The sequence below is a fragment of the Misgurnus anguillicaudatus genome, chromosome 19, assembly GCF_027580225.2.
Source record: "Misgurnus anguillicaudatus chromosome 19, ASM2758022v2, whole genome shotgun sequence".
NCBI classification, from domain to species: Eukaryota; Metazoa; Chordata; class Actinopteri; order Cypriniformes; family Cobitidae; genus Misgurnus; species Misgurnus anguillicaudatus.
This window is the reverse complement of record NC_073355.2, coordinates 5,913,405-6,028,522: the sequence shown is the minus strand read 5'-3', so window position 1 is coordinate 6,028,522 and position 115,118 is coordinate 5,913,405. Positions and strand designations below refer to the sequence as shown.

The following is a 115,118-nucleotide window of genomic DNA, read 5'->3' as shown; positions in this document are numbered from 1 at the left end:
TTTTTGCCGTATGGGGTTGCCCACTTCATTATGTAAAAGTTTCATTCACAAACAAATATAAAATTTGACATTCTTCTGCTATCCGTGTTCCCAAAATCTTTGCATTTTTGTAGGTAAACAAACACTGTTTTTCCAAAATACTCGTCTCATGAATGGGGACTAATTTTCTTTTAATAATATTTCTGAACAATAAAGTTAATTTTGGACTCCTTCCCCACGTGATTATTAGTGCTCGTGTCCACCAGAGAGCAGTATGATACTATTTATAATACTAAAGGGTCAAGTTCAGGTCAGTATGGCATTAGCTGATGGATTTTAAATGTATATTATTTATTCTTATTATTTATTAGAATCTAAATATACATAAAACGTATTATATTTTTTTATACTAGAAAATTTTACTATTTTATTACCATTTACTATTTAAGAAATAGATAAAAATAAAATAGGCAAAAATATATATTTTTTATATACCGGTAATTCAAAATATAGAAAAATGGCTGAAATATAATTTGGAATATGTTTACATTTTAATTTTTTTTGTATATTTTGAAATATAATAAAAAATATACATTTTAAAGCATTTATTTAGCACTACATATTTTTTAATGCAAGGAAATAAATTCACCTAGCATTGGAAGAAAAAACTTTGTTTACGTTATGCTCCTGTAAACATAAGAGTTTATGAAATTCAAAAATATGCTTTATAAACTAATAATAATAATATATAATAATAATACATTTTTGCCATATGGGATGTAAAATTAGAAATGTATTGGCTTGCACTTGATATACATTTGAAATATATGAAGGTTAAAACTAAATATATTTCCAAATTAAAAAATATATTCAATTGAGCATTACTTTCTACAAAATGTATTTAACATATATTTAAAATATATTTTTGCCCAGAGATTTTTTTTTGGCACATGGGTATAGCCTTCTGTTTTGATTTGTTATTATTTTGTTTTCTTTGAACCAGATTAATTATCACAAGCTTTTTATAACATCATCTACTTTAAGATCAATAAGTACATAGATTTGCTTGGGTGTGTCTGTTATTTGTTCATTCATGTAAATGACTGTGTCGTGCAACTTAGTGTGCACGTTTGTGTGTGTGTGTAGTTTCATCATTGATCAGCTCAGGGACAGTGACTGTGTTCTGTCAGCACACCTGTGATCTATTTTGCTATCCAAAGCCTTTCGTTTGCTCATTTACTGCTGAGCTCACTGATCTGCCTCACTGTGTGTGCGTGTGATGTGAGGCAGTGTTTATGTGTTGTTAAGTTGCTGAGGTTAACCTCAAAGAGGTCACAACATGGTAAACTTACAGGTCAACGTTTAAACAGATTTCAATTCAGTCCAACTTTAAACTAGATACGAATAAAGCCAGCTTTCAAATTAATGCTAACATGTTGTGCTTGGTTTTCAGGACATGTGTGCATGTCAGTGGATTATTATGCTAGTAGAATGTTGTTAGGGTGGTTACCATTTGTTGTCATAAGGAGTTGTTAGCTCTTGGGCTTAAACATGCTAAGGGGTTTTTATGATTAGAAAGAGCCCAGCCTCAAGCCTATGTGATATTTTGGTCTCTTGACATTGGCTCAGATCTATTCTTCGATCATAAGCTTAAAGGATTTTTCCTGTTTTATCATCAAAGGAAAATCACAAGTCTGATTGCTTATAAGAGAGCAATAGCACACATCTATATAACGAGCCATTTATTTGTATTATTCAAATAGCTCTCATAGGGTTAGTTTTAAAAATTAAATATTAGCAACATTATTATCAATGTTTACCTGAGCAAACACCACCACTACACAAATAATTACATAGGCAAATCACAAAACCGTTGTTAAAGCTACAAGATGTTTATGTGAGCAGATTAAATAAGCCCATGTACTGTACTTCATCTGTTTACAAACAGCACAGTCTCATTGTCAGCAGAGAGAGAGAGAGAGAGACATTTAATTACAACACACAATTGAGTTTGGTGTCCCGACAGCTTGTTACGCTTTAATAATTCACTGTTTGCTGAAGATGTGATGAGGGTGTTGTGGAGAAGATCTGCTCAGAGAGCCGGTTGTGAAACTGAGCCACGCTGAAACCCAACAGCAACTCTACTAATAATGCCGAAACACGAGCGCAGATGGGAAATGAAGCTCGGCAAGGATGCGAGAAGCGCAAGGTTTCATGTCTGTTTCGTGTGAGGCTTTCACACGGCCTGAGCTCCGATCAGTATTCAGCACCTTGGCTACACAGTGGCTACTGATCAGATGTATCAGGTTAACGCAGTGTCCAGAAGTTCAGGATATACTGTTTAATATTGACCAGTACTGAACGGACACTTTAGTCCTGATTGCTTGGTTAGAACATTCAGGGTTGTCAAAACCTGAAAGAAGTCATCAACGGCGATGCGTGAGTTCAGATGAACAGACTGGAGTCACAAGGCATGGTCTTGCATTTTCAAATGAAGCCTTGCCAAACATTTGAATGATGTTTTATTGTCAAATGAAGCATTCCTCAACATTTGAATGCCTTAAGAACATGAATGAGTGTACAGGAACTGCAAAACCAAACAAGGGACAAGAGAATTTCAATGTGCTCACAAGACCAAACATAGAATATATATATATATGTATGTTACAAATGTTAACAAATACAAGCTTCTGTACTGTTTAAATGCACATGGCCTACACACACACACACACACACACACACACACACACACACACACACACACACACACACACACACACACACACACACATGTATGTGTACATACATACATACATACATACATACATACATTCATACGTGTGTGTGTGTGTGTGTGTGTGTGTGTGTGTGTGTGTGTGTGTGTGTGTGTGTGTGTGTGTGTGTGTGTGTGCGCGCGCGTGTGTGTGTTTGTGTGTGTAGGCTATGTGTATTTAAACAGTACAGAAGCATGTATTTGTTAACATTTGTAAATGCATTAGCTAACATAAAAAATGTGCAAAATAGTTTTTTACATTTATTAATCTTTGTTAATGTTACTTAATGCCAATACATTTGTTCATGTGCATTAGATAATGTTTCAAGGAATACTCCACTTTAATACAAAAATTCTGATCATTTACCCACCCCCATTTCTTTCTTTGTTCAGTCGAGAAGAAATTATAATTTTTTTTTTGAGGAAAACTTTCCAGGATTTTTCTTGATATAGTGGACTTTAGTGGACCTCAACAGTTACCAGTTTCAAAGACCTTTAAGCAATCCTAAACGAGGGATATGGCTCTTATCTATCAAACAACAATCATTTTCACAAATAAAGTACTTTTTAACCACAACTTCTCATCTGGAATGATGCTAATTAATGTTTTTGTGTCAGTTCACATAAGTAAATCATGACCTTTCACATGATTACGCAATACGCAAGGTTGGGCTGGCGCATCACACGGTTAGTGTTAAGCCCGGAATACACTGCACGATTTTTGTCCTCTTATAAGATCATTACCTTATCACACTGTGCGACATGTATCGTTTAAACTCGGGTACGAGAGGCATGTAGACTGTACGATGATGACACGGAAGCTTCGGCGGCTGCGTCACACGTTGCGCAACGTCACCAGCATGCACTCGTGGTAAACAAATACCGGCACGCAGGTCGTAGCAGCAAACACACTGTGCGGTGATCATGCCGAATTTCTGACACTGCCAGAAAACTATCGTAGGCTATCTTTGGACGCAAGACCGGCAAAACGGCCATCTTTGAACCTCTCTCACTGTACGACATAGGACCACCGATGGAGAGCCACGATCACAGAAATCGCGACGATAGTTTCACGATGGCAATCTTTCGTCTGGGACAGCCGATTATCGTGCAGTGTATCCCGGGCTTAAGACGAGAAGTTGTGGTTTAAAAGTTTTTGTACTATCATGTGGATAGATAAGACCCTTATGCCTTGGTTGGGACCCTCCTTTTTTTGAAAATATGCTCATTTTCCAGCTCCCCTAGAGTTAAATATTTGATTTTTACCGTTTTGGAATCCATTCAGCTGATCTCCGCGTCGGGCACTACCACTTCTAGCTTAGCTTAGCATAATCCATTAAATCTGATTAGACCATTAGCATCACGCTAAAAAATAACCAAAGACTTTCAATATTTTTCCTATTTAAAATGTATGCAATGATATTCACAGTGCCCGAAAATAGTATTGCAAGTTACCAAGAGGACTATTTTTGGGCACTGCGTAATATCACTACGCCTCCTGCAGCCATGTTACGGCAGCAAAGTCCTTGATTATAACACCAGAATGATAGTATAGTTCCTAGCCATATCTGCCTATAAAATAGCAACTTTTAATTTTCTGTCGGTCTTAGTACACAATGTAACTACAGAAGAGTCAAGCTTCAAATAGGAAAAATATCCAAACTCTCCGGCTACTTTTGAACACGATGCCAATGGTCCAATCAGATTCAATGGATTATGCTAAGCTATGCTAAAAGTGCTAGCGCCAGAGATCAGCTGAATGGATACCAAAACGGTAAGAATCAAATGTTTAACTCTAGGGGAGTTAGTTTATGTTATCTAATGGATTAACTAATGTTCACAAAACTAAAGTAAATATAAGACTTTAAAACAGAATGCAAACAGCACAAAGACAAAATATACATTTTCAGGATCTATGCAAGGAATTTAAGTACATATTCATATTTTAAACACACTTAAATGGCCCCTTAGAAAAAACAGGTATGTAAGTAACACTTTGGACATTTGAAAAAAATATTAAACCAATCGGCATCTGCAATCAAATGAGGCTTAAACTTCTTCATTTGCCTTTTATGAATTTTAACTAGTGAGTCATTTGGTAAATATCGGTAGATTTTTATTGGATATAGCCTACAACATAAAGTCGTTTCTCTCAACTTCATACTGGTTTTCTCTCTGATTTCAGTGAGCTCCTCACTCTGGTATGTGTTAGTTATCCATCTGTAATCTTCTTTAGTATCCATGAAAACACTGTACAATGCAATGAATTGATGTCTGTTCTGGACTGCTTTGGTTTAACTCAGCATGTATACTTTGCTACTCACTTCAGGGGTCATATACTTGATCTAATATGTACATCTGGCTTGTATAACATTCATGTTACCGGATCTGATTTTGCTTTATCAGATCGCAAGCTGTTATCTTTGAGTTTTGGGTTTCCAATGCCTAACCACATGAGAAGAAAAATGCTCACGTATGATAAAATCTGCACTGTTGACATATCTGCCCTTTCTGAGGCAATAACGGATTCGGCATTGACTGATTGCTTATTACCACTACTTATAATAATACCATCGCCTATATACTTGATACACTGGCTCCTGTTAAAACTAGACGTGCCATCTACTCATATGTCACCTTGGTTTACTCCAGAACTTTGAGCAATGAAGGCTATTGGTCGCAGATTAGAAAGACAATATAGGAAACTGGACTCAGTGTGCACTCTTTGGCCCCGAAAGAACAATTGTTGAGTTACCGTAATGCTCTTAATGTGGCTCTTAATTACCTTACCACCATTATTAAGAATGCTACATGCAGGCCGGAATCTCTGTTTACCATGATCAACAAACTCTAATCCATCACAGCTTGTTATATCGGGCTCTGAGCTGTTGGTGAAAAAAAATCTTGTACAAACTTATTTCAATCATTGAATCATTCTCCATAGATACTGCAAACATGGTTGATTCTAATGTCATCCTGAAGTCAGTAGTCCATCCTCTCTCTGCTTTTAATCTCACTATGTCTGCTGCTATTTCTGATTGAAGTCTAACTCCACTTCCTGCCAGATTGATCCTATACCTACTGTTTTGTTTAAGTTGTATCCATGGGAGGTGGTATCGGTCATAACACACATGATTAATACTAGTTTGGTATCTGCCATCATTCCAGTAGACCTAAAAAACGGCTGCTGTGACCCCCGTACTTTAAAAAACAGTCATTGAACAACCTGGACATGAACAACTACAGGCCAATCTCAAACTTACCATTTTTTAATAAAATCCTTGAAAAGGTTGTCGCTGCACAACTAAGATCTTAAGAAATGCGGTCCTTGAACCCTTCCAGTCAGGATTTTGTCGACTACATAGCACTGAAATGGCACTTCTTTGTGTAGTCAATGACATCCTGCTATCTCTGGCTCAGCACTGTCCTGGTTTATCTACTAGAAAGTATGACCATACAGGAGTATAAATCTGACATAACTCCAGTTTCACATGGTGTTCCTCAAGGTTCGGTCCTTGGACCACTACTGTTTATTTGTTAAATCAGTAAATAGGATGGATTTGAGCACATACCACATAACTCCTGTACTGCATGATCTTCATTGGTTACCGGTGGCTTCACATATACAGTTTAAGATCTTACTACTTACATTTAAGGCATTAAATGATCTCGCACCTTATCTTTCTGAATTACTTCACATCTACTCTTCTGCCAGATCCCTCAGATTGGATGAACGGGGTTTTTGGTTTGAGGTGGTTTACACTGGTCCTCCCAGCCTGACAAAGCTGGTCATGCTGGTGGGCCATCTGGATTTCCAGTCTGACCAGCTAAGTCCAGCTAGACCAGCTTAAAAAGTGACCAAAACACAGCTAGACCAGCTTGCTACACCAGCAAAACCAGCTTTCTACACCAGCAAAACCAGCTAAAACCAAGCTGGAGACCAGCTAAAAACAGCTCAACTTCTTCAACTATACAGGTGTCAAACCACTTTATGTTAAATGTTTTGCATAAAAGCATATTTATGCCATATTGCTCTAAAAATGTATGATATTTGGTTGTAATGCAGTGACGTTCATACATTTTTAAATGCACAGTAGCTTAAGTGTCCAAATGCTTTCTGGAGCCAATGTATTTGTTTACTAGCCGTGCAGCATGGAGACGATTCAATGATGTCTGCTCTCCTTTGACTTGAGGATCACGGTGTATGGTACAACAAAAACCTTGAACTATATCAGGGTTGGTGTCATTCTCAACCTTGGCTGAGATTTCTCATGGCGTGTAAGTGCCAGTACGAAACCCTATGCAGAGATTAAACAATAGCAGCTGACTAGCTGGACGCAGGCCCAACCTGCATTATACATGAACCACGGCCGTGCACAATTCACCCAACCTTAATCTTCAATGCAGAACGGTAAAAACTTCAATGATCTTTTCGAAAACCCATGTAACCCTGAAATAAATAATAACACCCAGCGGGTAATCCCCTTTTTCCAAAACTGTAATTATTGCCTTTATACTTGGACGAAACAAACAATCAGTCTGTAACGGTGTGTTATCATAGAGGATGAGGTGCCCATTAAAGATTCAGAGACCTTTAATAAGTAAGACGACCCTGACACTTCTTCCTTTTGATGAGTTTTTGGTGACAATGGTGCGAGATGCATGAATTATTGACCAGAAGACGGCACAAGACATGTATCCACGACCTAAAGTATCACCCCCACCAGACCGGTTAATCGCCCGCGAGAGGACAAAAGAAATTGGCCGACATTATTTATTTAGTTAATTCTTCGCTGCCTTGATCAGAGATGCTCATCGAATCATGCTTGGAAGTCCTGGTAGGGTTACAGGGTGATAATCCCGACCATGGTACGTCGTCTCAAATCGAAGGAATCTGATCTCACTTCTTTCTCAAGGCTTCTTCATGTGTCCATGCACATCTATTGATAAAATCTATCAGACACTGTTTACAGTAAGTCAATTACATGGGATTATCGTCTATTGTGTATAGTTTCAGTGAGCTGAGGTGACATAAGGTGCAGTTGGTAAATATTTATTACGTTGTGGTGAACAGCTGCACGAGCTTTATGCTTAACTACTGTAAATAAAGCATTATTTCAATAAATAACAACTCCTTCTTTCAAAACTATTACAGACACCTGTCTATCATTCATTTATTTATATCATTTTTTGTGCATGAGTTGAAAAGATCACTTTGTTCTTGCAGTCCTATACAGTGTATATTTTCAGTACAGTATATGTTTATGTCTACAGGTGCATCATTCTGTGCTGTGTAATTCAGACTGTCTTCATATTTAATAATAATGCAGTCTCCTGCTTACCTGCCCTTGTCACATGATCCCACTGGACAGTCAGCTTAGATCTGACATCTCAGATTTCTTTCCTGTTTACAAGTCACTGTTTCTGACCCCTGAATGGTCATTGATCTATTGAGTCCCTGAACAGTTATGTCAGTGGCTTTTCCAACGCTACATATCTCTAGGTTTTTTTTTACACATATTTTGAGTATTATCCCCTTCTGACATTACAAAGGGAGCCAAATTTCAATTACCTATTTTTTCACATGCTTACAGAGAGTGGTTTACCAAAACTAAGTTACTGGGTTGATCTTTTTCACATGTTCTAGGTTGATAAAAGCACTGGGGACCCAATTATAGCACTAGAACATGGAAAAAGTCACCTTTAGTGTTATAGTTTCATGAAAACATTTCCCATCTTTTCAACAACAAACACAATGAAGATATAAAGACAATTAAATTATTTACCTTTATTATATAAATTCAAATGGTTTAGTTAATCATTATATCCATAGGATAGTTAATCCATTGATATGCAAGATGATTAACTGAATAGTCCTACAATAGTATGCAATGATTAAATCATGAGAAAATAATTTATTTATTTAATTCAATGTTTTTTATAGTTTTTATGTATATATAGTTTATGGGCGCTTCCTGCGCTTTTTGTTACAGCGCCGCCACCAGCCGTGGAAAAAATGCAATGTTCAAATGGTTATAACTGGTGATTCTTTTGATCTATGAAAATTCTACTTAGTACACGTGATTTCTCTCGTCACACATGTTGCATTTAATACCTTACAGTAAGACTCCACCCATTACAGTAGCGGCCATTTTGAAACGTACAGTATTTAGTTTTTTCACTACTCCTCTTTCAAATTTGATTCAATTGTTATGAAATTGGGCACATATGTTTGTCTCTGGAGTGAGCTGCACAGAAATGACCGAACAGAATTTTTTGCTCTGAGGAAGTTTTAAAAGTTATAATGTGGCAAACTTAACACGGTTGGTGCAAAAATGGTTCTAAAGCTGTATCTCTGTCACTCTTTGATCAATTGAACTGAAATTTGGTACACTTCACATGGACCATGAAATGGGGGTCCATGCAAAATTTAATGACAGCGCCACCTATGGGTCATGAGATATGGAAAATTGCTATTTTTGCCCATAACTACCGAAATCGTCTGTCCGCTATTCTGAAATTTGTCATTGAACTATTGGACACATCCGCCAAAAAAATGGGTAGGGAGCTTCGACATGATGTCCTGAAGGTACCTGAGAAGTCTGAGTACAGTGCCACCTATAGGTTATAAACTATAACAGTTATTATAAAACTGCTCATAACTTCTGAATACTTAGTCTGATATTCATTATCTTTCTGAAATTGTATTCACAGGTTTATGCCGATTGCAACAATATCGCATTTGTCATTTTCCAACATTCTGTTCATGTGTTATTGTAAAGCATATGGTATTTGGTTAATACATTTTTTTTTGCTACTTCTTTTACAAATTTTGTTTATTTTATGCCAGGTTCTGCTGGTATAATTTTTTGGAGCACTCTGCACAGAAATGACTCAACAGATTTTTGATATTCTGTTTTCTTCCTGAGAAATACCTGTTCAAAGTTGACCAAAGTTGTGATGTTGTCTTTTTGAATGTATATAACATTGCATAGCATTACTATACAAAGTTTCTCTTCTTTTCAATCTGACTTGACCTATTTGATTATCATATAAATTGTATTTCTGTTATCTCTACTCTGCTGTGTCATTTCTGCACCTTCGGTGATAGGCATATTTAAATGCTTGCAGCTTTGAAAGCTCTTTTCTAGCAGAACCATGTCAGCTAAGTGGCGCATCCAATAAATGACCTGCATCGAGATTCTGAGTTTTTGGGTTCAAATCCCCTCTGGTCCTTTCATCTATTGAAATTTTGTTTTGTGTTCATCCTGACCTATTCTTCTCAACCTGTCTGTGTTTCACATATCGTCATTGTCCGATGAAAACCACGTATGTCCATTTTGCCAATTTTGAGATTTTTTGATGAATTGAATGTCCAGGTTCATTTCCGTATACAGTATGCTTCACATACCTAAATGGCCAATGAAAGTTGTGAAATCATGTCATCTGATTTTCACGTATATCCATTTGGTGTCAAAACTCTCAATCACGCCACGTATCTCCCACCCTCTGGAAGCATCTCGCCAGTCTCGTAAAGTTTCACTGGATATAGCCGAATAAACATAGCCTGGTGAGACAATGACTTTCCTTCATCGAAGTAAACGTTTCCCCCTGACGCCAGACCTACATCTAGGAGTGACAAAATTACGGTAGGACTGTGCAAACAAAGTATCTGTCTAGCATAGGTGTTATTTACACTGGGGACGCTGGGGTCATCCCACCACTTTTTGAAAGCATTTGGTTAAAAAGTTTTTAAAAATCAAGCAATGCTTAAGACTGGTTTTGTGGTCCAGGGTCACATATGTTGTGTTGTATGCTTATGGTGTGTTTTCTTTTACAGATGTAATGAAATTCATTGCAATCATTGACTAAATGCGCTGCTGTTTTCTACGTTATGGTGCTTTTGCACTGTTCGGTTGAGCTGGTGTTGCAGGGACTGTTACATGTGTGCAGTCGACATTGTTGAGGGTTTTATGCAGAGTATTTTCTTGTTGTTGACTGGCATACGCTATGCCCATTTTTGATGCGCCGTTATTCAATATTTTTTCCCGTCCTGCTGTAATGTTTTTTATCTGATCTTTTTCCCCACCACTTTTCAACACAAACTGTTAAGCATTACCATGTCAGTGTATTGATTCATTGTCCCTTCATAGTTTGCAAGAGACATTTAATAAATGTATAATTAATATTAAATAAAGTAAGCGTGTTTAACTAAGACGTAGGCTATTTAATAAACTGAGCGTATTTATCTGTCAATATGGAACGCGACTTGGCCATTCTAATTAATGATCGGAAGAACGCGTATCGATCAAAGTTACTGTAAAATATGCACGTATGTCCATTTAAACTCAATTTTGGTCAAATGTGGATTATATCATTACACTGGCAAGAATATGGTTACATGTAAAGATGTTGTACCAAGTATGACAACGCTACATTCAACTGCTTTTGTTATACAGTGTTTTTTTTATTTCCTGAAAAGTAACCGTTTTGGACATACGTGAGTTTCATCGGGCAGCGACGATATTTTCTATTTTTGCCATCTTTGCTGTTGGTCTGCACTGCCGTGGTTCTGCCTCTGTGCTTTGGGTGCTTGCTGCACCTTTTATGCTTGCTGCGCTGTGGGTGCTTTCTGTGCATTGGGTGCGCTGAAGGTGCTGGTCCTAAATTGCTGCTTGCAGCTATATTTAATAATATGATTGTTATAATTAGCATTTCTTAAAGTCAGAATTAAAAATGGTTCAAAGCATTGAAAGTATTTGTCAGAGCCTGTGTCTTAATTTTGACATTAATTTTCGTTTTTACACCAGACATATCGGTTAAAAATACCAGTTATAGGTCTACTCAATCTTTAATAAACAGTATCGAGCCCTGAAAAACACATATCGGTCAATCTCTTTACAACCCAGTAACTTAGTTTTGGTAAACCATTCTCTGCAAGCATGTGAAAAAATAGGTAATTGAAATTTGGCTCCTCTTGTGATGTCATAAGGGGATCTTACCACCCCTTAATCTGCACTATCCAACCACCGCACACCTAACTTGTCAAATGTCTTAAAAACAAGCACCAGAGCAATGTTTGTGTTAACCGTGGTATAAGAGGATTAATTGACTCCTTAAAAGTATTGGAAAATAACTCTGCTTTGCGTTCTGTCGCATTACTACATTGGGTTTGCATTATTTTCGAATACGGCACGTTGTCAATTATTCCTTACTTAACAATTTTACAAAAAATCCAACACAATCTCAATAGTACAATTTGTACGTATTTTACGAGGTGGCTAATTTGTATAATTTTGTAAACGACCACATTCATAAGTTTTTGTAAGATTAGTTTTTTTCCCCTGTGACGTTAGGGTTATGATTCACTCAAATTCATATGAATCAGCCAACTTGTAAAATATGTACGAATTTCTGTATGATCAGTCTGAAAAAAATACAATAAACTTCTTTTATATACAACAAGTATTTTGTAATTTTGTGTAAAACACTTTAAAGTACAAAAAAAATGACACTGCAAATATAAATATATACTCTCTCTATATAAAATATACACATGAGAGGGTCTGCACTTATTTACCCGGTACTTTTATTTATATTAAGCAACACATGAGGAAAACAATAACCTTACTATTAACCGTAATTTTCTCTTAACATACCGTATTCTGACGCTTGAGATATTATCCTGAAATAAATTAAACCTTATTGTGCCATTTCTGATTTTAAAACCTTTTTCATATGTTATTATTTTCAGTACAGTAATCATAGACCACATTCCAGTCATTAAATATCTCTTTTCCATATTTTCCCCAAGACTTTTGAAATATAGTCCTCATCCAGATATCTTAAACAGCAGATTGCTCACACATGTAATAATGTCAGGGTGGGGTGTCTAACTTGCTCTGTCTAATTCTAGGTCCTGTTATGTAATTCTCGGGTATAAGGCCGACAATGAGGAGGTTGTTGGAAAACATGCATCTGTGTAGAAAATGCATTTATAAAATGGGTGGATGTACCGTATGTGGTGCCACAACTGTCCATCGAAGTCATGGCTATAAAGTTTTGATAGCAACAAAAAGGACATTCATAAAACAAACTAAACACAGGTTAGAAGATGACTTTATCTAAGGAAACTGAAGAAAGGGTGATGATGGTTAACAGCACACCAATCAAGTTCAAGTCTTGAACCAGAAACCTGTCTGACTACAAACATACAGTGCATACAGTGCAAACCAAATAGCATGCAATTCAACTACAGTATAGCCTATAAGGGGGACACCGCATTTAATGCCTATCTTAATATTTGTTTAAGTAACAAACCGGTTTAAAGGCGGATATTCACATGGTAGCTGACAGACAGTGATCAGATTTCTAATAATACTATTTACTCACTTTTTGCATTGTGTACCCATACTACATGGCCTCAGAGTATTTTACATTCAGCTAAGGTAAAGTCCTCGATTAATAGACCTGAAATATTTTGCATATTTTTTAATCTATTGCATTATATAAAATGATGCGATATACAGTATAAACATTTGAGACTTGCAGTCAGAGATGTCAATGATTTTGTAGTGTTTTAAAAAGAGTGATCTTTGTTTTTATGTCAATATTTATTTATAGTTGATCAGTATTTATTAGCAGGTGATTTGACTATTAGTAAACTTCATCAGGTGTATTTGAACACCTTTTTATGTCTTATGTATTTAATGAATAATTGTTTGCACACATTAAATTCTATTTACCTTTTTATTAACTGTAATTTTCTCTTAACATAGTGTATTCTGATGCTTAAAATATTTTCCCATTTCAAATTTTAAGTACAGTGATCATACCACAGACAACATTTTGAATCTTTTTAGCCATTTATTTATTAATTCATTTCAATAAATATATGTTGTACATACAGTCAGTCTCATTGTGCGCCCCTCTATACACATATTCAAAAATCAAGTAAAACTTTGGGGTGTATTGTTATGAGTGTTGATTCCAGTGGCCAGGAGATCTGAGAAAGGAAATAAACCTGTGTATTAAAAGACAGGTCAGCTGAACTGATATCTGTCTACGAGAGAGGGGGGAAACGTCAATGCCCTGAGCGTTCAAGACAGAACCAAAGCCTGGAATTCTGTAAGAGATCAGAGAAAAAATTCATGTATGAGAGACTGCACTTTATTTACAAACCTGCAAAAGGACACATTCAAATCAAATTCACTGTAAAAATGTGCTGTAACATAATGCTAAACTACTAAGTTGCCAGCAATCTACTGTTAATTCACAGTACTACCGTTAATGAACAGCTCTCCTATATTAAATGGTATGTTATGTTACCGTATTAATATTTGGGAAACCACTTGCCTTAAACCATTTAAGTTGCAAGGATGTACATTTCTACAGTATTTTACTGTTTGGTTGAAAACAGCATTTCCCTGTATAGATTCTTGCCATTTTTCAACAGCAGTTTATTACATTTGATTATTAAAAATATATGGGGAGAGTAATCCTACCACAAAAGCTTTCACTGTGACAGTACCCATTAGGTACAGATGTGAGGTATAATTATATACGTCTGAGGTACCAATATGCACTTTTTAGGTACAAAAGTGTACTTTTTAAAAGGATACCACCCAGTGACAGCATCTATACCTTTATTTCAGCATGTAGAGTGACATCACTACTACCAACGTTTGGACACAATTACTTAGTTTTTGTTATTACTATAATTAAAACCATTAAAACTATTCATCAAAACTATTCATGCAATAATTCACTGTAAAAATGTATGTAGAAATTACAGTATTACTGGGTATTACTGGCAACTAGCTGCCAGTTACTTACTGTAGATTTTACATTCATGTTATTTACTGGCAACAGTTTGTTTAATGTTAAATGAACATGAAACATTTTCAGTCTTTATCTTCTACAGTAAGTTACTGGCAACCGGATGCATAATTACAGAATTTTTTTTACAGTGAATGTAAAACATATCTGTAGGAATAACAGTATTGCTGGGAACTAGATGCCAGTAACTTACTGTAGATTTAACATTTATGTTATTTACTGGCAACAGTTTGTTTAAAGTTAAATGAACATGAAACATTTTCAGTCTTTATCTTCTACAGTAAGTTACTTGCAACCAGCTGCATAATTGCAGCATTTTTTTTACAGTGAATGTAAAACATATCTGTAGAAATTACAGTATTGCTGGCAACTAGCTGCCAGTAACTTACTGTAGATTTTACATTTATGTTATTTACTGGCAACAGTTTGTTTAAAGTTAAATGAACTTGAAACATTTTCAGTCTTTATCTTTTACAGTAAGTTACTGTCAATCAACTGCATAATGACAGCAATGTTTTACAGTGAACTTCATCAACTCATTTTTTAATGCAATGACCATATACATTTATATATTTTTAATTTTAGTAACTTGACTGTGACCAGCTTTATGAAGTGCATTCTGCGATACTTTCCAGAACACGTATTGGCTGCTTACAGTCTAATTCATATTTAATTTCAGGTTTGTAAAGGCTGTAAATTATAGGATGTATATTTTTTAAATAATAGGCACAAGCTTGAAAGGTTTGAAGGGACATGACAAGCGATTCAATGAAGTGCGTCCAAACTGAATGGAGTATTTAAATCCAACTCTTATTTTCGAATGAATAGAAATGTAATGGAAACCACAACAGGCTGAACCGGTCTGTGTTAATTATGAATGCTGGAAACACAGTCATAATTACCATCTGCTCCAATCTTGCCGTCGCTGTCATCATCGGCTGCTGCTAGGAAAGCCTTAGTCTCTTTATCAGTCAGTACGCGAGCACCAGCCGAGAACCGCTGCAAGAAAAACTTGAAACAGCACAACAAACAACATTACAGCCGGCTCTAACAACAACTGGTTTTCACAATCACCTCTTCAAGTAGGCTATAGACAAAAGTACAACACGCAGACACAGAATACAGTGTACAGCAACAGGGTATCCCTCTTAATTCCCTTTCAGTCTTTGAAAGCTTAGTTATTCAAGTGCATGTGCTAAACTGATCATGCATTGGCCAAATAAGAAACTGCTTTTTGATGAAAACATTTGGTTATCTCTTTTAAAAGAAATGCACAAGTTCTTACTTGAGTTCCTCCTCCTCAATAAATCCACTGGCATCGTTGTCCAGGATGTTAAAGATGTTCTTCACATCCTGAGGGCTTTTCTTTGTCATTCCACACAGCTGGAAGAACTTTTTGGGATTGAAGGAGTCTGGTGCTGTTATGATGAGAAGACGAAACATTCGATACGTTTTTATAAAACTGCACACATGATCAAAACAAACACCAGCACCCAAACTATGGAGAGACGGTGTCACCTACCTTGACAGTCCTTGAGCGCGTTTTGGATGCCATCAGCACAAAGGATAGATGAGAGAGACATGGTTCTGTGGATGCACGTTTTTTAATAATTAATAATCATTTTTTATGTCAACCGACTAATACCAAATTCATTTGCATATACAAATCAGATTTAGACTAAAATGAGGTCATCAAGAGTTGTCTCTTTTTTTAGATAAAATTGAACCCCTGCTTATCAAAATAATAAATAATTTCCCATCAGAGGATGTTATTAAGCAGTCAAACCCTGACCCACTAGATGACTATTTTTATTTTAAATACTATTAGTATGCCGTTAGCAAAAATTGACATGCATGCATGTATGCAGTTATAAATTAATCTTTAGTTAAAAATACACTCTTCAAATGCAATTTTTGTCCAAAAAAGGCATTTTACTTCGGTAGAAATGTTTCATATGCAAGCTCGCATATGCATTTACCAAACAGGTATGCAGTAATGCGGCATCAAAGAGCAAAGCCATCCGAGTCCGCATCCGATTTGGTCGGAAAGTGCGAGCCCTTACCTCGTTGAAGTTCTCCTGGCAGGTGAATGAAGAGAAGTAAGGCTGAGTGGTGAGTGCGAGTCGGTCCAGGTGCGATTTATATAGATTTGAATGCAGTGACAATGGGCAATTCTTAAGTTACCTGTCCGTGGATCAAATTCTAACTGGCAGGCCCAAGCTCAAATTACTTTGCTAACTAATTAACCTGTACTATTTATATCGGTTTGACTTCTATGTGTGTGTGTGTGTGGGCCAGCCCTCAGACATCTGTGACGCCCTTGTAAAAAGGCAAATTAAGTAATAAATGCTTTGCTGTCTCCTGTGCCACCGCATCACGGCCCTCCCTTCCTATATCATAATACAGACCTCACAAAACAACCCACATTCTCATTCATCTCTTTCATGCACATCCAATCCCTCTTTCAGGATCGCCTGTCTGTCTCTCTCCACTCCCTTTTTCCACATGCTTTACATGAGGTCATCCTAAATGCCTCATTATAATATTACATAAGTACTTAAACGTTTGCATTGGGAGGGGAAGTGGAAAAAACACCTGTCTTTATGTAAACTTTAATACACGGCAGGTTTTTTTATAAATCATCTTGTAATCTGGGTCAACATTTCTATTTTTTAAATTGTTTCTCTTGAATCAAACAGATGGGAACACATAATCCACTGCTCAGCAGATGCAAACTAATTCATAGGTATGGTTATAAACACCCGGCACACACGCACACTATGTCTGTATGCATTGTAGAGAACGTCGGGAAAGTTTATCCGTCTCATTTCATCCAACATAGGCAGGCAAACACCAGGATATCATTTGGGTGCTGATTCAGAGACGCAAGGTCACCTTTTGGGTAGCGCCCAACAGCAGCGGTTTAGCACGCTGTGATCAATGATTAAAATGCGTCTGCTAGATGCATGCATTATGAAAGAGGATGCAAAATGTTAATATTTTATAGATTCAAGTGGAGGAAAAAACATTTAAGCACTTAACTTGTTTTACCAAACTTACAATTAATTCAAAATCTTCTTTCATACTATGGAGTTAAAGGGATAGTTCACCCAAAAATGGAAAATCCTGTCATCATTTACTCACTCTCTTGTTATTTTAAAGTTTAATTCTGTTGAACACAAAAGAAGATATTTTGATAAATGACAGTTGACACTACCCATTGACTACCATAGTATTTGTTTTTCCAACTATGGAAGTCGATGGGTAGTGTCGACTATGTGATTAACATCATTTAACAAAATATCTTCTTTTGTGTTCAACAGAATAAAAACTCATTATGGTTTATAACAATATTAGGGTGAATAAATGATGACAGAATTTTCATTTTTGGGTGAACTATCCCTTTAAATGCAACATCCTTTATATTTGTATTAAAAAAAAAATAAAAGTATGATGTTATATTGATATTTTAAATTTTTTGCTTTTTTCGTTTTATAAATTACACAATATGAAGAAATCTAAATTGGTTTATGCTCAAATGCACATGCACATTTTTTGCAAAACCCTTAAAATATGATTTTAATATGATACTCTGGAATGTACTCTGTATTTATTTTTTTATTGGATTTATCAGCTTTTGATACAGTGGACCACAAAATACTGTTGAACAGATTGAAACAAGAGTTTGGTATTGTTGGGTCTGTTTTAAATTGTTTTTTCTCTTATTTGAGGGACAGAACATTTTCTGTATATGTGAATGCTATACTGTCTGAAGCCACTCCACTTATGTGTGGTGTTCCCCAGGGCTCTGTCTTAGGTCCACTTTTGTTTTTAATGTATATTAGCCCTCTGGGAAAATGAGCCATTTTATGAATGTGTCATATCATTTTAAAGCTGATTACTTACAGTTGTATTGCTTGTTTAATGATTGAGTTCCACAAACTCACAGACTTGTTGCATAGTATTTCTTGTGTAAAATCATTGTGGCTTGCTAGAAACTGTCTACAATTAAATTCTGAAAAGACTGAAGCCCTAATTGTTGCCCCAGATAGCAAAATCCTATTAATCCTCCAACACCTTGGTTCTCTGAGCTCATCTGTCCAGTCGAGCCTCAGAAATGTTGTCGTCTGGTTCGACCAATTAATGTCTTTGGATTACGATTCTAGACTTTTGGTCAGAAATTGTTTTTACCATCTAAGAAATATTGCAAAATTGAGTGCAATTTTATTGGACTCTGATCTTGAGATGCCTATCCACGCTTTTATTTCTTCACGTTTAGATTATTGTAATTGTCTTTTTACTTATTTCAACAAATCTGCTTTAAATCTTTCGAAATGCGGCGGCTAGGCTTTTAACAGGATCTGGCAGAAGGACACACATCACACCCATTTTATCCTCCCTACATTGGCTACCCATCAAATTTTGTATCGATTTTAAAATATTAGTCTTAACTTTTAAAGCTTTAAATGGTCAGTCTCCACAATACATCCCATGCTGATTTATTGCCCCGCTACTTCCTAGGCCGTGTCCTTCGGTCCTCCAGAGTCTTTTATCGATCCCAAAGACTAGTTATAAAACCCAGGGAGATAAAAGCAAGGTCAGCACACCTGCTAGTAAGTGTCACATTTACATGAAGACTGTGCTGGCTTGCATATTGCATTGCATTGCACATGTAGGTCAGCAGCACTTCTGACATGTTTTGGGACACTCCAGGTGTGGGATAACCCTACAAGATGCAGAGAAACTCAAGAGCCCATGGGTTGAGGACACCGGATCCAGAGGTGCTGCTTACCAGGCAGCGCTGATGCAATGGGCTATGATGATACCTCGCGTCCTATACGGTTACTGAGCGATCATTTATTCATTTACATTTGCTTACGTTCTTTGCATGCACACAGTTACACTACACTGAACTCTACAACCTTCAGCTTGGTACCTGTTGTGTATTCATTGCAAAATGATTCAAAATATGTCCTTATGAGAGACAAGTGTACATGGACAAAGGTACAATAATCTACTGCAATATTATTTTGCTGCAGAGAGTTATTTAGAGGTTGCTTTAGTTTCCCTATTTAGTGTTTACAATTATTTTAAAGCCAACCAGCATGTTTAAAAAAATTTGCCATAAGAATGACAATACTGGGAGTGCTAGCATTTCACTCATTGTAAAATAAGGACATCTAGTGGACAAGTGACAGGCTTGAGTCGGAGTCTGTCTGTCTGCCTGTCTATCTATCTATCTATATTTCTATATACACTGTAAAAAAGTTGATACAAGTTACCTGGTTGAGTTAATTTATAAAAAAAAAAACTTTTTTGAGTCAGCTAACATTTGTAAGTTGAATGAATTGTAATTTTAAAGCAACCATGTAACTAACTTTTTTAAGTTGAACCAACAAATCTTTTTTACAGTGCATCTATCTTAAATTTATGAATGACTAAAAAAACCCAAATCATTTAGGTTTTTAAATTGTGTTTATTAAATAATAAACAAACAGACATCTTAAATAATAATTTGCCAACAACTGTCAACAACAATTGGTAATGGTGGTGTATCTGATGATAGTGATGAATTTCCACGATGTGTTTTCTTATTAGTCCATTCTTATTAGAAACCTTTTGTATACAGCAAAATACATCCGATTTTGAACAAGAAAGGAAAATAAGTCGATATTGCAAAAGAATATTTATTCTTTTCCTATCGTCCGTTCCCGTAAAAGTGCATCAGATTTTACAGTAAGCAAAATTCATATTTAAGACAGGAGACACAACTGCTACATTCACAGTCATCATTTTTGACAGTGTGCTGCATGGGAGGAAACTTCTCATAAGCATCATGAGTATAAAAATTATTTATAGTAAGTTGAAAATGGGAGGTCTTGGGCAAAGTTGTTCCTTCAGAGCAAGAGGTGTTGTTGGTCGGAAGCTTTTTATGCCTTAACCAAGACAGCGAACTCTGTCAAAAGGAAAAGAAATAAAGCGTCAGATTTTGAATACGATTGCTGCAAGTTAACTTTACACTGCACTGAACTTAAACTTAAAAATACTTTAATTGGTAACACCTAAAAAAAAAGTTGTTTCAACTTCTATTTTTCCCCTTAAGTGACACTAAAGTTAAATTGGAAAAAATCTTAATTTTTTTAGGTGGTACTAATTGAAGTTGATTTTTTTAAGTTGATCCAACTGCAGTGTAAAAAGTGAAAGCTGTTGTACTTAAATCAATTCAATTAAAATGTTTCAATACAATTTTTTAAATTTAAGTTGAAAAACTTGAAGTAATTTGAGTCATTTTTTAATTTTATCCATATTTTACATTTCACAGTGTATTTTAGACACACTGTAGTAAAAATAACTGACTCATCAACTCCAATCTTGCCATCACCATCGGTATCTCCAGCCTTGAGGAAGGCCTTGGTCTCAGCATCAGTCAGTGCCCTGGCACCAGCCTTGAAGTTCTGCAGGAACAGTCTGTCAAACACAAATATAAAATTTATGAAGCTAGATATAATTATAAGCATCCCATATCATGTAATGCTACACTTATAAGAACAATTTTGCTTGACACTTGCCATAACAAGATTTAATTTAGTTCCTGTGACATCTGAGTACTGGTAGCAAGTGCATTGGGGATTTCAGTACAGTATTTATAGTATTATATAATGTAATATAGAATGCCAATGTATATACCAAATATACCATACAATACACTGCAAAAAAATAAAATAATTTCTTGCTTAGTATTTTTGTCTTGTTTTCAGTTACAAATATCTAAAAAATAAAAATAAATCAAGATGCATTTTCGTGATGAGAAAAATGATCTAAAAAACGTCAAAAAAATATACAATTTAAGTGAACTTGTGCAAAACAAGCAAAAAAATCTGCCAATGGGGTAAGACAATTTTTCTTAGAAAAGAAGTAAACTTATTTGAGGACTTTTTTCTTACCTCATTGGTTTTTCTTACCTCAAATTCACTTAAATTATTTATATTTTGTGTAAAAACCAGATTTATTTTCTTAGGTCACTTTGCTCATCAACTTGATGTAAGAATATTTAGATATTTCTACTGAAAACAAGACAAAAATACTAAGTAAAGAAAGAAAGAAAACAAATTCTTAGTATTTTTGTCTTGTTTTCAGTAAAAGTATCTAAAAATTCTTAAATGAAGATGCTCTTTCTTGATGGGCAAAACAACCCAAGAAATAAGTCTAGTTTTTAGACCAAAAATATCAAATTTAAGTGATTTTGTGCATAAAACATGCAAAAAAATCTGCCAATGGTGTAAGCAAATTTTTCTTGAGTTTAGTGTTTAATAAAAATAAGATTTTTGCTTACCCCATTGGCAGATTTTTATTTTTTTGTGCTTGTTTTATGCACAAAACTAGACTTATTTTCTTGGTTCGTTTTGCTCATCAAGAAAAGGAATTTAATTTAAGAATTTTTAGATATTTTTACTGAAAACAAGACAAAAATACTAAGAATTTTTATTCTTGAAAATCATTTTTTGCTGTATACCCCATTGGCAGATTTAAGTGAATTTGTGGATTAAAATATATTTTTTTATTTTTTGCATGTTTAATCCACAAATTCACTTAAATTAGACTTATTTTCTTAGGTTATTTTGCTCATCAAGAAAATGCATCTTGACTTGAGAATTTTTAGATATTTGTGCTTAAAACAAGACAAAAATACTAACTAAGAAAGTCATTTTTTGCAGTGTGTATATATAAAAAATGACGTTCTTACATTTCCTTGATGAGAAAAATAATCTAAAAAAAGGTCTAGTTTTTAGAAAAAAATATATATATATAAAATTGTAGTGAATTTGTGCAAAACAAGTTTTGAGGACTTTTTTTCTTACCCCTTTGGCAGACTTTTTTGTTTGTTATAAGCATAAATTCACTTAAATTGTATATTTTTTGTCCAAAAACCAGATTTGCTCATCATGAAAATACATCTTGATTTAATAAGTATTTTTAGATATTTGTACTGAAAACAAGACAAAAAATACTAAGCATTATAATTGCAAGTATTGCATTGTATTACAGCAGTTAGTCCTTCATTCATTTATGAACCACTGATTTTTGTATTTTATGAACGAATAGTGTTGAAAAGTATGAATAATGCTCGCTCTTACTTAAGCTCATCCTCCTCAATGAAGCCACTCTTGTCCTGATCAATGATTGCGAAAGCCTTCTTGACGTCATCGGCGGATTTGCCGGCCAGGCCGACCTTGGCAAAAAATGCCTTGTGGTTGAAGGAGTCAGCAGCTGTGTGTGAAATATATAAAACGGGTAAATATACACCCCACTTTAACAGACCCACTGCAGGTGTTAAATGACTTCGGGAATCTCACCCTTGCATGCCTCCAGTGCTGCAGTGATGTCAGCGTCGCTCAGGACTCCGGCGAATGCCATCTTTAGCTGAATGATAAAACAAATCGTATTAAAGTCATTTTATGCATGATTCAATACTGCGTGCATTATTACTAAGTCTGCAAAACTTGAAGTGCAGGCCCAACTGATCTCCTTTCTATCGATGTCTAACATGCAGTACATAAGCATACAATCATAACCTGAGCCCTTTCCTGTCATGCACTTGGTTTAGCCATAAAAGCACCGCAGATAGGGCACAGTGTGGATGTGAATTATGAGGACGTTAAATCCCAAAAGGTCCTCATGAGGTCCACTTTAAAAGAAATCAGCAGGCAAAGACAGTCCAAGGCAGATTTTTAAGATCAGATTCCACTTTCTGCTTGTACTGATCGCTCCACAATGAAATTCAGGATGAAGCTGTCCTTTCTGTCCATATAGACCGACTCAGTGTCCCAGTGTAAACTCACCTCTGTTGTCTTTCGGTGTTGAAGGTAGTGTGAGAAGACTCGAGCTGTGGACTGCAGTGCTCTTCGGGGCCCTGATCTCTTCCTTATATATCGTCGGTGACTCCAAATATGAATCGTAATGTAATAGACACCCCGGCCGGACGAGGGGCCAGATGACATGCGCCCAGTAGACACACTGTACTATATTTATCTTCCAAAATGATGATGCTTAAAAGGTGCGTTTGAGAAAAGTCCATCATATACTTCAATGCTAATAATATCCGCTGCTGATAGTGCATGGATCTGATCTTATGGTCATTCGCTTGGAAGGACTTCACCAAGGAACTTTGGGCACATGGGACTGTAGAATAGTCTCCTGCTTTTTGTACTGGGTATGGATTTTGGTTGCAGTCTGGTTATTGAAATTTATGTATAAAGTCTGGTTAGATATCTGTTGATGTGTAAACATGTATACCAAAACTTTTTGTGTGCTTAGTTGCATGATATTTTGAGCGAATTTGGAGAGCTAGAGTATGTCAATCTTTTAGCCATGTTAGATACTATTATAGTCAGTATATCATCATGTTTTGCTTCAGTTATTTTCTATGAAATGCATTGCAAAAGATTAAAGCAAACCTTTGTAAATAACTTAAGCTATTATTGTAAATGTTCAAATAAGTAATAAGTATAAAGTATAAGATCATATTATTTAGACCTGACACTGTATGCTGATTTTAAACAGCAGGTGGAAGCAGAGGGTTCTGCTCCGGTTCACTTGTGTATAGCCGGCTAACATGAAAATAAATAAAATGTAAAGCTGCTTTTCTTGTATTTTATCTGTGTTTCGTTTTTTAACATGAGAAATGTGGCTAGCTATCACTTTATTGCTTTCTTTCCTGTTGTAAGACGCTTTGGATAAAAGCACCCACTACTCTTGGTGCATTTCAAAACCATTATAGTTAGCAGGAGATTACTGACAGTGCATTGCCAAATGCTTTAATTAAATGACAGGCGGCGTAGGGCGTTTAACAGGTTTCGGAGGTCTAAACTTGGCCTGTGCTTTGTTCCCCTGCTCGATAAGCTATTCTGAGCATTTAGGAAGCTGCCATGGACTCTAATTGGGCATGCGAAAACTATCCCCTGCAAATCCTCTCCTGTGTATCTCAGCAAATCTCCTGGCCTTCCCTCGCCCAGCCACGTGCCAAGAGCGGCCACTTCCTACAGGACATCCCTGATTGTCGGTCCATTATCATGAGCGCATTCCCATCCATAGCGAAAAGAGTTGACTTCAAAGACTTATTACACCAAAACTATATTTATTCCTTGTTTTTCACTCTTCCCCATAAGTGCATTTGAGATTGTACATTTGCACAAGCCAATGGGCTCGAAAATAAAACATCCAACTAACACAAGCAATACCCCTATCCAGACGGCCGACTCACAAATGAGCGAACCGTCTAAATGTCTTTTATAAATAAGATATGCATATAAAAAAAGGTAAGCTGAGAAAGGTGTGAGCTGTCGTGAGTTCTGGTTCCTTGAATACAGAAGGGTCCTGGTCAGATGAAAATTTAAGCCTTTACAAGAGCAGCAAACTCTGTGAGGTGAAAAAAAGATGAGATTACCATTAGTTAAAGTAAACTCCTGCTATACACAATGTATTACCAGATTTTCTCAATGGCATAGAGGGCCAGAAGTTATAGAAGTTATAAAAAATCTAAAAAATAAAATATCAACATCATTTTATATGTTTTTTTTTTGTGCATAATAGTTATTGGGTACACTGTCAGAAAAACTGGTACAAAATGGTCCCTATCTGTCTCCGGGGTGTACACCATTGCAAAAGTATACCTTTTCACCTAAAGAGTGCATTATGTACATTTTACACTGCAAACATTGCAAAAAATTATTTTTAAGAAAAACAAATTCATAGTATTTTTGTCTTGTTTTCAGTAAAAATATCTAAAAAAAATTGTTAAATTAAGATGCTTTTTCTTGATGAGCAAAATGACCCAAGAAAATAACTTTAGTTTTAAGACCAAAAATATTACATTTAAGTGATTTTGTGCATAAAACAAGCAAAAAAATCTGCCAATTGGGTAAGCAAATTTTTCTTGAATTTTTTATTTATTTAGTTTTTAAGAAAACTGTTCACGATTTTTTTTCTTACCCCATTGGCAGATTGCTTGTTTTATCCACCAATTCACTTAAATTTGATACATTTTGTCTAAAAACTAGACTTATTCTTTTACATCTTAATTTAAGAATTTTTTGATATTTTTTTCTAAAAACAAGACAAAAATACTAAGATTTTTTTCTTGAAAATAATTTTTTTGCAGTGAAAAAACGTACTTTCTTACTTAATATTTTTGTCTTGTTTTCAATAGAAACATCTAAAAAATGAATTTTCTTGATGAGCAAAATGATCTACAGTAAGACAATAAATCTAGTATTTAGGAAAAATATAAACTTTTGAGTAAATTTGTGCTTAAAACAAGCAACAAAAAATCTGGAACTTCTTGAAAAATCTTGAAATTCAATAAAAATCTTGATGCAAAATGACATAAGAAAATGTATCTAGTTTTTAGACAAAAAAATATTAAATTTAAGTGAATTTGTGCTTAAAACAGAATAAAATCTGCCAGTGAGGTAAGAATTATTTCAATAATTTGTCAATAAGTTTTCAAAGTTTTTTTTTTATTATTATTATTATTTTGCTTGTTTTAAGCACAAAAAAAACACTTCAATAGTATTTTTTGTCTAAAAACTAAACTTATTTTATCAGGCCATTTTGCTCATCATAAAAAGCATCTTTATTAAATAATTTTTCGATATTTCTACTGAAAGCAAGACAAAAATACTAAAAAAAGAAAGTAATTTTTTGCAGTGCATACACATCTATACCTAAATGGTACATACACTGTATAACATTTTGCAACTGGTTGGCAGTAACTCACTGTAGAAGATAAAGACCGAAAATGTTTCATGTTCATAACCTTGAACGAACTGTTGCCAGTAAATAACATACCGTAAATGTAAAATCTACAGTAAGTTACTGGCAGCTAGTTGCCAGTAATACCCAGTAATACTGTAATTTCTACAGAATTTTTTTACATCCTTATATAAATTTTTTTTCTGACAATGTATAAAAGCAATGAAACAACACTAGCCTTTATACAAGTATGAACCATACAGTATGAAGCTAGATTTACATTTTTTTTAAAGGGCAGGATGCCACATTACTTTTAAATAAGTGTTATTTCTGTAAGCCAAAAAATTTACATTTAACATAGTTACACTGTAAAAAATAGCTGTAATTATGCAGCTGGTTGCCAGTAACTTACTGTAGAAGATTAAGACTGAAAATGTTTTATGTTAAACCTGTTGCCAGTAAATAACATAACTGTAAAATCTACAGTAAGTTACTGGCAGCCAGTTGCCAGTAATATCCAGTAATACTGTAATTTCTACAGAAATTTTTTACAGTGTACTATTTGTTTTCCTATGTTAATATGCTATGTCAAGGTTATTCAAATTTTACCCTGGAGGTGCAGAGCAACGCAGAGTTCAGCTCCAACCCTGATCAAACACACCTGCAAGCTAATCCAGGTCCTCATGATCACTAGACAATCACAGGTGGGTACGTTTGATTAGGGTTGGAGCCTAACTCTGCAGTGCTCCGGCCCTCCAGGGTAAGATTTGAATAACCCCTATGTGACTGTATAATTGCCCATATAGTACATTTTATCAATATGATCATATTATGAATAAACTGTATGATGTTTAAAGCCAAGACATTGGGACATATTTGACTTTCATAAATAAAACTTCACTATGGTAAAAGTGTGACAATGATCTGTGATCATCCTTACTGCAGCACACTACCACTCAATTCTGCAGTATTGTTGACAACAACTTCCAACAGTATTGTTGGCATCACTTCTGGAAATGCATCAAAATGTAATTTCTTATGTACCTTCAGCTCCAATTTTGCCGTCACCATCACTGTCACCAGCGGCGAGGAAGGCCTTGGTCTCTTTGTCGGTCAGAGCCCTGGCACCAGACTTGAAGTTCTGAAGAAACAGTTTAAACAAAGAGTAAAGTCATGTGACTCATGTGACAAGTTTGGGTTTTTGATGCTGAATGTATATGATCGAAAAGGAGTCTCACTTCAGCTCATCCTCCTCAATGAAGCCGCTGTTGTCCTGGTCAATGATGCCAAAAGCCTTCTTGACATCATCGGCGGACTTGGCGGAAAGGCCGACCTTGGCGAAGAAGGCCTTGTAGTCGAAGGAGTCAGCAGCTGTGTGGATGAAGGACATTTACATTTATTTCAATGGTTTTAAAGTCATTATAGTTAGCGAAAGTTTAATTTATATGTCATTAGATCAAAAGATGACACATAAACCACACTGCAAAAAATTATTTTCAATAAAGAGAAGTATTTTTGTCTTGTTTTTAGTAAAAATATCTAAAAAAAAATTAAAATTAAGATGAAAAAATCTGTCAATGGGGTTAGCAAAAAATCTTGAAAATTTTTCTTAAACACTACATTCAAGAAAAATTCAAGAAAAATGTTCTTACCTCATTGGCTGATTTTTTTTTTTTTTTTTTTTTTGCTTGTTTTATGCACAAAATCACTTAAATTTGATATTTTTGGTCTAAAAACTAAACTTTTTTTCTTGGGTCGTTTTGCACATCAAGAAAAAGCATCTTGATTTAAGAGTTTTTAGATATTTGTATTGAAAACAAGACAAAATACTAAGTAACAAAGTCATTTTTGCAGTTTGTGTTAACTGTTTTGTACATTAAATCATCCTACATAATAATATATTACATTGTGTGAAAATATAACTTTAATATCTTTAAGATTCTGTCAAAGATGCTGAATGAATGCAATGATGCTCCTAATCTCAGGTTTACATAATAAGAGTTTAACCTGGTTTGAATAACAGATTGACTTCTGATCTGTGAAGTATAACCATATAATGCATTTGATGGTTAAAATGCTTACAGTAAAAACATAAAATATTACATGGATCTTACCTGAGCAGGCAGCAAGAGCTGCATCCACATCAGCGGCAGCGAGCAAGGAAGCGACGGCCATCTTTACTGGTTCTGATGAAGCTGCAAAATAGTTGAGATCCATCAAATTCAATACACTTAATTTATGCAATGTGACACAAAAAATCTGCATGTCCGCTAAACATCTTAACATGGACTGTGCTGTCAATCAATTTTTTAAGCATTTGATCTTTAAAAATCAGTATCTGAATTTCATCTTCATGAATGAGCGGGTGAAAGATTCCAGCACATGTTGACAGAAGTAAAACCCTAAGTATGTTTCATTCAAACAACTAGTTATCCTCAGTGGTAGGCCATTGACAATTCATCTCCAAAGTTCTTCAGCGGCCCAATGCACCCGAGCATCCCCAGTATATAACATATTCCAAAGTATGATACGACGATGCCTTTTCATAATGTAATAACATGTTGGCGACACTCTGTAGTTGACTTCATCCACATCCACTCACCTTGCGCTTGACTTAGGCGAGTGAAAACCGAAGGAGTTAGTCGAGGTGTGACCGAGGCTTCTGTGTGTCCCTGCTTATATACCCTCAGCCTCACCATTTACAGGAATTTAATGCCCAGTAACAGATACCTCATGTAGGACTAGCTTAGGTTGAAAAAATGTGTCCAGTAGTCAAGTTAGGCTATTTTTAGTCCCACAAATGATGTTTAGACCCATGTGTGGGACCCTATAGACATCTCACGAGGCCCTCCTCTCAGAGCAAGAGCTCGGGTGAACCGACCGTTCACACCTTATCCTACGACTCGACATTTTGGAAGACCCCCATGTGTTTGCTTCCACTAACTCTTAATTTAAAAGCACAAGTTTTGATTGCCATGAGTGATAAGTGGTATCATTTATATATGTTTGATTGGGTGAGTCTGGTTTCTTTTCCAGGTAAGAAACTTTGGACGAGAGCTGTGCCGTAAAGCACGCCTCAAAGCTGTAAATCATGTCATTGAGAGATAACTATAATTCATGAGTATTTATGGCATACGTTGAATAGGTATACTGAGAATGTGAATAGTGATGGTGAATTTTTACAGAATAAACATGTTTTTAGCTATGAACCTTCATAACACTCTACATATGACATAGATAAAAATAAGCTTAACTGAGCCATTCAGTCAAAATTTCTTTCTACACTCAGAAACCTTTGAAAAATCTTGAAATTCAAGAAAAATGTTCACGCGCAAAATGACCTAAGTAAATAAGTCTAGTTTTTAGACAAAAAATATACAATTTAAGTGCATTTGTGCTTAAAACAACCACAAAAAAATCTAAAACTCCTAAAAAATCTTGAAATTCAAAAAAATGTTCATGCGCAAAATGACCTATGTAAATAAGTCTATTAGTACCAAATGCATACACATCTACTTAAATGGTACATATAAGGATACGTAACCTTATATCCTTATATGCAGAATACTTATTTACAGGATATATGATATATAATTTTTAACCATTTTTTCACTGCAAAAAATACTTTCTTACTTAGTATTTTTGTCTTGTTTTCAGTAAAAAAAATTCTTATTCCATTGGCAGATTATTTTGTTTGTTTTCAGCACAAATTTACTTAAATTGTATATTTTTTGTCTAAAAACTAGACTTATTTTCTTTGGTCATTTTGCTCATCAAGAAAATACATCTTAATTTAAGAATTTTTAGATATTTTTCAAGAAAAAATTCTTAGTATTTTTGTCTTGTTTTCAGTAAAAAATATCAAAACATTCTTAAATTAAGATGCTTTTTCTTGATGAGCAAAACGACCCAAGAAAATAAGTCTAGTTTTTAGATCAAAAAAATCAAATTTAAGTGATTTTGTGCATAAAACAAGCAAAAAAATCTGCCAATTGGGTAAGCAAATGTTTCTTGAATTTTTCTTGTTTTAGTGTGGCAGATTTTTTTGCTTGTTTTATGCACAAATTCACTTAAATTTGATATTTTTGGTCTAAAAACTAGACTTATTTTTGGGGTGTTTTTGCTCATCAAGAAAAAGCATCTTAATTTAAGAATTTTTAGATATTTTTACTAAAAACAAGACAAAAATATAAGATTTTTTTTCTCGAAAAGAATTTTTTGCAGTGTATAATCTTTTACATCTTTATTTAACATTTAACTACAAAAACCTTTATGAAACAAATGTAAAGGTTTTTATATAGCCAAAATAAACACTGGATACAGTATTACTGACAGTAAATATAATATTTATGTTTATGATGTGAATTTAAATTGATGTTATTTACTGGCAACAGTTTGTTCAAAGATAAATGAACATTAAATATTACAAAGACTTTACAGAAAAAAAATATAAAAAGTACAGCATTATGCAAAGCACGTTTTTGGGAACCCAAATGAAAAACTGAAAAGGTTGATCAGGATATTTGGTTCCCAGAATGCTTTGCATTAGGCTGTTTTTATCTTTTTTTCTGTAAAGACAAAGACTTGTTAATGTTTTATGTTCATTTTTCTTTAAACAAACTGTACTGAAAAATCCAGCAAAGACCAGCATAACTAGTAGCTGGTTTTAGCTGGTTTAAGGTGGCAGTTGCTGGTCTCAGCTGGTCCTCCCAGCCTGGCAAAGCTGGTCAAGCTGGTGGGTCAGCTGGTCTTCCAGTATGACCAGCTAAGTCCAGCTAGACAAGCTTAAAAAGTGACCAAAACACCCACTAGACCAGCTTGCTACACCAGCAATACCAGCGACCAGCTCATGCTGGTCTTAGCTGGATCCCTCAGTAGGGAAATTAGATCAATATAAATCTACAGTAAGTTACTGGCAAACTGCCGCATAACTACAACCATTTTTTTACAGTGAAGGTTCATCGTTTACAACCACCTTTACTTGTAACATTGATTGTCTTTCAACGATGCAAAAGTATATTTTCCTTTTTAAACGTTTTGCTTTCTTTGTTGTTGTTATTTGTTGTTTTTTCTTTGTAGTGTTGCTTTTCAACACTTCGATACAAAAGACCACACTAAGCAATGGTTGGTAGAAGTGTTACTTGACTTTTATTTAGCAGTTTCATGATCATCAGAAGCCAATTTTGATGTTTATTTTTAATCCCAAACAAGATTTAAACAATTACAAGGACTTTTTTTCTCCAGACCTTCATAAGCAGCTCACATCAAAAAGCAACACATGGAAGATATATGCAAAATTAATAAGACAGAAAAATGAAATGAATCCAGATGGAAGTTCAGGCCACGTTTTCATTTCAGCAAGGCGCAGAATTCTGTAAAATTGACAAAGAGAGAGAGAGAGAGAGAGAGAGAGAGAGAGAGAGAGAGAGAGAGAGAGAGAGAGAGAGAGAGATTCAGAACTGTGCCTCATTCCATTACTTCGTATCTATGGCATAAATATCAAAGAGTCAAACATCCAGAATGAAAGATGTGTTAATTTGACTGGAAGAGGAAGGAAGAGAATTCCCATTGGAGAATACCCATCAGAGAATTCCGGATCTGTATGTGTTTAAATGACTGGAAATTGGTGTAAATCTCAAATGTACCGCTGATTAATCCCTCAGGTTAAACAAGAGCCGAACAGTTAAAGAGGGACCTATGGTTTCTATAGGAGTAGAGTCCCCAAAGACCAATTTCGGAAGGACTTGTTGCTGATTTGGCTTTACCTTCCATCCCGATTTTGCCATCTCCATCACAGTCTCCAGCTGCCAGGAGAGCGTTGGTCTCTGCCTCGGTGAGCTCTCGGGCCCCTGAGCAGAAGTTCTGGAGGAAGCGTCTGGAGACACAAAACAAAGAGCGGTATCAGACGAATGAATGATGGTTCCCTTCATGATACGTTTCACTTCAAAAAGGTTTTACTTGGTTTGAGTCTTACTTCAGCTCCTCTTTTTCAATAAATCCACTCTTGTCTTGGTCCAGAGTCTTGAAAACCTTCTCCCCATCTGAACAGGCTTTACCCATCAGTCCAACTTGGTCAAAGAAAGACTTGTAGTTGAAACTTCCGGGAGCTAAAAATCAACAGATATGACCAAACAAATAATGAAAAATACCTATGTTTTGATTTGTCATAATAATAGTTGCATAAACATTACTGCATTTATGCTAAATCTATAGTATTCCCAAATAGATTTGTATCAAATTGTACATGCGATGGCAAGTGTTTGAATAAAAATATTGATATTTGCATTTGGCTTGACGTTGTGCGTGTGCCTACTGCGCCTAGTTGAGCATCATCTTATGGAAAAAATACTTAAGCACGATTATTATGTGAAATTTGCATGTCTGGTGCTCATGTGTGGCCTTGGATGCTTGGCACAAACACACTGGTATCCTGGTGGCAACGTTCCCCAGCTCAATGGCTGCCTGGATACCTGGAGCTACTCATCCCCGATGCACAGGCCTATGGGAGTCTCTCTGCCGGCAGAGATGTGTCTATGCTGTTGTTGTGCATTCGTATGCACATATGAATGAGTCCAGCAAAGATGAATGTAAATGTAATGCGTTAATGATAATGAGTGATTCAGTGTGTGCAGCCATATCACTCACCTTGGCAAGCCTGGACGGCTGCTGTGATGTCGTCTTTTTTCAGTAATCCTGCAAGTGCCATGATTTTTCCCTACTAAACGCTAGAAATACAGATTAAAATCAATAGAGGTGCACAAAAACACAAGACCACACATTTTATATCTTGCATATTTTAACAGCAAACAGAGCACATTTGATAACGTCCACCAACTTTTCTCTCAATGTTGTTATACAGATACATGTTATAGCATCAGGTTAAACATATGCATTTCAAAGTAAACCTCATAGTACTTCCTCAACTGAGAAACGACTGCGAGGTAATGAAAAATGCAATTTCGACAATAAAAATTTAAATCTGACAACAACAGCATACAGGTATAAGTGTTTACATGTTAATAAAACAGGCACTGACCTTCTAGCCCGCTTGTAAAAGTTGATGCGTGACCGGAGCCCGTCCTCAGCCGTATCCTCTGGAACAATGAAGACACAGAGACCCTCTCCTTCACTTCTGTGATCAAAAGTGCACAGAGATGGTCACGGTGGTTCCCCTTAAACCCAAGGAGGCCTTCCTTAGCACAAAACACCTCCCTCCTCATTAGTTAATAATATCTGACAGCTATTGGTTTGAAAGGATGAGATTTTTGCATATACTCACGGAGGACTCAGGTGAGCTCGGAGGTCATTGGCTCTGAGGTACCACTGGGACATCTATTGATGCTGGCAGGATGCAAACATCACTCTGCTTTTGTTCTCACTTGTGTAGGAGAGATAAAAACGCCATAATTACATCACAAAGAAATATCACACTGTAAAACAAACTGCTGTTAAAAACAGAAAGATTCTACAGGAAAATCCTGTTTTATACCAAAACAGTAAAATACTGTAAAAAATGTACTGCATTCTAAACTTAAGGCAACTGGTTTCCCAAAATAATTGAGTTAGGTTCCAGGGTATTAATATGGTAACCTACCGTTAAATACTGTATAGGGGAGCTGTTAATTAACCTTGGTAGAACTGTAAATTAACAGTAGATTGCTTTTGCTCTGCTTTTGTTCTTACTTGTGTAGGAGGGATAAAAACGGCATACTCATATCACAAAGAAAGTAAATAAAAACTGCTGTTAAAAAACAGAAAGATTCTACAGGAAAATGCTGTTTTTAAACCAAAACAGTAAAATACTGTAAAAAATGTACATCCTTGCATCCTAAACTCAAGGCAACTGGTTTCCCAAATTAAATGAGTTAGGTTCCAGAGTGTTAATATGGTAACATGCTGTTAAATACTGTATAGGGGAGCTGTTAATTAACTGTAGTAGAACTGTAAATTAACAGTAGATTGTTGATAACTAACTGCACTGTAAAAAAAAATCCGTAGAAATTACAGTGTTACTTGCAGCTGGTTGCCGGTAACTTACTGTAGATTTAAATGTATGTTATTTACTGGCAACATTTTGTTCAAAGTTAAATGAACATTAAACATTAACAAGTCTTTGTCTTTACAGAGTAAAACTAAAATAACAGCATCAAGCAAAGCATTCTGGGAAACAAAATCTGAAGCAAAAAACAGAAAGAGGTTGATGATGATTTCTGGTTCCCAGAATGCTTTGCATGAGGCTGTTATTGTATAGTTTTATTCTGTAAAGATAAAGACTTTATAATTTATTAAACTTTGAACAAACTCTTGCCAGTAAATAACATAAATTTAAATCTACTGTAAGTTACCGGCAACCAGCTGCAAGTGACAATGTATTTTCTACGGATTTTTTTACATTGTGTTGTTAAAAACCGCCCAGAATTTACAGGAAAATGCTGTTTTCAACAAAACAGTAAAATACTGTAGAAATATACATCCTTGCATCCTAAACTTAAATGGTTCAAGGCAACTGGTTTCCCAAATGAAATGTGTTAGGTTTCAGGGTATCAATACGGTAACCTACCATTTAATATAGGAGAGATGGTAATTAACGGTAGATTGCTGGCAACTTAGCTGCCAGTAGTTTACTGTTACGTTACAGCACATTTTAGAAATGTACGTGCACAATTATCTGAAATTATCTAAATATCATTGTTTTTTTACAATTAATTGAATTGTTATTGCTTTTAATGATGATAGTTGATGGCTATAAATATTTTATTTCTCAGTTTCCACTATGATTCGCCTTCATAGACAACAGGTCTAAATTGCAAACATTTCCTAATATGTGAAAGGTGACTGCATACATCCACTAAATTTTTATAATTTAACACAATTATATCAATACTTTTTTTTAATAACTTGAAGATAAAGGACTTGGAAAACTTTACAAGTGAAGGTTTTCAAGCGAAAGAGTTTTTGGTTACCATTCAAATCTGTGGTATTGCCCATGTTAACTCCTTATGTGTGTACTGTATGTGTACAGAGGAGCTCTTACTGTATTTACAGTTATGTGCAAAGGGGAATGGGAACAAAGGATTAATAATAATAATAATAATAATAATAATAATAATAATAATAATAATAATAATAATAATAATAACAATAATAATATAAATAGTAATAATAATAATAATAATAATAATAATAATAATAATACCATTAATATTAATATTAATATTAATATTAATACTTAGGTTCAATGCATTGTGAAAGAATATTATAACAGTTTAAGCAGGCTCTCTCTCTGAAAGTACACGAAATTAACAGGAAAAACATGAGCAAACGATGTGTCATCTAAATGCAGTCAGCTTTGTCAGTCACCACCCGCGCGTGCATCGTTCGTGACGCGACGCCACCGACGCTTGACGTCATGAAACATGGCGCTCGTGCGGAAAGGTGATGCTGGACCACTGTGTTTACGGCGGTTTTGATTTTCATACGAACCCAGGAGTTTTACAATGCTGGGAAACGACACATCTACTCGTTTAATCGTCCAGGAGAGGTAGTAAACAAACGAGCGAGGGCGAACGATGAAAATTAACCGTAACTAAGACGCCGGTAGCGGTTAGCCTTAGCTTAGCTACATGAACGTCACAGAACTGTCCTGTGTTAGCTAAAGCTAATAACACAACACATGAATCGAATCATACAAAATGAGTCTTTGACACGGATTTTATAACAATATAGATGTATAAAGATATAGATGTGCGATTTCAGGCGTCATTTGCGTTGTTTATTGAGGTACAGTAGCTCTGGTTGTGGATTAGCCGCAGTGCTGAGGATGGAGGCTCTCCGTGGAGGTGTGTTTCTGTGTTTACTGGGATTTGTCACACTAACACAAGCTGCTCCAGTCTCTTATGAACACTCAGGTAAGATGTCGAGCACTGTCAATGCAATGACAATGAGTGTTTACTGCATTTACTTATGTTGTTTTGTCTCAAAAGCGAGCTAGTGGGTTGCATCACATGATACCTACCTAGAAATCTGTTTTGACAGCTATATAGTATGGACACATGGATACTCCAAAGCACTCAGCAATGCAGGTCTTAATAAAACACAATGGTATTAGTATGATATGTCAGCAGGTGAACAGATAGTTGACCACTCCATAAACAAACCACTTAAATATGTGAAACTATAAACTATTTGCCGGATCAAATTCATAGTGTTAATACCAGATGTTGTTTTTACAAGTGTACCCGACAAATTTATTTGTGTCAGGTACAAAAGGGCCTTGATGTACTTGAAACAGGTCTCTCTTGAATGACATGTTAGATGTGGGCATGTCCTCGTCGTTACAGGTTAGCAAGAGTTACAGTAAAGGCAAATCATAAACCCATTCCAGTTCTTATCAGTAGTAAATGATTGACTTGTTGAAAAAGTACTCTAAGTAAGATGATTTACTAATCACAAGCATTTTATAATCCAAGTTAATCACTGTCATGTGATGAGTAAAAACCACTTTCAAGGTCCAGTTGGCTTCTGGGTTTCGGTAAACAAATCTGCGTTAAACTGGTAGTGATAAAAAATTTATTGAAGGTAGCAGTTATGACAGCATAATGCAGTCTGTGCTGATTAATAGATGTTTACCAAATGGAGTCTTATTGCTTTGGTTTCTTGGTCTTGTGTAAGACACGACCCTATTTACAGTTACAATAACATAAGGCCTTTATAGACACAGATTACGGAAAATACACAGGATTTGGTTCATTTACACTGCAATCTGTGCATCCATTCACATACATACCGTGAAGATCCTGTAAAGACACGTGACGTATTTACAATCCTGCACTTGGCATTCCGTAAATGTTATGCCAATGTTACTGGGTCCCCTTCACGGGAGCGACCCCAGAAACAATTACTGGAAGTGTTTGCATTCACAAGAAAGGCACACTGGCAATTTTATGGGACTTTTCCGGGATCAGCGTTCTGTTGTATGAACTTAGAATAACAATACTGGCTTGACCAGCCACCTTTAAAGGAGCATTTCACCCGTAGAAACATTCATCTTTATTAAAAGTGGATCATATTTGTAGTCGAAATGTAACATACATTTCTAATTAGGTGCCTATTTGACCGAGAAAAGGAGTTTTTGTAGTCTCACCCCCTCTTCAAAGATATAGGACTTCCTTCTTTCAATGATGCAAAATGATTCCACTCAGCGCTTTAAAAACAAATACAATAAAATCTTAAAATCGATTCGGAATCGAACAGGAAGCCAGTGCAATGAGGCGAGGATGGGGGTGATGTGTTCACACTTTTTGGTTCCTGTTAAAAGTCTAGCCGCAGAGTTCTGGACTAACTGCAAGCGCGAAAGTGCATTTTGGGATATTCCAGTATAAAGTGAATTGCAGTAGTCCAGACGTGAAGAAATAAAAGTATGCATGACTAACTCAAAATGTTTCAACGTTAAAAAAGGTTTAATCTTAGATAAAAGCTGAAGATGGAAAAAACATGATTAATGCAAATGGGTGAAGTGTCCCTTTAAAGAGCCCCTATTATGTTGCTGAAACAATGTTTTTTTGTGTATTTGGTGTAATACAATGTGTTCACGCAGTTAAAGGGGACATATCATACAATTTCGGACTTTTTCCATGTTTAAGTGCTATAATTGGGTCTCCAGTGCTTCTATCAACCTAGAAAATGTGAAAATGATCAACCCAGTAACTTAGTTTTGGTAAATAATTCCCTGCAAGAATGTAAAAAAATAGGTAATTGAAATTTGGCTCCCCTTGTGATGTCAGAAGGGGATCATCTTATAATAATACCGCACTCATCCTGTTTCTATGGCGACTGACAACAACTGGCTCCTGTTTTAAAAGTTGCGATCATGCGCTAAACTTTTCCCCCATTTCTTTATGAATGAACCGTCTTTTTTGTACCTAAAATGTTTGCTCAGAGAGTTAGAGAGAAAGCACACTGAATGAGCAATCACTATTATAGTTCAAAAGGCAAACAGTCCTTATTATGTAAGATGACTTAAGATAAAAAAGTCACAGTGACAGCACGTAGATGTTTGAACCTGGAAAATGAGTGGATTAAGCTCTCAGAGAGGAATAATATGGATATAGATTGTATGCATATGTCAGGCAACTTACGAAGTAGAATGCTGCTGAGTATTACATTAATGGGCATTTTTGGTTCTGCACAGGTCCTGGTCGGTTCATTACTAACTCTAGTTTACAAGTTAAATATTTTTTGCTAAGGTTTGCATATGGTGGTGTGTTTTTTGATGACAGCTTTTCTAAAATTATATCCTATTCTATTACCAAAATAAGAAATATCACAGTATCGCCTTGTTTGCAGTATCGGAATGTATTGCATTGAATCGTATTGCGACTCTTGCCAGATTCTTGCCGATACACAGCCCTATCGTTAACATGTGCTAATGCACACACACCAAAGGAAATTTAAAATCGTGAATTGGATAATTGGTGTTTGTACGGGTCCGTGAAGACCTTTACTTCCTGTCACTCGTTGAATTTAGAGATAAGACAACCGCTATCTAACAGTCGGGACGTTTGTTTCGTTTTCCTAAACTGAAAACGAAACTTCTGCCATGAATCTTGTATGATAAAAAAAAATCTATAATGTGTTTTTGAGAATCGATTCAGTATCGGCAAAGATACACACGTGTATCCATATTTTGTTGCACCCCTAATGCTATTGTGTTCTTTATTTATTACAGTTCTTTGAACTTTTTCGTTCTTTTTTATTTAAATTGCCTACCCTTTATGATGTCAGTAATTAATGTGCTGCTAATTTCTGATTTGGGAAGCACGCCTCTTCCTGCTCGCCCTGTTCTGCAGATTTATTCATAAAAAATTTTTTTTAGGGCATTTTATGCTTTATTTGGATAGTATTGTAGTAGAGAGTAGACAGGAAAGTGTCGGGTTGAAATAGGGGAGCGGGATCGGCAAAGGACCCCAGAGACGGGAATCGAACTCGGGTCGCCGCGAGCACACTGGCGCTATATGTCGATGCACTAACCATGGGGCTATCTATCGGCGCCGACAGATTTATTCATTCTGAATGTGGACACGCAAGTGTTACATTGGACTTGCTTGATTGCCACTAACTATCATGTAATTTTCTTGGTCATGCATATGGCTTTTCATTTGTAAATCTGGTTGAATTTGCACATTGTTTCATGCAGATGAGTGTACCTAAATGTGTAAAGTGCAAGTTATAGTCGTGCGTAAATTTCCGTTTGTGACGGTGAGAACAAAGATGGGCCAAGATTTGCAGTGGTTAAACTAAAACTGCAACAAAAGTCGCTTTCTATTTACCTTCATTACTGCTAGTCTTCTCAAATCATACATAACAAACTTCTTCTACTTCATTTTTGGGTTTTTCTCATAGATATGTATAAAGGCTAGATGTCTTATGGCGCTTTTCCATTGCATAGTACCCCACGGTTTAGTTTAGTTTGGGTCAGGTCAGCTGTGTTCAGCTCACCTCACTTTATTCTCACTTTAACAGGTGAAAAAAAACAAGTGAGATGGTAAAATCTTTGTTTTCCATTTAGTTGCCTAATAATTCTGCACACTAATAGTTGCCTAATAATGATGTACATAGAAATATTCTCTTATGGGGGCAGTCACACCAAAAGCGTTTATGGCAGTTGCAGGCGCCTTTTTTGAATGATATTCTATGGGCAGGGCGCGTTTGCGCGCTGTTTTTGCGTGCCGAGCGCCTTGCGTTTTTTTGCCGGCTGCCGCGCACGCGTTTTTGAAGGAGCGCTGAGAGCGGAGAAGCGCCTGACGTCATTCGCGTCTTCCATTGTCCAATCGAATGAGGGGAGAGGCGGGCCTTACGTTGTGGTGAGGGAAGTTTACAGTTGCTTTGAAGAACCGGACTCCACTCGCTCACTCTCTCCTGCGTGTTTGTGCACCTCTCACCCTCAAACAAGGTCAGAGCAAGCGCCCTCTTTTTTAAAGTTTCTGCTAATATGACAGTTAACAGCAAAAGAGCGTTCATGCTTCAATATTTGATTGACAAGACAGCCGACTCGGTGGTTGCTTAGCAATATGAAAAGCCGCGTCGCACTGCTCTTTTTTAAAAAAGGCAGTGCGTCGCGCCTTGCGTTTGCAAGCGTTTAAAGCGCTTTTGGTGTGACTGGCCCCTAAGAAAGCCAAAATTTCACTTTTACTACTTAAATGTTCAGGTTTGAGGGTTTGTTAACTAGTGCTGCCTCACGATTAGTCACGACTAATCGTTTGCAGAATAAAAGTTTTTGTTTACATAATAAATGTGTGTACGTACTGTGTATAATAATTATGTTTATATAAATACAAACACATAAATGTATAATTTTAAGAAAAAAATATATTTATATAATAAATATTTATATTTATATATAATATAGATTATATATAAATATAAACATGTATATACACATGCAAATGTTTCTTAAAGCAACTCCAAAGAGTTTTTTTTACCTTAAAATAACGTTTCCAATAAAGTTTCAGTGGTTCATCCACTCGAAACAGGGTGACGGCACTTTCACATTCGCTTTGCAGCCCTCTATCGGCCAAAACCGCACCAAAGAAGTTTCCAACCGTCGGGTAGTGGTCCTGTAGTTCGAGTGAAAACTACAAAAACTTGCTTTACGGCAGACCTACAATCCAATCAGAGCCAGCTATGCTGCAGTATTTACGACAGTGGTAATGAACAATTACGCTTCTAACCTGTAGGGGGAGCAAAGAGCCAGAGTTCTTTAGTGTTGCTTTAATTATATACATGCATGTGTGTATGTGTATTTATACATAATTATTATACACAATACACCCACATATATTATGTAAACAAAAACTTTTATTCTGCAAACGATTAGTCGCGACTAATCGTGAGGCAGCACTATTGTTAACATTTTGAATTGAGCAAAAGCACTGTAGTTGTACAATAACAAAAGTAATCCTCAAAAATACAACTTGCCTAATAATTCTGCACACGGTGTATAGCAGAGCACAGATGACAACATTTTTGCTCGAGACAGCGCAAGCTAGCCTAGCACAGGTAAAGCTAATCTACATTATAGCGATGAAGCTGCAGTGACGATTCTCTCAGACCAATCAGGGCGAGACATCTAGCCTTTATACATATCTATGAGTTTACTGTCCAAGCTGCTGCTTCTTTGGCTGTTTCATTGCTACTGTGGTTACACAGGCGTATGCCTACTAGCGTTCTGCACATGTAATTGCATGTCGACGTGGATGACAACGCAGAATAAGGATGCAATGATAAATGCCGATATACTCTAATAATACCTGACAACTATTCAGAATCGCACAGCAGATAATATGCACAGCTATTTCATGTACTACGGCTTTTGATCAGTAAGTGCTTATCAATTTGGAATCACTGTTAGTTTGACTCGTTCATAACATGCATTTGAAAAAGCAACACTCTTCAAACATAATTATTATACATATTCTTTATTATCATGAAAATACCTGAAAAGGTTTGAAAAAGAGCAATTTAAATATATCCTTAAGCCATTTCCTGGAGCTGCGTGTTAATGTTTGGCCTATATTGAGTTTCTGCATGAGAGCGCCCTCTTGCTTTTGGATGTATGGCATTTCACTGAGAAGCATAGCAAGCATCATTGGCCGATTTATCGGTGCACCCCTAACGCAGAAGTATATATGAAAACCGAAGCAAAGCCTACAGCCTCAAGGCTATGGCGTAGGACTTACACACAACTATAATGAGCCCTTAAGAGGTGTCATTGATAGTTGACTGTTTCAACTTGCTCCTCTGATATTATTTCCTGTAATGGACTTGAACATCAAGGTGACCAAGTACCCTTTGCCATACACAGAAAACATGGTGACTTTATCATCATCATCATCATCATTGTTTATTTTCATTTGGGCTCTTGCAGTGTCATGCTGTCATTATTCTGTATGAGTAATCCTGTTAAAGTCAGACAGTCATTTTTAATGAAACAAACCTGTTCACAGCCCAAAATGATTTATTACACCTGTACTAATGGTTGACATCTAAAAGGAAATGGCTTGAAACTAGAGAACAAGTAGGTTGCCTGAACATCTAGTTAAATCTAGTGGTTGTTTAGAGTCATGTATGACTTTTAACTGCACATCCGGAGGTAATAATAGTTTATTGCTAAAGGTGGGGAATTTGTTACAAAAGCGGCGCTTTGATGGCTGTAGTGGAACTTTAAAGAGGCTGAATTGGCAGATCTAATCTTTATAATCTTAAAAATGTTGCATTGTAAAAGGTCAGTTTCACTTAGCACTATTTATTCACAACATCTCTGGAGAGGGTTTTAGGGCAGGCATATCAGTCATCAGTATTTTTGGTCAGTTTTCCAGGAAGACAAAGTGTTTTGAATTTGAAATGCATTTGTTTTGTCAACATTTAGAAGTATAACATAAATATTGCTGAATAAAATGGCTGAATAAAAATGAAACACGATTGATTTCATGGTGTTTAACATCTAGATTGACTTGCCAAGGCTCTCTCTGATGAGTCTTGGTTTTAAGTGGACAGTTTAAAACTACCCAAATCTGTCCAAACACCTGCCAAATTAAGAGTACAACACCCTTTCCAACTTGGGTCATCTCTATCTCAGTGTGTTTGAAGTTCAATTTATTATGCAAGGGGACTGAAATAAGAGCTGGTAGCTTGGTGTTTATTAGTTTGAGCAGGAGCTGTTTGTCAAGTCTTAACTTAACTACTGTAAGCCCTTGAGTCAGATAAAAAATATAGGGAGGTGATTTTTGACTGTTTGACACTCATCAGATGAGCAGTTCAATCTAATGCTCCTGCACAGAGAAATATAACCATTTGCTTGAGTAACTTGAGCTGAAAGTGTCCTTTATTAATTTTGTTCCAAATAGATAATTAAAACAAACCTTTACGATAACATTTAGTTACAGAATTATTGATATGGGAAGAAATTCACCTGTAACCTCATTTATTATTAATGACAACATGCAATATATGAAGAGTTTCGTTGCAAAACGAGATAAATCCATTTTTTAACATTTTTGTCAAAACATGTTTATTATTATGTTATCATGTTATTATTTTGTTTTATGGTGCTACTTAGCTGTATTTTTTAAGTTATGAAGGTTTAAATCAAAACAAACCAACTGCTGTTGCATTGAAATTAATTGAAATGCACAACCAAAAAACCTGATTTCTGAACAATTAACAAAACGGTGGTTATCTTGTTTTGCAACGAAACTCTTCATATTGCCTCTAAAAAACCTCACACTTGATGTGATTAAATAAATGTGGGGAATTCCAGATGGACAGCAAACTCAGAAAATCAGAAAAGACCCTAAACATCTATTCAATTAAATTTTTCATTTATAGTTTAGTAAAACCTTAAATTTGAGTATTTATGTGTAGAAGTTTACTTAAAAAAAGGCCACACATTGAGTTTTACTAATATAATCTTACATTTTTATATTGTATGCCTTTAGTAAAAAGTTTGTTCAGTGTTAGATTTAGTGAAATTCGTTGAGAACTTTTCATAAACGATTATTATTAATTTTATTGATTAGTTGTTGCAGCCCTTTTTTAATTGTGTTTACATCATACCCCATGGATGTGATTAGTGCTGTGTTCAAAATATCTATACGACGATACATCGCCGTGAACGCCTGACGATGCGTGCATCGATACAGTACCTTCCGTGTCGATTCGGATACACTTTTAAAAGTAGTGTGACGAATCGCTGATGATCTGTGATTCATAAGGAAAGGACGCATGTGACCGCGGAGTACGTAGAGTGAAAGGTAGCGGGGTATATTTTCAATTTCTGTGTCCGTTTCGTGGCCACACGAGTATGCACAACTTGCTAACGCATTTGCAAAGAAACACGACAAAAAGCTGCACAAACTATAGCTGTCACATTAATAAACTGATTTCTATTAAATAATATTATTAAGTCTGACTGCATGTTTATACATATATTCATAGATATAGAAAAATTAAATGAGAGACAATAATGCCTAGAGTAAGGCACTGGCTGTTTCTCAATTCCAAGAACGCAAAGAACGGTCTTGCGTCCTCGTGGAGATCGGTCTTGCCAGGCGACCTTGGAAGAACGAATTCGGAAGTTTTGCCGCAATGACTTCTGGGGCGTAAAGCGATTTCAGTAAGTCTGCACTCGATGCATCCTCGATATCAAGAACACATCCGGGTATTTTCATGCGTCCTCTGTCCTTGCGTTCTTTAGAATTGGAATGAACTTCGACCGTTAATGATGACGTAGAGCGAGGAAACGAGGACGCAAGATCGCTGAAGAACGCATATTGAGAAACAGCCACTATCTTTGTAAAACTGCTTTGAAAAAAGTTAAGTACTTATTTAATTTTAAGTATTTCTACAAGTTACCTAGCCTGGTCCAACCAGACTCTCGTACATTCATTTCATTTGTACAGAGAGTCTGGCCACACTCCATTGCAAAGCGTTACTTTTGTTAAGGAGGGTCCTCTGTTGAAGTTTAAAACTATTGGATCTGCCCAGAGTCACTCAAGATCTGCCATAGGCAATCGCTAACATGTGGTCGTGACGTATATCATATGCCGAAACCGGCCTGAAACAACAAGTCTGAATGATCAGACCAACAAAACTCAGAAAACATTGTTCTTACTCCGGCTTTAACTTCTGTATATTCGGCAGTTTTGCAACAACGGACCGAATAGCTTTTCTCACGTCTTTCTCCGCTGCCATTACTGAACTACAACACAAACTGATGCATGACCTCAATGTCATTGTTCCTAGCCACCCCCTTCTGTTCGCTGATTGGACCTGCAGATTTTTGCCTGAGAAATTGAAACTCTACACACAGGAGTCCCAGACGTTGTACTGAAGCGAAATGATAATTAAGCGGAAGCACGTAGGAGGGCGGAGCCAGGCTACAAGTTATCCCAAAAGCTAATAAATGAATGGCAAAAACACAACTGTTACAACACTTTTTTTTAATGTACAATAAACAGATAATAATAATAATGTTACTAAATTCTAAACAAAAATGTAGTTCCAAATTGTCTTGTATCGTGATGCGCATCGTATCATGGACATGTATCGGGATACGTATCGTATCGGGAAATTGTTGGCAATACACAGCTCTAGATGTGGCCTACCATTGACGCAATGACCTCATTTTTGTTTTGGCTCAATTATTAGCTCTGCATCAATGTACCATAGTGTATAGATCACAACAGAAAAATGTAGACATTGAATAACCATTTGTTGGCTTCTAACCCTTTACAGTAATGTTACTGAACTATTTTGTTCACACTAGGTCTCAGGAGGTTCATGGGTACTTTGACTTTTGCTTGTTTAATTTTTAGTTCACATGATGCAAGATTGTTATTCATTTGCTCTGAGTCAAGTAATAAGTAATGTAATACTCTGTTGTAATCCCTTGCCTTGCTGATTTAATTGGACATAGAGCAATACCTGACTTTAAAAACAGTGACTGTCATTGGACAGCTTATGAAGTTTTTCCTACTCTAACACAATTTTTAGCTGTATTTTTGTAAAGTTCTAGCAGGTTGTAAGTAAACTTGCTTGTGCTCTTGATAAAGACAGATAAACCTCAGATTTAGGGCTGCATGATTTTGGAAAAAAAAAGAATCACAATCTTTTAGTCTCTTTAAAAATGTTTAATTGGTTTGAATGACTCACTAATAAATAGGGCTGGGTATTGGCCTCACGGTATGATACATATCACGATACATGGGTCATGCTCCAGTGTATCGTGGTACGGTACAATACGCTGCATGTTGCCTAGACCATAAACCGTAAACTATTATCACACTACTTATGCGCTTATTCATTTTTTTATATATATTGCAGAAAGAAATAATAATACTGTTTGGTTGAACAGAGCTGTTCGAAACCTATACATCAAGCTTCATTTGCACTTCAAACGTCCCGCTTCTTTGAAAGCAAAGCACAGTTAACGCAAACATTATCTGCAACGCGCCACTGGCGCATCCGTGAAAGCAAAGCACAATGAACACAAACTTTATCCGCACTTCAATGCACAGTGAAAGCAAAGCACAATGAATGTGAACAAATGAAGCTTTCAAGTAAACCAATGAAGAATTGTCATTGCAACCCACGGTTTAAAAATCCCAATTTACATGAGGACTGCTCTGACTCCACGACAGCGCCTACGCATATTTCAATGTTCAAGTATTAAGATTTTTGTCAAAGCTTTAATAGAAAGATGAGTCGTTGTAAGTTAGGAATGAGATTGTGTGGTTGCTTGAATTGAGATTGGGATCTTTTTAAGATATTTGTGCAGCCCTACTCAGGTTACTTTAGGTGGATTGTTCTTGTAGTAAGTGTCCTGTTAATGACTTTGGATACATCCATAAATGACAGGTTGTTTTCCTTCATTGGTCTTCTATTCATCACTGTCAGTTATTGATACCTCAGTTATTTATCTCACTAAGTATTCTTGACACTCTAGAACATCTGAATCTTTTATGTCTCATTAAATTTGCAAATACAATACTGCTACTTCACATGTTGCCTCCAATTCGTGTCTTTGTTGTAGTCCAAGAAAAGAAATTTACGTTGGAGATGATAACTCTCATCATCGTTTACTTTGGGGTTTATACCTTTTGCATATCGTTAACATAGTAATACACACCTACACACCAAAGCAAATGTAAAATCGTGAATAGGACTATGAGTGCTCTTTAAACCTAAGTCAATTTTATTTCAGCCCAGCGTGCCACAGGAATGTTAATAGACATAGCTGAATTGTTGTAATTTATGAATAAGTGGTAGTTAACATATAACAACAACAACAAACAAAACAATAGTAAATGATTAGTAAACAACAAGTCTTCAAGCTGCAAAAAGGTTCTGTGTTCATTCCAGACACATAAATATTATGCCAAACAGGTGTTTGTGACCACCTTTCCATTGTTTTGCATCATTCTTTTTTGTTTATGGCTGTTTTGTGTATGGTTTACATAAAATGTGGTTTTTACTTCATACCTTATTTGTGAGAGAAAATGTTCCTTTCACACAGCAGTTTGTCACATTACAGTGTTGCCGCTGTGATTTTACCTCAGGTTTGTCTTATTTCCCTCAGTCACATCTCTACTGGTTGCTTAGCAACAGATGTCTGATCTACATCCTCAAGATTTCCATGTAATTGGAGGGGTTAGATTCTAATGTCATGTGACTTTACTCCCGAGAGTTTTATATGTGCATCCATTTCATTCAAAGGGGCGTGGCTAGATTATAACCCTTTACTCACCCATGCTCGTCTGCTGAACCCAAGGTTAGAGTTAAAAAAATTACATTTCTGAGTAAATTGGGAGAAGTGTTTTTTAATAGTATCAGTTTAATACTAAGGTTTCATTAAAATGAAGCACACACAGCTTAATTTCGAAACACATAAAAAAATGACAGATGTCCCCAAACAGTGGACAAAACTAGTATAGTGCACTAAACATGAACAGGCCTCAACATAAAGGACTGCCCAATGGCGTTCAGTATTCGTACTATTTACTAGTATTTTAGTATTGTCAAGATTTCTCCTACCTTATTGGTTGTGTGTGTTGCGTTTTACGTCAGCTGGTAGAGATGTTAAGATTGCAACGGTGCCGGCGCCCTCTAATTTACATATCGCTAAGCCCCACCCCTCGAAACATAGATGAGCCAATTTCATTTCAGTATGAAATTGCATTGGGACAGGAACTCTGACAACTGCGGGTTTTTAGCGCCATAGAAAAGCATTGTAAGATCATAAGCTTACATTGATTTTATTGTGTTAATGCTGCCAAAATGGTATAACAATGTGCCTGGTGTACTTAGGAGGACAGGCAATAAAACATTTTTATTCCATTTTCTAAACCCAAACAAGACAGAGCAAAATGTCACTTAATGTCCAGATCTGAATATGAATAAAGACATTGATTTTGATTAATAAAACACTTAAAACCCTGCTTACTGTCCCTTTAAGTGCACTCAAAAGTGCATACATGGAGAGACGCGTTTCAAACAACAAGCGAACACAAAAACTTTCTTTTCTTGACACATACATACAAAAAGATCTCCACGCTATTTTTTTTCTGATAAAAACATTTGTTTACGTCTTAAGTCTTAAGCAGCTACCTGTCCACGCTTATTTTAAAGAGACAGTAACCTCAATTAACCTACTTAAGTCTGTGTCAAGACACAGAGAAAATCACTTCTGTAGCTCTAAAAATAATAATTATATTCAATTTATACAATAAAGACAGTGTTATTATTCGTTTGATTCAATTTCTGTACCTAATGCTAATTTTAGAACTTACTTAACGTTTTTCTTTTTTATAAATGTGTGTAGTTTCTTTATTTGATGTTCTTATTAGATTTTTCCCACACATTTTTTTGCTGATCTGAAAAATTATCCGATCCGCACCGTATTGTTATCCCAACCGTAAGTTTTGTTATCCATCACACCCCTACTGCAAATGGCATTAGCGGTCAACTGATATATTGCCATGGCCGATATATTAGCCAATATTTTGGCATTTTTAAAAATCTTTGTTCACTACCATATAAGTGAATTACCACTTTATTCCTTAAGAAAAGGCACTCGGATGTAAAGCCAGCATCTGAAGGACAATAAAATGACCAATTATTGTTTGCTTTTTTAAAAGACACACATTGTGTGTCACACAAAACAACACTTGTACAGCAACTAGGGGTGTGACGGTTATTATATAACCGTGAGACCGACGGTTATAGTTGAACACCGTCATTAAAACTCTATAACCGACAAAACCGTGTTATTAAAATATTAAATATATATATATATATATATATATATATATATATATATATATATATATATATATATATATATATATATATATATATATATATATATATATATATATATATATATATATATATATATATATATATATCATAAAGAATGTTTAAATTCTAATTAAAAACAATTGTCAACAGTCTGTGTTACACGCCCCACCATGTTATCACGTCACGCAATGAAAAATACAGAGCGGAGCAGACACTGACAACGCGCTGACATACTGGAGAGACCAGGGCACTTTTTGGTTACTTTTGAGATTAAACATATTAAACAAAGTCTCACCTTTCAAATCATCTCTTCCTTCTATTTAAATAAACAATAAATAATTATTCAAATAAACATGAACGACCATAATATGTTTTAACCGCAGAAAGGCTCCGCCCGCTTTTCAAGTTCAAATCCTCCCATGTTAATCTACTAACTCTCCTGAAAGCACATTCACTGCTAGTTGTCTTGCTGTTAATTGTAAATAAACGTAGAACAAGTAGCTAATCAGTGTTTAGTTTTAGAGCCCGACCGATATGCATTTTTTGGGACCGATGCCGATACAGATATTAGGGAGTAAAAAAAGACCGATAACGATATATCGGCCGATGTTCTTTGTGCATTTTATAGTACAGTACACATATACTACAGTATATTATACTACAATAGCCTACTGTACATATAATACACTATATACATTAACAGAATATACTATATATAAATACTTTTTTGCAATGATCACACCACAAAGTGGTGATCAAACACTTAAAATGACGTGACAAAGATATGTAATATAGGCAATTATCCCAGGGGCGGATCTACCGGGGTGGCACGGGGTGGCAGTTGCCACCCTAAATAAAAGCATTGCCACCCCATATGCCACCCCAGCGCTGGTATCCTAATATATATAATATATACCCGAGTAGGCTCTTTTAACCAGAAAGGCAATGCAGTTTTTCTCTGCGTGTGTTTAGGGGTGGGAGACACATATCTGACGATGATTGGTGTGTGCGTCTTAGAGGGGGTGGGACAACCACATAGCTGATTGTGATTGGCTTAATTTCCATCGTTAGCCAACCAGAGGCAGCAGAGTTCATATACAAGCACGAACAGTCAGTCAGAGCAGAAAGTCTTTTACAGTGTAAAAAAAGTCCGTGCGTGCAGTCTTGTCAACTTTGTCGCTATATTAAGAAACTTTTTAGACCCCTTTAGCGACTTTATTTAAAACGACTAGGACAAATCTAGCGATCTTTTCTGGCGTGGTTGGAAACTTTTGGAAACTGCTGTGAAAGCATGCATCACCCCATCCAAGGCACTCACATGCAGCCTGGTTCTCGCGCTGCAGTCCATCCGTGATCCGAGTCGCACAAACCCGCGACAACAGAGCGATGGAAAGTACAACGAGCTCAAAACAAAGGTAGCGGACGCAAGCACAAAGTATAAAAAGCACAAACGTTACTTTTCCATCGTTGAAGTGAAAGGCAAGAATGTTTATGAATGTGCAACTTATGCCCATGAAGAGAGAGTCTCTTCACGTCTGTAGCAAGTAATTCTGATCTAATAAAGCACCTCACATCATCACATGCTGGCAAAAAAAGAGTGGTTTCTCTTTAGTGTCTTTAAGTGATTAAGTTGAGCATCACATCAGCAAATCAGAGTACTGAATACGGTCATATTTTACAGATAAATGTTGCATCAGGATAAAAATACAAAAGTTAAACTGTTGATTGTTTAATATTAATATATAAAAACAACTGAACTGCACGTTTGTGTAAGCAGTAAATATCTTTTAAGCAGTTCTTTCTAGTTAGCCCGTCATGTCTTGTTAGCTAGTGCAGCAATCAAAATATTCCATACGTGCATATATGAAATCACTCGTTATGATATAGTCTTCATTAAGGAGACAAAACTATTCAGTGTTGTGTATGTTTAGAAAGCTTGAAAGACAAAACTTAATGATACTATGAAAAGAAGGCTGATATCCATTTTTTTAACCAAAAATAATAGAAAAATCAAATACTATGGGAGTGGAAGGTACAAATAAAACAGAAAAATATGTTGTGAGGGAAAGGAGTAGATGAAGTCATGAAAGAATGAAACATATGGATGGCAAATAGCTAAAAGAAGTGAAAAGACAGAAATCCATCATGAAGTGAGTGAAAGGATTAAAGAAGAGGGTTATGAGAGAAAGAGATGTGTGCCTTTTAAATATGTTTTACATTAATATAAACTTGGCAAACCTATTTTATTTATATAACAGTCTTTATACCATTATGTTCAACCTTGCTCATCGTGGTTACAGTCAGTGTTTTTAGATATTAGTAAGATGTGTGTATTAAGACAAAGGGTGCTACAGTAGAGATGCTAAAGGTAGCTGCTTGGGTACTTATAGGAACATTTGTTGTTGCCTGTTTTTATGTTATAAAAATTTGAGGTCCAGTGTATACAACGCATATAGTATATACAGTATATAATTTTTTGTATCCACGACAACCATGCAAGGATGCTTACTTCATTGCCACCCCTCGTAGTTCTCATGCCACCCCCTTGCCACCCCATAAATAATTTTCTAGATCCGCCCCTGAATTATCCAAAATGATTCTGATATAAGTATAACAAAATACATATAATTTAAATCATTGTCAGTTTTGATGAGAATAATGTTATATTGGGCTGATTTAAAAAAATTGAAACTTATAGTCATTGTTTATTAGCTTTACATTAAGTTATGTACTTCACAAAATAATTAGAAACGTACCATTCAGACGACAATGCTTGACTTACTGACAACATACTGATGTAGGCTTATGTTTAATGTACTGCACAACGTTTTTATAACACGAACCCACAGTGTTCTGTCGGGACTTTAAACTTTTATAAAACTAAAGTGTCTGCTCTCTGCCTCTTTTATTTAGCGAGGGTGTAAAGTTGCGCGAGCTTATTTAATCAATTGCTTTGAAATTAGCATGTTTGGTAACAGCACAAGCAGCTGTACTTGGACAGACTGCGCGTCAGTTTATACGCGTCCTTTCTCCGCCTCGCGTTATTTCTCCCGCTTGTGTTTTAAACAACTTGCAAGTGGACAAAAGAGACGGATTATAAACACCAAAACTAAACGGGAATGTGTCTTGGACAGACTGCGCGTGAGTTTATACGCGTCCTTTCTCCGCCTCGGGTTATTTCTCCCGCTTGTGTTTTAAACAACTCGCAAGTGGACAAAAGAGACGGATTATAAACACCAAAACTAAACGGGAATGTGTCTCTCTCGCCCACTTATAATCCAATCGACCAAAGCGCGTCTTAATACTAGTTGTAAAATGTTGTGAAGAAACCGCGTGACTACCGCCACCTGAACTGAGAGACTGACTGACTGAAGTGAAGGGGCGGGGGATTGGCTGGTGTCACTCCAGTGAGTGACCTGGGTCGCCATTAGCAACCAATAGGGCGCGCTCTGCTGGACAAACAAGTACTTGCATCTTTCAAAAGCATTTAATGTTTTCTGTAAGGAACGTTCATATCGGCTTCATATCTGCGGCTTATACGCCGATACAGATATATCTGCGACATGCTCATATCGGCCGATAAAATCGGCAAAACGATAAATCGGTCGGGCTCTATTTAGTTTATTCAAATGCTGGTTTCACATCGCAAGCATGAGCACTGAGCAGCGCGTATGCGGAGAACGTTTGCCGCGCGTGGCCATTGTGCTTTTACACCGGCTGCGTTTGCAGCGCATACGGCGCAGTTAATAACAGTATAACAATCTCAAGTTCACATTACTTTATTTTACATGCATTTATGAGCAAAACCTCTTCAAGACGCTTTTTAATCCACATTGTTTTCGTGCTGTTCTGGTCCGTGTAATGACAGATATAGACACAATAATAGACATTAAAAGCCCATGGCACAAATCTGTTTCTCTGAAGATTATTAAGATAATGATAGATAGAGGATTCATTTATGCTGGGCAGAGAGTGACAGCGCAGTCTTCTGGCAACAGTGTTTTTTAAATATTTAATTGCTTTCTGTTAAATTTCATTACTGTTTAAAACACACTTGGCATGACATTCATGATTTTATGGTAAAATGACACTTTCGCGTCAATCCACGAGCATTTAAACAAGCAACCCCCCCCCCAGACGGTTATGTGACGAACCGTCACATTTGACTCGCGTCATAACCGTCATCACCAATTCTGAAACCGGCACAGCCCTAACAGCAACTTTATTCAAACAAAGTTGTGAGATCTGCTGCGCAGCAGTTGCTTCAGCGGGTACACAGATGTGAGATAAACAAAAAAAACCTGAAAACTTTTTATCACAAATTGAGGTTTATTTCAGTCGACCACCAATTACTACAATTGGAGATTTCAATCATTTTTGAAGCGTATCCTATCCAGCTAATTGCGAAAGACAAATTGCCGTGTTAGCAACAAGCTTAACACTCGCACAGAAAGCAGGCAAATCACGTCCTTCTCATCTAATCTCAGATCTGTGTTACTAACCCCCCGTTCCGAGTTTTGTTCCTTGCCACCAATTAAACTGGCTGCTGTTGTAAACCCCAGAGGGTTGGTTTTGTTTTGATGAGAGCAATAGAGAGCAGTGTTAATGGTGGTGTGGTGACAGAACAGGTGCTGATACACATCCGGCCTTTCAACACTGATATCTGAACTGTTTTCTGAACCATCTAGAGCCCAGTGTTTAACAAATGCTTCGGCTGTAGGCTGCTGAGAGACGGGAGTCCCGTAATCCCTTAAAGAGAGATGAAATTTCCAAAGTGTTTCTTTTTTATTTTTGGGTTACAGCCTATTCATACCGAGTGTTGCCACAACAAAATAACAATGGTGAACAGTGTGTTCCTGTAAAGTATTTTACATGCAAAAATTCACCTAAATTGTTTTATTTTCTTTTTAAATCAAAGTATGCTTATCAACCAATAAGATACAAGTAACATTTTTAGGTACCACAAAAAGCATTAAAAAGTGAGAGCTTAAATTTTGTGCTGGATTGCATTTACATTAGCCATGTTTTCATCAACGTCTTTCTTTGCAAAAAAAGCTTTAGCACATCGAAAATGTTAACTGATATAGCTGATGGAAATACAACGATACATCGTCATGAACTCCTCATGATGCACGCATTGATACAGAGCCTTTCGTATTGATTCGTATGCACTTTTGAAGGTAGCATGATGAATCGCAGTTGAACCGTGATCCATATGGAAAGGACGCATGTGACGGCGCAAAGTACGTAGAGAAAAAGGTAGTGGGGTATACTTGACTTTCTGTGTCCGTCTCGCACGCGTCTGCACACCTTGCATAGGCACGCTGTGTGTACTCTCTTTATCTTTCGATGAGATCAGTATGAAAGCACAGATGTCTGAACCTAAACTGCTGCAAAGGGCGAGTCATGAAGTTAGCACGGATATCTTAACCTAAACTGATGCAAAGGGCAAGTCGTTTAGTTAGCGCTGATATCTTAACCTAAACTGCTTTAAAGGGCAAGTCATGATGAAGTTAGCGCGGATATTTAAACCTAAACTGCCCCAAAGGGGTGAGTCATGATGTTAAAGTAGCATTGCACAAAAAGACTGCATGTCGTCTTGTAAGTAGGGCTGTAAATGCCGCTCCCTGAAAACAGGTGATGGCGATTTACTACTAATCAAGGAACCGGCTTAACTGATGAAACGCGCATGAGAGTCGCAGGCGATTTTTTGAACAGCCCTACTTGTAAGCATTCCATAAAAAAACATTATAGCACTGCTTACACAATGTACAATAAACAGATGATAATAGTAATAATAATGTTACTAAATTCTAAACAAAAATATAATTAAAAATTTTACTTGTATCGTGATGCGCACCGATTCGTGACCTTATATCGCTACACGTATCATATTGGGAAATTGTTGGCGATACACAGCCCTATTATCGATTACATGTTGCAAGTGTCGACAAAATGATTTTTCATTTAAGTTTAGTGCATGAACACAATGTCGATACCTCAAATATCGCAAAGAGAAGTAGTTTGGAAACACTTTTTGTCAGGAAAAATAGCTTTTACGCAAATAAATGTGATGTCACATGATAGATCTTTATTTGTGAAGGGCAAACAGGAAAGATTGGGCGCGCTATAACATTTCAACTGAAATCAATTAAAATATAAGTCTAAATATTATCTGATAGTTTTGATAATATTTATCAATATTTGAATGCCCTCTTAGTGTTTCCCACAGGATTTTGAGAGACTGTGGTGGTGATGACGTCACCCGCTAATTAGCATATGTGTGACGTCATCATGTCGTGTTTGCGTTTGATCTAGTGTTGGCACCTAAAATATGTTTCACTTCTACTCTTTGATCTGTATCTGTATTTGATCTGTATTATATATCAATTTATATTTTAAGCCAAATTAAGCTGTTTTAAATAGTGAAATGAAAATGTAAATGGGAATCATGAAAATTCTATATGTGGGGTCCAGTGTTGATTCTGTGGTGGGCCACCACAAATAAATCAATTTATGGGAAACGCTGCCCTCTACATGAACATGCGATCTGGACACAGCTAATTTCACAAACGTTTTTATGCATGTTCACTTAAAAACAGCGCTAAACCTGGATGGAAACATGGCTATTTATGCATTGGCAAAAAATGACCTTTTATCAAATGCGACTTAAGGGGGTCTCACACCGGACGAGAAGTAGTTTAACATTAAATAACATCATATTTGTCCCAAATCATTAGCGATTAACATTGGCTGCTAACGTATATTTTGCATTTTGAATTAGACGCTATCTGACTAAGCTTGCGCTATTTAATGTGCACTTCCGGTGTACGATATCTCCGAGTTGTCCTAGACGGGACGCGGCGCTGTGCTTCTCATCCGGTGTGCGACTCCCTTTACAGTGCAGTACAAGGTATACATTTTATCATTATGTGTGTGTTCCCTGGTTTTGAACGCATGACTTTTGCACTGCTAACACATTGCTTGCTCTACCACTGAGATATACACGAGCATGTTTGCAAAAATTCTTAGTTCCTGCCTTAAATCATAACGCAAGGATTTCTTGCAATTCTTTTCGAATGAGTAAACTAATTCACACACATTAACACAAAAACCTCATTGCTGAATATTTTTGTGTATTTCTAACATAGATTGTGTAGCTTTTGGATAGAGCTTCTTTTAAGCAAGTCATATGTTGTGTTTTGTGTTGTGTAGTCTAGAAGGCTACGCTGTGTCTTAAGCGCACAAATGATTAAATGCATGTGTGGGTTTGATGATTATAAATACATCTGCTACAGTACACTCAAGGGACTCCATCTAATGGATTATCATTCATCCGGTATGTAACACATTAGACTATAATCAGGTGTTTGTGTGTCCAGGAGCGTCTGCAGGAGATGTGAATCTCTCTCTGAGTGTTTCGCTGCTGTTGTCTTTAGCTGCGCTGCTGGCCCTTGTCTTAGTGCTGCTCAACTGTGTTTCCTGCTGCAAAGAGCAAGAGATCAACTTTAAGGTAAGGAAAATATCATCCTTTCCTTCCCTGAAGTCTCGATACTTTCTGTAACAATTTCTTTCCAAACAATTCAGATATGTCTCTAATTTGAAATATGATTTGTATTCTGTCAGGAGTTTGACGACCACTTTGAAGATGAGGTTGATTTCACACCCCCGGCGGAGGACACGCCCTCTATGCAGTCTCCTGCTGAGGTTTATACATTGGCTGTTCCACCTGTGGCCCTACCTGGACCCCCTCACCTCGAATTGCCCCGCATAGCAGGTCAGAAACATCTTCCTCACTGCATGCAGCATTGCATCTTTGAAAGTACAAAAATAATGAAAAACAAAGACTGAACGGGCGGTCAGGTTGATCGTGCATAAAATCTTCCAATTCTGGTCTCTGGTTGGTCGATCGGTGCATCTCTAATTCCAACCATTATAAGGGATGTCCAAATTAAGTTTTTTGTGCCCTCTATCTGAGTCATTTAATATTGAGGGCTCTATCTTACACCCGGCGCAATGCAGCGCAATGCGTGATGCAAGTGTCTTTTGCTAGTTTCCACCCTGCGCAATTATAATTTTCACGTTTAGCGCCATGTTGTTTAAATAGCAAATTGATTTGCGCCCCCTTTTGCGCCCATGGGCGTTCTGGTCTAAAAACGAGGTGTGTTCAGGCGCATTGTTGGCGCGTTGCTATTTTGAGGCAACTAAAATAGACTACGCCATTGACCAACAAAAACCTGGTCTAAAGTCTAAAGTCAATGGCGCAATATGTTCTTTGTTATTTAAAGAGCGCATTAGTATGCGCCTATAAACGGGAGGACATAAATGAGGACTAATTATGAGACGTCACGTTAGAAGGCGCAAAGAGCTGCTTCACCTGCAGCCTGGTAGGTAAACAAATGCTTTGCTTTAAACAAATGCATCTGTTTTTAAATGTTTTTTTAAATGCTACCTCACGGACTTATTGTATATGATGACTCTGTACCTGTGGATATGGTGAGATGAGAAACATTTTTAAGTAATGCTTGAAAAATCTCGTGACGCTGTCCAAGTGCTGAAAGGAGAGCCGTTTGTAAATTTTTTATGTCCTGTTTGTTACAAATAAAGTATTTTTAGAGTACAAACCTTTTCTTACATACTTGTAAATTATTTTTTGATGATATTGGATAGCCATACATTTAAAGCAATTAAAAGCCTGCTTTTTTACTTCCATGACTAAAAGAAAAAGGGTTTTAAAGGTTTTAATAAAAAAATAACAATTTCAATAAGTGAAAAGTGAAAGTGAAAAACAACACAATTATTTAACATTAATCTTAAACTGGGGATCTTCGTCCTCCGCTTAGTTTTTCAGTTTACAAAGTCCGTCATCTAAATAGGGATTAGACATAGCGCCAGCGCAACAGGCTTTTAAAGGGGATGAGAGCTGAGGCTCTCATTGGTTTATTGCACGTTACGCCCGAAATACTCCCATTTCTCATTAAAAAAATTGTACCAACCCTTTTCGACCATGCGCTCGGCGCACAAACCATTTTTCCCGTCAATAAATTAGCAAAAGTGAATTCGGGCACGCCCATTTAGACGTTGCGCTGTGCGCTTTAGACAATGCGCTTAGATCGTTAAAATAGGGCCCTGAGTATCTGCTGAAACCAAGTCCCTTTCTCATATGTGCTAGCTTCACACTTCATGGACATGAATGTCAAATTTTGTTGTAAAGTTCCAGTGTAGTGGTGCTTGAAACATATTGGTGAATCAAACAGAAGGAAAAACCCGAATTTATTAGACTTACATTACCTTTAGAAGTAATTCATTTTATGCACGTGGTTCTTCTGTGGGTTTTGCATTTATTAGCACTATATTCAGACTAACTGTAGCGTTATGCTGAGTTTACACCAACCGTGTTTGAGGCATCAAAAATCACGTCAACTGCACCTAGTTTGCCGCTTGAACAGTTTGAATGCATTCGCACGTGCAGAGCGAAGTAAACGTGCGGAAAAAGCAAGCATTTGACGCGCGTCAGAGGCAAAATCCGCTTCTTGTGGGAGGGGCAAGTGCTATGCTGTTCTATGTTTGCAAGATGGCTGATGTTGATTGTGCATTTATTGAGGGAGTTACCGGTTTGTATTTGGTCACCTTACTATAGGGGGGAAATAAACGGCACGGGTCGATAAACGTCACGTGACTCAAAATCACGTGCTCTTTGATAAGGTAATGCGTGAATATCTGATAATGTATGAATCCTGGTTCTTTTGTTGATCCGTCGCTGCTGTTTGCATGTTCAAATGAAATATAATGTTTTGCTTTTACCGGGTCACAGACAATCGTCAACTGTATTTTTACTCAATGACAATTTAATTTTAAAATCGTATAAGTTAACGGTTAATGTTCATAAGCTGCAGTTGTCGGTCGGGAAAATTAACTGATATGAACATCCCTACTCTATAGAAATAAGAACTTGTTTCGTATAGCTCCAGGTGACTGCTTACAGACAATATCAAGCGTTCCTTCAGGTTGAATGAGTGACTCCGGGCGGGGCTGCTCCCACAGCCTCAAGAAGACTCCTGATTGGTTAACGCGGTGCGAAATTCCGCCAAAGTTCAAATTATTCAACTCGGGCGTCAGCCGCAAATTCGCGTCAAGCGCAAAATGCACAAAAAGTACTAGACGCGTCAATGAGGTGGAATCGCATCTTCCGCTCCGCGCCAAACGCCTCATTTGCGCCGCGAGTCCTCCAGACGCACGACAACGCGTCTTCACATTGACTTAACATTGAAATCACTCGCGTTTAAATGCAGCATTACAGTATATTGGAATGGATTTTTTTTTTTTTGCATTAATCCAGAGGTATGTTTGCTCTTATAGATGTTTCATCAAGTCTTCGCTTGGCGCGACACTCTCTCAGTTACATTCAGGAGATTGGGAGCGGCTGGTTTGGAAAGGTAAGTCTGTTTTTCTGTCGCCAGTCTTTCAGACTCGATAGACTGGTGCCTTTAACTTTCCAACGTATGTGTCAGTCGTGCGAATGCATTGTGTGAAAGCAAAGCGTTGTATTTGTTAAGGCCAAATATAAATTTTCTCCCGAGGATTAATCTCGAAATCGTCGCTCGTGTTCTTGTTGGTACTTGCTCTCATCCCTATGCCGACTGCCGGGCCCTTAGGGGCCAATGGTTGACGTGAACAAGGGAGAGTAATGTGGCACTCAAGATGCCCTCCTACAGCCTGTGTGTGGATGTGTTTACTAAGATAAGGACTTAAGGGAAAACCATGTATCCTGGTCCTTTTTCCTGCCTACCTGAGCCATGGGAACGTCTTCATCTGCTGCGTTGAATTCAGGCCTTGTATTCCATTTTGTGAACGTTACGAATTTCTTATCAGGATTGGTCAGTTGTAGGGTTCGTTTAACCGGTTGACCACACTCAGTCTGTCTGTCTTAACAGGTCCTGCTCAGTGAGATCTATGCTGAACCGGCAGTTTCCCGAGTGGTGGTCAAAGAGCTAAAGCCCAACGCCAGCTCCAAAGAACAGAATGAGTTTCTTCAGCAGGGAGACCCGTACAGGTGAGAGATTCATGTCACACATACTCTGGGTTATTTTTGATGTGTGCATAAATGAAACTACGATAATGTGACATATTGAGAAGTGTTGTCCAGTTAGCATTATTTTTATCTTCACAGGGTTCTTCAGCATCCTAATATCCTGCAGTGTCTTGGTCAGTGCGTGGAGGCCATCCCATTCCTCCTTGTGTTTGAGTACTGTGATTTGGTAAGATCATTATTTTGTGTATTCTGGTACTTTTACACTGAAGGCACTCATCATGATTTAGTCTCTATGATGATAAACTCGAAGATAAACTTGAATTCATCCATAAGACGGCAAGACAACCAAGCCAACACCTTGGTCTTTAAAGTAAACATGAGAAGTTTAAACTACAGTTTATATGGCAAAGATTGAGAGTATCCTCACATGTAACATAATCTCATGGTATAAAAAATCTAATAGTTAAAGAAAAAATTAAATTTTCACATAAAAAATTATTAAAGTCTGTGTAAAGTAATTTCAGAAAATTGTATCTAAACACATTATAAATGTTAGAAATCTAACACTTTACACAGATTGTGAACTCTGTAGTACTGAATTGCGAAATTACACCGTTTTTCACATTCCTGTGTTTAGGATTATTTGGCGGGCCTAAAACAGTGGCTCAATAGCCTCTTTCACACAGTAATTCTGGTAAATTACCATGAATTTACCAGAATGAATTTACCAGTAAATACAAAAATGTGCTGTTCACACATGCAGTGACGTTCCGTCTTTTTACCAGTAAGACATCATTCACACATCAGTATCAAAATACCGGTAAACTCGGAGAGAAAGCGGAAGTTACCTGTGGCGCACGGCCGGCGAGCTCCGTCCGTGTCATATTTGTAAACGGCGGGTTATGACTTAATATCCACGGTCCGTATTTTGTTGTTTTCACATCTGTGGCAAACGGTCGCGAAGTTGCTCGTGACCAAACAACATTACGTTAGGCGGCGTCAAACGGAACCTGCGCGTTTGCACATTATGCTTCACAGATGGTGTGCTAAGGACGTCGGCAATTTGGCAATTAGATGGTAAGCTGTTTTAAACAACTTTGGTGAAGAAATGTGGATGTTAACTTCAGGTGTGCTCGACTTTTAAGCAACATGTGTGTGGAAACGTCCGTAAACAGTCTGGGGGAAACCGCGTCACCTGTATAAAAAACTTTCTGATTGGCCCGCCCGATCTGTCAGCGCGGTCTGACGTCATCTAAATGCTATATTTTTCGTTCACACACAGCGCTTACCGGCAAATTCCCGTTAATCTTACAACCTGTCTTACTGGTAAATTGGGAGCACTGATTTACCGGAAAGGTTCTGTTCACACATGACATGTTAACTGCAATTTACCAGTAAATTACCAGTAAAGACTGTATGTGTAAAAGGGACTATTGACACACTGGGGCCACCAAGAATGGCCCCGCCCCTAACACAATCGCAATTATCCTTTCAGGTTGCAGCGGTATTTGAAAGTTTCCCGCAAGTGGGCGGGGTTTCAGCACCGACATCGTAAGCACCCCCAGCATAGTTCTGTGCAATTAAAGTATTTAATTTTCTATTTTTGCACATTTAGATTGCAAAAACAAGATAATCGTGGTAATTCGATTAGTGTGACGCAATCCGTTTCGTAATGCAAGTAACTTACTTCGTAAGTAATGCAAGTCACTTTTTTTAGTTTAATTAATTTGATTTAAAAAAAAATTATGTACTGAATTTTACTAAACGTAGTCACATTATGCACTGCATACATACACGACATTTTTTTTTATGAAATATGCAATTTTTTCAGTCATAAAAACACAACCGCGTGATGCGTTATCATAGTTATTGTACAATACTGTCACAGCCCTACAGTCATTAAGTTATTGTGTTAAATAATTGGGATTATGATTTTTACCCAAATAATAAGGATTATGATTTTTCCCATAATTAAACAGCCCTACCCCAGTGTCTGAGAGCAGAAAAATAACGAGGACTGTTTTCTAGAATAGACTTGAGTCAGAAAATATGACATGTTTACTGCAGAAGAGAAAACCAGGTAATATAGAAAAACCGTGTGTTTAAAGTGGTCATTTTCTAGGTCACATTCAATTCTGGAGTCCACATGAAAAGGTTTCACTTGCAGAAAAATCAACACCAACGTAGACACCAGATTAAAGCAGTACATCTGTCCTCTAAAACAACTAAATAAATGAATGAAAACATTTTGGATGTTATTTCAAGAAAACTATAAGATGATTGTGGCACTTGAATAACAGAAGAGTCTTTTTATTTTCTTGTCATTAAATGTAAGTCCCACCCACCACTGGCCTTCGTGTCAGCAAGGGCCCAATGCAAGGCACCAAATGCAAGTAACCCTTGTAAGCGACTGAATCACTTGCTGGGATTTTGTCTTGGTGTCACACTGGGTTTGTCAAATTCATATCAAACATGTCCGATGAAAGAAAAGATAACCCGCCATCATTCAGTGCTTCATTTGTTCCCAAGGCTTTAATTAGGCCAGCATCCATCATGAGTTATATAGCCGCTGTCTGTCAGTGGACTGCTTCTTGCGCCTTGATTTACTTTCTGTTTTTCTTGATCTATTTCGAGCACGCTGCTTGTGCCCGACAAGGATATGAGCCGCATAACAGCCTGCAGTAGGTAGCTCTCCGATTCCCTCTTATCCCAAAAAAGCAACAAGATTCTTTTACTAACACTGTCACTCTCACATCTCGCTGTGTTGGTGCATTTTATCAGCATGCTGCAAAAGTTACTGTGAAGAAGAGAGTTTATACATGACACATGAAAAGTTTGAGTTAATGATAAAAAACAAGTTCACCGATCCTTTTATATTGAGGTTTCGATTCGTTTTACAAAATGGCTGTCATCAACATCTACTAACAAAATTCCTTGCTGACACATTTATGCACATGCGTTAAAAGATGCAATACTATGAAGATTACTAGTTGACTCCAGTCAACTCATATATTCAGTTTGTGCTGATGTATAGCATGTTAGTGATCTGTAATTAGTTAGCATGATGATAGTACAACAGCGCTGGAGGATAGGAACATTTTGCACACCTGACCAGTTGTTAGTAACAATGCCCGTGGTTCCTCTGGGCCCGAGCAGGTGGATGGCTTCGAGCCATGCCGCCCGTCTCCAGGGAGCGTGAGCTCACTACGGACCGTTGTTGCGTAATGCAGTCTGGGCCTTTACTTAGCCAGGGTTGCGGCTCCGGTTTCGACCCAAGCCGATCCTCCCCAAGTCTAAGAGCGTGGCTTCACAGAGGCCAAGACAAAGACCGATTAAGGAGTATCTTATACAAGAGCAAACATGGGTGATTTAATGGCAGCTGCACAATTTTGGCTCTCTTAGACTAGTATGCTGTTTGTATATACGGTCCATGATTAGTGTGCAGTATGACCCGCTGCTTTGTATACAAGTGCACATTTTCCCCTGTGATTTTTTGCATGTAACAAATATCAACCAGCTTATAAAAGGACAAGTACAGATAGTAAACATTGTGTGAAGTATGCAGTATTTTGGGACTTTTATAATTGTGCACTTTCTATAAAAATGCTTGTATAATTTGGCTCAAAGGTCTTTGGATGGCTGTTTTTCTGTGTGTATGGCTGGTAACCAGTAGTAACCCTGACACAGTGCACACTAGATAGAAAAATAGCTGTGGTGTGCAATTGGAGCTGCTTTACAGAATGCCAGTTGCTCTCTGATTGAGTGACAGCCTCTTCTGTAAAGGCGGTCTTTAGGGATCTGCCATGCGTTATGTGTGTGCATCTGAAGGCAGAAGACACCTGTAATGTAATGTAAAGTGAAATTTAAATATCAGGAACTCAATAACTGAAGAAAACAGAAACATTGTCTATAAATAAAAAAAGTACACCTTTGCACCTAAAGGTACTAAATGCATGTCTGGACCTTGATGATACAAATGAAGACCTTTTTAAAAAGTACTACCCCAGTGACAGCTTGGCCACACTTTACTTGATGATGTATATTTTTGTTTGGTAATGAAATAAGACCTGGGCATAATTGTCTCACTGTACTAGATTGGTCTTTCTTCAAATGCTTGATAATGAAAGATAAAGAAAATCCCTCAAATGCCACAGTTCATCCGTACAGGGAGATTGTTTAATGAAATGTTGGATTAGTTTACTCGTCTTTATTTTTAGGCATTGAAGCCATTCAGATAGATTACAACATCAGGGACACATTATATGTGACCCTGGACCTCTGGTCTTAAGTCGCACGGATATATTTGTAGCAATAGCCAACAATACATTGTATGGGTCAAAATTATACATTTTCTAAGTAAAGTAAAGATCATGTAGCATTTTTTGTAAATCTACCGAAAAATATATATAAACTTTTCTTAGTGCGGGGTTCCCACGGGTCATGGAATTTCTGGAATATCATGGACATTTTCCAGTCACTTTAAATTTTAGTTTCTGTTTGTCAAAATATAATTTGTTTAAGTTGTTACATAAGGATACCATTTCCGGGTCCACTGAGCCTCCGCTGACTACAATTTAAAAAGCTGTTTATTGACATTTCACGCATTTAAGCAACATTTTTATAAACTCGTGGTGTACACTACACAGGGTTCCCATCATGGTCATGGAATTTCTGAAATATCATGGAGTTTTAACTCTTTCTTTGCCATTGACAAGTTAACTCGTCAATTAAGAGAAAACGCTTCCCTGCCAATGACGAGTATTACCGGCAATCTGTATTTCCGCTATTATCCATCAGGTGGTGCTCTTACCCAACTTATAAAACCCGGAAGTATTCCCTTATGCCGAGTTCAGACTGCATGATTTTCAAACTAGTCGGGTCACATGTGGTTTCACACTGCGTGATTATCTGGGGAAGCGTTAAGTCGCTGCTGTTTCAGACTGCATGATGGATTGGCAACAGGGGTTTTCATACTGCATGACTTTACCGTAAGAAGAATCGTTGATAACTTTGTCCTGGTCCGCAAACTATGTCTCACAACCAAACACACGCAAGAAGGTGACGCGAAAGAAGCAACGCGAGGTCACGCGTGCAAGACCGGAGTTCTCACGTGAGACTGGAATTATTGTTGAAAATGGTAGCTTGCAAGAAGCTTACCATACAAATTGCATGTGCGCTCATTTGCAGCAGAAAGAAGAAGAAATAAAGATTATGAAGGGGAAATGTTTGGAGAGACTCCTCCCCGAACTTCCAGCTGCCATGTATGTTGCTCTCTCATTGGCTGTAGGTCATCGCCGATGTTATTGTCAGTCAAAACACATTTCACACGGCATGATTTTGAATCGCCGACAGGTCCAGATATTTAGCATGCCAAATATCTCACGGGGGTTTGGCGACTCGTCGTCGATTTTCTCAGAATGCGTCTTTTATAATTTGCCGGTGATTTCGGGCATTTGTCTGCAATTTCTCAGAACCTGTCGGCGAGTCAAAATCAGGGCTAAAATCGTGCAGTCTGAACTCGGCATTAGGGCAAACAGTTCAAACTCTTTGTATGTTTTGAGGATCGCTCTGAATCTGATCTTTATTAAATGTCCTTCACAAAAATGGAATTATTTCAAATCAAAATTTGGTATTTTAGTTTGTTTGTTTGAAAGCAGAGGGTCTGTTCTTTCATTTGATTTATTGTATGTTTATATATTTAAAGAAGAACATTTTCTGGAAGCCATTAAACTTTTGTGAAAATCATAAAAAAAAAATGCTGACGCTGGCTGGCAACATTAAAAAAAAAACGCTGGCGGGGAAAGAGTTAAAGATCTTTTCCAGACATTGAAAGTCAGGGAATTTTATATATATTTTTGTCCAAGTCATGGAATATCAGGTTTATCATCACTTGTTAAGTTGTGATGTAAAGTAGGCCTATGCTATTTCCGGGTCCAAGCCTCCACTGATTTCAAGTGAGACTACAATATAAACAGCCATTTATAAATTTTTTCATGCATTTAAGCAAAAAAAATATATAAACTCACGATGTATACTACATTATCAGGCTCACGGCATCTCAGACATACATAAGTCAAGGAAATTAGTCAGTGAAAGTTGGGGAATTTGACATTTGATTTGGAATGGGAACCCTTGGTCATGTAGCATGAAGGTATTTTGTAAATCTCCTACCGTAAATCTATCAAAACTTTGTTTATAAGTGAATTCAGTTGTTAAGGACTATATTTGGACAACTTTAAAGGTGATTTTCCCAATGTTTTGATTTTTTGCACCCTCAGATTCCAGACTTTCTCAGGCAAATATTGTCCAGTCCTAATGGTATCAATGGAAAGCTTATTTATTTAGCTTTCAGATAATGTATAAATCTCTATGACTGGTTTTGTGGTCCAGATTCACTGCTAGGGGCTAAAGGAGTCAATATGAAAGGTAATGCGTAGTAGTAATGAATGCAAGAACAATTCCTTATTTCATCATAGTCACGTTTAATTTCTGCTTTGCCTAATTGGAAGTGTGATTTTATCAAAACTTAATATGTTACTGCAGGTAACCCTGTTTCTCCAGCAGCGTTCCAGTGGGAATGCTTTGCTTTTTGTCACTAGGAGATATCAGGATCCTCTAAGGGCTAGCATGCACACCCTCTGAGACTTTTGAATATAAAACCATTGAGTCGTTGGAGGACTCTTGAAATGGTGGAAAGATTCATCCTAGTAAATTGTACATCTTTTTTTATATATATCCCCCTTGCGCGTGGAGGCTGAATTTGCGTTTTAATTTGATTGAATTTATGTTATGAGTGATTTTTAAAACGTTGAGTTTAAGATAAATTGTATAAATTGATGCATTGAATGAAAAAACTACAAGTGACTTCTCTGTCACATTTTCTGTTTTGTGCAGTTAAATGAGACCCGTCTCACACAGGGCCACGTCTCGTCTCCTAAACTTGGCTTTCGTCTTTAAGCCCAGATACCCAACACAGCGCGATCGGTGTGGCCTGCCTTACCACTGCTTTTTTATTTTTAAATTGCTGTGACACAGCATATAGTAGTCTCTACTAAACAACCTTTCCCTTATTTGGTTGAGTCCACGGGTGGCAGTAAAGGATCTGTTCAGAGAGAAAGAGAGAGAGAGAGTACTGCCCCTCTGTGGCCGTCTCTGACTGATACCTTATACCTGATACATGTCCTGAAAAAATTGTAGACACAACCAGTAATAGCATTTCAGTCTAAATGCAGTTTCTTTTGTATTAAAAAGCTTCACCAAATGTATTTGCGTGTACATTTGTGTTTTGTTTTACAGGGGGATCTGAAGAATTACGTGTCTCGTCATGATTGGCTGTACAGCAACGGTGAACTCCTGCAGCTGCAGAAAATGGCCTGCGAGATCGCCGCTGGGGTCACTCACATGCACAAACACAACTTCCTGCACAGGTCAGACACTTTCAGTTTTGACTTTGCCATTAGTGTGGGTTTGACATTGGCTACCCTTCATGCAAATAAACAGGCGCGTGTCATTTATATATGCGCCCTGCACGTGCAAGCTTTCCTGTTTGGCACCGGCTCTCTTTTTCCCAAAAAAGGCCACGGATTTGAGAATGGCAACGTTGCACTTTCATTCTTACCCTTGCGGTCTTATGGATCTAGGCTAGGTTATCTAGGGTGTCTTGCCATGCTGAGCTCGCCCGTACCCTCCCGCGCACTCAGAATATGCCGAAAGGTGTCCGATTGCAGCGCTCTCCTGGATTACGGGGTGTTGGCTGTCCTCCGCTGCCGGGATATGTTGATTCTGCGGTTTGTGCGTAAGAGGATCCTGGAGTACGGGGCGGGCTGGTGGGTGGGGTTATCCGGGCTACAACTCCAAAGGAGGCATGGAGATTCCGTCTTGTTGTGACCCGTCATGAAAATAATTTGGCTCTTGGATTTTTGCTTTGAAAGTTGATTTACTGTTCGCCACTCCCACAAAGCCATTTGTTATGAGCAAGTTTACATGTGTGTACAGTCCAAACAGCTGCGAGATCGGAGGAAGTTGTTCAGTTTTACTTTTGCATGTGTATGCGTGTACAAAACTAAATATAATGTACATTTTGAAGCGGTCCCCTTACCGTTTAGAAACGTACTAATATGATTTTTTTAGTTGCAAAGGCGTACTTTTTAATAAAGGGGATTCTGCCCAGTGACAGCTTTATATAATTTATTATTAGTGTGATTTATTTGAATGAAAATAATATGATAACATTTACATAATTTATATTGTCCCATACATATAATAAGGAAACGTATCACAGATTTAGTTTATGCGAATAGCTATTCAGTCTTTCTGTGGACTGTAAGATGTATGTCAAAAATAAATAAACAGATATTAAAATAATATATTTCAAGTATAAAATTGCCGCACACAGCAGTAGCTCCTGTTTCCGTTTTGTCGTCCACGCACTCATTTTCCATGTACGGCCAAAACTTCAGCTCCACTCCTCGGTGACCCGCCAACAGTACTGTATTTGCTTCTTTTGCCCGGGGCAGGGTGCAGGGTCTCAGATATCTGTCCATTTATCTTTCGACTGTTTCAGTGAGCATGACAGTAGGCCAGCGCTCTGTGTGCAAACAGCTCCGGTGTCAGCAATGTCCCGCGAGAGGCTGTAAAAGAGACACTGGTTAGACAATCTCAGTCTGAATGAGACACCATATGTCCTGTCATCTCACTTCTTGCCCCAGTGGGCATTTTCTTTCTCACTGGGAACAATATCCTGATGCTGTATGACAGGGTTGGGAAAAGCTCCAGCATCAGTGATTTTACACACACACAACTGTTAGTCTGTAACCTTCGGACCCAACTTAACCACAAAACAGCCACTCAATCACCTATTAATGATGTGTCCATGCTGTCAGCATGCATTTGTATTACATGGACGTGAATATAGGTGATGACATCTTTATTGAGAGTTTGTAGATAATCGGATGTGCCAGCCAGACTTAAAAAAGCATGTGGTGCTTGTAAGGACTTTTATTTTTTGTTTATGCTCATATACAGCAGTATTTTGTCATTTATCTTTGTGTGTATTTTGAGACAATCAATAGTAGGGGTGTAACAAAACATTGTCCAATTCTGTTTGCTATGCTTCAAATGAATTATGGGGAAATGTCACTACATCCAAAAGCCAGATGGCGCTCTCATGCAAACCACAATATGCGCCGCAGATGAAGTACCATTAAACAGGCAGCTCCAGGAAATGTATAAGCATATTTATATCGCTGTTCTTTAAACATTTTCATGATAATAAAAAATATTTATAATGATTATATTTGATGACTGTTGCTTTTTCCAATGCATGTTATAAACGACTCAAACTAACAGTGATTTTAGATCGATAAGGACTTATCAATAGCCATAGTACATGAAATAGCTGTGAATAATATCGGCCTTGCAATCAATATTGGACAGGTATTATAGTGTGTATCGCAAAATATCATTACACCCCTCATCATTAACACTGGCATATCTTATGATCTGTGAGGACTAGCCTTAAGCCTTGTCTTTCAATCTGGGGGGTTATAGTGTAAGCATGAAAATAAATGCGTCAAGTTATAGAAATACTTAATATAGTTTTATACCACAGGGCTGTTGAATGCTTTATACAAATGGTTGAGAAATGTTTCATGGGTGTTGATTATTTATCTGTAAACCGCACAACTGACCTGTCAAATGTCTTAAAAGAACCACCAGAGCAATGCTTGTGGTAACCATATAGCGGAAAAATCTAATTGAATTATTTTTGAATCAATTATTTCTTAAAGGGACATTCCACTTTTTGAAAATATAATCATTTTCCAGCTCCCCTAGAGTTAAACATTTGATTTTTACTAGTTTGGGGTCCATTTAGCCGATCTTCGGGTATGGCGCTGGCACTTTTAGCATAGCTTGGCACAATCCATTGAATCTGATTAGACCATTAGCATTATGCTAAAAATAACCAAAGAGTTTGGATAGTTTTCCTATGTAAAACTTGACTCTTCTGTAGTTACATTGTGTACTAAGACCGACAGAAAATTAAAAGCTGCAATTTTCTAGGCAGTATGGCTAGGAACTATACTCTCATTCTGGCGTAATGATCAGTAGCATGGCTGCAGGAGGCGTGGTGGTGTTGAGCACTGCCCGAAAATAGTCCCTTGGTTCACACTTTCAATAGCAGGGGACTGCAGCCATGTTACATCAGCAAAGTCCTTGATTATTACGCCAGTTTGAGAGTATAGTCCTAGTCATATCTGCCTAGAAAGTCACAACTTTTAATTTTCCGTCCAAAACTATTCTAACTAATCTATTCTATAACTGTTCTATTCTATACGTCTATACTTTCCATCATGTAACTACAGAAGAGTCAAGTTTTAAATAGGAGAAATATCCAAACTCTTTGGTTATTTTTTAGCTTAATGCTAATGGTCTAATCGGATTCAATGGATTGTGCTGAGCTATGCTGGAGGTGCTGGCGCCAGGCCCGGAGATCGGCTGAATGGATTCCGAAGCGGTGGGAATCAAATGTTTAACTCTAGTGGAGCTGAAAAATTTGCATATTTTCAAAAAAAGTGGAATGTCCCTTTAAGTAAACAATGTAATTTATAGATCATTCAATTCTTGTCTGGCTGCCAAATCCGCACAGCATTGATCCATGCTCGCCGTCTCCCCTCGTCTTTAGGAAACTGAAACATTTTTATTTTCGACAAGGTATTTTTTCCAGAGGTAGAACTAGCCAGACCGATAAATAAACAGACAGTTAACTGTGGAAACGTGAATGCGTCTGATGAAACCGTCTATATGTGGACAGTGTTTATCAGTTTGAGTTTAGGAGATTAAACAATTAATTTTTTTTGTTTTTTGAGAGGCATGCATTTCCAATATTTGTTTCATTTTCTTTCACAGTGATTTGGCTTTGCGAAACTGCTATCTCACGACTGACCTGACTGTCAAAGTAGGAGACTATGGGATCGGATCGACTAGTTTCAAGGTAAAGCTTACAAAAATATGACTTATAATTTAAAAAATATATTTATTTAAAGGCATCACTTACTTAAATTTGGTTTCAGAAATGACAAAGAATAAAGACTTCACTTACTGCATATACAGCAGCTTTACATGAAAAAAAAACGGGAGAATTATTAATACATACTATAGGATAGGACAAATATTATTGTAATCATAAATTAATTATAATTGGTTAATTAATATTTTTTTGTCACAGGAGGATTACATAACCACAGAAGATGACCAATGTGTGGCTCTCCGCTGGCTTGCTCCCGAGCTGATTGGTGAGCTACATGGAGGCTTGATTACTTCAGAACAGACTAAACCCAGCAATGTTTGGTAGGTATCTAAAATAAGTATTGGGTTTGATACATCAATCCAGCTCATACACACATCGCTCGTATGTTCATTTGTCTATATCGACAATAAGTATTGGTTATTGTTGAAATAATTGATGTTGTGAGGTTTTAATTTTTTACACGTCCATAACATTTAGATTTGTGTTTGGGCATTGGGAGTGACACTGTGGGAGCTGTTTGAAGGTGCAAAGCAGCCGTATCCTCACTTGTCAGATAGAGAAGTGCTCCATCATGTGCTCAAAGATCGACAAGTCAAACCTCTCAAGCCACAGCTGGACTTACCCTACTCAGAAAGATGGTTAGTCCTTTAAAAATAACAGCCATTTGTAGAAACAAGATCAGTTAATCAACATTACAATTAACAATGTGCTTTGGTCTACAGGTATGAGGTTCTGCAGTTTTGCTGGCTGCCTCCAGACAAGAGAGCCACTGCTGAAGAGGTCCACCGCCTGCTTACTTATCTCCGTATGCAGGGCCAAAAAGACGTAGAAGATGACTTTGAGCAGCGCTGGAGCTCTCTCAAACCCAATCCCTCCACCCGTCAAGCCACCATCAGTCACTCCTCTTACCCCATCCTAGAGCAGTTTGACGATGGCAGAGAACCAGACGAGGTGCTCACGGTCACCGAAACAAGTCATGGCCTAAGTTTCGAGTACGTGTGGGAGGCAGCCAAGCATGACCATTATGACAGTCACAGTCGGTCTGCCATGGACACTACTCTGAATTATCACAGTATGTTCTTTGCAGTGCCACGGCAAGAAATTCAGGCTCACTTCCCTGAAACGGAAGCTCAAGCCGACGTTAGCAGAGTCCCAGGGACCTTGCCGGTGTTTGACGCACATAAAGCATCCTCTGAAAATGAGTATTTCATTAAGTTGGAGGAGCTGGATGAGCGAAAAGTTGGGATGGGGGAGAGTCAAGGTGCCGATGGTTCCAACGAATCAGAACAGCAAGAGTACGTGGTCTTACAGGATGTCAGGCTCGATGAGTCCAGCACAGATGCAGATTTCTTCCACCAGAGCATTGATTCAAAAGACTCTTATCTTCAAGATAGCCACACTTGGTCCTCAAGTGAACATGAAAGCCCTTACCATGCAAACATTTTTGGTGAGGCTGATTCAAAACTGGACAATTCTCATCCATTTGGGGGAGTTTTTATGGATCTCCCAGAGATGAACGTGCCGAAGAGGGATCCTGATGTAGAAACAAATAGTAGAGAGGCGAGTGATGCGTTTCAGAAGAATCTTTTAGGGTTTGGACCAGAAGCTAGTCATCTGGAGGTCTCTGATCAAGAGAGTGCAGATGTGATGAAGCTTCTTAACACTGAGAGTCTTGCCGAAAACTTTTTGTTCCTCACAGATCACAACCTAATGAAGGACAAATCTCTGCCTGGCCCCATCATTGAGACTGATGTCTCAGATAGTGTAAACCTTACAGGTGAGTCGTTAAAATCTGCTGAGAACTGTGATCAGCTTAAGGATGAATTCTTGGACTTGGTCAACCCAATCCTAGAAGATTTTCTCTCGCCTTTGAAAGGAAATGAATCAATGGTGCCTTTTGATTTATTAATACCAGGAGAACCCCGTAGCAACCAGCTGCCAGATACAAATGGCTCTTTGCTTTCTCCAAAAGCTGGGGCTTATTCTTCGTCCGAGTCTACCTCTGAAAGTGTCGAGGTCGTTGTTGACAGTCCATCCGATAGTCATCGGTCTCTTGAAAGTGCCACTATCGATACTTTGTTCATAGATGCCAAATTCCCCAGCCTTGAAGAATGTTTTGGAGCCTCTAAGGAGAATGGCCAGTATGTTGGAGTCAGTGAGTCAACTGAGATTAGCTTTATTACTTCCCATGTCGGTGGTGAAGGTTCCCTAACTGAAGGTCTAAGTACTGACCCAAAGCGGGATATAATGGAGCTGGACAAGATGTCCAAGGATACTCTACCATCAGAAGCCATCGATCAAGATGAAACTGTATTGGACAACCATGCAACTCAGGACACGCCCTCACTGTTGGTGTCAGAATCGTCTCTTGACCGATTAAGTCAGGACAGCCTACTAGAAGATAGCACCTTATCCACTCTTCCAACCATTGAGAACTCTGCCGAAACACCTGATTCATTAGATTCTTTGGACATGCACGGGGACGTGGTGCATGGACAGTCATCGGAAACTCACGTGAATAAGCTTCAACCACCGTACAAAGCCGCTGACAGTGGGTATGAAACCGAAAACCTGGAATCACCAGAGTGGAACTCTCAAACTGACATGAGGGAGTCCTCTGAAGAAAGTGGAATAGGTCTCGCTGTGGAGCCTACAGCACTTGTACCTCCAGAAATCGTTGTGTCTGAGGTAGATAGCGTACCTGATGTTCAGGTAAATGGTGATGGAGTTGATCACCAGCAAGAGCCTGGTGAAGTTCCTTTGAGTGGAAACTACAGAGACTCTGCTTACTTTTCAGACAATGAAGAGCTTGATAAGAAAAGTGATGACATCAATGGAAGCAGTCTGGTAGATGCATCATTTTGGCTTCAGAGCAACCGAGTAGCCGATGGAGGGGAAGCAATGCAAGCTGTTATTGAGGAGCCTTTGGTGTCCGAGACTGTTACTTCACCTGAATCTGGTCCAACTCCGGCATCTGCTAATGGTGATGCACAGGTCAGATGGACTCCTCTTCCTGAGTTGGTTCTCACCACTGAGGAGGACTGGAGCCAGAATAAACAGGCGTCTGTGGATGCCTCTGAGCAGGCATCAGACCAAACTCCTGGCCCACAACATGAAACGACATCCTCTACCTCAACACAGCCGCCCCCTACAGATGTCATGGTTCATGCTAAACTAACAAGAACGTATGCTGGGGATGTGAAGATGAAGGAGTCGGATATGGAGGGGAGGTATCTAGGAAAGCTTGACGGCTCTTCACTGGAGTTCAGGCCAGAGGATGGAATGGATGCTGATGAAGAAGATGAAAACAGTGATGAATCAGATGAGGACATGCGTGCTTACCGATTGCATAGTTCCAGCTCGGAATGTAGTGAGGATGATGTTGTGCACCCAATACCTGTTATTATTTCAGACAACAGTAGTTCTCTCAACCTCAAAAGCCTGCTGAAATCCAAATCCCCCCAAAGTGCTAAACGAACAATGGAAGAGGCAAGTGACAGACGTGGAGTGTCCTTCTTTGATGATGTTACTGTCTACCTTTTTGACCAGGTTTGACGTTTTCCTTACTAAGAAACTCATCTTGATTATGCCTATTAGCATAAACTGCATTTGACCTGTACTTATTTAAACAGGAAACTCCAACGAAGGAACTTGGCGACCATACCGTTGACCCCAGTAGACAAGTCTCTGAATTCAGCAGTCCAGTGGCCTCTTCCAGCTACCTTAATAGATTTGCTAACTCTGAGAGCTCCACAGATGAAGAAGGTAACTATGAGATTACCAACTTTCCTGTTTTCCTGTTTTAATTCTTTCTGTGTTGTTGAAATTTGGTTAGTATAGCTGGGCGATTCTGGCAGAGCTTCTGTTACAAAGAATGAGGGTCATATCAGACCATACAGATATAGACATCAACTCGTAAAATCCTGTACATTATCAAAACTCGATATACCACCCAGCCCCAGTTGTTTGCTAACCTGTGCCAAACCTTTCAAATTTGTTTGATAGGTGGTGCATTTGAGTGGGATGATGACTTCCCATCTCCAGAGCCCAATTTCCTTTCCAAGGCAACAGGCGACCATTCTTCCAATAGGACTACCAGCTCTTCTGCGGCTTCCAAGTATTTCTCCCCACCTCCTGCCAATCGCACTCTTGAACAGAGTTGGAACAGCCCTTCAAACTACTCCCGCTTCTCCATCTCCCCAGCCAGCATGGCTAGCTTCTCTCTTACCCACCTCACAGACTCTGACATTGAGCAAGGGGGAAGTCAAGCACTCTGATCCAGATATAAGCCAACAGTTTAGACCAAGCAATAACACTTGAACGTCTCTCTGCACTTTTTTCTTTTTCAGGAAGCGGTGAAGATGGAGAAAAAGATTAATGTTTTAGATGCATATTTATATGTTGAAGATATTTGACAGACACATGCTTCGAAGGCTTTGTTTGGTAATTGGTATTTATTTGGAGAAATGAAGAGCTTGTGGCATCAATGCCTCTGAACGCCCTGTGACCACTTCCTGTATTCTGCAGATGAGATCCAAATTTCCACTAAAAGTTTTTCATCTGTGCACTTTGGAGGAACTTTGCTTCAGACAATTTCACACGCTTCCTAAGTGTCCTGCCTCACTTTTGTCGTCTGTATGTGTACTTTCTTGCTCATGCATTTCTCCTCGCTGTTAAGCTATGGTTCAACCAGTGGACCCTCTCTTAAACACTAATGAGCTCACAGGCTCGTGCAATTCAAATTGTACGATACTCGCCTTTTACACTGGATTTTAATTTTTTTAACGTGAAATCTGGTGTGATGGTTTCGAATGGTTATAGAAGCAAGAGTCATATCAGTATGCCTCTCCTGCACAGATATTTTTGTACAGTGTTTAATAGTGCATCACACTCACCCGAACAACTCGCATAGGTTCAGTGTTTTTTGTTATTGAAAGAAGTCCGAATATGGGCAGCTGAGGAATCAGGACATGAAACACTAATATAAGTCTTAAAATTATGAGCAGTTCAAGTTTATTCAGTAGGAGTCTGTAAATCTTAACGGCGGCACTTCAGGGTGTTTATGAAGTAAACTGTGTTCCCACTAGCAAAGCTTCTGAACTCGGGTAGATTAATCTCCCAAAACCTGTTAATAAATGTTTGAGTCATATTTCAGCCAAGATAAAGAAGAAATTATGCTTTGCATGATACTGTCTTTTAGGACCATCAAGATTTTTTGCTGTCATTTCTCATTATCACAAATGAATTAATACTTGCATAAATTATAATGGCTGACTTTTAAATAAAATATGACCCAAACATTTGATTATTTATATATTTTTATTATTAAAGCTGTCAAGATTAATTGCGATTAATCGCATACAAAATAAAAGTTTGTTTTTGCATAATATATTTGTGTGTGTATTGTGTGTAATTATTATGATGTACATTACATGTAAATGTTTCTTAAATACATATATGCGTGTGTATTTATATATACACACAAATATATTATGCAAAAACTAACTTTTATTTTGTATGCGATTAATCACGATTAATCTTTTGACAGCCCTAATAATTATTATTCAGAAATCATATTTTCAGCTAAACCTTCATCATAACAATAAATCTTTTTGTTGATTAATAATGAAAACACAGATGATTGTACAGAGAGACTGAAATGTGAACGCTAGCAGAAATTTCCAGAATCCAAAGGAGCAGGAAAACTCCAGTATGATCACTTCAAAGATATGAATTGTAATTTTCATTTTTTTATTTTATTTTACGGAGCCCCTAAGGGAACATGGAGCAAAAATTAAACAAAGTTTAGTTTCACGTGCGCACGTGAAACTATCGCGTGGTCACGTGAAACTTTTGCGTGTGTACTTGAAACTTTTGCGTGCGTACTTGAAACTTTTGCAAAAATTCTGCACATTGTGGTTTCACTTTAGATTTTTTTACTTCAATGTCACCTTGGGGGCTCTGTATTATTTAGTGTACCTCAAAGGTAATTTCATTTGTGAATCATTCATATTTGCCAATCCATCTACTCAGATTTTTTTTGACAATAGCAGAAATTTAAAAAACGAATGTACATAGAAATCAAATCAAGATAATCTGCAAGATAAACTTTTGATACCACTGAATATTTTCTTGATTCAATGATGAAGAACATTGATTTTGTCGTATTGTGTAAAATGCAGATTTATTTATTTCTAGGGTTTATCGCTGAAATAATCGGGTACACCTACTGTACATCCCCTTGTAATTCAGTACATTACGCTGTATGTTTTAGACGAGTTGACTGTCTGTATTACCAGCACGCGATTTCAGTTCACTTTGTAAATTCTTTGGTTTTATTTGACAGTATACTTTGCTTAATCTTGCACATCTTTAAAGTGTAATTTAATGTTGAATTGTGTATATAAATGTTTAATTTCGTCTGTAAATTGGGAATGATGTAAAGCGTAGGTGAGCGAGGATTCAATTTGTAAAGCGTAAAAATGAGACATATCATGGGTGTGAAATTATTCAAATATACAAAACGATTAAAAATGAATGAAATGGGGAAATGCAGGTCATCCTTATAATTTGTACATTTTAAAAATGGTGATATTTTTACTTCATATTGATGATGATCATGCTCGGTGTCATTGAAGGAATGGTTTATAATTACTTACCCTGTTTATTAAATGAAAATGAACTTCTATGTCTCTTTGTATCATCATTTCAATTCAACAAGCAAAGTATGTGCTTATCTACAGATCTTTATTGAAAACAAAACAGCGTAACATGGTGAGATCACAGTAGGGACGTTGTGTCCATGTTGTTCACACAGCATCATGAAATCTGTTTGACCAACGTTCCTGCCTACGATTTATCAGTCGCTGGTCATAATTTTTTTATTTAAATACAATACATTTCTGAAACCACAAAATTTTACTGATATCACCTAGGTGAGCATGTGGGTTATTGTTTAACGTTATAATAGCCAGTAACCAGTTAGCTACTTTGTACTTTTGGCTACTGTTGTAGGTCTAAAATCTTGTCAATATGTAACACAGTAACTTAATGTTGGTTAATGTAATAAATGCAATAACATAAATAATAATGAAAGTAAAATTGTTTGCAAATACAAATTTATATCAACCAAAAAACACAAACATTAGGTCTTATTCACTAAGCATCCGTTTGCACAAATATGTCGTGAAATGTGCGTATGAATGTTTTCACGAACAAATCCTGATTCAACAAAAATCTTTGTAGTAAAATTTCTTATAATAATATAATATATGATGCAGAAAAAATAAAGAGACCATTTAAATGGCCCCTTTCGGTTTTTCTATATTCACCAAGTATGTGTTTAAGTAAAATTATACATTTTGTTTTATTCTGTCAACTTCCGACAACTTTTCTGCCAATTTTTACTCTTAATGGGGCTTTCACGCTGCACTTTTTGTTCCATGCACTCCATTTTTGCAGTAATGTCTACAAAATATCTGCATGCTGAAACTCTAGCGTGACCGCCCCTTAAGGTGGAAATATTTAGTGAGAAGTTCAATTGTGGGTATAAATAGGAAAACATACGCAATTATTAGTGAATGAGTAACAGAAATACATGACACCACACTAGAAAAATGTGACCTGCTCAAAACATAAAATGACATCAATAAAATAAGGAGATTTAAACAAAGAAATCAAAAGACGTCCAGCATTCAGATTCAAAAACATCATACAAACAAAGTTGTGTGCATTCAACAGATAAACAAGTCACATGTGGTTAAAGGACACTGGGTGGGCAGATATGGAGAAAATGGGCTGGTGGAGGATTGTCTAGCAGCTCATGATGTTCCCGTTCACCTGACTCTGTGTCCGGCTGGGATGTGGACTGCGTGGAGTCACCCGCTGAGCCTCTGTGGAGTTTCCTCTCACTGACAGGTGCTCCCATCCGCCCTGGATCAGTGCATTAGAGAAAGTCATGACACCCCAGATTATAAGCTTTACAAAGCACACTAAACCTTACTAGTCCATGGCATAACTATAACATACAGATGAAATTGTTTAGACCAAATTGTCTAATGTGAAACAACAGCACATGAAAATAAACATAACATGATTGTCTAATGTTAGTTATCATTCTTGGTGTGAATGGCCTTAAAGATCTAAAAATATGTAGAAAAAATTTAATTTTGTCAGTCCACCTCTGTTGGTAGATGTAACAACTATAGTATTATGCATTTAAATTTATAAATAAAATTTATATTTATAGTAGATTTTTTTTACCAGTGAGTGTTTTAGTGTGTACAATAGATTTGTTTTGCCATGACCAGTGCAAAGTTATAATAGAGTGATCAGTGACTGAATAAAAATATTTCTTAAACTGCCCAGGTCAGTTTTTTACAGACGCTAGGACACATTTCTCAATGCTTAGGTCACTTTTGCAAAACTCTTCACACAGTGAGCACAACAGAAGTTTATGTGGGCTAAAATGAGGATCAATTATCTTTGCTTTGGCACAAAATGCATTCAATGACTACATCTCCCAAATTTCATGAATTCTTTTCTCACTCAGACACAACAACTGACAAAACTCTTTATACATACAGGACAATTTTCAAATGCTTACATACTGTTTTCAAAACTGTTAAACTTATTTTCAAAACAATAACATAATACAAAACTGAATAAGACAGCAATTTGCTACATTTCTACAGTAATATTTTAATGAAATATATTTTAAATCTTAAAAACAAATGCTATAAAAAGTAGATAGTAGATTAGCATTACTATTGTATCTGTATCAGTGGATGGTGTGTATACAAATTCTTGTATTCTGGAATTACTTTGGAATTACTAAAAATAAACTACATAAAATATTGACGAATTCTGCATCATGTTTGATTCCATCCAGTAATATATATTGCGGTGAATTATAAACAGAGATCATGTATAATGCTACATGTTGTTAGTGTTTTTTAGGTCATTGTTTTGTGGGTGACAAAGTGTGTTTGTCGGCTGTCAACCTTTGCTAGTGTTCTGGAAGAATGCGTTGATTTGAGACCTGAATAAAGTGTTTTGGTAGTTGTAGTGCATTTTGAATGTGAAAAGAGTTTTGCAAAAGTGACCTAAGTATTGAGAAATGTGTCCTGGCGTCTGTAAAAAAACTGTAATACGGCTCTTTCAGGGTTACGTGCACCTGCTGAGCAAATGCCATTGACCTGATTGAAAAATGAGTAGTTTTGTCCAGGTAGTATAGACTTCCTTGAGTGTTACTTTAAAGATGGTCAAGTGGAAATTGAAGGACTCACCCCGATGCCAAAGTCCCAGCTCAGGCCTTTTGCGTACATGGGCTTCACTCCCAGTCTGTGGCACACAGTTCCTGAACTCTCCGATGGAAAACCTGGCACTTTATCAGCGATGATCCAAACCTGGACAAATCAAATCATTTATACCTTACATCCTACATTAACTAATTAACCAACACTTTATTATGTAAGTGTTATGCTTTTTACTTTATTTACATTCTAAATGTTTCATTTGCAGTTAGACCACTGAACAATGGACAATAATAATAACAAGGAAAAAATGATCTTGCTTTATAAACAGTTGCCACAGTATTTAGTACCTTTGTATTATTTCCTTAAAAAACATCCCTACTGAAAAGGAAGGTTTAGGAATAGACTGTGTGAAACGTCAGATTATGAATACTCAGGGTTATCTCTCCACTTTTTTTGAAAACATGCTCATTTTCCAGATTCCCTAGAGTTAAACAGTACATTTTTACCGTTTTGGAATCCATTCAGCTGATGTCCGGGTCTAGAGTTTTGATATTTTTCCTATTTAAAACGTGACTCTTCTGTAGGCAGATCTGGCTAGGAGCTAATAATTCATTCTGGCGTAATAATCAAGGATTTTGCTGCTGTAACATGGCTGCAGCAGGCGCAATGACACCACGCAGCAGCCGAAAATAGTCCCCTGCTATTGCAAGTTACCAAGGGGACCACCCTCGGGCAGTGCGCAACATCACTACGCCTCCTGCAGCAAAGTCCTTGGTTACTACGCCAGAATGAGAGCATAGTTCCTAACCATATCCACCTTGAAAATCACAACTTTTAATTTTCTGTCGGTCTTAGTACACAATGTAATTACAGAAAAGTCAAGTTTTAAATAGAAAAAATATTTTTGGTTATTTTTGAGCGTGGTGCTAATGGTCTAATCAGATTCAATGGATTATGCTAAGCTATGCTAAAAGTGCTAGCGCCAGACCTGGAGATCAGCTGAATGGGTGATTCTCACGAAAACTTGGTTTTAAAAATGTCAAGCATGAAAATGTAAAAATTGCTTAAATGTACTTTTTTTCCCACCAGACATTGAAAAACAAAGTCTGGAGTAAATGGGAACATTAATTTAAAAACTTTTACTTATCATTTAACACTTTTTGTAACATAATTTAAAAAATTAGTCCTAAAAAATCTCATTACCGCAACAGTCAGAAAACATCAAACACTGACATATTTTCAAAATGACATGACAAACCTGAAAGAACATAATTTGGAGATTCTGCACATGCATTTAAAATCAAAGTATTATGCTTCTATTAATTAAATTAACATTTAATAAGCATCTGTTGCGGTAATGATAATGTCGTGTAAGCATTCTGACAAGACAATATTTCAAATTAACTGTAAAAAAATGATCTTACCTGGTAGCCATCTTGAAGTAACTGGTCCATGTGCTTGGTCACTCAAAATCAAACTTTATTAAAATTCTGTATGTGTGCTTAAACTGTTCTCAAAAAGTGTTGCGGAGGATGAGACCATCAGGCATGGACACATCATTTTCCTAATTTTTCTTCATTATTATTATACATGAATATTCAGTAAATATTTTTTCTGTCATCTAAAGTAGTCTAGCAAAACATCCATTTATTTTTTTTCTTTATATTTTTGTGTTAATTTGATTAAATTACAACATAACGCATGTTCAAACACAGCCGTTTGCAGCATTGCGGTAATGAGAATTTCAGCAGAAAATGAGATAAAATTTACAATTATAAATTCTTATGTTGAAATCACACATTGTGCAAGGTAGAACACAGTATTGTGTTAATTCTGATGCTTTTTAATGTTACTATATTACACATTTTAAAGCTAAAATCATTAGTGCCGTGGTGTTTCAATGGTTTCGTGAGAATCACCCGAATGGATTCAAAAATGGCAAAAATCAAACGTTCAACTCCAGAGGAGCCGGAAAATGAGCACATCTAAAAAAAATGGAGTGTCCCTTTAACCCCTGGTTAAGTATGAACAGTGTGAAATGCGAAACCTTCGGATTCCGATAACCTGGGTAACCTAGGATTAAAAGCGGGGTTTAGAGTGAAGATAACCCGGGGTTAAGCAAAGTGTGAAAAACCCAGCCTGACCAACTAAGACCTGCTTAACCAATTAAAAAGGGTACGAAAACCCATCTAAAACAAGCCTGCTACACCAGCTAAAACCACGCTGGGAGACCAGCTAAATCAGCCAAGTAGCTTAGGCTGGTTTTAGCTGGTCTTTTCAGTAGGGGTTGCAAAGCTACATGAAACTAATGTGCTTAAAAACTAAAACTACTTTACAGCCATGCTGTAATAGAAAATTAATCAACGTTCTTTCATTTACGTCCATACATTTATGATGTTTGTTTTTGGCTAAAATGTGCATTAATGTAAAATCTTTCAGACCTGATCCAGTTGTCCAACAGACACTTTACACACATTACTGGAGATGAGTTCCCATGCAGAGCCCTGAGGATAGCTGGGTGTCAAACCCTGTCTGTACCACAGATTACCTGTACAAACACACCCGGATTTACAATCAAAGTCTGAGTCAAAAGCATATTTACAAATATTATTTGTAGTTTAATTGTCATATTGGGAATAACAATAGAGATGCATCATGGTGTTCTGTGTAGTATGCAAATGTAGTACTGTTGGTCATCAGGGTACTGCATCACATAATATACATTTAGTACATATACTATACAGTATGGTAAATTATCTGAACATGGTTCAAGTCAAAAACCAACTTACTGTTTTCATCCACAGCACAAACCGAGGTGCGGCCCACAGACACCTGTTTGAGCGTTTGTCGAGGAGGAGAGGGGATGTGGTACCAGCACTCGCCTGCAATAAAAGGCGAACAGAAATACTAATCATTAAGCAATTGATAAATAATATCATACAGATAATTTATTATAACATGATAAAGTTGTTTCTTTGTAGGTGTGAGCAAAAATGTGCACATTTTTGGGTGTGTCCTTTAAAATGCAAATGAGCTGATGAAATGATGGCAGTTTGATGAAATTTAAACTCAAGTGTGCTGTCAATTATTTTCTCCCTCTTTCTGCACTAAATGGCAGTGCTGTGGTTGGATAGTGCAGATTAAGACATCACAAGGGGAGCCAAATTTCAATGACCTGCTTTTTCACATGCTTGCAGAGAATGGTTTACCAAAACTAAGTTACTGGGTTGAACTTTTTTTGAACTTCAAATCTAGCAGCCTTGAAATGGTCAGACTTTCCATCATTAGGATTCTGTGGTCTCACCGGCTGGGTTGTGGGCAGACACAGAGCCCCGGTAGAAGATGGCACCGTCCCTGGCAATAGCCCACACCTGGTGACCTCCTCCTATGCAAATGGACTTAAACGGCTGGTCTGTCCCCACATGAAGCCATGAGTTGCCCTGCGGTTTCACAGTTTTGGTTAGAGGACATCCCACATGCAATGCGCATTTTCTACATGAAATGTAGCACGTAAGTTTAATGCTCACGGCAGGGTTGTCGGCCGTGACTCCCAGGCGACACAGCACGTCTCCTTTCTCGCTGATGGCCCACAGAGGAACCTGCTCTAGACCGCACTGAGCCAGACACGGCAGGATGGTGATATCCGTCAGCCGGATGGGTGGAACCTTCTGCCAAGGTCCAGTAAGATTGATCTCACACTTCCTGCGGAAAACCACAGCTGTTTTACATCACTTCCTGCTTTACTATGCTCGGCATTGGGGTGTGGAATTTGAACTGACCTCACCCATCGTCTGCGGCGCACGAAATCCTTCATTGTCTTATAACCGTGAAAGGTCCTGTATGATAAAGACATGTAGCTCTTAGTTAAGGTCAGAGGTCTTTGGCTCTTTCTGTGTCTTTAATATGATTAAGAGAGACAACATACAAAGTGAACTCTGCAGCATACTGCCAGCCTTCTTTGTCTGAACCTCCTGGCACACCGTAGTCTACTGTCCAATCAGAAATCTGCAAATATAGAGACGACACACAGCTGACTAGTTTCCCACTGTACAATAACGTAACTATATAATATTAGATTTTTAATACAAGGTAACGAGAAGACCTTTAAAGACACAAAAGAAAAGAAAATGTATACAACATTTTTATGATCCTCATCAATCCCACCAGGATTTTGCGACTTTTTTTGTGAATTTTGCGATTAAAATTTTGCGGTAGTAATTTCTATAAATGTGCGAAAAAAGTTGCAATATTTTTCTAATTAAAATACCATAAATGCTTGCATATTAAATAATTAGCAAGTTCTCAAGTAATTAAATAATCCAGTAAACAGTAAGTAAAAAAATAAGAAACAAATTAAAATAGGACAAATAAATACAGCGTAAAGATACTGATACAAACAGTAGGTACGTTGCTGTCACTTTTAAAAAAAAACGTTCAGTTTTTTACAAGGATCAATAGCCACACGTCCAAAACAAAATTTTCCCTAAACTGGTTTACTTATATACCCATCTTTGCTTACATACATTTTCAACGATGGACATGTTGACATGCATGTGACCATAACTGTGGGTTCACACCAGATGCGATTTCAACGATTTGCGTGAGTAGATCACATACAAAGTCAACGCAAAGACACGACCAGACGCGTCCTTGCGTGAGCCGATGCGAATGACGCGATTTGTTGCGAAAACATGCGCTATTCACCTTAAACGCATCTTCGCCCCAGCTTTAACTCGAGCGAAAAAATTTGCATGACACAAAGTAAATCCAACGAGTGTTCTAGAGCGAGTAACAGGATGCCCCGCGTTTGGTGTGTACGTAGCATAATGCGTCTGATTGCGTCTTTGCGTTGACCTTGTATGCAATCTACTCGCGCAAACCGTCTGGTGTAAACCCACGCTTAAAGGAGAAAGGAGTTTGGTCCTCGCGCACTGACAGGTGGCATGTGCACGTGGTTGGGATGAGGTGATAGATTACTTTTTTGTCTCCCAACAACTTACAAGGACTACAAAACAATAAATTGTAATGCATTATGATACTGCTTCACCTGGTTTTGGCATTTATTTAAGACGGCAGGTGCCTCAAACAGGTTTCATATCCAATTTGCGCTTTTGGTGCATTAAAAAAAATTAACTGTGCGACTACACCGCATGTAAAATGCCGACCGGAACTGATGTAATTCAGTGTGTTACAATCAAAACACTGTGTTTTTCACAATTCATTTTTGTTTAACTTTATCAGTAACACTTGAATCCTTAAAAAATTTATTGATTAAGTCATTTATTAAGTATAAATATATTCGTCGATTGAAGGCTCTTGCGCTGGAATAAGTTTCTCTCCCATGTTGACATGAATTTACGATTAAATTTCATTACGACTGCCACTAGAGGGCAAACTCCGAACGAATGTACTGTACAATGGAAAGGCGGTTTAGCCTATAGACAGTTTCATCTGACGCACGTGCGTCGGAACTTTACTTTCGGTTTCTGTTTGTTTAATGGTCTGGCTAGTGACTAAACTGAACTCTGTAACAAATACCTTGTAAAAAATAACAAATGTTTTGGTTTCGTAAAGATGAGGGGAGACGGCAAAAGAACTTTGTTGTTATTGATTCTTAACACTGTTTACCAGAAGTTACAGTTGTTCCATGAAAGCTGTTTGTTTATGTTGTTACTGCTCAAACCATCTATAGATATCTTTGAAATATTAAAAAACCCTACTGAAAAATCCAGCTAAGACCAGCATAAGCTGGTGAGCTTGTCTCCAGCTTGGTTTTAGCTGGCTTTGCTGGTGTAGGAAGCTGGTTTTGCTGGTGTAGCAAGCTGGTCTAGCTGTGTTTTGGTCACATTTTAAGCTGGTCTAGCTGGACTTAGCTGGTCAGGCTGGAATACCAGCTGGCCCATGCACCAGCATGACCAGCTTTGTCAGCCTGGGAGGACCAGCATAAACCACCTTAAACCAGCTACCAGCTTATGCTGGTTTTAGCTGGATTTTTCAGTAGGGAAGGAAAACATAAAGTGCAATTTTAGTCATTAAAAGAAGACTGACTATATATTGTGAATACTTGAAATGTAACAATTTATGAAATTCAGTTATAAGGTAAACAGTTATAAAAAAAGTTTAAGAGCTCTGCATTGTTTACACTTGCACTTTTTATGTGCAATGCTCATAGTTGAAATTGTAACATTTTTCAATGTTTTCAATGTTAAACTGTAATTGTTTTTAAAATATTAAAAAGAAAATATAGAAAATATGAGTTTTCAATATTTAAAATGCATAATACTGGATACAAGAAGTTTATATATAAAAAATATAAAAGGTAAAAAAGGGGTACATTTATGTGGCCTTTATGTCAAACGAGTCGGGTAGGGTACGGATTTAAATGAATGCTGCTGTTGGATAATGGTTTGGGTGTTCTTAGTGTGATTTATCAAGCAGTTAACTCTGAGGTAGAGCTGGCTTGAGAGAGGGATTGCTCATGTGCCAAAATTGATCACCAAGTTGTCTACTTCATGATGACAGAATATTCGTTCATTTCATTTATTTTTTATGAGATCTTTTTATTTTTTGCCCTTATTTTGCAATGAAATGACAAATTATGCAGGATCGCAAATAAATGAGACATTTTGTTGATTTTGTACTGTGTTCGGCAATCGTTTAAAAGTTTATGTACGCGTGTGTACGGGCTGGATCTGCAGTCGTCTGTTGTCTGGGATACACTTTTGTCCAAAGCGCATTAAACTGTTCATTTCATCCATGCATTTTATCAGAGTATGCACCTCTTCAATCGAACCCAATGCAATGCTTTACCAATTGAGCTACAGATACTTGCACATCTGTGGTTTCACATCAAATTAATTCTGTCTTAATGTTGCTACAAGACTTCCCGAGGCCTTGAAAGAGAAGTGAGAATCAATATTTTGCTATAAGGTAAAACTTTCACCCATGTCCACTGTGGTGACGGAGGGTTGGTGTTTTCTTTGGTGCACTCTCTGAGACCTGAAGCATCACTCCACATGTAGCGATCTGTTGGAAGACCCCTGTGAAAGAAAGATGAGACAAAAAGATTGTGAAGCATCATTAAAAGGTCATTAAGGAGTTCATGGACACTTACTTATCCGTGTATCCTGTCATGGGATTCCAGCGCTGGTTCTCATAGATGTAGACGTTCCTGATGTCAGTTATTGTCTGCTTAACATTTTCGTCTCCTGGAATTTGAGAACGTAATCATTAGAAACAGCATGATTGTTGGAAAGTATACAGATTTCAAATGCTGGCTTGTCAGGACCAGGACTAGCTGAAGCATGCAAATTAGTTGGTGCAGTTGTCAACAGTTTTACCCTGAGTCGAGTCTCCCTTGCAGCCCCCCGTGTAAACCCAGGCGGTGTGATCGTGACCGACGCCCCACACCACACCCAGACTGTTAGACTCCACACAGAACAGGTGACCCGGGACCTGACGCCAGAACCTGAACCCGACAGCAGGCGCACACGTACAGCACAAACACAGAAACACAGACGCTCACGATGCATGCCAAGCAGATCAACGTAACAATCGTAATACAACATTACAATGACAAGCCCAAATATACAGCTGTGAACCAAAATTTAGTGGACATGCAAGCTTAAATATATATTAAAGTGAACGATATCTTATATTAAAAGATCAGCTCAACGGTGAGCAACAGATTCGCTCTGCTCTGAAATCGCATCTACAATACCTGCTGTAGATAGATAAGTGCACTTCTGAAACAAAGACTATACAAAAAACAGACAGTATACAGTAAGGTAGCTCACTAGATTTTGGAGCAAGGCTAAAGTAAAGTAAGATGATGATGATGATGACGTTCTTACATGTGATCGCATGGTAAATACTGCGCTGCGGCCTCCAGACTCGGTGACGGTTCATGGACCATGATGTCACCTTTAGATGTCACAGCCCACATGGCCTGTTTAGATATACGATCTTCAAGACCTCTGAATTCACAGCACGACTTGTTCAGCAGAGAGAACTGCAGTGATTAAACACATCCAGAAATCAGCATTGTAGATTATTTAAAAAAAGTTAAATTGCCGTTATTTTCGGATAACTTTACCCAAGTACTGAAGTCCTGTAGAGAGCGAGTTGCCAGTAAAATGGGTCGTCTCTGTCGGGTGCGTTCTGGTGTGTACACAGCCATAGTGTACAGAGAGTCTCTAAACACAGGCACCAGTGCAGTCACCTCCTTTATCGAAGCGTGCAAATACTGAAACACAAAATATAAAAGATCTTCTTTATTGATTTAGTTGGTAATAACTGACTGCAGGTTACACTGCCTCAGCAAACTGTGTAATAAACTGAATTCATTGTGAGCTGTTAGCATGACTATGAGAAGGTGAATTATTGAACCCTTGGGGGAGTTGAGTAAAAAGACAATTATAGCCTTTAACTCTTTCCCCGACATTGACAAGTTATCTCGTCAATTAAGAGAAAACATGAATTTGCATGGAAAAAAGCTATTTATAAAAAAACTGAAGCAAAAATTTATTTATTAATTTTTGTTTTGAGAAACGTTCTTAATCTGATCTTTAACAAAATTCTTTCTCTGCTATTATTTTAGCTTTTTGCTAAAAATATTTATTTTTGAAAAAAAACCCTCATATTTAAGAGTATACAAGCAAAGCAAAACATATAGATAAGATGAAACAGTTTTTCCTATTTTGTTTGTTTGTTTATTGTTTGTTTGAAAGCAGAGGGTCTGTTCTTTCATTTGATATATTTGTATATGTTTATATATTCTTAGAAGGAAATTTTCCTGAAAGTCATTTTGTGAAACTTTTGTGAAAATCACAAAAAATGCTGGCGGGCAACTTAAAAAAAAGGCTAGTGTGGATTCTGTGGAATGAGTTAAAATAAACAAAACATTTCTTTAATTGGTGGGAATGACACTCATAAAAGAATATGCGTGCATATAGGCCTATAAAGACAATGGACAGAGGTAGGTTTACACAAAACTGCGTTTACACTGGATTTGGAGGTTAGGTTTCTTACAGGTTGTGATATCACTTTGTCATATATCATATATGTATGTATATATATCATGTATATATATATGTATGTATGTATGTATGTATGTATGTATATATGTATATATGTATGTATGTATGTATGTATGTATGTATGTATGTATGTATGTATGTATGTATGTATGTATATATGTATATATGTATGTATGTATGTATGTATGTATATATGTATATATGTATATATGTATATACGTGTATATATATATATATATATATATATATATATATATATATATATATATATATATATATATATATATATATATATATATATATATATATATATATATACATATATACATATATATATATATACATATATATATATATACATATATATATATATACATATATATATATACATATATATATATACATATATATATATATACATATATATATATACATATACATATATATTAAAAGCTCTCAAAAAAGTCACATAGAAATCTGTGTTTGTTATACCAGGGGTTTTCAAACTTTTTTGTCAGCTAAACCTCTTTGACCTAAATTATTTCCTTGGAAGGGATCTTATTATAATAAAACCACCTCTTAATCTGCACTATCCAGCAACACCACTGTCATTTAGTTCAGAGATAAGCTAATTTGCATTTTAAAGGACACACGCAAAACGGCACATTTTTGCTTATACCTACAAAGTGGCAATTTAAACATGCTATAATAAATTATCTATATGATATTTTGAGCTAAAACTTTACAGATTTATCTGGGGACACCAAAGATTTATTTGACATTTTAAAAAAAAAGTCTTTTTATGGCCCCTTTTAAGTTTTTATCAGTAGTATTTAACATAGTTATTGTTATTAGTACCTGTACCTCATTATTATTATTGGACCTTCATCTGACAATTATCTTCTGTTGGTACAGTACATACAACATATCTGTCCATTTTGCATAAGTTCTCAGTTTTCTGATATATTGAATGTGTTGTACTGTGTTGTGTAATGATCCAGATGTTGTTGTTAGCAAGTGTTTTATTTAGATTTTCAACAAAATCATTTTTTCCATTTTATGATTTAGTGGTAATTCATGAATTGCTTTTCATCATCTCACGAACCAACCCCTTATAGTTTGGGAAATCCAGTGCTATAATGTGAGCTCATCTGAGGTAAATGTATGTTTTCAGTCTGTGTATGTATTACCTTTTTCTGCTGGTTTTCAGTGTAGTAGAGATAAAGGATGTGATCTGTCTGAGCTCCGTCACCTCTCACCTGCTCCAGCATCACACTGACATCTTCCCATTGATAAGGAAACCAATCCCTCCACCAATACATACAACCTCTCGTTACACGTACACACTGAAATACACACACACACACACGTCATGACACGACATCATAGTACTGTATCTACTGCCCACTTACCTCCATGTACACATTTTCAGCATCTTTACATTAAATATAAGTATAAAAACATACCCATACTTCTGGACATAAAACAGGTCATAGGTAAAAAAACTAAACATACAATCTACTTTTAAATCGTGAAGTGTGTCCTATTACACAGCACCGGGTGTGAAGTATGACTGATACTGCCCGAAACGACTAACTGAATAACTAATTTTAATAAAACTTCTGCTGTAAGATACACTAAAAAAATATCATTTGTTACACACAGCACATTTAATAGCGTCACTTGTTGGCAAAGGCTATTTACACTAGCTCCACTGAGTGTCTGATTGGACAACTAAGACTGAAAAAAGATGCTTCAGTGGTGCAGGCAGAACAGCGTATGATTTGTGGAAATGGCTTTTGATGCGATATCGCTGGTTTGAATCGACTTATTGCCGACCTCGCTCTTCTCCTTTTTCCTATCATATATGATGTAGAAAAGACATTTATTTTCAATAAAAAAATTTTGGTGAAGCAAGTGAAACTTTTTGCAGGGCAAGTGAAAACCTAAACCACTGGTCCGACTGGGTTAGTATAAAAATGATTTGCGTTGAGCCCTGATTAGGGATGCACGATATATCGGCCGACATATCGTTATCGGCCGATAACTGCTTATTTTTAATATTATCGGTTATCGGTCTGATAGCAAAATTAGGCCGATAAATGAAAGCCGATAAATGATGGATTATTTTGGTTTGTTGAACCACTTCACTTGCTCATTGCTGGCCATGTCATGTGGAGTTTTGAGTGGTGCTTTCTGTGACATAGCATGAAGATGACACGTGTTGCGGGCTTAAGAAGAGTATGCTAGTCTAGCGCAGAGACAAGATGTCCACGGTCTGCAAGTTTTTCATTGTGAAAATAATATGAATATTTATCGGCCTATAGATATCGGTTATCGCCCCCAAATTTAAAGAGTTATCGGTATCGGCAAAATTTCCATATCGGTGCATCCCTAGCCCTAATTATCAATTTTATTTATTAAGTAAAACTTATTTTTACCTACTGTACATAGCATATCGCTAAAAAAAGCTGATATTGTCACAGTGTTAATGTATCAGACTATTTTTACTTAGTGTAAATAGCCACTGCCTACCTTCTCTATGGTCGAGCCTTTTTCATGTTGAGTTTTCTCAGTCTGTGTTTGTGTGTTTGTAGTATTGAGAGCAGGGCTGATGGATGGAGAGATCGGTCTTGCATCTGAGAAACAGAGAGAAAAAGATGACGAAGAAACAAATATCTCTATCACTACTTTACCTAAAAAAAACATCATTCTCAAGAAACAGCACTGTCCCTGTGATTAATACATTACGAATTAAGACTTTTTTTTAAAGATGTCAAATAAATCTTTGGTGTCCCCAGTGTATTTATGTGAAGATTTAGCTCAAAATACCCCACAGATAATTTATTATAGTATGTTTAAATTGCCACTTTGTAGGAGTGAGCAAAAATGTGTCGTTTTTGGGTGTGTACTTTAAATGCAAATGAGCGGATGAAATGCAAACACTGATCGCCATAATGGTGGTTTGTTGAAATTGAAACTCAATTGTGCTGTCAATTTTTTTCTCCATCTCTGCACTAAATGGCAGTGCCGTGTTTGAATAGTGCAGATTAAGGGGCGGTATTATTATACTAAGTTCCCCTTCTGACATCACAAGGGGAGCCAGATTTCAATGAGCTCTTTTTTCACATGCTTGCAGAAAATGGTTTTCCAAAACTAAGTTACTGGGTTGATCTTTTTCACATTTTCTAGGTTTATAGAAGCACTGGGGACCCAGTTATGGCACTAGAGGACCAATCACAGCGATTGCGTAGAATTGACTAGTTGTTACACTTTTGGAGAAGTGCATGTCAGGCTACAGCGTACAGTCGATGCAGACGTATAAATTAAACTTGAACAGTGCTGCACCTGTGGTGTTCAGCCAGCGGACAGGTAAGCTGAAGTCTATTTCACATCCTCCACCGGCGACACAGGACCAGGGCGGCACTTCCTCCACCGTCCTCTGCTCCAGCTCTAAGGCATACGTGGCTACAGAGCTCCGGGCAATGCTGGGAGCCGAGCCTTTCATCTCTTCCAACTCGACATTACTCCACGGTGTATCGCCGCCATCTGATTGGCTGCACGGAAGTGTCGGGGTCATGATAGAAGAATCGGGCCCTTCACTCATCACTTGATTACCCTCAGGTACATTGGTTTGGGCAGCAGGACAATCAGACACCAGCGAGGAGATAAAGCTGTCGCTCGTGATCTTTGGGAGGCGTGGCTTTGAAATGTCCGTGTCATCACAACCCAGAACAGAACCCTGGGAAGGAGTCGTGACTTCACTACTGAAGACAGCAGCATCGGTTGGTGTGCAGACACTGAGGGTGATGTGAAACAGAGAGGTTTTCAGAGCCAGGACGCCATCTACTGGACGCATATGATGTTGTGGTGGAAAAAAACATAATGCAAATTTGTTTCAACAACCTGGAATGATTTGTGGTTCCACTGCAGTCCAGCTGGGCAGAGACGGTGACCCACGACCTGCCAATGACCTCTGTGGCCGTCACGCCATGACGAAAATACACCATCCGGTCATCGCTGCCAACCCCCCATACCTGCATTATAACAACACCATCAAATCTATAATGCATATGTTTATTTATTTATTTATTTATTCATTTAAATTAAGCCTTTATTGTTAAAAATCTAATGTTTTATTTTCTATAATCAGATAAAGATCTCAAGCATAATGGCAAGATTTATTGTGGTTTAAAATAGCATCAAAGTCAGATTTTTTTCAGGGCTGTGAATAACTTGCATTTCAATTTCATTGCCAACTTATTTTTAAAATGGTTTTTAACGATGCATAAACATGTCAGAGCCGATGGTGTAGTTATAGACAGTGCTCAGACATATGGTGCAGATGGGAATGTTTAATGGGTTTTTTCAAAAAGACACAGGAAACTAGAATTATTTGTGTGTTGTCAACTTATACACACTGTGTTTGTCTATTGCTGTGTCCTAGATGAGGATCAGATCACATTTTATGACACATCACTGTAGAAAACAGTCCTGGGGGTTCACTTTTTCTTGCCATTGTACCACTTGCATAAGTATGTGGATAATTAGTTGCTTGGGAATATTCATGACAAGCAGTGACATCATGACCTCAAAATAATGCATTTTACATAATTTTTTTATTTGCTAACATTTTCAGTCAAAAATGCAGATTTATTTTTAATTTTATTTCCTTCCAACATTCCCAAAGTTACATTTGTGTTCCTTCGTAATTTTGAGGAAGAGAATTGAGAAAGATTGAGAAAGTTGATAAAAGCCGAGTTTAACACACATGCAAGCAGCCCAGGCGGTCAGTACTAAAATGTGAGGGATGGAATGATAGGGCACAAGCCAAACTCAAATTAGATATATTCCCATATGGCTGTGTGTGAGAGAGAGGATTGGAGGTGTATATATATGGCTGGGGTAGGCAGTGGGCGACAGGAAGAGGCAGGCAGTCTCCGGGTCGAATTGCAGAGAGAGAGAGAAAGAAGAGAGAAAAAAGTCTGCATCGCTTGCAAACTCCACACTGAGACTCTAAAAGTCAACACCCATGGTAATTCGACTCCGTCAGACCTTACAGTACATGCCCGTACTGACTATGCGATGGGAGGGGCAGGTGTAAGCTGGAGAAGGTGATTGGATGGTGGGTATTTATGCATATAAACATAGACAGTGAATACAGTTGGCCTGTCGTGCCAGTCGAATATATTGGTCTGTGGATCTGAGGATCTAATGATGGTTAATCCCCAAAGTTACATGTGAGAACGCAAGTGTTATCAGATCTGCGTCTTTCCCCGCCTACATCTGATAGGTGTTCCCCAAGGGCAAGTACTAGGTCCGCTAGAGTTGTCCACAGAAGAGAAAATGATTATTGCAAAATTAAGAGGTGAGATATGATATCACCAAGCATGGTGTGAATGCACTAAACTAGTTTATCACTAGGTTATTGGTGTTTCATGAGCCAAGCCTCACCATTGTTCATATTTAGAGTTATTATGGATTTGAAACCCTTTGGTGTGTATCTTATTCTGCACCATTTGTGAAATAATAATGACAGTAAATAGGAGTATTCCATACTGCAGTGTTTAATCTTACTTGGTCATTGGGCCCAACACTTAGCATCACCATCTCTCCACCAATACTAATCCAGCCTGAGCCAGTGGGATTGTGAGAATTCACCCCCCTCCTGAACCCAACCTATCATACATGAAAAAACATACTTACACATAATATAAGTGCACAATATCTATAATTTAAATATAAAGTATCATTAAAATATCATCATACTTTGTTGTCCTTAGTTGTGGCCCAAACCACACTGAGACCAACTGCGACATGAGCGACTCCTTTCTGATTCGGAGACTCCACCACCTCCCAAGACGACCCTGAGAATATTAAAACCTCTCATTCATAGTTCAGACCATCTCAAGTCTAAAAAAACTGAAGTTAGATCTGAGAAGATCATATCACATGCTTAAATGTGAAATTATTTCTGTGGCCACTGTATGACATTGCCGTGACCGTGATGATTTCACCATAAATAACAAGTCATCCCAAACATGTACTGTATGCCTACAGTATGTGTGAATTTAAAGTCCAGCAATAAATCTTAGCGTCAGACCTTTCGGGCAGTCTCTGCTGATGCCTGTTCTGACCAGCAGTTGTCCGTCCCAGAGCACGGCCCACAGCAGGTCTTTTGGCCCTGCGCTAACCTGAGTCACCTCTCTAGGCACGTGGACAGACTCCCAGCTGGTTCCCTCTGGGTTCTGCTGCCTGATCCCCGTACGGAACCAAACCTGTGAAGACAGACGCATGTCGTGTGCTGTCATTAACAGTTTCTCAATACATAACATACATCACAAAAACATTCGGCAAGCGTTTAAATTAACCTCTAGGATGGGCACACGCACTCCTGTGAGCAAGTGATAAATACAAGGCAGCAGGAGTGGAACACATAAGAGAACGCTGATCTCTAGTGGTGAGAAATCTATACTGCACCTTTGGGTGCATCCCAAATCAGGGGCTGCGTCCTTTGAAGGCCGTATTTGAAGGCCCCTTTTGTATCCAGCCCCTGAATTGGGAGGCACCCTGTATTTGGAGCCTATCTATCACAGATGTCTGAAACACCATTATCAACAGATTCGGATGAAGAAATGTCTTACTATACCTTTCCTTGCTGGGACACCGCCCACAGGTAAATGTGCTTCTCAGGACTGTCACTCATGTCCCATCCTCCACAGCTAATATCAGTGAATGGCTCTGGAGGAGGTCTGGCTTTGTCCACAGGCACCTGCAAAAAACCCAAAAAGATCAAACACTAAATCACATGCTTAAAGAAAACTCCTTGGTTGTTTTACATAACTATTAAACATATACATAATTTGATTTTCCATATTGTTTAGAAATCAACAAGCTGGGCGGTGTTTAGTCAAGTACTACCTTGGTCCACGATCCCAGTTCTTTATATCTCCTATAGCGAAGCCATCGCCGGCGACGGACGCACGAGTTCCACTTCTTTTCTTTAGTAAAGGTGGCAGGAAAATCCACTGCATACTCCCAACCCTAAATTAACCAAACTTAAACTAACATTACACAAGTCCTTTTGATATGAGTTGAGTTTAACGATCATTTTTGCATTTGCAAGTCTGATAAGGGTTAAGTTTGAGATGAATTAAGTTTAAATATAAGATAAAATTAGAGGATGGTTTAAGTTTGGGACGGGCTGAATTCGGCCACTCACCCCCGTCTCTGAGGATTCTCTTCCACAGCTTTCATCATCCACGTACCAATCGCCCTCCCACTCCCAGTTAGCCGAAGGCAACACAAAGCTGTGAAGAGGCTGTTGATTCAAGCCGGACTCATCTGTCCACGACCAGCGGTCTGTCGGTAGAAGTGTGTCTGTGAAACCGTCAACTGGGTTCCATCTCTGTATAACGGATAGAGACAAAAAGATGCTCAACAGGACACAAAGCAATATGAGATCTGCAATGTCCTTGTGTCTGTCATCATACTTTACATTAATATCTTGTTGTATTTAGTACAGCGGTGTGAAAAAGTGTTGGCCCCCTCCAGATTACTTTTTTGGCATATAACATTTCAGATCACCAAACAAATTTGAATATCAGTCAAAGATAACACAAGTGAACACAACATGCAGTTTTTAAATAAAGTTTTTTTTATTAAAGGAAAACAAAATCCAAAACTACATGGCCCTGTGTCAAAAAGTGCTTGCTCCCTACACCCCTTATAACTGGTTGGGCCACCCTTAGCAGCAACAACTGCAATCAAGTGTTGTTATAACTTGTAATGAGTCTGTTAGCGGTGTTTCCCAATCCTGGTCCTCGAGGCCCCCCTCCCAGAAAGTTTTAGATGTCTCCTTATTTAACACACCTGATTTAACTCATCAGCTTGTTAGGGAGACATGTTTATCATTTTGGAAGGAGGCTGATAAGTTGAATCATGTGTTTTAAATAAGGAGACATCTAAAACTTTCTGGGAGGGGGGCCTCAAGGACCAGGATTGGGAAAACTAATGGCGCTTTTCCATTGCATAGTACCCCACGGTTTGGTTTGGTTTAGTTTGGGTCGGGTCAGCTTACTTTTGGGAGCTTTTCCATTGGGTGCAGTACGTAGTACCCGATACTTTTTTTTGTACCACCACCTCGGTTGGGGTTCCAAGCGACCCGAGCTGATACCAAACGTGACTCGAAAACACTGTAGATCACTGATTGGTCTGAGAGAAGCGTCATCAGCATCATCACTATAATGTAAAAGATTAGCTTTACCTCAATGCTAGCTTGCGCTGTCTCGAGAAAAACATGTTGTTATCTGCTCTGCTATAAGTTCCCAAACTCCCATTTAGCAATAAAAACATCCACATGTTGAGAAACAGGGACATCATAACAGTTTTTTTCCAGACTTGCAATTTGTGGCGGAACATTTGCGACGAGCACGTCAGGATTATATATGCTTAAATGCAACCTAAATGAAGCTCCGTGGAGCGCCGTCGCCTGACGCCGCGGGTGTTTGTACAGAAACTGTATGTGAGACAGAGGTAGTGATAAACGCGATGTGCAAACATCTATTTATGGTGGTCAATTTTAATTTTATGGCGGACTGAGAAATAAATAACTGTATGGGAATATACAACGACGCTCTCACTTGTATGATGTCACAGCAGGCAGCGCAAATATAACGACACGCCTATAATCCCTCCCACTGCGAAGTGTTACTAAACTCAATGGAAATGCTAACCATGCCAAAGTGAGTCGAGCTGACCCGACCCAAACTAAACTAACCAGTGGGGTACTATGCAACGGAAAAGCGCCATAAGTTACAGCGCTGTAGGGACTTTGACTAGGCCACTCCAAAGACTTTCGTTTTGTTGTTTTGGATCATTGTCCTGCTGCAGAACCCAAGTTCGCTTCATCTTGAGGTCACGAACAGATGGCCGGGCACTGTCCTTTAGGATTTTTTGGTAGACAGCAGAATTCATGGTTCCATTTATAACAGCAAGTCTTCCAGGTCCTGAAGCAGCCAAACAGCCCCAGACCATCACACGACCACCACCATATTTTACTGTTGGTATTATGTTCTTTTTCTGAAATGCTATGTTACTTTTACGCCAGACATAGGACACACACCTCCAAAAAGTTTAACTTTTGTCTCATCAGTCAACAGAGTATTTTACCAAAAGTCTTGGGGATCGTCAAGATGTTTTCTGGTAAAACCAAGCGTGCCGCTCAAGCCCTGAAAAGTGAATCCAAAACGTCTCGATCACCCCCCAAGTGACTGGTCCCAGTATAGGTCATAAACCCCGCCTCCCTATGTTATTCAATGGGACTTGAGACCAACTAAACAATTTAATTACACTTCAATTATCTTTTTTTCCAATAAACTGGTTTCTGTCTTTTTCTGTCGTTTTTATCACGCTGATGTAAATTCAAGTGTTTGTTTTTAACTCTTTCACCGCCAGCATTTTTTTTAAAAGTTGCCAGCCAGCGCCAGCGTTTTTCATGATTTTCACAAAAGTTTAATTCCTTCCAGAAAATGTTCTTCTTCAAATATATAAACATACAATATTCCAAATAAAAGAACAGACCATCTGCTTTCAAAAAAAAAAAAAAAAACGTTTCATCCTACCTTCAGTGGTTCTTTTGTAATCAGCTTTTGAATACGAGTAGGTTTCTGCAAAAACATCGCATTTTGAGCAAAAAGCAGAGATAATTCCATTTTTGTGATGGACTTCTCATAGAGTTCCCATTCAGAGCGATCTTTAAAACAGACACAAACATGCAGCTGCTTGCCATAGGGCATTACTTCCGGGTTTAAAAAGTTGCAGAAGGGCGCCACCTGGTGGATAATAGCGGTATTGCGGAAAGACGGAAATACTTGTCATTGGCGGGGAAGTGTTTTCTCTTGATTGACGAGATATCTCATCAATGGCGGCGAAAGAGTTAAAAAAAGTTTGTTTTTAGTTAGTTATTTAATGCTATAAAAACGGTGGTGTCACATCATGATTGACAGCTGTAATATGCGCATTCTGTGAGAGCGAGGGTGGAGCCTTGATTTCGCGGCTTTACTTCCTGCTCACTACTGCGCAGGACTGGTCCCGAAATCGCTACTGTGCAGACTCAAGACCCGAGATGTCAGCGCCGTATCCGGACACTGGCGGCTTCACTTTCACCAATGAAAGAGAGGGAACGGGCGTCGTCCATCTTTTTTTACAGTATGGGCAAAACTGAGACGAGCCTTTATGTTCTTTTTGCTCAGCAGCGGTTTTCGTCTTGGAACTCTTGGGAACATTTTTCCCAGTCTATTTCTTATGGTGAAGTCATGAACATTGACCTTAACTGAAGCAAGTGAGGCCTGCAGTTCTTTGGATGTTGTTGTGGGGTCTCTTGGATGAGGCGTCGCTGCGCTCTTGGGGTACTTTTAGTCGGCCGGCCACTATTGGGAAGTTTCTCCACTGTTTTCGCCATTTGCAGATAATGGCTCTCACTGTGGTTCGCTGAAGTCCCAAAGCTGTAGAAATGGCTTTATAACCTTTTCCAGACTGAGAGATGTCAATTACTTTCTTTCTATTTTGTTCTTGAATTTTTTGGGATCTGTTCTGATGATGCAAGTACCGTAGTTGAGAATGCAATTCTTTGTTTTTTTTTTCATAAATGTTTTCGGAGCCTAAAGAAATCTTTATAGATGTGTGTAAAATACACTGGATGTTACGGTCACTGCCCTTGCCGTCCAGAATCCACGTTTGAGCTGCTTTAATTTAAAAACATCTTGCACTGACATATCATAACATATATTAGTACAATTGTTTTGTCTCGAGATGCACACACCAGTATAGTTTTTTGTAATGTTTGTTTGTAAAAACTACCTAAGTGTCCTAATTAAAATTAAGGCCTAGTCCTGGACTAATCTAAACCCTGTCTGGGAAACCGCCTCTATATAGTTTACTTTTTTATTTATTCCTTAAGTTAAATGCATAGCTTTGCTCGATCCATTGATGTCATTTCCACTAAAACAGAAATTTAGGGTGGGGCATATTGGGTAGCTCCTCCCCTTTTTTAAATAGTCAACAGCATCTAGTTTACCTCACAGCCTGGAATCTGACAATAAGCTGAAGATTGAAAAATTATGTCATATTGTAAATAAATGATCGCACAAATGACTTTCAATTTCAACAAACCACCATTATGGCGATTATTGTTTGCATTTCATCAGCTCATTTGCATAATAAAGGACACACCCCAAAACACAAATTTGTGCTTACACCTGCAAATTGGCAATTTTAACATGCTATAATAAATTATCAATATGGTATTTTGAGCTAAATCTTCACATATGTACCCACCAAAGATTTATTTGTCATCTTAAAAAGTCTTGTGAAATGTCCCCTTTAAGGTTAACATATTTATACTACCCCCCCCCCCCAAAAAAAACTTAATTTTTTATGGGGACTTTAAATAAGTTTATTTAGTTGCTGTTTTTCTCTGCACTGCTTTGTGAATTGATTTTGCACTATTGTTATTTACTTCATTTAATTTAATATTAAATATTACCTGTAATTTTAGTTTTATTTATTGATGTGTTATTAACTAAATAATTTACTTTGCAATTAATTTTTCACTAATGCATATGCCAGTTGTTCTCAAACTTTTTCAGCTCGGGGCCCCCCAAAGACAATGTATGACAAATTTGTTCTAAAACGTAACATTTTAATTAGACAAAACATATTAAATTATGCAAAGTGGTGCTGTTGTTAGTAGCCTTCTTTTTTTTAGGTTTAATTACACAGAATTCATGATAAATTAATGTATTATATAAAATGTCATAAAACTGGGGCCTCCCTGTCACCATCTCATGGCCCCCAGATTACGCTAATAAAGTCCACAATAAAGACATTTAAAACACACCTGGTTTTCATAGGTCTCTTCCTGGTGGCGTATAGGTACATCAGTGGGACAGACATTGAGATAAAGCAGATGATCGCATCCAACACCCCAGCAGCACTGCTGAGAGGCCGTCACGCGCTTCAGCTCGAGCAGCAGATCCGCAGCGCGTGTCCAGCGCCCTCTGGCGGCAGACACACTGAACACGCGGCCGTACACATCCACTGCCCATAGCAGAGACACGGCCATCATGGGCCCTATTAAATATAACACAGCGTCTTTAATGTTATTAGCAACAATATAATTACATGCACTATACATTGTATATACTTATTCAGTACATAGTAATGCAATATATAGGAAATAAATATAGATAAATATTTACAATTCACGATTAAATTAAGTTTGCTAATAATTTAAATTCGCTGTAACCTTTAATGATATGTTATCACTCAAAAGCATTTTAAACAGCTGTTTTGTAAAGTGGAAGATGAAACGGTTTAATGTAATTGGACACCATCGTCCACCTGCACCAGTCTCAATAACGTTAGACTTTTTATTGCTGTTGCATTATTCGCCAATTCATTTCAACTGAAAGTAATCAATAAACATAAAATAAATATTGCAAATTATTTGTACGCAATTATTTGTGTCATGTAAATTAAATAAAAAATAACTATGATAAATTCCAACACAGATTCTGCTCAAATGTGCTGCACGTAAATCACGTGTAATAAAAACTCACCGTCTATACTGTCTTGTGTTTGTAGTCTTCATATATTCCGTACATTATAAACATCACTCACGCGTTTATTATTATTGTCAACATATTCAGTCAGCGTCGCAGGACTCGGAGACTCAAAGCAGGAAGTTCAGGGTATTTGCGCTCTGATTGGTCAGTGCTCACGGAAGTGCAGTGATCCAAGCTTCTGATTGGACAAACTCTGTGCTCTCGTATGTTTTTCCGTCGGCCAGAAATCTTAGTTTACGTGATTTATTATTCATTACGCCTTAAATTATTGAAACTTAAGGGGGATACACGAGTAATACGTTTTATGATTAACTAGTTACTTCATGCTAATACGTCTTAAAAGAATAATTTACAGTATTTTATCAGATGCAAAAAATGCCATTATGAATGTTTTTTATTCATGCATGTAAGCAATGTTATATATTATCGCTGATATAAATTATTCACACTTAATAATTATTATTGTATATCACCTGGCAACTCAGTAGGCTATAAATCTATAATAAAGCTATACATGTTAGTAATTGTAACCGTCACATCCATGTTGAATTATGGATTCAAGATTGTCTTTTTTTTAGAATATTAACAATTATACAGTTGACTATTATTCTTAGTTAATCGAAAATTGTTGTCATGCGCTTATGACTTGCGAATGCTCAGTTAACTTAAACCAGGCTTGATGACGTATGCAGCCGGCATGCGACCTCCATAGACAGTAAAAGAAAGGCGACCTCCAGAGGTTGCAGCCTTCGGTTTTTAAGGACCTTTGTATCTGTTTTGTAAATTTTGAAACGTTTTTTTATTTTTTCTTTATTGCAATACCCCTGTGTAAATAGTTTTCATTATTTGTATTATTGTTGTGTTGTTATTATTTTGTATTTGGTTGTTGTATGTTTTGTTATTCAATTAAAAAAAAAGGTTGCAGCCTTCGGATTTAGAAACAGTTAACGTGATGCGATTCAGGTACAAAATTTACATGTTATGGCAATCAGATGCCCTGCATGCTACACTATGAGGCCGCTGGGTGACATTTATTGTTAGTGCTATATTTAATACCCCCCAACCGTCTGGAAAGTAAATTAAAATAACAATAATAGCATCATGTGCTGTAGTAAACCAGATGTGCTTCTGAACATTTAAGGATTAGTGATGAATGCCAAATAATTTCGGTCACTTGAATAATTTGCATGTTAACAAAAATGATTTAAAATGCGTCTCGTTCAGTGACCCTTGTGTGTCTGCAGACTGATGTTACATCGCTACACCAGTAGGTGGCGGCTTGCACTCCCGTAAATCTCAGAGTAGCCTACAGTCAAAAATAACTTGTATTGATTTGGTACAGTTACAGTATTGATGCAAAACATCTGCACCAATTAAACTTGGCCTAAATCTCTATAAATTTCTTTTTTCTGATAAACACAAAATAAGATATTTTGATAAATGATGGTAAGCACACAGCTGATTGTATCCATTGAGTTCCATAGTAGGAAAAACAAATCCAGTGTAATAAACAACCAATCAGTAATGAGATTGCAAGTTAAGCCAGTAGGGGGAGCCAAATAGGTGCAAAACCACTTGTTTAAAATCCCCCACCCTAATAGAGCTATTTGAGAGAGTTTTTTCGGAAGCTTCTAAGGCATTACAGACCCAAACAAAAACATTTTTATCTACATGTCACATCACAGAACAAGGATAAATACCCCTTTCAATCTTTCTATGTCACCTTTAACAATAAATCACACTAACCGCTGCACATCAGAGACAAGCTGAATGGAGGTTGTGAAAAATAAAACTACTTTGTGAGCAGGTAGCCTGGGATTTGATTACCAGTGAACACGTAATGATAACAATGTTTAGATTGAATGCACTGTAAGTCACTTTGGATTAAAGCATCTGCAAGCATAAATGTAAATAAAATGTAAATGAAGACATTGGACTCTCTCGCCTTTTGTAATTTCTCATTGGCCCAATGGCATTCATTCATTAGTGGCTTATGTTCATGATTAAATTATAAATACAGTGCCATGGGAATGTTGTATCTATGTAAATCAAGTCATGTATTTTTGTTGCTTGCTGTAAGGGCAGGTCTAAGCCTTTGATGGCGTGCCCTGGAGGATACAATGAATGCTTTTGAGAAAAAGCTGATAACATATTGTGAACTGCACTGTGTGTAATCTCAGATTGAAAAACTTAAAAGTTTAACTTGACAAACTAAGAGAAATTTTTAATTTTACTCAACTTTTGGGCCAAGTCCTAATGTCCTATGTGTATCGACTTTAAAACACTTTAAACCATGTGTTTAACTTTTAGGTAATTTAATACAATTAAATTTTTGTGTTTACTCAAGTATATTAAGTCCACCCGCCCTGCTGAAAAGACAGCATCAAACCAGCATGGGAATTATGCTGGTATATGCTGGTGGTCACCAGCATTTTTGCGATGGAAATATGCAGTTTCTGAACGTCATAAAAAAACACCTGCAAGGCCTGAAAGAGGTCAAGCCTCAGCCAAGTAAGAAAACGTAACTCAAAAAGTAATTTAAAAGTAACGTAAGTATACTTTGCATGAAAATTAAGTAATTAAGTAATGCAATTAGTGTTTGGGGAGTATTTTTATATTATAATGCATTACTTTTAAAAGTAACTTTCCCCAACACTGCCCCCCCCCTTTCATTTGATCCTATTTGTTACCTCCATTTTCAAGGATAACAGCTCTGAGGCTTGTATTATAATGTCTCATGAAGTTGAAGAATTCATGGCAAGTGATCTTTGATTATTCCTCCATACAGAATTTCTCCAAGTCCTTCAAATGGTGGTCCTCTCTTTTCTTCAGGCAGATTTGCATAATCTCCAAAATATCTTCATTATTGCCCTGATTGTGGAAATAGATTTTTATGGTTTTAACACTTTCCTTAAAGTCACTTTCTACTTCGTGCAGCTCAATAATCTTTTGTACATGCACTGAATTAAGTCTTTTTTTCATAGTCACATACTGTTTACATACTGTACATAACATTTATGATTAACTGAATACATTTTAATGATTTATTTTGTAGCCTATAATTGCAAAAAAGCCAAAAAATGTATTTCTTAAAAAAAAATCAATTCAAACAATATTTGGAGGACCCCCAGTAATATTCCCCAGTTGAAGACCCATGTGTAAGAGTACACTAGCACAGTGGTTGTGTAAGGTGCATCCCTACATGGCCCCCCTCATTTTTATTTTACATAAAACAATCCAAAACTTAACATTTGAATTAAACTAAATATATAAAATTATACAATGATTATACAATGTAGTGCTCTTGGTTATTAGCCTTATTTTGCTGAGATTTATTTACACAGAATCTATGATAAATTAATGTATTTTATAAAATGTCATTAAATTGGGATTCCCCAGCCGCCAGTTTGCGAACCTCTGCACTATGCCCATGAAGCTATCATACAACATCACCAAAACTCCAGACTGCATTGTATGTAAATATTAAATGAGCACCTGTTTCTTTAAGAGGTCGCCCCGCCCCCTCGGCCCCGCAGGTGCGTCCCACTCAATCACGTGACGACGCGAGTCTCGTGATAGTGCAGCTACCAGCAGGAAAAACGTCGTTTTGAGTTTCATAAAGAGTTTCATTCGCTAACTAATGCAGATTTCTCTCTTATAAACGAGAGAAATCAGGAAGAGATGGCGGCGGCGCATCTTTAATCGGGTAAATAACTCTTGTTGTCGCTTTGAGCGCGAGCTGAAGTTGTCGCATGGAGAGAGCGCAGAACTTTCATCTCATCTTTGTTTTGGTTTGTGTCTAAACTCTGTTCGCGTAAACGGTGCCGACGAGGATTTAATGTCAGTTTGGTGAAGTGATCAGGACGCCTGAGATCGGACATGGATAACAAACCTCTTCTTCAGGACAGACCTCCAGCGTATAACGCGGTCCCGGGAACGTATGAGTACGGCGCGATCCCCGCGGCCGCTCCACCCGCGGCGGGCTTTCAGCCTCCACCAGCTCCGCCGCCCTATCAAGGCAAGACAAACACAGATAGTTTATTTAACCTGTTAATAACCACCAGTAACTCACTTACAGTGGTATCTTTTAATGTAACGTTACAGGTGATGTTATGTAATAAATCACTGTAAGTTTTTTTGTCACTGTAAAGTTTCACTGATGGTCTTTTTACGGTGCAAGTACCATCGTGTATACATATATAAATGTATAAATATTCAATGACATCATCAAAATATTTTAATAACATAAAACCATCTATTGAAAGATAACTTACATATTTGATTCTTAAAAAAACAAGAACCGCTTAAAATCAAGTAAATTAGTTTTATGACAATTTTATGAATTGTAATTTAATTGTGTATCTTCCTAAACTTATTTTTTTGTAAGTCAATACATTAGATCGCATACAATACATCAACACCGTATAAACCCCGTACGTCATATGTTTAACAAAGGGTATAGTCACGTGCACGCCGTGATTATACGTGACGTAAACTTTCGGGAACCTTGAGTTTATAGAGTTTATATTAGCAAATGTTTTAGCCTGGACCACAACTTAAATGGATAGTTCACCCCAAAATAATAATTCTGTCATCATTTACTCGTAATCAAACCGTTCGTGAGCCCCATACACTTCCATAGTATTCTTTTTCCCCACTATGGAAGTGAATGGGGCTCACAAATGGGTTGTTTACAAACATTCCTCAAAATATCTTCCTTCGTGTTCATCAGAACAAAGAAACGTATACAACATGGGAGTGAATAAATAAATTTTTAGGTGAACTATCCCTTTAAATCCTTCCAGATGTTCGCTTGCACATCAATTTACAGCTGTGAAAGCTCTTAAAATCACACTTTTGCTCATCATACCGTCCGTGACTGGCACCTGAAGCGAGCGAGTGCGAAAAGAGGAGTGATAAATAGGTGTGTGTTGTGTCTTCCAGGTTTTCCAGCATCATCACAGGGTTATCCCGCAATGCCTGGTCACCCTGCTGGAGTAGCAGCTCAGCCAGCCTACACCAGCACCTACACCATCGTCCAACCGTCTGTGGTGGTGGTGGGCGGATGTCCGGCATGCAGGTGAGACTCAAGTTTCTTTCTAACAAATCATTATGATAACACCTACAAGTCATGATCAGGTTTGTCACAGTGATGTCATCAGCTTAAAAATGGCATCATACGGTCAGTATTTATTTATTATATAAGACAAATATGCCAATAATAATAATATGTGGCAGTGTAATGTTACATAATATGGGTTTGTGTGTGTGTGTGTGAAGGGAAATGAATAAAGCAGAAACAGTTTCTAGAGAATTCATATAGTGACCTCAGTGGTGTCTATATCCGCCTTGCATTTGGTGTTTTCCTGTAAGCACATGACTGACTGAGGCACAACTGCTGCTAACTTTACTTCTGCAAGTCTTCTTTAAGGCATTGTTTTGCATTAGTTTCGGTAATAATTTGTCACAAATGGAGGCCGTATTACTGACTAGATGACAAAACCAAAACCTTTCAGTTTCATTTACTTTAATATATAGAAAACCAGAAATTCAGGTTGAAGTCTCATAATCTAACAATGTGATGATGCGTAGCATTAAAGTTTGGTTCAGTGTTTGTTTTTTTTCACTTATTATTAAAGTTATCAAGTTTTAAATGATATACACAGACAGTTTTATATATTAAAACCGTACAGGACGAATGTGTTTTTGGTCTTAAATTGGACTTTGATCAGCTTGTTGTTGACCATGTTTTAATCTACAACCAGTTCCTGCTTTTGTGAGACAGAGAGAGAGAGAGATCAGTAGCTGCGTTTCCATTAACCAAAAGTGCGCAAATTAAAAATGGAAACACGCCAATTTTGCTAAATCTCCCATATATCGGCAACAAGTTTTTACGCTCGCATTTTTTAGGAATTTCTTAAAATGTGAATTTCACAGAACTTCAATGGAATCAGTTTATTCGCATTTTCAGGTCACCTGATGCAAATAAGTCGTATAATCATTATTTAAAGATGAAACAGTATGTGCTAAAACCTCCCAGAAACACCTCAATATGTGTCTGCTCCCAAGAATAGGAGGCTTTCCTTGACAATGATGTTTGGATAACACTTTAAATTTTTTAAGATGTCAAATAAATCTTTGGTGTCCCCAGAGTGCGAAGTTTTAGCTTAAAATACATTATGGATAATTTATCATAGATGTGTATAAAGGCTAGATGTCACGCCCGCGGTGGTGCCCAATTGAGTGGAACGTCCGCATTTGGCGGCCATCTTACCACAGGCAGCTCGCTCACTCGTAGCATTGAGTTTTAATGGTGCAGGTACTTTTAAATGACAATAACTTGCTTAATTTTCTACCGATTTTCAAACAGTTTGGTTTCTTATAAACATCAAAGATGTACCTATGACACTGCATACTTGGATGAAAAATTGCTTAAATTAACTTTTTTTCCCACCAGACATTGAAAAACAAAGTCTGGAGTAAATGAGAACATTAATTTAAAAACTTTTACTTATCATTTAACACTTTTTGTAACATAATTTAAAAAATTTGTCCTAAAAAATCTCATTACCGCAACAGTCAGAAAATATCAACACTGACATATTTTCAAAATGACATGACAAACCTGAAAGAACATAATTTGGAGATTCTGCACATGCATTTAAAATCAAAGTATTATGCTTCTATTAATTAAATTAACATTTAATAAGAATCTGTTGCGGTAATGATAATCAAAATGTTGTGTAAGCATTCTGACAAGACAATATTTTAAATTAACTGTAAAAAAATGATCTTACCTGGTAGCCATCTTGAAGTAACTGGTCCATGTGCTTGGTCACTCAAAATCAAACTTTATTAAAATTCTGTATGTGTGCTTAAACTGTTCTCAAAAAGTGTTGCGGAGGATGAGAACATCAGGCATGGACACATCATTTTCCTAATTTTTCTTCATTATTATTATACATGAATATTCGGTAAATATTTTTTCTGTCATCTAAAGTAGTCTAGCAAAACATCCATTTATTTTTTTTCTTAATATTTTTGTGTTAATTTGATTAAATGACAACATAACGCATGTTCAAACACAGCCGGACACATTGCGGTAATGAGAATTTCAGCAGAAAATGAGATAAAATTTACAATTATAAATTCTTATGTTGAAATCACACATTGTGCAAGGTAGAATACAGTATTGTGTTAATTCTGATGCTTTTTAATGTTACTATATTACACATTTTAAAGCTAAAATCATTAGTGCCGTGCTGTTTCAATGGTTTCGTGAGAATCACCCACTTATACTAAAAAAATTCATGAAACATGTTAAAGGATCCAGAATTATAGCCTTGTTAATAACGTTTGTAAGAAACCAAACCGTTTGAAAATTGGTAGAAAATTGAGCAAGTTATGGTCGCCGTAACACATCTAGCCTTTATACATATCTATGTAATTTATTATAGCATGTTAAAATTGCCACTTTGTAGGGGTGAGCAAAAATGCGCTGATGAAATGCAAACACTGATAGCCATAAATTAGTGGTTTGTTGAATTTGAAACTCAATTCTCCTGTCAATTATTTTCTCTCTCTGCAATAAATGGCAGTGCTGTGGTTGGATAGTGCAGATTAAGGGGTGGTATTATTCCCTTCTGACATCACATGGGAAGCCACATTTCAATGACCTATTTTTTCACATGCTTGCAAAGAATGGTTTACCAAAACTAAGTTACTGCGTTGATCTTTTTCACATTTTCTAGGTTGATAGAAGACTGGGGATCCAATTATAGCACTTAAACATGGAAAAAGTAAAAAAATTTAAATTAATGTACTACTACCTCCAAGAAACACCTATAAGTTGTCGCTCCTAAGTATAAGGGGCTTTCCTTTCCATTAATGTTTGTACGTCCCCTTCGGTTAAAAATAATGTGCGGTGGATGAACTACGTTTCAGCCACATATCATTGATTAATGAAATGCCGTCATTTTGCAATAGTCTTTTGATGATGTTTAGAAAATAACTCCTAAGTTTTGCGCAAATCTGTAATGGAAACTCAGCTAGTGAGTGAGGTGACATCAGAAAAGCACATGACTGTCATGACTCTGAACTTTGCCTCATTCATCAGTTCAGTCCAGTGTTGCATGACCCCTTACAGCAAACATCTCCATTAAAAACAACACACTGTTCCCTTTTAATGTCTCATTTCAAGGTATAACCAAGTGTGTAATGTTCACATCTCTTGAGAAAAAAGCCAGGGTCAAATCTCCCTCAAAATATCTAGTTTTCCAATTTTTAGTTTTAAATATTAAAATATTTTTTTCAGAAATGGTATCAGTTTTAGTTGATCAATAAATGTGACCCAATCTGTGTAAATCCATCTTAAGTGATTAACTTGTATATAAACCCATCTTACATAATGTAAAGAACAATCTGTGTGAAAATCTAACCTTGATATCTTTAATATCGACTGAGTATAATCATCAAAAAGTGAAATTAAACTTTCAAGCTTTTAATCTCAAAATTACGTTGATACTTTAGCCTGGATGACGTCACAGACAGGGTCACACATATTTTAGTTAATTTTTAAAAAGCTGAGTAAATGTACTCATTCCCTGCCAGCCTTTTTTGGAGAAGTGCCCCCCCAGCATTTTTTTTTATTTTCACAAAAGTTTTACAAAATTCCTTCTTGGAAAATGTTCTTCTAAAAATATATAAACATACAAATATATAAAATGAAAGAAAAGACCCTCTGTTTTCAAACCAACAATAAACAAACCAACTCAGTCTCAAGGCAAGTCGTGTTAAAGTAACGAAAATTTTGATTCAATTTATTCGTGTTTGATGACACGAATTTCCGCAGTTTTTCGTGTCTCTGAAGACGAATGTCTTTTTCGTCCTTCCCAGCACGATTTTCTATCAATGGCTGTTCGTATCTGTGGCACGACTTTCTTTATCGTGTCATTTTATATTTTGTTTTCTCATCGCTGTTTTCTTTTTTTTTACCATTGTCGCTTGGGGTTTGGGTTAGAATCACTTTCTGCGACTTCCAAACCCATACTCTAACCCCAACTCCAGGCGATAAGAGTTTTAAAAGTGGACGAAAAACATGTAAAAACCAATGCATAAAATTACATCCTAACGCAAACCCCAAATCTAACCCTAACCCCAAGCAGCAATGATTTAAAAATAGGAAAGAACGATGAGAGAAAAAAATAAAAAAGTTGTGCCACAGACACGAACAGCCACTGATAGAAATTCGTGCTGGGAAGGACGAAAACACATTAGTCTCCAGAGACACGAAAAACAGGGGAAAATCGTGTCATCAAATACGAATAAATTAATAAAAATTTTCGTTACTATAACATGACTTGCCTTGAGACTCAAACAAACAAAATGGGGAAAAAACATTTTTATTAGGGATGCACCGATATGGAAATGTTGGCTGATTCCGATAACCGATAACTCTTTAAATTTGGGGGCCGATATCTATAGGCCGATAAATATTCATATTATTTTCAAAATGAAAAACTCGCAGACCGCGGACATCTTGTCTTTGCGCTAGACTAACATACTCTTCTTAAGCCCGCAACACGTGTCATCTTCGTGCTATGTCACAGAAAGCACCAATCAAAACTCCACATGGCCAGCAATGAGCAAGTGAAGTGGTTCAACAAACCAAAATAATCCAGAATTTATCGGCTTTCATTTATTGGTCTAATTTTGCTATCAGTCCGATAACCGATAATATTAAAAATAAGCAGTTATCGGCTGATAACGATATGTCAGCCGATATATCGTGCATCCCTAATTTTTATCATATCTATATTTTTTATCTGCTTAACTCTTAAATATAGGTAGTTTTCTTAAAAAAATGCACTTTTTTGCAAAAAGCTGAAAGAATAGCATTTTTGTGATGGAATTTTGTTAGAGATCAGATTCAAGCAATTATCAAAACATACACAGAGTTTAAAATTAGTAAATATTTTTTTGCTTCACCTTTTTTTTATAAATTGGGTAATCTAGTGGATAATTGCTTTATTACAGATTAACATAAAACCTCATCAGGAACACGTTATTCATGCAAATGTTTTCTTTTAATTGACGAGATAATTCGTCAATGGCGGGGAGGGGAAAGAGTTAAATGGCAACTTCCAGATTAAAACTGTCTGAAACAAACATTAACTTCTGCTGATGTATGACTGTTGACCATGTTGTTGTTTCTGCAGGGTCGGTGTGCTGGAGGATGATTTCACCTGTTTGGGAATCATGTGTGCCATATTCTTCTTTCCTCTGGGAATTCTCTTCTGCCTGGCCCTGCGTCAGAGAAGATGTCCAAACTGTGGAGCCACGTTTGGCTAGAGGGACCAAAACCCTGTCGTTTTTTGTTTTAGTCCAGTTTTAAGTCATTTGTAATCACTGCACATCAATAATGCCAAATGTCGCTTACATACAGTACTATGATAATCGAAAGATCGCATAAGTAGCCAAGATGGAAGTTATTCATATTTTTAATTTTGACATGCCTCGCAAGCACTATTTGCTGATTTTTGTTGTTTTATATAAACTTTTGTCATTTATTCACTAGTGCCTTTATGATGGCAAAGAAACCATAAACTGAACGAGCGTGGACTCGCTGACTGTAACGTGCTCTTCAATCATCTGTCAAAATGCGTCACATTTATCTTCTCGACTATTTATCTTTGTGATTTATTTCGGTACACACAGCGATATTTTTGTATATCTTGGATTTTTCTTGATGAGGTCTGTTATATGGGGGCCATGTTTTCCTTGTACTGCACTGATTATCAATGTCCAGGTCTTCTGAAAGTTGTGCAGTTGTTTTACTCCGTCAGGTTGAAAACGGACCTGCAATAACCAGGATAGTTGGCACGTAAAATATATGTCACCCAAGACACGCTGTTACTTTTGACTCTTGACAATGAAATCGTTTTTCTTCCAGTGATTGACAATCAGTCTTGAGCGTGTCTTTACCATCATGTTATTTGTGATGTATGTTCAGTCATACTGTATGTGCATGCTGTTATAATCGCCTCTAACTTTTATACATTATAAGATTGTAAGTAAATCCTACAAGTGTTGTCTTTTGTCTCATTGTTAATTGTAGTACACTTCCTTTTATTGTGACTTCCCGGTATACATTGGCTAGTACCTACCTACTAAAAGTAGCGCATGGTGGATGGACAAGTCAGGGTCATGGACACCCAAAGCCCTTTTAAAATGTCTATTTTGCTGTGTATGGAGGATGCATAGATGAAGACCCATCAAAGTGCCCACGATGACCTCTGCCCAATCTACAATGGGCTTGTAAGCATCAGGACTGGACTACGGAGCAATGAAAGAAAGTTAAAAGGGACGAACCCAGCTGTTGGGTTAAATTAACCCAGAAAATGTTTATATTTGAGCCAGCAATGGGTTAAAACAACTCAGCATAGGTTAAAATACAAACCAACAGGTTGGGTGTGTCTCTTTGAACCAAAGCTGAGCTAAAAATAAGTTTATAGATGCTCCTTACACTTCCTGATGGTTTACTGGTAGTGTTAAAAGTGCAGTGAATCTGTAGTTTTTATTGTTTTATACTGTCGTCTGACGTCTACATGGTTTTTACATTTAAAAACAATAAGTAACAGCTACTTTGTATCCTGGTTTTAAGTTTGGCTGGAGAAACGCTCTGTTTTGATCGTCGGGCCGCATTGAAGACTTGGAAGTAAATGCCCACTGCTATAATTGGATACGTTTTTTGTAGTGATCTAGCTTTCAATCCTGCATCATCACGTGGGGAATTGTTTTGAAAACTTCCGATGTGGAAAAATGTCAACCTGTATATGTTTGAGCCGCAAGCTGTGCTATTCACAAGACATGATCCACATAAATGACAATGCGTTTGACTACGACTGTGTTCTTCCACAACAATATTTTGCAGTCTTTTAACTATAAAGGCTAGATGTCTCGCCCGCGCTGCTGGCCAATTGAGTGGAACGTCCGCATTTGGCGGCCATCTTACCATAGCATTGTGTTTTAATGTTGCGTGTACTTTTGGATGACCATAACTTGCTTAATTTTCTACCGATTTTCCAACGGTTTGGTTTGTTATAAACGTCAGAGATGTACCTATGACACTGCCTACTTAATGAATAATTTTCATGAAACATGTTAAAGCACCCAGAATTATAGCCACGTTAATAACATTTGTAAGAAACCAAACCGTTTGAAAATCGGTGGAGAATTGGGCAAGTTGTGGTCATTTGGAAGTGCCTGTACCATTGGAGCTCAATGCTACGAGTGAGCGAGCTGCCTGAGGTAAGATGGCCGCCAGGTGATGACGTTAGAGACTCCGCCGTAACACATCTAGCCTTTATACATATCTATGGCTTGGACAATATCCAGTTTGCGCGAACCAGTGGGTGGGGCTTCCGAAGTAGATGTTACGTGGAGCCGAAGTTTAAAAATCGACTACTATTTCATAACTTGGCACATTCCAGAGCCTGGTGTTTTCTGGGCATGGTGTCAATAATATTGATATTTCAGTAACAAGGATCTTTTTAGTTCTGAAGTTCTTTCAAGTATGATGACCTTATATATAACAAAAGCTCAAGTTAAAATTAATTCCTTGATTCACCGCTCCTTTAAAGCTTTCACTAAGCTATAGTTAGTCAACAGTTCTCAACCATTAGGACCAAGGCCCAACAGGGAGCCTTAATAAAGCTCCATTGTCTTAAATGACGCTGCATGAAATAATTAACTCATTCCCAGACAACATTTTTTTGTGTGATTTTCACAAAATGCCTTCCAGGAACGTTTTTCTTCTAAAAATATATAAACATACAAATATATCAAATGAAAGAACAGACCCTCTGCTTTTAAACAAACAAAACAGGAAAAAAACGTTTCATCCTATCTATTTTTTCTCTGCGTATAAACTCTTAAAT

At 37.3% G+C, this 115,118-nt stretch overlaps 7 protein-coding genes across 9 annotated transcripts; 2 read left to right on the top strand and 5 right to left on the bottom strand.

The window, feature by feature from the left end:
- Positions 1-12,525: 12,525 nt before the first annotated feature.
- Positions 12,526-17,020, bottom strand: pvalb8 (parvalbumin 8). The gene is made up of 5 exons (XM_073856836.1): positions 16,654-17,020; positions 16,113-16,177; positions 15,880-16,008; positions 15,493-15,606; positions 12,526-13,877 (listed from the first exon to the last, which is right to left on the bottom strand). Exons 2-5 carry the CDS (start codon positions 16,171-16,173, stop codon positions 13,852-13,854), a joined length of 330 nt encoding a protein of 109 aa, XP_073712937.1. The 5' UTR covers positions 16,174-16,177; positions 16,654-17,020; the 3' UTR covers positions 12,526-13,851.
- A 3,026-nt stretch (positions 17,021-20,046) lies between these two features.
- pvalb4 (parvalbumin 4) lies at positions 20,047-23,604 on the bottom strand. The gene is made up of 5 exons (XM_073856834.1): positions 23,431-23,604; positions 22,945-23,011; positions 22,726-22,858; positions 20,950-21,058; positions 20,047-20,547 (listed from the first exon to the last, which is right to left on the bottom strand). Exons 1-5 carry the CDS (start codon positions 23,587-23,589, stop codon positions 20,521-20,523), a joined length of 495 nt encoding a protein of 164 aa, XP_073712935.1. The 5' UTR covers positions 23,590-23,604; the 3' UTR covers positions 20,047-20,520.
- A 1,101-nt stretch (positions 23,605-24,705) lies between these two features.
- On the bottom strand, positions 24,706-29,075 carry pvalb1 (parvalbumin 1). Its single transcript, XM_073856835.1, has 5 exons — positions 28,944-29,075; positions 28,456-28,536; positions 27,582-27,712; positions 27,386-27,497; positions 24,706-25,006 (listed from the first exon to the last, which is right to left on the bottom strand). Exons 1-5 carry the CDS (start codon positions 29,038-29,040, stop codon positions 24,981-24,983), a joined length of 447 nt encoding a protein of 148 aa, XP_073712936.1. The 5' UTR covers positions 29,041-29,075; the 3' UTR covers positions 24,706-24,980.
- A 2,390-nt stretch (positions 29,076-31,465) lies between these two features.
- pvalb5 (parvalbumin 5) lies at positions 31,466-33,741 on the bottom strand. Of its 2 annotated transcripts, XM_055184549.2 has the most exons (6): positions 33,621-33,741; positions 33,378-33,473; positions 32,987-33,066; positions 32,316-32,448; positions 32,107-32,216; positions 31,466-31,713 (listed from the first exon to the last, which is right to left on the bottom strand). In XM_055184549.2, the coding sequence occupies exons 3-6, from the start codon at positions 33,045-33,047 to the stop codon at positions 31,691-31,693; spliced, it is 327 nt and encodes a 108-aa protein (XP_055040524.1). In that variant the 5' UTR covers positions 33,048-33,066; positions 33,378-33,473; positions 33,621-33,741; the 3' UTR covers positions 31,466-31,690. The 2 variants fall into 2 exon arrangements, with proteins under 2 accessions (XP_055040524.1, XP_055040532.1); XM_055184557.2 differs by lacking the exon at positions 33,621-33,741 and having other exon boundaries at positions 32,987-33,056; positions 33,378-33,476.
- A 1,974-nt stretch (positions 33,742-35,715) lies between these two features.
- Positions 35,716-77,945, top strand: lmtk2 (lemur tyrosine kinase 2). The gene is made up of 14 exons (XM_073856832.1): positions 35,716-36,249; positions 56,581-56,711; positions 56,825-56,975; positions 59,558-59,634; positions 60,133-60,251; positions 60,369-60,456; positions 67,527-67,657; positions 71,139-71,223; positions 71,458-71,580; positions 71,749-71,897; positions 71,982-74,808; positions 74,892-75,024; positions 75,265-75,523; positions 75,613-77,945. Exons 1-14 carry the CDS (start codon positions 36,084-36,086, stop codon positions 75,635-75,637), a joined length of 4,464 nt encoding a protein of 1,487 aa, XP_073712933.1. The 5' UTR covers positions 35,716-36,083; the 3' UTR covers positions 75,638-77,945.
- tecpr1b (tectonin beta-propeller repeat containing 1b) lies at positions 68,401-102,333 on the bottom strand. Of its 2 annotated transcripts, XM_055184478.2 has the most exons (26): positions 102,175-102,333; positions 101,454-101,686; positions 96,777-96,962; positions 96,476-96,598; positions 96,204-96,326; positions 95,658-95,832; positions 95,324-95,421; positions 95,132-95,233; positions 93,461-93,591; positions 92,903-93,354; positions 92,090-92,193; positions 90,745-90,900; positions 88,612-88,761; positions 88,370-88,527; positions 87,857-87,984; positions 87,631-87,724; positions 87,460-87,556; positions 84,442-84,521; positions 84,296-84,352; positions 84,044-84,218; positions 83,821-83,956; positions 83,306-83,398; positions 82,958-83,064; positions 80,547-80,666; positions 79,099-79,191; positions 68,401-68,860 (listed from the first exon to the last, which is right to left on the bottom strand). In XM_055184478.2, the coding sequence occupies exons 2-26, from the start codon at positions 101,679-101,681 to the stop codon at positions 68,840-68,842; spliced, it is 3,387 nt and encodes a 1,128-aa protein (XP_055040453.2). In that variant the 5' UTR covers positions 101,682-101,686; positions 102,175-102,333; the 3' UTR covers positions 68,401-68,839. The 2 variants fall into 2 exon arrangements, with proteins under 2 accessions (XP_055040453.2, XP_073712934.1); XM_073856833.1 differs by lacking the exon at positions 68,401-68,860 and having other exon boundaries at positions 77,988-79,191.
- Positions 102,334-105,733: 3,400 nt separating this feature from the next.
- bri3 (brain protein I3) lies at positions 105,734-113,265 on the top strand. The gene is made up of 3 exons (XM_055184528.2): positions 105,734-106,198; positions 107,125-107,260; positions 112,398-113,265. Exons 1-3 carry the CDS (start codon positions 106,060-106,062, stop codon positions 112,528-112,530), a joined length of 408 nt encoding a protein of 135 aa, XP_055040503.2. The 5' UTR covers positions 105,734-106,059; the 3' UTR covers positions 112,531-113,265.
- Positions 113,266-115,118: the final 1,853 nt, after the last annotated feature.

Coding starts and splice junctions, on each gene's coding strand:
- pvalb8 (XM_073856836.1), bottom strand. CDS start 16,173: ATGTCTCTCTCATCTATCCTTTGTGCTGATGGCATCCAAAACGCGCTC. Junction 15,607..15,879: donor ATTTATTGAGGAGGAGGAAC/TCAAGTAAGAAC, acceptor TGTTGTGCTGTT/TCAAGTTTTTCTTGCAGCGG. Junction 13,878..15,492: donor CGGCAAGATTGGAGCAGATG/GTAATTATGACT, acceptor GATCTCTTACAG/AATTCCAGGCTTTGGTTCTG.
- pvalb4 (XM_073856834.1), bottom strand. CDS start 23,589: ATGTCATCTGGCCCCTCGTCCGGCCGGGGTGTCTATTACATTACGATT. Junction 23,012..23,430: donor AACACCGAAAGACAACAGAG/GTGAGTTTACAC, acceptor TTTATCATTCAG/CTAAAGATGGCATTCGCCGG. Junction 22,859..22,944: donor AGCACTGGAGGCATGCAAGG/GTGAGATTCCCG, acceptor TTTCACACACAG/CTGCTGACTCCTTCAACCAC.
- pvalb1 (XM_073856835.1), bottom strand. CDS start 29,040: ATGGTGAGGCTGAGGGTATATAAGCAGGGACACACAGAAGCCTCGGTC. Junction 27,713..28,455: donor AGCTCTTGCTGCCTGCTCAG/GTAAGATCCATG, acceptor TCATCCACACAG/CTGCTGACTCCTTCGACTAC. Junction 27,498..27,581: donor TCATTGAGGAGGATGAGCTG/AAGTGAGACTCC, acceptor TACTCTTTGTTT/AAACTGTTTCTTCAGAACTT.
- pvalb5 (XM_055184549.2), bottom strand. CDS start 33,047: ATGGCACTTGCAGGATTACTGAAAAAAGACGACATCACAGCAGCCGTC. Junction 32,449..32,986: donor AGCCGTCCAGGCTTGCCAAG/GTGAGTGATATG, acceptor GTTGATTTTTAG/CTCCCGGAAGTTTCAACTAC. Junction 32,217..32,315: donor ATTGAAAAAGAGGAGCTGAA/GTAAGACTCAAA, acceptor TTGTGTCTCCAG/ACGCTTCCTCCAGAACTTCT.
- lmtk2 (XM_073856832.1), top strand. CDS start 36,084: ATGTGCGATTTCAGGCGTCATTTGCGTTGTTTATTGAGGTACAGTAGC. Junction 60,457..67,526: donor TGTTTGAGTACTGTGATTTG/GTAAGATCATTA, acceptor TTTGTTTTACAG/GGGGATCTGAAGAATTACGT. Junction 67,658..71,138: donor AAACACAACTTCCTGCACAG/GTCAGACACTTT, acceptor TTTCTTTCACAG/TGATTTGGCTTTGCGAAACT.
- tecpr1b (XM_073856833.1), bottom strand. CDS start 101,681: ATGATGGCCGTGTCTCTGCTATGGGCAGTGGATGTGTACGGCCGCGTG. Junction 88,762..90,744: donor CTGAAAACCAGCAGAAAAAG/GTAATACATACA, acceptor TTTGTGTTTCAG/TATTTGCACGCTTCGATAAA. Junction 83,065..83,305: donor TTGTGCTGTGGATGAAAACA/GTAAGTTGGTTT, acceptor GTGTTTGTACAG/GTAATCTGTGGTACAGACAG.
- bri3 (XM_055184528.2), top strand. CDS start 106,060: ATGGATAACAAACCTCTTCTTCAGGACAGACCTCCAGCGTATAACGCG. Junction 106,199..107,124: donor AGCTCCGCCGCCCTATCAAG/GCAAGACAAACA, acceptor TGTGTCTTCCAG/GTTTTCCAGCATCATCACAG. Junction 107,261..112,397: donor GGCGGATGTCCGGCATGCAG/GTGAGACTCAAG, acceptor TTGTTTCTGCAG/GGTCGGTGTGCTGGAGGATG.